This window comes from Dermacentor variabilis, chromosome 2 (genome assembly GCF_050947875.1).
Source record: "Dermacentor variabilis isolate Ectoservices chromosome 2, ASM5094787v1, whole genome shotgun sequence".
Lineage (NCBI taxonomy): Eukaryota > Metazoa > Arthropoda > Arachnida > Ixodida > Ixodidae > Dermacentor > Dermacentor variabilis.
The window spans coordinates 139,901,180-140,045,358 of record NC_134569.1 but is presented as its reverse complement, the minus strand read 5'-3'; the positions used below and the strand labels follow the sequence as shown (position 1 = coordinate 140,045,358).

Below are 144,179 nucleotides of genomic sequence, written 5' to 3'. Positions count from 1 at the left end.
GGGATGACTTAGTTCAATTGGAGGGGGCATGAAAATTACAAGCGATTTCGCAGCATTGAGAAAATTATACCAGACCTTGTTCGTTGTCTAGTAGAAGTTCCACGCTCTGATAAAGGATTCATTCTCTCAGGCAAGAGGATCCGCCAATTTAGAACATTTTACATCTCTCAGAAAGCCCAGCCTTTTATACTGAAAACTATTTGTAGATGACATAATTTGTGCGGTATAGATCTCTGCCATTTTCACCTGCTACTGCTGCGTAAGCTTCCAATTTGGAGGATAGTCGTGCTCCAAATTCTTCCCAGAAGGGAAGTTGTACTGTTTCGGTCGTAACTGGCATTATAAAGGAAGTGATACAGGAGGCAAGCAAAAGACGTTCGTTGTACTACTTCCTAGTATCTTTTTCTCCCATGTAGGCCTAAACTGTTACACGGTGTTTAAGCTTTAAATTGAAAGCATGCATTGCGCTACGTTTTCTCGCGATGTTACAAACATACCTGGGCTCCCAACACCTTTAGTCGGTGACCTCGCTCCAGAACGCACAGTCCTACGACGTCGACGCATCTTGATGAGGGCCATGCTTACACCAGTCAGGTTCATTGCTTTGTTGAGCTTGGTTGACATCTGCGAAGTGCACTCCGCATCTGGCTCATGCGCAGGTTTTGTTTCCTCGCCTGGTTGTTGGGACGTAGACGAAGACTTCTTCACGTTCGCGTTCTCCTCTATTTGACTTTTCTGATGCCGTCTCACCTGCGATGCCAAGACTAAATTAGGGCGCGTAGGGAGTGGCTGAATACGACTATCAAGGCTTTCACAGAAAGACATGTAACATGCGTACTCCACGCAAGGCTCTTTTCTGTCCTAGGTTAGAAAGAAAAGTAAGCTAGGAACAAGCATGGGAAATTGAGTTCGCCATGTATTATGCAAGGCTGTCGTTCAAAGCAGGATTTCTTGCTGGGCGAATTGGCTTGTGCACCAGAGTGCACAAGAAGCGACCAAATTGACGATAGCAGAAAGAAAGCAGTAAACGGGACAAGCGCTAGACGTTTACAACTAAGTTTATCCAGAAATCGCTTTCAGCATTAAACTTAACCCATGCATACCGTCGTTCTGTACAAAATAAATGTGAAGACACTATCAGACAAACTTTTTATCGACGTAATTATTTTGTTTTTCTGATTAAAAACAATAATGGCGCCCTCACAAGTCTTTCGTGGCCCAACTACCCTTAAGTTAAAACCTTAAGTAGGCAGTTTTAGTAAAGTGTATAGGAGTAAGCTCAAGGAGTTAGCGTTGCATGCTGTTTACTGCGCATGGGGTGTAGATACACAGTTCTGGGGCTCTTACGTATATACAGAAGCCATTTCCAGGAGTTAGCGTTCAACACGAACGCACGCAAGGAGAGCCTTACGTAGGAGAACATGGACAACATGGCGGCGCCCGTCGATGTGAGAACCGTTCGCTTCGGATCGAACGAGTCATCGGCCTGCACTGCTTTAGATTTGTGTAGTGATGCTTCGACAGGGGCGTACTGGTGGCAAATGGGCGCTGCTGTCGAGATATTTTATCGTTTAGCGGTGGAGTATGCTTAACGAGAGACTTTACATGTTGATGTTTGCTGCAGCCACGTGGAATGGCGCCAAAGAGCCTGTATCCAACTTTTTTATTATTCGCCAGTTTCAAAGGATACGGTCAGAAATCAAGCTGAGAGATGTTACGTTCTGTGTGACAAAACAAAGCGATCTGCGATAAGTGCGTAGGGCAGGATGCGCGTCTGCACTTCAAAGAGCGAAGACGGCATCCACCTCCAGAAAAGGTTTTCGCCTAAGACCCATTTGAACAGACATCTAAATGGGCCCGTATATGTTTGCGCTAGTGTTAGCGTGTCGCACCGTTATGCTATTACAAAAGACTAGCTTGTGACACACATTGCAGCCTATCTTAGCATTATCGTTGAGTAGCACGCTAACGCTAACGCAAGCTTTTTACGTCATGCTAAAAGTCTGCCAAGGGAACAAGTGTTCAGAATCGCCAGTTAGCCTGTAGAGTGTGGGAAGGAGTACGTCTATCTAGGACAATTACTCACAGGGGACCCTGACCATGACAAGGCAATTTGCAGAAGAATAAAGATGGGTTGGAGTGTATATGGCAGGAATTGCCAGATCTTGATTGGAAGCCTACCACTATCATGGAAAAGAAGGTTTACAATCAATGGATTCTACCGGTGCTGACATATGGGGCAGAAAGTTGGAGGTTGACAAAGGAACTCGCGAATAAGTTAAGGACCACGCGAAGAGCGATTGAACGAAGAAAGTTAGGCGTAACGATAAGAGACAGGAAGAGAGCGGTGTGGATCAGAGAGCAAACGAGGACAGTCGATATTCTAATTGACATGAGGAGAAAAAAAATGGAGCTGGTCAGGTCACCTAATGCACTGCTAGACAACCGGCGTACCATTAGGGTTACAGAATGGGTGCCAAGAGTAGGGAAGCGCAGTCGAGGATGGTAGAGAACTAGATGGGGTTATGAAATTAAGAAATTCGCAAGCGCTAGTTGCAATTGGTTGGCGCAGGACAGGGGTAATTAGAGATCGCAGGGAGAGGCCTTCGTCCTGCACTAGACATAAAGTAGGCTGACGATGATGATAGAAATTCTGTATTGTCACGTTCGGGCTACGTTTCCTCTTATCCATGGTCATTCTTGTTTTCTTTTGGCACAGCTGTTGATGCGAACGACCGTTTGCTGTGTGTAAAATACTCTGCAAAGAAATATTGATTTGGAAATGTAGCGCTTGTCCCATCTACTTCTTTTTCTGTGTAAGCGTCTGTTTACTGGTATTCTGTCTAAAATTTGGGACAGAAATATGGCTGCTTTTTCTCAATTACACCAAGACCGCTATACGTTCTCTTCAGAACTGCTACAAACGACACGGAGAGAATGTAGAGCTATTAGTTATGGCCTAATAACAACCAATAAAATATTCTGGCGTGATAAGTTTTACGCAAAAGGGTTCTGTCAGTGTATTGATTTTCATATGGGACATAAAACTGTGCGCATAAGGAAACCAGAACGAACCCATATAAATTCATTCAACCAGCGCTCAGTTCACAAATATAGTTTGTTGCCGCATTCATTTATATAAACGAGTGCAACTATACACTTGATTTGAGCTGATGTAGCTCCCTGATTGAGGTTAAGTGAAGGAAATATCACCTGCAGAAAGAGCGTTTCCTTTTTAATAAAAGCGAACGAAGCTTGGCTAACACATTTCTCCTTGTACTTGCATGTGTGTGTCCGTGCGTCTATGAACAATTCAGTTGTTAGTCAAGCGCTGATGCTGTGTCATTATATCTATCCACGATAGATTTTTGTGTGTAGTTTTAAATCCGTTATAAAGTATTACCAATTTGCTCAAATAACTGAAGAATCGATTTTAATGAGCTCTAATGTATACGACAAGAAACCCCTGCTGACAATGTTGCGAACATGGCCACACTCTCTTCAGGAAGAAATGGAAAAGCTTACTGATCTTGTCAATAGAACCACGTTCTTAATTTTGGTTTTATATAGAAAAAATAAGTCGCAAAAGTAACCCACGCTATTCTTTACTGCATCATGCACGAGAGAGACGCCGCAGATTATGTGATTTGTATAGGCATCTTATACCAGCCGGCGCTGCAGCATTCATACTCACGAAATTCTTCCATAAGCAGAGTATTTATCTAAGTACTGATCGCGGAAATCGTAATCTTTTGTTTTGCAGAAATCCTTGTCATAAAAACCATTTTTCGACTTTTTACTTGACTTCTCGTAGAGCAGATTTGTGTATTTGTTCTGGCTTTGGAGGCGGGTTCTATCGGCCAGTTTGTTGTCATTATTTAACGAGAGTGTTTCCTGATATCATTACCTTTTGGAATTTGTCGTTTGACGGTACAATGTAATTTAACATAGTGCAACAACAAAGTTTCTTTTTTCTTGAAAACGAAGACCTATGAGTGTACCTGGGCAGTTCGCGGTTTGTAGCTGTGACAGACATTGTGGACCCTTAAGTTTTTTGCCAATGAACGGCGAAACAAACCACCACACCTTGAGCGGAGCTGTTAATATTTGAAACTTAACCTTGAACTGTGGTATTAGCGCCCCGAAACTGCACAGTCTGTTTGAAATTCGCCATAGCGGAGTACTCTGAATTATGTTCGCGCTCTGAAGATCTTTAACATGCAACCAAAGCAGCGCACACAGGAGTTTTGCATTCTGCCCTTATCGGAATGTGTTTATCATGACCGTATTAAAACCCGCGGCCCCGCTGTGCGAGCTATGGCTGTGCGCGGCCAGCGCACAGCCATAGCTATTGTACCTCCGGAATGGATTATTGTCGATTTTGATATGCATGTTTATCGTGAAATTTTTATAACTGTCTCATGGCAAACCTACATTACTTATCATTAAAAACAGTAGTAAGGTCAATCTTTAATTTTCTTTACTAGTGTTGATAAAGATATTGCGAAGTTAGCGCTGTCAAGAAGGTTCGTAAATCTCGAAAATATGAAATATTATATAGGGTTTTTATATGATATTATATTATGGAGTTTAACGTGCCAAAACCACTTTCTGATTATGAGGCACGCCGTAGTGGAGGACTCCGGAAATTGCGACCACCTGGGGTTCTTTAACCTGCACCTAGTCTTGGTACACGGGTGTTTTCGCATTTCGCCCGCCATGGAAATGCGGCCGCCGTGGCCGGGATTTGAACCCGCGACCTCGTGCTCAGCAGCCCAACACCATAGCCACTAAGCAACCACGGCGGGTCTTAAATCTCGAGCTATTTCAACAAACCAAGCCAATAGAATACATGCTAATCTGCTTTGACGCCACTTTGCCCTCCAGTGTACTCCTCTTTGCATCTTCCTTGCTCAGTGCCCTACGCCCCCCCCCCCCTCGTGTATTCTTCAGGCACACCTAATGAATTTGCCTCAAGCAGTCATTGTTTCGGATCTGGGCTTTTCAGTATTTCGGCACTATGGGTGTTTGACTTCTTGCGCGGTTGGTTTTGCTGGTCACGCATCCCGTGTTCGCCCCCTGGCGGACCTTCTCCCGATTTCTGTGTTGACGTTAAATGTTTTAGGTAAGACAGGGTGAAAGAACAGAATCCAAAGCACGTAAAGCATGTTTAGCATACCGGTATGACTCAAGCAGGCTAGGTTACTATTTCTCCGTGCCCCGTTTCCTAAATAAATGCCCCGTTTCCTAAATAAATGATAATATCATCACCAAAGCGTAAATTTATTTCTAAATATTTTTTAGGACCACACAAAGCAATGTCCTACTAAGGAGTAGGTTTTATGTTTGTCATCATTAAAGGATTTCAGCATGGATAAGCTAAAAGAGAGCACAGAAAGTAGGCGTCAACAAAAATGCACAATTTGAGACCGTTGATTTTGCGACTGTATTTCATCTCTGCCTGCAAATTACATCATGCACTCCTGTCAGTATCATGTTAGGTGTCTTGTACGTCTGATATCACCGTTACCGTAGTATGCGATAGCGTGAGGCTGAAATCTCATTATTTTCGCTATTGTACTTGGACAGCAACAAACTTTTCATATGTTATATTCACGTTGCCATCATATAACATGGAAAAGTCTGTTAGTTCGAGATTTTCCAGTGGAGCAGTGTGATCTATCTTCGTATATGCATTAGAATGAAACTGTTCCACACCAAAACACAAACAACGTGATCTGGACCTAAGTCAGGTGCCTCTCTGAAACCACGGTCACGTGCTCTTCAAGCCATCCTATATATATATATATATATATATATATATATATTGCAAGTGTCTGTAGACAAACACAAGCTCTATCGCTACGACCTCTGTCACCGCAGTGTCCATTTTTCGCCCCGCACACTCGTGTTGCTTTGGTCGCCATCTCGTCAAGTTAGCCTTTGTGAAAAACTACTCTCCTGTTACATAGGCCCATATTGCGTGCTCCGCCATTTGACCTATGTCACCTATGAAATTATTCTAGTCACTGCATCCTCCACTATGACAAGCAGTGACATTGTCCACGTCGGCAGACTCATGCCCTACAACTATCCACGCGACTGATAAATTTCACCGCACCGAGCCAGCGCTTTTGCCGTCGGGGAGTAGTATTACGATACCATCGACAGATGCTCAAGAGGCGAGCCACCATGATAAAGACGATGAAGTGTCTGGGCTCTTGGTACGAGCGAGTGTCTGCCTGGCGGTCTCGCTTCAGTGTAAATACCGTGCAAATAGACTCTTTGGTCCGTGTCTATATCCACATGTAACGACATATATCAGACACCTGCTGCCATGGCGAGGGCCCAAATTCTTTGTATTAGCCTTCTGGTTCTTGCTTTCCATGTGAAAAAAAAGCTATGGAATTAATCGTTTATTCGATGTTGTGCCATGTCCATCTTTCATATGTTCTTCAAGTGATTCTGTGAGTCACAAGAAGAATAACAAGGAAACATATTTCCTAAATCAAACTATTCCTGTACACCATTACCGAACGGCAACGCCTGGGCTGAGGTGTAATAAAGCAGGCATGACTAAACCTTATCCCACCGGGAAAATGCTCAGTAGTTTTGTGGTAATGTTGACAGGATTGTAAAGCTCACATTTTAAAATATGGTTGCATTCTTTCGATTTATAGTACCATTATAAAAGTGGAATTTATTTCTTTCAGAGCTAACAAAAGCAAATAGTGAGCCAAGATAGACTGTATACATTATCACTTTCGACATCTACCTGTAGCTGTTGTGAGTCAAATGAGCTATACCTACGAGAACTTGGGCTGTGCTTTAAAGTTATCGTTATTAAAACGCAGTCATTTCGCTACCGCTCACCTTTACCAACGGCGCCGCTCTTTCTTTCTTGTTCTACTAGCTTCATTATTTTTCGTATTGTGTATTCAGGCCGTACCATGCTCTCTTTCAATCGCCTCATCATCGCTTCCTCTTTCACAAGTCGTGTACGCAACTGCGCATCTGTGTACACAATTCTCTAAGGGACTCACTATTATTTCAACGAGCCTGTAAATCTGTACATATAAAGCTTTTCTTTCTGATATGAGTGCTTGTAATTCGTATATTTCACGACTACTATTTGGAAACCGCCTGTGCGGCATTCTCGGGAAATCAGTCTGTCAAGGGGCATAACTTTACGGGTGATCTTTTTACCGTAGGTGTCACTTTCTGCGAGTTTTTGACGCTGTCCCGAACTTTAGAACTTCATTTCTTTAGGCTAGTACGTGTTAATAGTGTTGCCTGACCGTGGCACTTATTGAAAGAGAATGCTACGAAGGAACCCCGTTCAGTCTCGGGGCGACAAATTTTTCTTCAACTGCCAATCGTTCTTGAGAAAACCGTGTTGGGTCTTCTTGGTGATTTTACGCTACTCTCAGGTGGATAGCAAATGTTGCCATTCTTTAATATTTCTTTACCCTGAGGGCCTACGTAAAATGAGTTTGATATCTTGAGCGGTACTTTGGGTTTATGACGTGAGTATGGTACTTGGTACAATTTTTTATTGCTGAAGGTAAATGTGAGGTTTTGATAATTCTTCATGTATTGCAGATATTTTTCACTACGTCATCACTCAATAGCTTCTCCATAGAGTAGCGTGCCGTATTGTCTGGAAGCTTGCTGAGAGAGTCACAACGCCGTCTCTGTATCCTTTTGCAATAGCTTTCGCGTTCGCTGCTTTCGTTCTAATGACCACTAACTAACTAACCACTAACTAACCAAACGCAAGCTTGACGTAGTATTTTGACGTAGAATTTTGACGTAGTAGTTCTGCGGAAACCCGCAGAACTACTACGTCAAGCTTTCTTGGTGAACATAACGAATAGTTACTCCAATATCAAGGGGTTGTCTAGCACTTATAAACCACACTTCCCTCAAGGTGGTTGGAGCACATATGCTCTTGCTTTCTCAGATGTGGCGCTGCATCTTAACGGAACTGAATCTTGGACAGGCGCTTGCACAGACAGGGTCAATACGAAGCGTCGTATTAAATAGCGGCCGTTTCACAGCCTTACTTCCAAAGATTGTGCCCTCTAGTTTTTTACAGGTGGCTTTGCCGTAATGTGGCACTATTGAATTTCATCATGCGTTTACGTGTGGAGGTATGATCACACAACAGTGGCAGCACTATCAGACCGCCGATAGCTTCTTCGATCTCGTGCTACTTGCCGTGGCGCCCTCTGTCACTCGGTAAGTAACCATGATTCGAATGTTTCCGATGCAGGATTGAAGACTGACTAGGAAGCGAGCTTCTATAACGGTGAACCGGTAGCCTTGCTACAGCTGCTTGCTTGTTCATATTCTGAATTTTGCCTTTGGCATCCTTACCTATATAGCTGCAGGAACGATACTAATTCTCGTATTCTAGAGTATTCCTGCATTGGGCAATCTATTTTCACTCGAGAAAGTGAATTGCAGCACCATCGCCTGACTTTAGCGATAACTGCTTGTCAAATGGCGCTAGATGATGATTCATGAGCGAAAATTTTGTGACGAGATGCTGTCGGCGAGTGATCAAATGCATGAGTACTAGTGCATTTCACTAGCAACTCCTCATTGAAAATAACTGCCTCACTATAAAATCACCGACGGACAACATTGAAGCTCGGTGTCTTCTTTAGCCGAGGAATGGCGCTGCGCTTCCCTCCATGGTAGCAAGCCTAAATTCAAGCCCTGCTGCGTGTAGGATCCATACCTCGAGGAGCCTTTGAGAGTACTAGGGTTGCAGTATATATCATATAGGGCAACAGCTCTACACTCACAGTGCCATTCAAGTCGCTCTAAAGTCATTTCTTACTCTTTCGGAAATATGAGCACCAAGGGCCGTATAACTATTCCAATATGTTTTTATTCCAATCTCCTGACGTCAAATTTGCGTAACCACCAACGCAAGCACCGGGCGGTCACCCGCAGGGTTGTTTGAACAGACCAATCAAACGCTCTCCTCGCTCGTAGGAGGTCACTTTTGTTTTCTTGAAAAACGAAAAACATTGCCTACACTGAGTGGCTTGTCTTATCTAAGTGGCTCACAAGATACGAGGAGCACGCTCAATTGGAGAGGGATTCGATGGGGCCGAGCCAGAGCACTGAAAATAGATAACTGGATGAAGAGGGTGGTGCCGGTGTCTGCGATTTGTCCGTTTTCTCTTACTTTGCTTGCAGTGGCTCGTCGACTACCGCAGAGCATGCAACGGAAGCTCAAGAATGACGCTTAAACTGATCCTCAGCAAAGAATACTTGGCGAAACGAGGTCGTAAACGTGCCGAAAGTTCTCCAAAACGTTATACGACCACGCAGAAAGTTTTATTACATGCAAATAAACCCATGCTCTCCGGCAATTGCAAGTAGCCATTGCCTCAGCGATCAGCGGCAGTCATCTTTTATTCATTTCGGATAGGGGCAGCCTGCGGCTATTCAGAAGAAAACTCAGATTTGTTCGGCATATTAATGCATTTTTAACGCGTACACGTCACCTTGACGACGAGAATTTTTGCCGCTTTTTGATGTCGCGTGAGAGGCAGGTGAAGTGGGTGCAGCCCGAAATCTTTTGAACAATAGCCGAGGGCTAATGGCGAAAAGGCGTCGAATGAGAAATAATTATTTTTCCTTCATTCGGTCAAATCATGCATAATCAGTGTATACACGTCATATCAGATGGGGAGCTATCGCGGTTTTGCGACGTCACGTGACCGACAGGTAAAGTGGGGGTGGTCCAAAAAAGTGTTTGACCAATCGCGGAGGGCTGATTGCAGAGTGAAATAGAAAAGTTTGGAATAATTTTACGGTATAGCGCCCCAGGTCTGATATTTCATGAAATCATATTTTCGGGTGTGCATTCTTATGAGCAGATATACATCTACATAGAAGCAATTAAAATATTCAAAAACTGAATAACAGATTAACCAATACTGTAACTAAATCTTGAATCGAAGTTCTCGTGATCTGCAGACATGGCATTCTGACAGCAACTTACCACAGGAAAGCCAAAAAACTTTAGACCGGCAAAGGAGAGGCAATGTCAAGCCGTACAAATGAGAAATATTTTTGTGTTTGCCTGCCGTTTAGCTTTTTCATATAAAGAAACTTATTTTGCGAGTAGAACTGGATTTTATTAAAGATGGTACACATGTGGGTAATAAAATGGTGTGTTCTCAACGCGAAATTTATTTCACCTTCAGTGAGACAAAGTGAAGCCACCACCTGGGGCGACAACCATGCACTAAGGATCTAGCAGTCACTTTTGGTGGCGACCTGCTATATGGACCCTGTTTCCTAGCATGTCTCAAACATCCATGTCGTCGTCGAAGGTTGGGGTTTTGTAATGAAGACAGCACACCTCTGTATTATGTAGCTTCTCTGTTGGTGCGTTCAGTTATAGATACGTATTGTACTACCAACAAAACGCTTTAATTTTGTTATCTAAGACACGTTGGTGGTGACTATCCAGAAAAGAATCAATTGCACTGAGGCGGTTGGCTTGTACGATTTTGACCGCTGTTGAGCTTTGAAAGTTGTCTGAAAGGGCAACACATATGTCAAGGTCAGCTTCAGGAACACGGTGAAGGTGACAGTTAGACTTCTTATCTCTTTGTTCTCTTTGGAGAATGAGACTCCACGGTATAAGCAACGGTTAAGCGATGATTAACATTGCAGAACTGTCTCCATATAGGCACCTTTGCTGCCATGAGAGCAACATTATCTTAATCAACCACGTTTCAGGAGTATCACAAACAGGGCGAAGGGGTTTTGTCGTGCCGGATCTTCCTTTGCGCATATTAGTAGGTCATATCACGAGATTTCAAGTCAGTATCACTGACATCACGGAAATCATGGACATACGGACATCACGTCGGTATCACGGACAGGCCGCCGTTGGAATCGGAACCTGGCAACGTTTAACGCTAGAACGTTATCGATTGAGGCGAGTCTAGCAGTTCTATTGGAGGAATTAGAGGGTATTAAATGGGATATAATATGGCTCAGTGAGGTTAGGAGGACAAAAGAAGCATATACAGTGCTAAAAAGCGGGCATGTACTGTGTCACCGGGGCTTAGCAGAGAGACGAGAACTAGGAGTCGGATTCCTGATTAATAAGGATATAGCTGGTAACATACAGGAATTCTATAGCATTAACGAGAGGGGGCAGGTCTCGTTGTGAAACTTAATAAGAATTACAGATTGAAGGTCGTACAGGACTACGCCCTTGCATCCAGTCATGGTGACCAGGAAGTCGAAAGCTTCTATGAAGATGTGGCATCGGCGATGGGTAAAGTCAAAACAAAATACACTATACTGATGGGCGATTTCAATGCCAAAGTAGGCAAGAAGCAGGCTGGAGACAAGTCAGTGGAGGAATATGGCATAGGCACTAGGAATAGCAGGGGAGAGTTATTAGTAGAGTTTGCGGAACAGACTAATATGCTGATAGCGAATACCTTCTTCCGCAAGCGGGATAGCCGAAAGTGGACGAGAAGGAGCCCGAATGACGAGACTAGAAATGAAATAGAGCTTATACTCTGCGCTAACCCTGGCATCACACAAGATGTCGACGTAGTCAGCAAGGTGCGCTGCAGTGACCATAAGACAGTAAGAAGTCGAATTAGCCTGGACTTGAGGAGGGAACGGAAGGAACTGGTACATAAGAAGCCGATCAATGAGTTAGCGGTAAGAGGGAAAATAGAGGAATTCCGGATCAAGCTACAGAACCGGTATTCGGCTTTAGCTCAGCAAGAGGACCTTAGTGTTGAAACAATGCACGACAATGGGCATCATTATGGGCATCATTAGGGCGTGTGCAATAGAAGTCGGTGGTAACTCCGTTAGACAGGATACCATTAAACCATCGCAGGAGACGAAAAATCTGATCAGAAAACGCCAATGTATGAAAGCCTCTAACCATACAGCTAGAATAGAACTGGCAGAACTTTCGAAGTCAGTCAACAAGCGTAAGACAGCTGACATGAGGAAGTATATTATGGACAGAGTTGAGCATGCTCTCAGGAACGGAGGAAGCCTAAACGCGGTGAAGAAGAAACTAGAAATTGGCATGAATAAGATGTATGCGTTAAGAGACAAAGCCGGCAATATTATTACTATTATGGATGATATAGTTGATGTCGCTTAGGAGTTTTTTAGAGATCTATACAGTACCAGTGGCACCCACGACGATAATGGAAGAGAGAATAGTCTAGAGGAACTTGAATTCCCACAAGTAACGCCGGAAGAAGTAAAGAAAGCCTTGGGAGCTATACAAAGGGGGGAAGGCAGCTGGGGAGGATCAGGTAACAGCAGATTTGTTGAAGAATGGTGGTCAGATTGTTCTAGAGAAACTGGCCACCCTGTATACGCAATGCCTCATAACCTCGAGCGTACCGGAATCTTGGAAGAACGCTAACATAATCCTAATCCATAAGAAAGGGGACGCCAAAGACTTGAAAAATTATAGACCGATCAGCTTACTGTCCGTTGCCTACAAAATATTTACTAAGGTAATCGCAAATAGAATGAGGAACACCTTAGACTTCTGCCAATCAAAGCACCAGGCAGGATACCGTAAATGCTATTCAACAATAGACCGTATTCACACTAACAATCAGGTGATAGAGAAATGTGCGGAATTTAACCAGCCCTGATATTTAGCTTTCATTGATTACGAGAAAGCGTTTGATTCTGTCGAAACCTCAGTAGTCATGGAGGCATTACGGAATCAGGGTGCAAACAAGCCATATGGAAAAATACTGAAAGATATCTATAGCGGCTCCACAGCCATCGTAGTCCACCATGAAGAAAGCAGCAAAATCCCGATAAAGAAAGGCGTCAGGCAGGGAGATACGATCTCTCCAATGCTATTCACAGCGTGTTTACAGGAGGTATTCAGAGACCGGGATTGGGAAGAATTCGGGATAAGAGTTAATGGAGAATAGCTTAATAACTTGCGATTCGCTGAAGGTATTGCCTTGCTTTGTAACTCAGGGGACCAATTTCAGTGCATGCTCATTGACCTGGAGAGGCAAAGCAGAAGGGTGGGTCTAAAAATTAATCTGCAGAAAACTAAAGTAATGTTTAACAGTCTTGGAAGAGAACAACAGTTTACGATAGTTGAGAAGAACTTCTTGTTGGGCGAGTTGGTACATATTAGCGAACATTGTTAAACTGCGCGAACAAACGGACCACAGAGACAGAACGGGACAAGGACGGGTGCAGACTTGTTTATTATTTATTCAAAATAGTTTAAGTTTAATGCTTATTCTACAAAGACCACATATAAGTACACCCCCGATATACGCCACTGTGCGTGCGCGAAAATAGAAAAGATAAAAGAAAAGGAAAACCTGGTATATGCAAATCGCGACCTACCTACGCTCGTCAGTAAACCTGAGGTTTATGAGCTTTATTGATTAAATGAGGTTTATTGACGAGCGTAGGTAAGTCGCGGTTTGCATATACAAGGTTTTTCTTTTCTTTTATCTATTCTTTTTTCGGGCACGCGCAGTGGTGTATGTCGGGGGTGTACTTATATGTGGTCTTTGTGGAATAAACATTAGTTGCAAGTCTGTGCCCGTCCTTGTCCCATGCTGTCTCTGTTGTCCGTTTGTTCGCGCAGTTTAACAATGTTTGTTTACGATAGGTAGCGAGGCACTGGAAGTGGTAAGGGAATACATCTACTTAGGGCAGGTAGTGACCGCGGATCCGGATAGTGAGTGAAATAATCAGAAGAATAAGAATGGGCTGGGGTGCGTTTGGCAGGCGTTCTCAGATCATGAACAGCAGGTTGCCATTCTCCCTCAAGAGAAAAGTCTGTAACAGCTGTGTCTTACGAGTACTCACGTACGGGGAAGAAACCTGGAGGTTTGCGAAAAGGGTTCTACTTAAATTGAGGACGATGCAACCCGCTATGGAAGGAAGAATGATGGGTGTAAAAGTTAAGGTATAAGAAAAGAGCAGATCGGGGTAAGGGAACAAACGCGAATTAATGACATCTTATTTGAAATCAACAAAAAGAAATGGGGGCATGGGCAGGACATGTTATGAGGAGGGAAGATAACCGATGGTCATTAATGGTCACGGACTAAATTTTAAGGGAAGAGAAGCGTAGCAGGGGGCGGCAGAAAGTTAGGTGGGGGATGAGATTAAGAAGTTCGCAGGGACAACATCGCCATAGTTAGTACATGACCGGGGTAGTTGGAGAAGTATGGGAGAGGCCTTTGCCCTGCAGTGGGCGTAACCAGGCTGCTGCTGCTGCTGGTGCCGCTGATGATGATCATTGTCATTAGTTTTGCTGCGCCCTCTGAAAATATCAGAGTGCGATTCTATTTCCACACACTGCTAATACTAAGCACTAAGCAATCTTTATCAAAATCTGCCTTATAAGACCCTGCAAAGCGTGGTCACTCCAGAGGGCTCCTCAGTGCTGGTCACTGCAGGTGACCCCCTCCTTCAGCGACATGGCTAAACGAAATAAGCTTGTCTAGCTCTTCATTTTCTTGTGCGACATAAACCTCACTGGTTCGCTCGCAACGTTGTAAGGACCGAAGTTTTGTTTCTGTCCGTTGAAGACTGTTGACTGAGCGGGTTCCGCGTGCGTTACAGCATGGAGGTCATCGTGGTACGCGAAAGTATCTTGCCGAGTGTGACACTGAAGTCCAAAGACATTGAGCTACCACTCCCAAAGTACCGGTAGTGTTAAAGAGCAGGCAGCTTGAAAGTCAACACACAAGACTCGCATGCTTGAAGTAGAGAAACATCCAGAAAATGTGGTCATCCCGGATGATCAACACGACGGAAAATGTTACTCAAGGTTGATATATGAGATATGTAATAAGTACAATGAGCAGTATTGAACCGGACGACGTGATAGATCCACAAGTAATATACGTAAATGCTGTTAAATGCCTGTAATCGAAATCCGTACTTCCTTGCAGTATACCACTTGAATCTTACTTACTATATCGAAATCTGTACTTCCGTACAGTATACCACGTGAAGCTTACTTACTAAAATGCAATGTAATGAAGTTTCACAAAATGACGAAATTTTCCGTCGTGTGGGGCAGGAGGAACGAGTTATTGATCTTCATCGGAAATTCAGAAAGAAGAATCTTACCTCTGCTTCGTCCGGGCCCGAATCTTGAGTCTTAAGGTCAGTACTCTCTCCGCTGGCGGCTTTCGATGCTGGCGTTCTTGCATGGTCAGCGGCAGGAATCTTGTTTCTCTGCGCAAGACAGCACACTCTTAATTATTCAGTTTGACTGCAAGTGCCTTCAGCTGCATTTGAAATGCTGCATTTCGAATCTGAAATTCAATCAACAGAAAATAACATAACGTTTGGGATTGACACGAGATGGGTCATGTCTACTGAGCTCGTGCAGTTGTAAGACTACTGTTACTACCACTACTACTACTACCACTACTAAGTAATAATAATAATAATAATAATAATAATAAAATGGTAACAATGATAATATCACTGGGAGTTGTAGTAATGCTGTATCTCGAGCTATAAGACGCCATGGTGGAGCGTTGCAGACAAGGTTACACTACCGCTCTTCTTTAACATGAGCCGGAAGTTAGGCCTGAAAGATTTTTTGTCTTCCAGCTGATGTGGATGACTTCATCCGCTGGCTCTGTTTGCAGTAGGATAGCACTGTACAGACATTGCCGCGATGGCGTTTACCAAAAATTTGAACCGTTTTTGTGTTCCTGTCATTAAAATGTTTTTTAGTGAGAGGTTTTTCAACTATTTTCTCATATAACATTCCTTCTGAAGTTTGAGTGTTTAAGTCTTGATTTTCTGACTATATTTACAGACTTGGAAGTTGCATTTTCACGGTCTGATGCAGGAGCTTGTGCAGATATTATCTGCATGTTTGAGCGAACCTACAAATAAGATTGCCTATCAATGACAATTTGTTTATTATGAAACGCGTCAAGGCTAATTAATCGAAACCAACCATCAAACTAACTAAAAAGTACATCGGATGCGCCAGCCAAGAAGCACCAAATTTTCAAGTTCTTGGGTGCACCATGCAGAGAAACCAACTGAACGCTGTCAACAGTGAGTTAGAGAGCCGTAGCATGTTTTGTGGGTGACTTAAGAACTGTAACTGAAGGTACGATGAGAAAATATTCAAATTACGCTGTTTCTTCAATAAAACTTTGCAGTTAGTCGGTAGGCTTTCTTCAAGAACACTGACAATAAAATTTACCTGTTTTTCCTAAGCTGTTCAGCGCGTATAGCCTTTCTTTTTTAATCAGCGTTTGGAAAGAAGCGCAAAAATGCAAAGTGAGCCACTATTGGAGCCCATTTAATTTCATCATCAGCAAATGGGCTACAATAAGCTGCACAAAATATAACCCGCTACAAATCTGAATGTTTTGTTCTTGAAAAGTGCAATAATTTTTTTACGTATTTATTTACCTGTTATGCACTGTAAGCTTTACAGCGTCATCCAGGGGAGGTGCAAACAAGCTTGTCAAGTTTTACATAGCGCTTTTTAACGTTTAAGCACCGAAATTATTACTTAATGTTGCCGAAAAATATGTTGTAGGTAATGCATTTCATTGTCAGTAAAATGTACTTGCAGAGTAGCAGTGACTGCATAGGTTATGTATACTGAACCAGGGATTTTTTTTTGACAAACTCGGTGACATTCTGCATAGACGCTGTAGTGCATGCCAAACGCTTCCAAGCTTCCAGTCTTTACCTGCCGTGGTGTTTTTCCTTGCCTTCACGTATAGCCTGTATGCATATTAGGAAGAAATGAAAACACGATACCTTTTGAACTGCATTGAACGGACAGCTCCATGCGTGTCCTAGTTTTGCAATTCACTCTTCTGTACCTTTAACCTCGCTGATTTCTGAAGTATTTATCTGCTTTGAGTACTATTGAGTATTGACCGCGATGTTCTATACATACGTGAGTGACGTCTGGATTAGAATTCCGTTTCTTCGAGCTGCCTGTGTCCTTCCTGGCCAACTTCGTCGCTGGGGGTTTTCCGTGATCGCGGTGCTTTTGCTTGCCTCCCTGCAGATATCGACCCTCTTTCGAAACATTATTTAACTGGTCAAATACGCGAAAGTCCACGCTAAAATTTCGTGATTCACTCAAAATATCGCGAAAGTGAAATTTTTATCATCTGAAGCTAATAAGACCATGAGAATGGAAATCTTCATACGCATCACATTTACCCCCCTGAGAAGTAGTATACGGGCCATGAATTCTGCGATAAACCCGATTTTATGCGCCACCTATACATGTAATAAATATTAAGGACTGCTGTCTAGACCTGCATTGTGGACTTTCCAGCTCCCTCGCCAATTTCAGTTTGTGTGTCTCAATTAGAAATGTAATGAGCTTTCTTTGTTGGTCAGACCCTGGTCCTATCCTATCCCGCATGTGTGCACACTACTTTGCAGGACTCGACATTATAGAAAATAGAAAGAATACTCGCACTGGAAAGGTAAACAAGTATGTCTGACCAGGGGAATTGAGTTTATGGGTGTTTTAGGTTTTAGATTCGTGAACGTCATCCTTTGTTCAAATATGATGTCCACATGCCGCCATTTATTGAATTTACTGAATTTTACATTGTCGCCATTTACTGAGTTTAGGTTGACGATGATGAGGCTGAATTTTGGAGTCCCTGCATTGTTATAAACCGCCAAGCATCGCATATACGCACTTATCTTTATGCAGGACTGGATTCCACTGAGAAATAAAATTGATAATAAAACAAAAATGCACCAAACGTTTAGAAGAAAATGGCGTTCGCCAACGAATAAGACACTATAATCAGCAATAACTTAGCAAATACAGTAATTGACTGGCATTCATTCGTTGATCGACTGTCTAGTTAATCCAATAAATTTCACATAGCAGTATTTCCCCCTTGTATACGCACTTGGGCAAACTTTCATTTTAGGGCGATCGTTTAACTTTAACCAATTTCAGTAACTTTCTATATCTATCTATCTATCTATCTATCTATCTATCTATCTATCTATCTATCTATCTATCTATCTATCTATCTATCTATCTATCTATCTATCTATCTATCTATCTATCTATCTATCTATCTATCTATCTATCTACCTATCTATCTATTGTCTGTCTGTCTCTGTTAATTTTTGTTGATGGAAGTGAACAAGGATTAATGGCACAGCAATCCAGCCATGCGTATTCAATAAAATTGATCAGTATGAGAGACATGAGGAAACTACTACTTATCAATTATTTGTCAAGGACATCAACAAATTCTTACTTTCAGGTGCTGGAATTTTTTATTCATTTATCTGCACTTATATTTGTACTTCTGGCGCCTTAACCCAGACTCCCATTTTTTTTGCTTTGCTTCTACGCTGTCTTATATTCGGGGGCTGCCTACCGGAATCTGGCGATTCTACAACCTTCGCATTTGCAGAGCAAGAACAAAAGGGCTGATTGTTGTCTTCAGCTTGCATTGCGTGATTAAAGTGAAGCTTGAAGGCAAGGAAGCATTGTTGTTATCTATTAATTGCTTATTGTGTGCTTTTTAATTGGTTTTATGACTTCTGTAAAAAATGTGTGCATTGGGCAGTTTACTTATGTGGCGGACTGGCTTTTTACAAGCCTTCAATAGATTATTTCGTGCGAAAGGGAAAATTTTGAGTTCAATAGATGTTATTGGTGTGTTAATAGCATTAATTAGAGAAACTTTCACCTCTGCGGTTATTGGCTTGTTCGGTGGCTTTATTTCGTCCTGCTTAATTCTTACAATGCATAAGGCATTTATGGTATATGTTGCGAAATTCCAAGTGGTGTCTTAATCGCTGTTTAGAAAATTACCTATGATGTCATTCTAAATGCTGACTGACAATTGGATAGAAGGCCGTGATAACTTTATCATCGTCATTTTTTGCAACGTTATGTCCACTGCAGAAAGAAGGCCACGCCCAGCGATCTCGAATACCCCTGTTTTAGGCTAGCTGATCGCAACTTGCGCCTTGCAAATTCGCAAATTTTATCTTGTCACCTAATTTCCGCTGTTCTCGATAGCGCTTCCGTTCCATTTTCACCCATTCTGCAACTCTCATTGTCCAGCGGATATTGGCCCTATGCAATACATCAATACATGGTCCACATAGCTCTATTTTTTCTCCCGATGTCAACTAGACTATCGGCTGTCAAGGATAACCGATAATTATGTACATTGAGTATATGCAACTACGTACTTAGGAAAGTGGTGTCACTCCAGTCTTAGCCGAGCATCAGCGAAGTGCTAACGTTATGAACTGTTTTGACTATGAAGCTTAACTGTTGGATTTTGTTTCATGCTTACACAACACATACCCGAGGCTGTGAGCGTTTAACAGCTATTTACGGACCATGGTAAACCATGGCGATTGTATAAAAACGTTAACTTCGCAAATACCGTCTATATTAGCAAATACTTATTTCTGTCTTTGCAATGTATGTACTCATAGAAGTTCTATTTCGGTTGGTCGATGTTGCCAGGTAATGCACATTATAACTTGTGCCTGCATAACCGTGTAGGTATCTGCAAGATGTGGACAGACAAAAGCCAGCAAATCTTACAGTTGTTATCCGAGTCAAACATTCATATTTCAGGATATTTCCTTTCAAAGAAAAAAAAGCGGTGGTTCGTTGAGCAAGTGTCTTTTGTAAGGTTCTTCAGACACCACCGATGTTGTATGGCCATCAATGTAAACCGTCTATATTATCCTACGCGGATTTCATAATAAAGCACGCTGTCTCAGAGCTAACAGTGAAGAATGGGTTTCGGAATGTTGAAACAAGTGGGTGATCAAAGCTGTCTTCCCTTTATAGAAAATAAATGGAAACAAAAGAATAAATAAAACAGCTACAGAAATTGCGAGAATTGTTTATTAATGAATAAGCATTCTTTGGCTCGGCTGCGACTTCGCTTTTGCTTACATTTGCTTACTTGCGTTTCTTGGCTTACGCGCTGCTACCCATGGCCTTTCCAGTGGAAAATAATACTTAAGCTTTAGAAGGCGATGGTCAGTTGTTGTCGCCGCATCTATACTCCGTTCCATGCATACCAGTCAACGCTATGGAGAATAGATAGACTTCTTGCAGTGTTTTCGTTCGCACTGGGCCAGGGTTCGATTTTTTTTTACTAAAATTGTGCGCAGCTGTTTTTTATGTAAGCTAAGTAATCGAACGAAGCAAGTTTTAATCCTTAAAAACAAACAGACACTGTATTATACGGCTGCTAATGCATTGTTTTAGATCATTTTTATTTTTTCTTGCTATTTTTGGGGGTTTTTTTATTTGCAATCCGTAGCGAGGACCGTGACGTGCATGCTCGCGCGAGCGAGTTCTGGTTGGCGCTCAGCGAAGCATGAACGGAACGCCCAGCGGAGCACGGAGCATAGAAGAGCGCCGCATCGCAAAAATGCGAGGAGAAAAAAAACATTAAGCCCTTGACGTATGCGTCACGCGATCCTCGAGCTCAGGTATGGGAGAACGCAGGGAAAGAATTTGGCTTGCGAAGGCTAGAAGGAGCAAGTGGAGAGAGCGTCCATGTTTGCGTTGAAGCTCACCTCCCGAAATCATTTGTTCGCGGCACTGAAATATTTCTGTCACGGCTAATTATGAGACGATATGAAAAAAAAGATTGCGGCAGAACGCTCTCTAGAGGACACGCAAGAACTTCCAACGTATAACATAAATTTGCTGTGTGGCCTGGTGACGGGCCCTTTAAATATGTAGTATACGCATATTTGTGCAAATATGAGGCAATAAATGTTTCGCGTGACAGGTCCGGGGAGTTTGCCAAATAATGCTTACGCATAAAAAATGGCGTATAAGATCACGTACCTGCTTTGATACGACAATCATGTGGAGTGCTCGAACATGAGTGATGCTGTCAAATAATATACACCTAACGGACGAAACCAAATGGCGCATGGTTACACGCAATCACGGAACCCCCCCCCCACACACACACACAAGCACATGCGCATACACACACGCACAGCCAAACACTTCTGTAACAACTGCAACAGATATGTGCAGCTGTGCAGCATATCTGCAACTGTGCAACACATTTGCGACTGTTCGTACATCAATTGTGGCTTTCTCTTCAAATGTTCCAATTTCGGTCGTGTAGGCAGCGCAAGATCATCCGTGAAACCGTTGTATCTCAGCAAGAAAGCGCGTCTGCCGATAGATTGAACAACAGACTGAGTGACCAACAAGTCCTTCTTAATCGCGTTATATTGGTCTGGCTCGACAAAGCCGCTGCATGATCCCATCCTGACACGTGGAGAACACATTGGATGAAACATGGCAGTACCGACCAGGTAGAGACAAATCTTTAGACAGCGACACTACATGGGCTTGATAGCTCTTGAAATCATAAAGTATGGCGATTGGCAGCGTGCTCCTTAGTAGAATCTTTCCAGTCCCACAGTCGAGTGTAGCGCTGCATTCACATAGGAGATTTATGACTACAATAACTTTGTGAGTTGCGTGGACCAATATAGTGAGCTAGGCTATAAAACTGTCCTCCAATCACAACCAAAACCGCACAAACACCAAGAGGGCGCAACATTTTGCCTCCAACTGAACGGAAAGTTTCTCAGCGATCCGACGTAAATATAAATTTGTGTACTAAGCGATCTTTGAATCGAAGGCTCATAACCGAAATAGCGGCACCAGTATTGATAATAGCAGTAATATCTTACCTAACATTTACATCGTGTATACACATGCACACCTTGTTTCTTAAGATAACTACATGCGGAGGAAGTGGCGAATCTGACCGTTCCTTCAATCGGTCGCACTAGCTAGTTTCCCATCTGCGGCGGGAAAGGCGATGGTGTAAGCGGGCGTAAGCCTGCGCTCGGTGACAAGGGACTCATCGCAGGATCTGTACGGCCACTGTTGCCGCAGTAGATGAACTCCAAATGGTGAGGACGTGTCTTCACGTACACGAGCTGGGTACACCAAAAAGCGTGGCGCTCGCTGCTAGTGGCGGCGACAATAGCGCGAATTATGCCCTCTGGAACCGCAGGCGTAGCCGATAGGTAGGTCGAGGTTGAAACTAAACCGAGCAGGTACGCATGACGTGGGATGTAATTCTGCAGGAAAATATCGTGGTGTTGCGTAGTACTCCGCAGTATCCGTCTGATTGGTGTGGACTGGCGGCGACTGAAATTCGTCGGAATGGACCGAAAGCACGGCTGTTTAAGTGTGGGTCTTCTGATGGTGGTCGGCACTTGTTTTGGCGTTCTCGCGGCCAGGATTGTGGTGGTTCGGAAATCCAGTCTCCAAACACGCACTGATAGCCAGCGTCTACTCCCTGAAGTCGTGCTGGCTCACCTTGAACCACTCGACGAACGTTCCAGGCGATTTCAGTGCAGGTAGCGGAGTCCATACTTGCAAATGCGGTGACGTTGAATTCGGTAAGATTATTGGGGTCTTCAAAGACTCGAACGTGCGACATTGCTGGCTTAATTCGAAAGGAGGATTTAGGTTTTCTTTTGTTGTTATAAAGTTGTAAACGCCTTCAGGGATGCTTTTTAACACATGCACCTTTTTGTCTTCATCGCACATGTTTATTATGCTTCAATATTTCTTCAATATGGGTTCTGCATGTTTCGCCAAGAAATTGTCTCTAAGAACACTACGGCATCGAAGTATGCGTTGCTAAATCCAGAAGATTCCTCCTTGTTTGCTAATTGTTATAGATATAAGTAAATCCGATACGCCTAATAGCAAAATCAAAACTTTGAGGCCATACTTCTTCATTCTCGAAATCAGGCTCCTCTTTCGGAACGCGTTGTCAATTAATAAAAAGCAGCAGGGAATGTAAAGAGAAAGAAACAAGCTCAGAACTGAAATTGTAAATCTGCTGAGATTTCAAACTGGGCAGAAGAGTGCACCAGTTCCCCTCAGTCGCCTTATCTGACAAATAAAGATGTCTTATATATCTGAACACGGCAATGTCCCATGGTGTATTTTCCTCAGTCTTTCTGCTTTATTCTTTTTTGTGCAGCATGGTGGCTCTTACGTCGTACGGGTGGTAAAAATTGGTGTCGTTCTCGCCTTTTAAGTGCCCCAAGAAAGTGCCCCATTGAGATGATAAGTGCCCCATTGAGATGATAGAAATCTAACAAGTGCATTCACAATGCGATTGAAGTCTTTGTTGAAATACGCTCGCTGATATTACGTAGACATAAATTATGCGGTGAACACGTTGTGTCGTTTGACTACTCAATCAGAAGTTCCTGTTAAAAGAAAAGTTTACTTCAGCAGACCTTGTATAAGCACATCAAAAATGGGAAATCGTATTGCTCGGCATTGAATACAACGCCGTTGATACTCTACTGGTACGGTTAAGCTCTACTGGCTGTGGAATGCACATATTTTTGAGGCCATCAATCGTCTTAACTATTTTAAAGGTGTCCTAAAATTACCAAATAAAGAAAAGGAACTCACATTTCAACCATACAACTCTGTAAAGGGCCAGCATCACAATTTCGTAAACTGCCACTATTAGAAAGGTTAAAGTATACAGAATTGACGCATTATACACAATCTATGTTGCTAATCTTTAAGTATGATTACTGAACCCCTCGTAAACATTGTAACAACCTCACGTAAGCTGTAGGCTAACATATGGTATTTTTCAATCTAAAATGCTCGAAGAGATTCAGTTTAGAGAACACTGATTTCTAATTGTGATACAGATTCTTGTTTTATAAACAGTGGGCCTTGCTTTTATAAAGGTGCCACTTTATGGCAAGTTCTGTAAAAAAAAAACAATAAGCAGCTCCGGAACATCGACAACGACAGCAAGGTTCAGCGTGTTGGTCGAACTCCTAAGACAATCGTTCCAACTACAAGCCCGTTTCAAATATTGGCCAGATGCAGCAAGCAAGGCAACAGCTGCTGAGACGCCCTGTCAGCTACCAGGCGTCTCGCAACGATGGCGGGACGAGCGCTGTAGTTGTCGCAACTCGATGGAGCACGAGATAAAGCATACGAGAAAGCATTGGTTTACCGTCGATGTTAGTGAGCGTCCGTTAGCGTGACGTTTACTGCTCAGACCGGAGCGTACAAATAGCAGCTTCGCAGGAAGGCTACGGCATGCTCATAGTAGTGTGCCTGCGTGCAGCACTCATGGAAAAAGTGGAATGCAAGAAGAAAAGAGGCTGAAGGCCGCACGACAGGCAGCTAGAGACGCCAGGGAGACACGGCGCACGGCCCAGCTAGAAGAAGAAAGAATTGAATTTTTGGGTTTTACGTGTCAAATCCACCATTTGGTTATGAGGCACGGCGTAGTGGGGGACTCCGGGTTAATTTTGACCACAAAGAAATCTTTCGCGTGCTCTAATGCGTGGGACACGGGTGTTCTTACATTCAGCCTCCATCGAAATGCGACCGCCGCGGCGGGGATTTCATCCCGCGACCTCGTATTTATAACAGCGCAACGCCATATCCGCTTTAGCCACCGCGGCCGGTAGAGTTTGCTGTAGCCTGAGTTCTGGTTGCCTTCCCTGTAGCATTCATGTTCGCCTGTCATCGACTATTTATTACAAGCGCTCTATACCTGGAAAGGCCAATAAATACAATATAAAGAATGTAAAACGGCGTTTGTGCAGAAGAAAGATACACGTGATCTTGCTACCGAGTGAAATTTGAAAGAAAGATAGAGAAGAATGATTAAGAAAGAAAAGACAGGTGCTTCTGGCAGCGTGATGTTCAGAATTACATGAAAATTAACATACGAAATAGATTTGTGTTTACAATCTTTCAGCGGGTTCACGCGGGGAAGCAATAAAGCCGCTTCTATGTTACGTGTGGTGGTTTCGTGCGTTTCACAGCTGAGACGTGTTGGGCATATAGGAAGGGAGACAACGCAGAGAGCTTCTGCATATTCATGGGCTTGGTTTAAGCAGGCAACGTTCCTTTGTGCAGTGATCAAACTTGGAGCATCACTCTCAAACTTTCTCGCCTTACCACCATGCTTCCCACCCCACCGATTTTAGGACACTTCGCTACTTCAGCTCCTACAGAGGTGCGTACCGATGCCAGTGGCCACGGAATCGTTGCCATGTTGGCACAAGTTCAATACGACCATGAGTGCGTCATCGCGTACGCTAACCATCTTTTATCACCTGCGGAGCGGAACTACTCTATTACCGAGCGCAAATGCTTGGCCGTTGTGTGGGCAGTGGCGAAATTCCGCCCCTATTTATACGGCAGGCCCTTTTCTTTTTTCTGCCGGGGCTCGTGTTACGGTGGAAGAAGAGGGCTAGGTCATCGACGGTAAAGAGGACGAAGTGGCAAGAGCCTCTCGGTATTCTCGGCAGCTGCGTATATACGCTTAGTAAATACAACGTATAAATAGTTTTATACTCGTGACAATATTCAATTTTTTCTTCTTAAAATAACGGAAGCGGAAGTTTTGTGTAAGAGGAGAGGTCTGCCCCCTTCCCCTTCCTGAGGACCGGGGGCACCTGAGCCCCTCCATCCCTACCCCCCCCCCCCCCCCCCCTGATCTCTAAGCACCTGCTACCACTATGCATAAATTGAAGCCCTCAAAGAAAATGCTCCTTTTTATGGTCGCAAGAAGTGCGTAGAAGAAGCGAGAATAAGTTGGCCGTTAAGCTCGCCATAGGATTTTCTATTTATCCTACCTCCTTTAATATTCAACCAACTCGAAAAATGCTTGCGGCGAAACACTCCCCTCTCGACACCGCGCTATACAGCTACCAGTGCATACCTAAAATTTGTGATTGGTCATTGTGAGCCCAAATGCAAAACAAAAAATTCATTTCAATTGGTTTACCGACTGTCTAGTAAGATACTTTCTGTGCTTCACGTGTATTCAATCTCGAAATAGGGGTTGCCTCCGAGCTAAAGGTTTTTCCTAAGAAAGTGCTACGGGTAGCCTCCATGCAAGCTGTAGGCTAGGCAGATGCGAGGCTTACCTTTGTGGCGTGCGTTGCGCCAACCTTGCCAGCGTTTTGGCGTCCACCGCGAACACCGGCGTGGTGTTGGCCGTGCTTTGAAGCAAGCCCTCCGGAGTTTTTTGCCTCGACAGAGCATGGTTGTTTGGCCTCGGACGACGCACTACGAGACTTGACGGATGATGCGACGTCATGACTCTTCTCGGCCATCTTCTTCTTTGTCTTTCCCAATTTCGCATGCCTCAAATATCTAGGCAGCTATTTCATCCCAGCGATGCAAAAGTGGAACAGACAGGCTCAACTCACTATCCTCGCTCTAGAAGGGGTTCACACCACTGACCATGGCCAGCAGTTCTTCTTAATACAAACCATAGGAGAACGTGTTCTTAGGTGAGTTGGTGGATATTAGCAAACAGTTTTATAGACAGGGGTTAATTTATCAATACGATTAGTATTCTTCGGATAATTCGCGCACTTTGCGGTATTTTAGCCACCTATCTGTTTATGTCTGGACATAACCGTTCTCTTTTCGCGCATGGTCGCTGGGCAGGCCGTGATATATTGGGCAGAGCATCGAGCTGCTGTTTTGAGGAAATCAGATTCGAAAGCAATCGTCAGACCAATCTTAGGTAACTTGATCGTCAGCAAGTTGTCTGTTATTCGTTTGTTTTTATCTCGCTTGCCTATTGCGTCTCGGACCCAGCGCCCCACTTTTTCTGCTCGGAAAAACAGCAGCCAGCAAATAACTAACGGCCCACGTTGGCTCTCCTCACACAAGCACCCAGAAACATACAAGCCGCAGTGTGGCGGGTGAGAAAGAGATTCAAACAAATTGCCTTAAAAGAAATTCAATGCTATGCTTCAGGGAATGGAACGAAGCGTTTTTTAATGAGTGTACCGTAAAAGCATTAATGCAGGTCACACCGGAATGTAGGCTGTTCCCTCAAACTTTAATTCTAAAAGAATAAAAACTTAAAAATATACTGTATAAACCGGCGAAAAATGACAAGTAAATAATACTCGGGTGGACCTTTTCCACTGGCTTTTTGAAAAAAACTTCGACATATATTCCTCTTTTTACGGTAGTAGTCTATAGCTTTATATTCTTATTTATATTCCTCATATCTAGAAAGATGACCTCTTCCTTTGCATTACTTGTACATCACAGATCTTGGCCTAACTGAGAAGTCAGTGTGTTTAACAAACTAAATAATTTATTTTCTGACTATTTGTGCGGAAAACTAGAAAGTACGTTATTCATGTCTTAACGGTTCCAAAGTTCATAAACGATTTCTTCGCCTATTAGTTCAACATGGCTTTAATCCAAAACATCAATAATCACGTGAAAAGGGAATGTATTACCGTAAATGTTGCTACAGACGTTTACAAGAAACTGGGGAGATACGGGACTTTCAGCAGCTGCACGTTATACAGACTTCTTCACCCGCTGCACTGATCAGACATAGGCGTTTGCATGTATGCACGCATGAAAAATGGTTTATTATTGCTATTCATGCAGGAGGAAACTCGGGTTTACTGTTGCACTGGCTGTGCTGATGACGTCTTGAGTCCCATCAGAGGGAAAACGTGGCATATGTCGGCGAAGTTTGTTGGTTTAAGAAACCTAGTGCTCAACTCATCTGGCAGCACGGAAAGCGAGGGTGTCGCCATCCGGCCACGTGATCACGTCATGCTACAGAGGGCACGGAGTGGAACTGTCAGTATACCGGCAACCGTCAACTGTGGCCAGAAGCACACGATGTGCTACCGCTGCTGTAGGTCCACGTCGGCGGTAGGCTCAGGCCATCTATTTAAACGCAAGGACCACGCCACAATGGGATCTGCTTACTGGGCACCTTGGAATTGACCTCGTATAAAGAGTGGATGAGGTCGACACGTCCCTATCCCTTCTGACTTATGTGCAAGAATAGGGCATCCTACATTACATGTAAGCCCGCCCATCATTACCCTGACCTCTAGCCAGGCGACGCGCCAGCTCTGGCCTCTTAACGTTGCCTGCGTGGGGTGATGCAGAAAACACGAACAGCTAGCTACCAGTTGTCCATTGTAAAAGAAAACAGAACCAGAGACAAGGCGCACACTTTTCGGGTGTAGTTTTGTAAATTAAAGAGGCTTATGAGATTTTTCTTATAGAGGGATGGCGGCTTTCCAGGCGAGAGAATATATCATTTAGATACGCTAAGAAGAAGCCGAAGAAGAAGAAGAATCTGCCCCGGTCTCGGTTCTCTCGTACCGCCAAGGAAGAAAGTGAATTAACTTTTGTCGTTGAGGTAGACTCGAAGTAAAGCGAAGCGATGGCCTTCTTGGAGTGCGTCGGCTGCTCGTTAATAGCATTCGGGCCGTCACTAGCCATCTTCTGGGTGTTAATTGTGGGCCAGCCCAGCCGGCTCGTGGTGTTCATCGTGTCCTCGTTCTTCTGGCTCTTGTCGTTGCTGCTGTCGTCTGTTGCCTGGTTTATGCTGAAAGAACTTTTCGACGGCCCATTCGTCGTTAGCCTCGTCACGTCTGTGGGTTTTCAGGTGCACTACCTTGTTCCGTAATATTTTGCATTATGCATAGGAAGCGCAAAACTGACTCGCTTTTTTTTTTGCATGCAGAAAGAAAATTTCCCAGTCGACTAACTTGACCCACGTCTTAGTGATCTTGCACAATTTTATTAACAAAGCACACTGCGGCTTCTTTTACTATTTGTCTGCAGATGACTGCCCATTGTTTTGTACTTTACATTTCAATGAGATAATTCAATTATCCGAAATGCCAAAGCTGGCGCGTGTGTCGTAATATGAAGCAGCTTGAACGAAAGAATAATAAGATGCATTTTAGTTTGAGGAGGCAAGCGCATGATCTTGTTTGTCTTTTTGCTAAAAACTCCTGAGAGCTCAGTGAAAAATTATTTCATGCAAGCAGTGCCTCTAATATCCCTTAAATAGAGTCTGCTTCATATTTACGAAACATATACCTAAAGAATTCTGAGTTTTCATTATTGATCCTAATTAATTAGCCTAAGCACCGCACGAATCAAATAATTTGGTTCTTGAAGGCTATAGTGCATATAACATTCCATTAAATTCACGCATTCGCGAAATGCCATTGTTGTTAACGCTCGGTGCATGTTATGGTCAACGGCTAATATAAAAAAACAATTTCTACAGGAATTCTTCAGGTATCTGGCATTCCGAACACTGCGGAAGGCCGAGGAGGTGCTGAACGTGGTCAATCTTGTCGGCTCCGACTTCGACGTGGCTCTTGTTCGCTACCACATCTCGTTCGCCTGCGTCTCCGGCCTTGGCTTTGGAACTACTAGCGCAGCCTCAGCAATGCTCAACCTCCTTGCGGACGTGGGTGCGGGACCAGGTATGTCGCGCTAATAGGCCTGACAATGTTGAGCTGGCTAACTACGCCATGTGAGGCAAACGCAATATGAAACGTCGTTTAACATCAAGTTCTGACTGGCCCATGTTGCTTACCCTTCACCTGTCTATGTACACCCGCCAACTTGGCAAAAAACAAAAATGACCTTGCCGGACAACGCTAATTCACGGAATGTTCAGAGAAATTCGTAAGCGCGTCCTTTGCAGCTTCGTGCTACATTAGAGTAGATAAAGTTTCTTATTTTTACGAACCTTTCTCCACCTTACTGTATTTCGCACAACTAAATTGGCATAATGATTGGAAAACACTTCGCATGTGAATGACACCGCAGATGTGGGCCCGATTTCCGTTTCTTTTTGTTTCCCCGATAATAATGTTCATCAAACAATGCTCACAGCTCAGCTCTTGCACCGGGGGCGTTTGCAGTCAGCAATTCTGCCAAAGCAGCCCCGAAAGCAAAGAAAGCATTATTCTAAGCATAGCGCAAATAGGCGGAAATATCTAAGAAACTCACCGAAGGAGCGCATTTTTTAGTTCGCGTTTAGTTCCTTATTGATACTCGTATATTTGCGCGCTGCTTGCAATTATTTCCATCTAACTCGCCCACTACATCGCACTTCTTAATGAATGGATCTCGTGCATTTCTATTCCACATCAGAGCAAACATAGACGATCACTGAGTCACCTTTTCACCGGACTTAACTTCGACATTGTGGGCGATTTTACGCTCACTGTTGCCGGCACGCAGGCACGGTGGGTTTCTTCGGCCACCACGAGAGCGTCGACTTGATCATCTACTCGGCGACGGCCGCGTGTCTCGCTCTGCTCCACACCTTGTGGAGCGTGATAGCGTCCAACGCGTTGCTGTTCCGGCGCTATGGCGTCTTGCTGTTCGTGCCAGCCGCCCATCTCTTCACCGCTGGCGTGACGACCCTAGCTCCAAATGCGCACCAGGACGTCCTGTACGAGGTCATGCCTCTTGCGGCGACCGGCGTGGTGCTCTATATGAGTGCAACCACGGCTTTCGTTGTTTCCGGAGGCACACCGAGAAACCTGCTTTCATGCCTCGGAGGTCTCTTTCGCAACCCCGGCGCATCATTCGATGCTCCAGAGGTCCCCCGGGGGCAACTGTGATCAACCTGCTGATAGGCGACTGAAAACGATTGAAACTCTAGCAGGACGAAGTATTTTGGGCAGCACGTTTAAAAACTAAGCGTGTGTGTGCGCGTACATGTGTTGCAGTAGCGTCGATATTGCCTTGTAGTCTTTGACGATTTACACTAAGTATAAAGAACCGTTCCGTATAGAATTGTGTCGGGGGGTAAAGAATGTCACTGACATTCTTGTCTCATGTATAGGGTTGCGCCTACAGCTGATACTATTGTTATAGGTTTAGTAGAGAACAAGCTTGTTTAAAAATATTACAAAGTGACATTCACTGAATTTGAGGCATGCGTGGCATGTGATTCCATAAAGAACATCTAACGGTTCAGACTGCAGAGAGAACTGAGCGTTTGGCGACGTAATCGACACCATGTTGCCAGCACCCTCATGCACGGTGCGTCTAAATGTTGATTTCTTCGGTATGTAGCCACTATTACTTTTCATAGAAGTGGTGTAACGGCGCAATAAACCCCCACTTTTGTTACAGGCGAAAATTGGGCACTGCCCCTTAGCTGCTGTCTTGCACAATTGGCAGGTCCTGGCTTAAGTGCACACCAATCCCGTATATAAGGTCTTCCTTCAGCTAACGTTAGCCAAGCTGCTTGACGAAAAGATAAAGAATAAAAAAGATGACGCAAGATGCGATTTTAGCAGCTATGGGCTTCGATCGCCGGACCATCGATGATCGAACAATGTGTCTCTTATAGTCCTAACTTGCACCTTGTTTTTAAAATGTATTTTTACTATTAAACAGCTTCGCTACGTCAGCAGGGACACAGGATATAGTACAAAGTGAGGCCAAACGGCACAGGAGGGAATTGTCTTAAGAGTAGACATCTTCAACACGGACATGACTTCGTCGTAACCTCGGCATCATCATTTCATCGTTGTCATTTTACCAGATTTATGATCATCATCGTCAATTCACTACCTTCACGCCTGCGTCATTATTTCGTCGTCTGTTGCCTTTGAGGGCCCTTCTATACTTTATAATTCATTGATCATTATGCCAACGTTGTCATTTCATCGTCTTCATTTTAGTGTCGTGAATACATCGTTGACACGCGTATTTTTTTCGGTCGTGCTTTCGTCGTCATCATTCAGTGGTCTGCATACCTCGTCGCTATGTGGTCATCGTAACTTCATCGTCGCCATGTCTTTGTCACAATGCCGTCGTCATTATTTAATCCTCATCCCATCATCGTCATTCTTCGCCGTCAGGCCGTCGTCATCAGGCAGTCATCGTTATGAAATAATGATTTTGTTGCCCTGAATCTGGCATCATGCTGTCATGCTCATTGCCTGGTCGTCGTACAGAAGTCGTCATGCTGTCATGGTCATACTATTGTTGTCGTGCCGTTGTGCTCGTTCCACCGTCGTCAGTCCGTCGTCGTCCTTCCAGGATCCTCACCTCATTGTGAGGCTTTCGTCCTCACGCCGTGTTCGTAGTCCCTTCGTCGTCAGAATATCGTCTTTATTTCGTGTTTATTCAATCGTCATTATTCCATTGACTCGATGGTACCATAACTGCGTCTTGGTCATACTGTCTTCATGCTTTCATCGTCCTTCCTTCGTCGTTATGTGTACGATCAACGAGTTCAAATGCCAATAGTGACGCGTTACCCCGTGAAAAGGTGCCTAACATGGTCGTGTGCTTTGTACTGGCAAACAATTCTTAAAGAAGAGCATCGTTTCTAGCAAACACTGATGAAAGTTTTCCCTAAAGCGATTCCCAGTCGCAAACACTCCTGGAAGTTTTCCCTAAAGCGATTCCCAGAGCACAGGGTATCCGCCAATTTTTGGTTTATTCAGTGTTTGATTAAGTTTATTAAAACAGATAGTAATATGTCTTTAGCGTGGGAGGGGGTAAAGGCAGAAAGGAATATAGAAATTGAAATCACATCACAAACCGCGGTCGATACCAGCCAAGTGCGCCAATCTTATAAGTAGACTAGCGTTTCTTCAGACGAGCAAGTCATTCCTAAGGAGATACCCGCTGTGTAAGTGCGGAAATTCGGAGATTTATATGCAAAGTCGTTTTGCCCGGCAGCTACTGCAGCTCCAGACGAGCTGTCGAATTCATTCATTCATTCATTCATTTTTATTTCCTTAAAGACCCCCGAGGGGGTATTACATAAGGGGTGGGTTTTTTTTTTTTGTTAGACAGAATATTGTTGATACCGATCAGTGCGATGTTATATTTGATATGCTATGCATGAAGCTTGATGGGCAGGTGATAATGGCGATGTTTCGAGAAAGGCCGTTCCAGTCTTTTGCTGCTCTGGGAAAAAATGAAGCAGAAAATGTTTTAGTGCGGGCACGTGGGCGAGAAACTTGCAAGGAATGACCAGTGCGGTGAGATATGTGAGCTGCAGGGATAATGTAAGGAGCGCAATTAAGCGGCGAGTGAAAGAACTTGTGAAATAGAGAGAGGGTTGCAATGCGTCGGCGACAGGATAAAGGTGATAAATTACACTCGGCTTTGAGGGATGAAGCACTGATCTCATATGAATACGAAGCATGAATGAACCTAGCAGCACGATTTTGAACGGATTCTAGGGTATTAGTGAGACCTACTTCGGGTGGGTTCCAGATGGGAGATGCGTACTCCAACTTAGCCCTCACTAATGATTTATAAGCAAGTAGTTTTACGTGTCTCGGAGCGTTACGTAAATGCCGTTTTAAAAAACCCAAAGTTCTGTTAGCTGATGACGTGACTTTAGCAATGTGCGTGTTCCAAGACATATTGTTAGATAAGGTAACTCCAAGGTATTTATAAGTGGTTACTGATTCAACAGGGATGTTAGCTATGTTATAAGTGAAGTGAAGAGGAATTTTACGACGAGTGAAGGGAATGAGCTTGCATTTAGTAGGGTTTAGGGACATTAGCCAGTCATCACACCATTGTAGTATGTGGTCGAGATCTTGTTGTAGGATGATATGGTCAGATGGACTAGTAATGGTTCGGTAGATAACGCAGTCGTCAGCAAACATGCGGATATTAGAAGACACATGCAAAGGAAGGTCGTTAATGTATATTAGGAACAGAAGAGGGCCGAGGACAGAGCCTTGAGGCACCCCCGATGAGACTGGAAGTGGGCTGGATAATTTGTTGTTTGTAAACACTACTTGTGAACGGTTAGTCAAGAATTCTTTTATCCAATTTAGTACATTCGGGTGCAAGTTTAAGAAGGACAATTTTAAAATTAGGCGTTTATGGGGTACTTTATCAAAAGCTTTCGCGAAGTCAAGAAATAAGGAGTCAGTTTGTACGTTAACATCAAGGTTAGCATGAAGGTCATGAACAAAGATGGCAAGCTGGGTTTCGCAAGAGAAACCCTTACGAAACCCATGTTGAGAATGGTGAAAGAAGTTATGAGAGTCGAGGAAATTCATGATGTAAGAGTAAATGACGTGTTCCATGAGTTTGCAAGGTACGCTAGTCAAGGAAATTGGTCGGTAGTTCAGAGGTGAGTTTTTGTTACCGGATTTGAAGATGGGAACGACCTTTCCCACTTTCCAGTCATCTGGAATGATACCTGTAGAAAGAGATTGTGAAAATAATAAGACAAGATAAGCGGAAGCAATGTGACCTATATTTTTTAACACTTTAGCGTTAATTTCGTCCAGTCCAGATGCCAATGATAACTTGTTCTTTTCGATGAGGGATGATATACCATCAACAGAAAAGCTGATTTCAGGCATCGAAGACGTGATAAGACATGAGAACATGGGTAAGCAAGTGTCAACCTCTTTAGTAAAGACAGTTGAAAAGGCCTTGTTAAAAGCATCGGCACATTCAGCTGCTGAAATAACCTCTCCAGAGTCGTTAGTAAGAGTGGTAGAAGCTGCTGCTTGGGGGTTAATAATCTGCCAAAACTTGCGTGGGTTATTAGTTAACATATTAGGCAAATCGTTGTTAAAGAAGGTGAATTTGGCGTTACGGATTCCCGTGAGATAAGCTTTTTCTGCTATGTAATACTTCTCCCAGTTTTGGGCGCCACCTTTTAGTTTGGCATTCCGGAATAAACGTTTTTTCTTGTTACCTAGGCGGTGCAAAATTTTGTTAAACCATGGCTTTTGGCTGTTTACACGGATGGTAGTTTTAGGGATGAACAGGCGTATTAGCTCGGTTAGTTTCTGCTTAAAAGTAAGCCAGTTTTCCTGAACGGAACAGTGATAAAAATTGGCCTCATATGTGGGAAAAAATGTGCAAAGTTCGTTATTTATGGCCTCATAATTTCCCCTATTGTATAATGTTATAGTTTTCTTGTGCGAGGGATTGGTAGTAGGGCAAAAACTGAAATCTACGTGAATAACTTTATGGTCACTAAATGCAGATAGTTAATCGAAGACATGCTATTGGGATGGGTCGTCAGTATTAAATCCAAAATGTTAGCGGAATCGCAAGTTACACGCGTTGGCTGAGTTATTAATTGCGTTAGGTTATAATCAAGGCAAACATTAAGAAAGTCTCTGGCTTCAGCTGTGTTAGCCGTTGCAGTTTCTTCGCTCCAATTAATACCAGGAAAATTAAAATCACCAAAAAGAACGAGATCGGCTTTAGGATAGGTCAAGGTGAGTTGGTTTAGATTATTATTAAGTGCGCGGGAAAAGTTAGGATTGTTATATGGGGGCCTATAGCAAACACCCAATAATACAGATTGTGGTAAAGCTTGGATTAGTAGCCATAATATTTCCAAGTCGGAGTCAATGTTAACTTCAGAACACGGTAATTGTTTACTGGCTGCAATGAGAACACCGCCCCCGCGAGTGCCTTTGCGGTCATTCCGATACACATTGAAATTCGGTAGATCGGCTAGTACTTCTGCGTCGGCAACATCACTTGATAGCCACGTTTCGGTTAGTATCAGCATATTGCTATCAGAAGACTTGACAAGATAGGACAGGTGCTCACGTTTGGGTATGAAACTTCGAATGTTAGTGAAAATTACGGAAAAAGAAAGGTTAGCTTTTGATCTAGGGTGAAAACTAGTGATAACTGCTTGACGCTGATGTGATTGCTACTGGATTTCTTGTACTGTTCTTGAGGTTTCATTGAAAAGATACCGTTTCGGCCCGATGTGAAGCGTTTTGTAGCGCAGAGAAAATGGAACAGATTTCTGTCTTGCAAATTTGACCAAATGACTTCTGGCGTTCTGAACCTTGCGTGAGAAATCCTCACCTATACTATAGGGTGTTCCCTTCAATTTACGTCCACTTAAAAGGATAGAGTCTTTTATTTTGTGGAACGCGAATTTCGCTATTATCGGCCTACATCTCCCGTCTGTGTGGCGGCCTAAGCGATGCGCACGGTCGATTTCTTTAGGGTGAATATCTATACCTAAATGGTCCCTGCAATGTTGAATGATTATTTTCTCAGATTCGGCATACGATTCAGATGGCTTGGCGTCTGGAAGGCCGTAGAAAATTAGATTGTTACGTCGTGACCTATTTTCGGCGTCATCCAAACGTGCTTCAATATCGTCGGTTAGGCGTGCAGTATTAACGGTGTTATTTTTGATAAGTTCTAATTCGGCTTGGAGGGATGGCAGAGAATGGTAATAATTTTCAATGTCGGCCATTCTCTTAGTTAAGTCAGATAGGGCTTGCTCTGTTGTGAATAGCTGGTTCTTTAGACCCTGCACTTCGCTTATTAGCGTTGACTGGCCCGCGGAAAGTTTTTGTAGTTCCACGAGAATAGGATCAGGGCCGGGGTTTGACTCTACGTCACCCGATAACAAAAGCAACAACAACTGAACAACACCAGCACACTCAATAACGGTCGCACAGCAGCAACGTGGGCTCGGTAGCTGCAGCAAGAAGTAATTACTTGTCTTCTTAGAAAAAAGTGATTCTGATACACCAACCTGCATAGCAAGAAGTAGCGGGTTTGTAGGTGACGACACTAAGCAGCCACCAAGCCCACGAAGCGCGGCTGACAGTTGCAGCTTATTTATAGTTGGCAACGCAGCTGATGTTGGTGACGACGGCGCTGACGATCCACCATCCAGGGCCAGGCACAGTGGCAGTGGCGACAGGAAAGCAGATAGCGGCGGGTTCAAGCTTGATACGTTGACGGTTGTCAGCTCCATAGTGGGCGGAGCGGAGTTGTAGCACAGCAATCCACAGGCCGGCGGTGTGTCAGCAGAAGTAGTCACACCGGCAGCAAGGAGCAGATGGACGAGGACGGCGGGTAACATCTGCATAGCAAGAAGTAGCGGGTTTGTAGGTGACGACACTAAGCAGCCACCAAGCCCACGAAGCGCGGCTGACAGTTGCAGCTTATTTATAGTTGGCAACGCAGCTGATGTTGGTGACGACGGCGCTGACGATCCACCATCCAGGGCCAGGCACAGTGGCAGTGGCGACAGGAAAGCAGATAGCGGCGGGTTCAAGCTTGATACGTTGACGGTTGTCAGCTGGATAGTGGGCGGAGCGGAGTTGTAGCACAGCAATCCACAGGCCGGCGGTGTGTCAGCAGAAGTAGTCACACCGGCAGCAAGGAGCAGATGGACGAGGACGGCGGGTAACATCTGCATAGCAAGAAGTAGCGGGTTTGTAGGTGACGACACTAAGCAGCCACCAAGCCCAAGTTGGGCTGACAGCAATAGTGCATGTACTGCGGACAAGCTATGGCATTGAAGTTTTGCAGAAGCTTTTTTTCCCCTTCAGCTGCTTGTATATCAGGCTGGTGTCCTTTTCGTCGGTCTGTAGGTTTGTCGTGTCAGGACCAAAACCTCTGTCACTGTGAGTCCAGCGCACTCATTCTCAGTTAAAGGCTGCGCCCCACTATAGACAGACCTGTCTCTAATGGTGTATGGTTCAGAGGTAACTGCTGTCGCCGCGATCTTTCTGCTCGTCGAACGGATGCCTTCAGTTCTGCAAGGTCTAGGCCAGGTGATCCGATAGGGAATAATGTCCTCGAATTGAAGTGGTCATCGTCATACGCGTTTTAATAACATTTAAAGAACTACGCGGTGTGTTATTTAGAAGAGACCATTATTTGCCGCTTTCATAAAACGATAACTGAAATTCGCAATTGTGAGCATATACTACCACATAAGAAATCGAAAGGCCTTCCGGCTGCAATCCTTTTCGTTTCAACCGTTTAGTGTCGCAGTGACCACATCGTTCACTCATTTTTTAAAATACGTGGCGTGATCATAAATTGCACTCTGCCCGCCACACTTACATCGGAAAGGATGGAAAACAATTACGGAAGTGGCAGTGCTATTTGACCGATAGGAAGATTACAAAGCTGATGATCAAGCGATGATAAATTATTGCTTTAAACAGAACGCAAGAAAAATCGTTTGCGGTCTGGCTTCCCTATATATACCGCAAAATCAAAGCCATCGGCTCTCAGAAGGAGCAAAATATAAGTACAATTATTTAGCTTTTACTAGAACGTGGTGGGCCACCTACTATTTCGGTCTGTCTTAACTGTCGCATCGTTTCTTGAAGCGAACGGGCGTTATCTTTTGCGTTTGGTGAATGTCAAGATAACTGGCTTTGTGTCAGTGTAGCAATTCTAAAACTGTTGTTGAAGGTAATGCTACTGTATGTGGGTTCTTCAACATGGAGCCTATTAAAAAAAAGCCTGCAAAGGTTACAGAGATTAAGACACTACGGCTAAATCATCAGCTAAGGCTGACAACATTTCTATGAAAAATAAAACATATATTTCACTAAATAAAGCATTTGCAATAATTTACTTATGTATATAAACATAACGGCACATATTTATGTCGAATAGTTAGAGGAAATGGTTAAATATGTCTTTAGCTTCGTGTTTCGACATTTCGAAATGGCCATTAGAGCCACCATAAGTATGGTGTGAAATGATTTGTTCAGTTCACCTGATCATGCACGCCACATTGCGAACCGCGAATTCCGCTGCAATCACTCTGTGACGATTCCTTTGAACTTTCTCATAAAAACATAGGCAAAAAAATTCGTAACTAAGATGGTAATTATTGATATCAGCGTAGTTACTGAAGGCATTGCTTTGGTTTTTATTGTAAATTTTGTTCACCTGGGAAGATGATTTCTCTGCGGTGACGGAACTTGAGAAATGTTCGTATATGGAATCTAAAAAGAGAAGGTTTTCGATGTAAACAATGACCCCGCGTCAGTTTTTATGAATTGGCTCATCTCCACATTCTTCTGCTGTAAATATTAAAAGAAAATAAGCAACAAGGTTTGATATCATGACCATACTATTGCATGTGATAGATGCTCTTGTGTAAATGCTTTTTTGTGCGTTGTTGCTCTTACGATTATTCTTCTAACTTTTTTCTTTATTACAGAAGGTACACGACGCCATTTAGTTTTCCTCCCTATAAGGTCGGGATGTAGTCGCGTCGTAAGTCAAACATATATTTTCCATGGTTATATCGCGCTAAGTTTTACACTGACGATATTAAGTGAAGAACAAGACGTGGACGGACGCAGCGCAACGTCCGTCCACGTCCTGTCCTTCACCTAATATCGTCAGTGTAAAACTAAGCGCAATATAACCATGGAGGTTCACCAACTAGCCCCCTTGATTGCTTTACAAAATATATTTTCCGTTTTCATCGGCCAAATCTCTCTGCTAATTTGCGCAAGTGTCTTATTTGGCAGGTTAGGAAGAAGACGGCACCGGCATGCGCTAACCTGTAATCAATATTGTTGCAGGAAGAAAGCTGGCCCATGAGTGTAAAGTAATGTATATTTACAACTGTTGTATATGGCGTTCAGGCAACGACCAGTCTTCGTCTTCCTCTAGGTATGGTATGGTATGGTATTCCTTATGCGATGGCGCACACCCACTGTGGGGGATTGGCCAAGATGTGGATGAAATTAGGCTATCTTTATGAAAAAACTGAAAATGGTAAAGCAAACTGGAGGAAATGAACAAAAATAAAATGTTTAAGAATGCAAGACAATCTCTTTGTAGCAATTATAAAATCCTCCACGGTTGAGCAAATATCCCTGTGGCACTGTCCAGTTCATGTAACCTTCTTCTTTCCCTTCACCGTAACAGCATCCTCCAGGAGGGGCTAGCTCCTTCCCGGTGTAAGCTATAGAGCTTCAATTAATGGGGGGACATAGGGCTTGATCATGGCGAGGTGAACAACATCGCTGGCGACATTGGGAGGCACTGAAGGCTGACCGACTGGGGCAATATTATAGGTCATGTCTGACAGTTGACGTAAGATCTGGTACGGACCAGAATAACAGGAAAGTAGTTTTTTCCGACAAGCCCATGCAACGTGAAGGCGTCGACAGAAGGACAGTGGAACCAGGTGAAAAATGATGGTCGTGGTGCCGAAGGTCGTAGCGTCACTTTTGAGAAGCTTGCGAGACTGTGAGGCAATGACGGGCGATCTCTCGGGCCTGGGCGGCTAAGGCAATAGCATCGCGAGCGTAACCAGTGCTGGGTGATTGTACTGCGGAAGGTAGAAACGTGTCGAAGGGCAAGGTCGGGCCGCGGCCATACAAAAGGTAAAATGGTGAAAATCCTGCAGTGTCGGGACACGACGAGTTGTATGCGAAAGTGATGTATGGTAAAGCGACGTCCCAGTCCCGGTGATCGTCGGCAACCTACATGGCCAGCATTTAAGTCATTGTGCGATTGAGTCGCTCGGTGAGGCCGTTCGTTTGAGGGTGGTACGCGGTAGCAAGCTGCTGTTCTGTAGACGAGGAGCGCAGCAGATCATCGATGACCTTCGATAGGAAGTAGCGGTCGCGATCAGTGAGTGACAGGTGAGGGGCGCCGTGGTACAGGATTGCGTCGTATAGTAATAAGTCGGCGACATCTGTAGCGCAACTGATAGGCATCGCTCGGGCGATGGCATATCTCGTGGCATAATCTCTTGCTACTCAATGGATTTGTTTCCTTGAATGCAAATCGGAAAGGGGCCAAGGAGGTCGAGGTCCACACGGAAAAAGGGCTCTATTGGGATATCAATCGGTTGAAGCAAACCAACAGGAGGCATAACAGGCGTTTTCAGGTGCTGACACACACCGCAAGCAGCGACATGACAGCGCTCAGAGCACTAAATGCTGGGCCAGAAGAATCGGCGCCGCAGGCGGTCGAAAGTACGAGTCATGGTCTGATGTCCAGCAGTAGGAGCGTCGTGAAGTTGCTGGAGCACGGCCAGTCGAAGGTGCTTGCGAACGACGAGGAGCAGCTCCGGGCAATCAGGACGAACGCTGCGACGGTGTAAAGTTCCATCCCGCAAGTTGAACATTAGCAAGGACGGGTCGGACGAGGAGCTTAGGAGTTCCATCAGTGTTAGAACAGGATCTTGGCGTTGCTCGTTGCCAATATGGAAGAAGCCGGAGAGGGACAGAATACTGATTTCCGAGTTTGCGTCGGCATCGTCCAGTTGATCCACGGGATTGCGGAACAGGCGCAGTCGGCGTCTTTATGCAGGCGGCCTGACTTGTAACAGAAAACGTATATTCTTGTAGACGCAATGCCCAACGTGCAAGTCGTCCAGTTGGGACCTTCAAAGAGGAGAGCCAGCTAAAGGCGTAATGATCGGTTAAGAAGCAGAACCTCCGAGCGAAAAGGTACGGTCGACATTTCGCGACCGCCCATACACTCTAAAGACTAGGAAAGGTATCGCAGGAGTCAAGCAGCCGATTTACTCTTCAAAGCGTTGTTTTGTTGCATTGTTCATTCCGTCACCAAAAACAGAGTGAAATGTGCTTTTTACTCTGCCCTTCTGCGGGAGAGTAGAATGCCCATTCTATTCTTTCGGCAATAGAGAACAAAGCGTACCGTAAACTTCTGCTTCAACTGTAGGAGGCTGGCCCCGAACATGGCACTGTATCACCCACGCACGCTGAGCAAAGAACACACCGTTTTCCTTCTAACAGGCAGCCAGAGTTCAAAGGAACGCGGAGCGAGCGCTCTACTTTTTCACTCGGAGTTGCCCTACGGCGCGCGCGCTCAACATCGTGGAACACAACAGCACCGGAGAAAGGTGATCCGTCCAGCGAACAGCAACGAAGGTCATCCAAGGGAGATCGTGTGTCAGCCATCTCGCGTCGCCGCGAAAACACGACAGTCGTTCGTCATTCGTTGGACATAACAACAAATATTCCACGGTAAGTTAATTGTAACTTAGGTGCACATTCTGCGTATATGATATGCTATCGCCAGGAAGCCGTCGCGGCGCTTAGCCGACGCGATTGACAACGGACTAGGCAAGCGCGCTGTGTCTCGATGTCAATCGAAAAATCCAATCGTCGCGATAACTGCATGTGATTTTATCTCTTGCCGCTATCCGTAAGAGCTTTGAAAATTGCAAACGCTGCCAGAACCACGGCATGTTCAATAAGACATGAGGCGAGAGGACGCTTAAAATGCTATGTTCACCGGCCCATGATTCCGAACCTATGCGGAGCTTGCTTAGCGTGCGTTTTGTGTGTTTGAATTTATTCAGTTTGGCAGTCTACTGTGTACGGAACGCTGTTGAAATAAGGCGGCACATAACAGAAGGCGGCATTTTGCAGGCGGTATGCTTTCGTTATAAATCAGCCACGCGCTTAAAGGTTGCTCGCCCATGGGTAATCCGCGACCACTGAAGTTCGGTACTGCGCCAGTGCTGGTTAGAAACATTGCTGCAGGCATTCAGCTGCATGCTGCAATAGGTCACTTGGGCGCGTTATCTTGAACCTACTGAAAACGCTTGAGCAATTCATGTTTTATGCTGAATAAGGTATATAACCCCATATAAGCGATCTTGCGCGCGACAGCTACAAGCGATGCGATGGAGATGGCTGTCGCGTTCGCTCGTCGCTTATAAGTCGTACACCGTGCGAGAGATGATTTTGAGCGACGTCTCCCCAGTGTTGCCGGAATGAAGGCTGAAAATACGCGTCAAAGTTAGCGTGACGCGTGCTTTAGTAATTTAGGTTAGTGTATGTTTTTGTAAAAAGTAGCATAATATATTTCCGAAGGTCCTGCAGTAGGTTCTTATCCTTGCACGTATAAAAATTCAATCGTTTGTTTTTTCCGTGCGACAATCGGTAGCATTTGAGTGATGTACATCCAGCTCAGGCTTCACGCTATTGGCTAGTCGCTCATAGCACTTCCGGGCGACGATCAACGAATTCTATATTTCTAGAACCGAGCGATTTGTTAAAGCGACGGCCAGTTTCATCGCCGTCGCTCGTCGCCGTCGCGCACTAAATCGCTCTCATGGGGTTTAGCCCTAATGAACTGTTTTTGCTCATGTATTGAAATGGTGTGATTATATGTCTGATTTTTTGTCCCCTATTGCAGTTTTAGAGCACGGTGCGAATCTGAAAGGGTGCTCGTGTCTACGAATTCGGTGAATAGTCAAGCAGCGAGTTATGCATCGGCACCGAATATTACGGCTGCTGTGTGGAATTACAATTGGTGGGGCGCTTTGCATACGCTTATTGTTTTGGACATGCCTTTGCATTTGTTTATATGAGTTGGCGTTTCAGAGTTATGTCATATGAACAGCTAAATCACACTTCCTCTGGGGGTCACAAGCGTAATGTGTGCATCTTGCTACTGCATGGCAGATCAATGTGTGTTTATAGCTTTATTATATTTAGTGATCAAATATATTATCAAAATAAAACCTTGCTTTAATTCCGTGTTACCAGTCGTCTCCAGTTGGTCTAATAAAGTAATAACTGCGGTCTAACTGCAACTTTTACTTGCCTTGAAAAATGTAAAATGCTACATTTCATGCTGCACTTGTCGAGTCTGTCAAAAATTAACTCCATTGCGCACCTTAAATGAGAATAAGTTCGTGCATTTTAGTCAGCTTAGATGCAGGCCGCAGTGAACTTACTTGTTATTGTTGAAATGTGGGCAAGCTTGCCATAACAAGCCTTGTTGCCCTTTCTTATAGGCACATCCATTCATATCCACTGAACTGGAGAACCAGATTTTCATCCATAGTGAGTGTTATGTTTGCAGATATGATCCTCCAATTATGGCTTGAGTAGTGGCACAACCAGAGATGGTGCGGGGGGCACACTGGGCACGTGCTTAGGATGTGCCACAAGTGCCGTTTGCGACACGCCACACTGATGACAGACTTATGACATCTGACAGTGACCAATATTCTATTTATTAGCAGGAGTATTTTAACATTGGTGCTGAACGAGGATGAACTTTCGATTATTTCTGTTTTATTTAAATCTAAAAATTGATCTTAGTTCAGCAGTTCACTGTTGCAGTGACTTATATGTTTCGCATGCATTTCAGTAGGAAGACTAAGAGCTAAGACTCTTTTAGTGCCATGACCTTGACTGTCTTGATGTTGTTTTACATCATGTCCTTGTGTTGACTTTTGCGCACGATATTTTTCAGGCACCCGCTGTATATAACGCAAGAATGCAGCTGCAAGGACGAGGATGTCAAGAGCCAGCCCAGCGGGACTCCACGTAGTGCAGAGGAGAGCACGCGAAAGAATCAAAATACATTCCCATGCAATTTGGATGAGAAAACTAGATTGTGCGTATATTGAGTGCACCATTTGACTAAATGCCAACAAAACTTTCAAAATGCAGTATGTTACACCAAGATGAAAACTCTCACGTGATTTAGGCAGTCGTCTTAACATGGTATATTTAAGTAATGTCTCTGATGGGAAAGTCAAAATTAAGTGTGCTCTCTCGAGACAAACACGTAAGAGCAATTGTCAGGGAAAAGTTAGAAACGTGTTTAAAAGAATGTTTTAGTTTTGTGAAGAGTGACTGCTTTTTCTCTTGCTTCGCAACAGATATATCCACGTGATAAAAAATAGTGGTACAAATAGTGGTCACTGTACTGGTACAGTGGCCTATTTGCTTAGTGACATGATGCGTACTTGAAATGAGACGGTGCCTGTGTTCACTATAAAGAGAAACAGCTCAGGCTTGGTTAGATGCTTACATATATTTAACATTTAGCAGCGTTAATAGCTTACATTTACAGCACGTGAATGGAAGGGTTCAAATACAAATCACTGATTCTGTATTTTAAATGCTGGCATGAAGCAGACAGATGTTCACGTCTTCCATTTTGTCTATTTTCTTACGCCTAATTTTAGAAGTATGGCTTCCTTTTAGGTTCTAGAAAGGAGAAGCAGTGGGGGAAGATAATCCCACATTTAAGAAGTCATCGTTTACGTGCCCTGCTCACAAAACCGGTTCATTAGAACCGCTGGTGCCTCCCGAAGCGAAAACAAGGAGCAATTAAGGCCTAACTTTGTACACCGTGGTGCACACCTTACGTCTTAGAATTCGGAGAGTCACTTGGAATTAAATATTATTTTAAAGATGTAAAATTGTGGTTTCTCCTTCTGTGAAATATTCCTATGAGTCCTTCTGGCAGGTACTTGGTATTTTGATTAAGCAGAGAGAGAAAAAAAATCTTTATTTTCATGTGGGGTGGTGTGGTGGAAAGGCCCTCAGTCCAGAGCCTCGCTTGCGGCATTCTTCACTGCAGCACTGATAAATGCCGCAAGGTATCGTTGGTCGTTGGCTGGCTGCTTTTGTCAGCAACCTGGCATGGGGTTCAGGGGAACGATTTGTAGGGGCAGGCAGCGGAGGTGGGTGTGGTCCACAGGACCAGCGGGTATGGGATGTGTTCGGGTGTTCGCCACAGTATCGGCAGGGTGGGGGATCTTCAGGTAAGAGGCCGCGGACGAGGTGCATTCGCGCTGGTGTGGAGAGTATTTCAGTCTGGGCCTGACGAATCAGTAAACCCTGTTCACGGGTGAGCACTTTGCTGAGCTTGGGGAACTTGCGCCTTGCCTTTTGATAAGGCCGCAGAAGCAGGGGAGCCCACCTTTTCGTCTGGGCTGGTCGCGGAATGCAGGGTGCCTGGTTCAAAGTCTCGCAGGCCAGCTGCTTAGCTCTTTCATTTCCCGGCAGCCCGTCATGACCAGGTATCCAGATGATTTCCAAAGGGCCCTGAAGGTGCTCTTGAATAATATTTTGATTAAGGTGACTCAATCTACTTGCCAACCAAGTATGCTAGTGGAGGTAGAGATGCGTACACTGGAAACAACTGAGAGCATCTGAGTAGAACACTTGTTCATCAGTTGGCAGATCTGATGATATAATGTTAAGCAAAAGCCGTTTAGTTTCATGGCTTCCGTAGGCGTAATTTTTATAAGGCAAAGTAAAATTAAAGCATTTTTGCACACGGTGAATTTCTGGACTTAAGATAGAGTGCACAGTGAGGCGATGAATCTTCCCAGAAACATATGTACTTGTTTTGAGACAGATTCTGTGAAGTGCGATAATTTTTCTTACTTTAGCGCATCTTAACCACTTCAGTAGGAAAAAGCTTTGGTTTCAGGTAGGCCCTTCATTGCGCAAGTATATGCATAGTCGCTTGCAAAATCCATGTGCATGGAAGGGATATGTGAAAAAGGATGGTGCCATTCTCAGTTTATGCTTTGCTGTTTTTTCTTTTTCGTGCACTTCCCTGCCTGTACTTATGCTTATGTCGCTTTTGATGCATCACATTCATCGCATGTGATTTTTGGTTTACACCAGAAGCCATGCTATACTTTGGTTAGATTGTATATTCAGCGAGTCACAATAACTGATTATGTAATTATGCAAGCTGCTCCTCAGAAGTATAGCATTCTCACCGTAATGGGGATGAAAAGCCACCATATATGAGAAGAAATCTGATGCACAAGATTTTATTGCCAATGCTCCTTGCAGTTTTATACCCATTTGCAATACACTAGGTAATATTGTAAATTTAATTTTATTCATTTCTGAGAAAATTAACGGATCAATCCCAACAGCACCGGGAAACTACTTTCTTGAGGAGTCCAACAGAATAGGAAATATGATACGCATCTGTATCGCTTTGAGACCGGGCAGGACATTGCTGGAGAACCATGACAAGCCACATTTAGAAACAATAGAGTGCAGCCTATACATGAATAACTTTATGTGAAATATAAGCAAAGCTAGCTAGACCTGCGGCCTCACATGAGAATATACGACACGTTTCTAAGTGCACTGTACTCTCAGTCAGGAACATTCATACGCTGTACAGGACGTTATCAAATGAGCTGCTGTTTTAGAATATGGCACACAAGAAAGCTTCTTGCCCAATTTATCTACATTACTTCCCCCATGCTTAGCAGCTCATCTGGTAACCTCTGCCATATAAGTGCACGCGTTTTGTGCCAGAAATGCGTTTGTTGGCCAGTAATGGGGCGTGTATTTCTCTTCGTTGCTATATGTTTAACTTTCAATTGTATAGTTTATTTTTGAAAACGAGCCAATTGAAAATACAGGATATTTCTACGCTGTAATACTGATGAAACTTTATAGAATATACTTATCTTTTATTACAAGATGTGTTCTAAAGTTCATGGGCATCATTGTATTCTGATATGTGTTTATCAGTATGTTTCTCAAATTATTATTCAGTTTTTCTTGTGACTGATCAATAAAGATTTTGATGTTTTAAGAGAAAATGTTTCATTTGAGTAACTCGGCAACTACAGATTACATCCCATTCACCAAGCATAAGTGCTGGAGCTGCTTATGAAGGAAGGAAATATTCCCAGCATGTAAGTATTGCGAATCCCATCTAACGTGACCATGCATCTACGTCGTGCTTACACACTATTGGGAAGAGTACTAGCACTGTATTCTGAAGAAGTACAAGCACTCAGTTTCGGGGAGTAGAAACACTCGTCTTGGAGTAGAAGTACTCGCTTTGGAGGAGTAGAAGTACTCGGTCTGGGGGAGTACTATTACCCTTGTGGGGAGAGTATTAGCACTCTCCGGACGAGTACTAGCACTCCCTTGAAGTGGAGTAACAAAACTGTCAGGAGGAGTTGTCCTACTTTCTCAAAGAGATCTACTCTCGAAAAGATAGTGAAATATGGGACGAGCTGTTACTCTCTCAAAGAGAGTGCCCGGAACTCTTTGCTTTTAGAGTGTACGGGCGCGAGACATTCCCTCTCAGTAATGGAGTGATTTCGCTCGGGCGTGGAAAGAAGGCGACTGGCATAACAGATGACTAGGTCTTGGCTCTGTTGATGCTGAGTGAGGACAGCGCCGATGATATGACCACTCGCGTCAGTTCGTACTTTAGTGGGCGCAGAAGGGTCAAGGTGTGACAGAATCGGGGAAGTTGTAAGCCGCTCAATCAGGGTAGAGAAGGATTTCTCCTGCAGTGGCCCCCAACAGAAAGAGACATCTTTCTTAAGAAGGTCAGTGAGAGGGTGAGCACTGATGGCAAAGTTTTCACAAATCGCCGGAAATAAGAGCATAACCCCAGAAAACTACGGACATCGTTTCTTGAAGAAGGTACATTAAAATTTCTCCCGGCGTGAACTTTCTGTGGAACAGGTTGGATTCCGGCAGCCGTTACGAGACGGCCGAGCATGTTAAATTCACGGCGACCGAAATGGCACTTGGAGAATTTAGCTAAAGGCCAGCCCTGCGAAACATGGAGAGTATCGTCGTGAGCGCCGCAGATGGCTCTCAAATTTCGGCGAAAACACAATCATATCATCAAGGTAACACAGGCATGTAGACCACTTCGAATCGCGCAAGAGATGCCATGCGCTCGAATGTAGCTGGCGCATTTCATAATCTAAAGGGCATGACTTTAAATTGGTACAGGCCGTCCGGTGTGATGAAGGCGGTTTTCTCGCGGTCCATCTTATTGACGCTAATCTGCCAATTGCCGCAGCGGAGGTCAATTGATGAAAGGTATTGGGACCCGTGAAGGCACTGAAGAGCGTGATCAATGCGAGGCAGAGGATAAACATGTTTCTTTGGTATCCTGTTGAGGTGACGGTAGTCAACGCAGAAGCGCCACGAGTTGTCGTTTTGCTTTACTAAGACAACCGGTGGTGCCAACGGGCTACTGGAAGGCTCAACAATTTCCTTGTCTATCATCCTGTCCACATCCTACTGTATGATGGCCCTTTCTGTTAGGAGACACGATATGGCTGCCTATGAATGAGGCTGGCCTCACCGGTGTTGATGCGCTGTGTGACAACATATGTCTGCCCTAGTGGACTCTCGAGCAAATCAAAGTTATCCCGATAAGAAGACAGGAGGTGACAAATAGCTGTTGTTTTCTCGGAAGGAAGGTCAGGGGCGATCATTTTACAAATATCGTTTGCAGGCGTCGGGCACGAAGGAGTGGGTGACAATGTTCCGTTAGTACTAAGGAAGGATTCAGAGGTCAAAGAAGAAATGTCAAATTCTTCCAAAGGAGTGATATGCGCTATTGCGATACCGTGTGGCAGCCCATGCGACCAAAATCCGAAATTGAGGATTGGCACGTGAGCGCAGTTCTTACGGATGCGGACTAAGGTGCGCGGTAGGGCAATATTGCGCGACAAACCACGTGAGTAAGCGGCGACACGACGCACTCGCCATCAGATACGGCAGGATAAGGCGTCAGGAGGACATTTGCAGCCGCCTGTAGAGAAATCCTTTGCAAACTCAGCAGAACATAAGCGGTGTGAAGCACAAGTTGTTGCGTCGGCAGGAAGCGGCAGATCCAACTGTATAACACCTGTGGAGCAGTCAGTCTGGGCAGAATGTTACGAAAGGAAGTCGAGGCCGTGAATTAGGTCTTGTGGACAGTGCTCAAGGAAGATAAATAAAGCAATGGTGTAATGGCCCCCAATGGTCACACGTGCTATGCACATTCTAGGACAAGTTGAAGTACTCCCATCGGCGATCCGCGCTGTGCGCGGTACGGTGGGCGTCAGAACATTTCTGAGCCTTCGGCGGAGATCAACGCTCAAAACTGAAAGCTGCGCTCTTCTCTCAACTAGCGATGTAACAGGAACGCCATCAACTGCAATGTCCAGTAGGTTTTCACGTGTAGACAGGGCCAACAGAAGATTTGTGGGCCAGGTCGGAGTTGCAGCTTTACCTCCGGGAGCTGCACCACCTAGTTTCCAGAAGTGAAGCGACTGGTTGCAGACGGGGACGAAGAGCGGTGAACGAGAGGTGAACGGGACCCACGACCTTGCGGAGACAGGGAGCGACTGGATCTTGGCGGAACACTGTCAAAGTTGATGTTCCTAGTCGGTGTACAGGGCGAGAAAGGGCGATTGTGTTGGCACTTGCGGATAGTGACTCGGAAATGACCACCGAGCAGGAGACGACCAGTGGTTGCGGCAATGATGGGCGACATATTCAGTACCGGAACAATTAAAGCAGATGAGTCTATCATCCACTGTGCACCATTCAGCTGAGTTGTGACGGAGTGGCGGAAAGCTTTGCGTCTGGGAGCGAGCGGCCGGAGAAATCTGGTAGGTGTTTGTATGGTGCACCGTGCAGAGAGATGGAACGCCCAAACTTGCTATTTCCTCCCGAACGAACGCTTGTATAAGGAAGATAGCAGGTAGGCTTTCCTGACAGTCGGAACAAACAGGAGCCGGGGCCATGACCTCAAGCTCAGGGCGAACGATGCGCGTTATATATTCAGGTCCTGTCGGCTGACCGAATCGGGACGGGTCTTCGCAAGATGTCGCAGCGGTATTGGGCAATCTGTCGAAAGATTGAGCGACGCCGCGGCCCTTCGCTTGTTCGCAGCGCCGGCACTCCTTTATAATTGCATTTGCAGTGGCACAATCCTTACACATCAGGAGATTGAAGGCGTCATCTGCAATACAATTTAGTATGTGACCAATCTTGTCTGCCTCGGTCATGTTGTTATCAGCCTTGCGATAGAGGGCCAACACATTTTGTACGTACACAATATGGGATTCTGTGGACTTCTGAAGGCTGCACGCAAGTTCTTTTTTTTGCTGCGAGCTGACGAGCGACAGGTCTGCCAAACAAGTATCGCATTTTGTCTTTGCAGACTTCCCAGCTCGTTAGGTCAGCTTCATGTGGATCGAACCATTGCTTCGCAGTTCCTCTCAGATAAAATATCAGGTTTTCTAGCATCATTTTTGGATCCCACCTGTTGTTGTCGCACACTCGCTCGTACATTGTAAGCCAGTCCTCGACCTCGGCGTTGTCCGTGTCACAAAATGTACTCGGGTCCCGCGGATGAGTGAGTATGACCGCTGCCACGGGCTGCTGAGGCGTTGTCGCTCGTGTCGGTTGATTTGCCATTGTGGCGGCAGGTGGATGACGTCCGTCGCGAAGTTCCGTGATTGTGCCCTGCATCTTCCACCAAAATGTTGCAGGAAGAAAGCAGGCCCACGTGTGTAAAATAATATATATTACAACTGGTGTACATGTCGTTCAGGACAGGGCCAGTCTTCGTCTTCATCCATTTCATGTTACCTTCTTCTTTCCCTTCACCGTAACATTATTAAAAAGTAATATAAGTGGCGATACGCGAATAAGTCCGAAAGTGCCAACATTTGGAACTCCGTGCTTCGGCGCTCCGCCGCCAATATTTGTCGGCAAAGGACACAAAAATTGAAGCAGTTATACGTGTTTGTGTTGAGGCAAATTTAGTTCTTTTGTTAGCCATTGCTCTGCGAACGAAAACATGATAGCGCTGGTTTCAAAAGAAATATTCGAGAAAATATGAACTGAGACAACTATTTGTTGCGTTTTTTAAGGCATTTTATAGTGCAGGAGCACAACATGCCTTTTTCATATCAAGTTCCTCGATAAATATGTAGTTTCTTGCATCATAAATTTCCAGCACTTTCGCCATAGTTGAAGAGAGAGGCACCATCCCAAAACTTCGTGTGCATCATGTCCATCAGAGCAACCGGAGGTTTCACAAGCTGTGTATCCAGCGGCCATGTCGTTTCCGTCTTTGTATAATTTTTCTCACAGTGCGTCAACAAGAAGCGCCATGCTCTCTTTTTCCGCAGTAGCGGCTGCCGACCCGGTGAAGTACGGTCTGGTTGATAAAATTTTTTTCAAGTGACACTTCGATTATTAGCTTCATTATTTCTGCGCATGACTAAATTATTCCAAAAGGAATGTAAAGTGTTGTTAACGCTATCGCCTTCATAAATACAAGTTAAGCGAGATACATTTTTACTGGATGTGAAATACTCAAGCTCAAGCCCGCGCACAGAAATCGATCATATATAACGGTCGTCGCCTCTTGGCAGTGTTTCAATGTTCTAATATTTCCCTATCTTGGCCATACAGGTATGTTGGCATTGCTTTGCAAGTCACCATATAGGAAGGTCGCGTACTGTACATGCAAGATTTCTGAAAGAAAACACGCTAAAACACGCGTTGCGTGTGATGCCAATAACATTGCAGGCTGCGGTTTGGCATGGATGGGTTAAAGGTAGATTTGTATCAGTAAACGATCAATTTTTGTAAACACGCATATTCAAAGGTCATCCTGCTAATTTTGCTTTGATGTTCAAAATTAACAATATGAAAGCAGAACTAGCACTAGCTGCCGTGTGTAATATAGTCCAGATATTCATATAGGAAAAGTGGTGGAAAATGGTAAAGATGACACCGCCTTCACACCAAGAACAACATGCAACTCACTAAAGATTTATTTTGGTGGTTAATGGAAACAGATTAACAATGCAGAAAGTGACGCTGCGAGAAACCAGTTGACTATCAAGCATTTCTTTGGCTGAAGCACATGTGTTAGCAATATGTATAACAGCAGAAGTTGCTACTATCAGTGGCGATATGCATGCGATCTTTTGCATGTCTTGAACACTGTGACATCCGATGTTACATGTAACGCATATGGCGTCTTCACTCTGCGACATCTCTATACGGTAGCAGTATATAGCTCCCAATAATTTCTAGTTGTACTGTTTGTAGCATCACAATGCACCCATGCTGCTTTTTATGGTTGTCCCTTTCGACCTGCTTGAGCGAAATAAATAGACAAAAAGAACAAGTCCAGTGCCGCAAATAATCCCAGCCACGATGCGGTAGAGGTTGTCATAGGAGCCCATTTTGTCCCGGAAATAACCTGCGAAATATAGAAGTAAGGCTTGTTAAAATTTGCCTACTAATCACGACTGCTTTTGGATTTCTTAGTGTCCAAGTGATTGTGGAGATAGTTCATGTGACTACGTTCATGCGTTTTTTTAATTCGTTATCTGTGACGACATGTAGCTCCTTCATTGTTCCCTTTAACGCAAACGAAGCATCATCATTGCTATATGTTTACAGTGCATGATCCAGTCACACTTGCTTCCCCATAGTAAGCTTAGGTCGTCACAAAGATATGAAAGCAAGAGAATGGACACTCTAGGCTAAGCTATTTTAACCTTCTGATGCGTCAGTGTCTTTTCAAATGTATCTTCAGTTGATTATGCTGTGCGACCATTGTCAATCAAAAACTTTTACTAGAGTCAGTGCGCCAAAACAGCGCCGTGCCATCTTTAATTGAAGATACTCGTTTATGGAGAGCGTTGAGATTTGCTTCTACGTTATTTGCATGAACACTATTTTGGGCCTAACGCCCATATGCGCGACATCAATTCGTGGCGAAAAGTCTCCGATATTTGAAGCCCGTTGTGTTATAGCTAAACGATAATAGCCACGCAATACTGATACAAAAAAATGATGGTGTGTTCTCTTATTGTGTGTCAATAAATATTACACTGGACATTATTCACATTACTTTAGGACACGCTACTGAATACACAATAATGGGATTCAGGCATGCAATAAAACTGTGAAACTAACAAAAGGTTTGGTTGCTTGTGTGCTTCTAGTTTACGTTATATATCAATAGTGAAATATTGGCAAAAAGTTCCGGCTAAAGAAACGCAAAAAGAACTATTTTTCTAAATCTCTTACAAGAGGATAGGTGCAATTACTGCTGAAAAATAGGAGAGGAACACCTGCAGACTGCAACACAGGTAGCACATTTATTGTGGTATTGCTTTATTTAGGTCAAGACAGCAACCTGAACCGCTCACAAATCGGAAAAGGCCATTCTTAATATTTTCACGCTACCAAATAGTGGAATCACCCGCATGTTTAAGAGTCACATCACTACTGTCGCGGTTGCTGTCTAGATAAAAACATATCAATCTTTCCTAGTACACTTAGTGGAACGTCAGCACACCTCTAATAGGAAGCTCATGCTTCTCCATCAATAGTATAAAACAACCTCTGGTTAATCCTATATTTCATTTACCTTACGGATCAGTAAATACATCACGTGACACATACGCCTCATTGGTGTTCATTATGTGCTTTTTACTCTTACTAAACTATGCTTATAGAACTTGAAATTTTTGCATTTGAAAGAAGAAAATTTGCGGCTTTCCCAGCGTGCATGGGAGCCAGGAATGCACGCATTGTTGAGCACAGGTGTTTGTGCAGCTTCCCTTGCAGCAAAATACCTGTAAACTGAAGACAATATTGAAAACACAAGTGTATGGAATAGCAACAGACCATGAGAGAAAGATTGTTTCTTATTCGGCGCCAATGTTACAGATTTATTACGAGAAAATTCTGAGGGGAAGAACAGTGATCTGTGCCAGCCGCTTGCTTCTTTGGAAGCTATAAAATTTATTTTGAAGCATTGGCGCCGGTAACAAATCAAGCAAACGTCACATTGGGAACTGTACACTTACGCTCGAATGATCTATATCGGTCGTGTGTACAGTTTCCGATAGTGATGGTCTGTGTAGACAGGTGTTGCATCTAATACCGAAAGCGATTAAAGCAACAAGAAGATTGCATTGAGAACGGTGACTAGTTCACATACTATTCGAGAAGCAGCAATGATTAGATGTATTTCTTGCTCATCACAGGTAAATTATTATACTATTCACTGGGTTGTTGCTACGATAAGAATAAATTTGTGGGAGCAGCAGGTTGCTTTTCCTAGCTCATATGAATGGCTGCCGGGATTACAACAATGCGTGACGTTACTTCGAAGCTGTCCGAACAAAAAGAAAGCACTTAACAACGTGGTTATCTAGTCTAGCACATTCAGAATGTTCTCGCGCAGATTGCTTTTCGCTGGCCTTTTGGTCGGGATTTCTCTTACAAAACGTCATTTATGCGCAGGGCTGTAAGAACCTATAAAAAAACGTTAGGCATGCAATGGAGTGTAGACACTCGCCAAATACCAAGACAGGCCTCATACTCACCAAATATCATCGGGTTGCACAACAGTACTGGAACAAGAAGCGAGCCCGACACTCCTGAGACCAGACTGACGGCCTCGGGCCCCATGTAGTCAGCTACCAGCACTTGCCTCATTGTCAAAAGTGCCGCCATTAACACCGATGATAGCGCCCGAACGACGAGGTGCATTACTTGCTTTGTCTCTGGAGTGACTCCGAACAGTATCCCGGCTGCTATCGTACATGCACAGGCTAAAGATGGTCTGCTCACCCAACCGATATCCGCGATGTAAGGTAAAAGCAGACGCCCAAAGATCTCCGGTGCTGCTGCGTATGTGAGGGCCATTGAAGCATGCATATGAGAGACGCCCTTGTCACGCGCGTAGTCCACCATTGTGAAAAGGTGCACTGAGTTCACGTAGTCCAGCAGCATTGAAGCCAAGACGGCTGCAATGAAGCTCGCTGTAGACGACGTGCTTGGAACGATGTTCTGAAGAGCCCTAAGTAGCAGTTGTCGCGAGATTGTCGAAACTATGGCCTTCGAAGCCGCTGGTTTACCGCCTTCATATTCGAGAGCCATTGTTTTCACGTCCTTGTCAATTTTCCTGTATGCCTGACAAACTTGAGGTGATTGTTTTTCCGTTGTATTATCCTGATACAGCTCCTCAAGATGCGCATCGGGAGTGGTTAATGAATTCGTAGGGCCTAAAAGAAGTCTAGCCTCAGCGTCTTGTTCATCTGATAGCAAGGACTCGCTCCTGTCCACTTTGGCTACGCAACTCTGTTTAAAGCCTTGGCAAGCGGACATAAATTCTTCGCTGTGTTTAGAACAGGCGTCTTTCATGGGTCTCAAGATGTCGTGTTCCGTTAAACATATTTCGGTTTTGGGAACATCTTCTTCAATGTCCACCGTTTCCACTTCTAAGTTCGATATACTGCGTCTGTGAGCCTCTTGAAGCAGTTTTTGTAACGAAAAGGCGGTGCCAGCCGGTTCGTCCGCTTTCGTGAGAAGTGAAGCGTCGCACTCAGTTAGCTGTTTGGTTGTCTTCAACACGTGCCTGCTGCGTCGAACATGTCTTTGTGTCCTTTCTCCTGCAGAGCTAAGCCAAAGCGGCTCTTTCAGCATTACCCTGAACGCGAATATATTCATGATGATAGCACTGAAGACAGTCAAGGCTCCGCGGAACCCGTACGCAACAGTCAGGGCAGACATCACCGCAGGAAATAAAAGGGCGCTGATGGGACCTGATGTTAGCAGGAGACCTACTGCTATGCCCCGGTATTTGCTGAAGTACTGCAAGATCACTACCGTGTGCGATAGCAATGTCACCCCGGCACCGATACCTGCGCATGAATGTGAAATTGCAAACAGCAGTATCTCAAGACGTGTACAAGACTATGATAAACCGCACTGCCCATATCTTGCCTGCAATCTTATTTCAGCTCATGTTTTCCTAGTTCCCTCTATCAATAGAATTGCTCTACAGTATCCCGCAAAGTGGATAGGTACATTCAGAAGCTGCTTGTGTTTTCCATAAACGATAATTCACGTAGCGCCTCATGGGAAAGAGATCATGGCCATGACAGACAATATAACTTACTTTTCGAACAATTAGTTCATGTTTTGTTGACCATATTGAACGAAGTAAATGTAGAATTCTTTAGGATGTAGAATTAGGCAGAAAACGCATGTAGAAGAACGTAGAATTATATTTTTAGAGTCTACTTCTTTTGAGGATCATCTTTGTGTTTCTCGTACGAAAGGCTAAAGCTGCGCGGGCTTTCCTCAGGCGTGTGTAAGCTACCGTGCCTTATAAAAATTCATAGTGGATTGTGTTCCGCTCAGATAACATCTTTACATAGGCGTGCGTGCACTAAAATAGTGTGCTTAAATGTCAAAGCAAATGCATGCGTTCAATAAGATACGAAACATTTCAACTTACCATGAACAAATCCCATAGTAAAAGACATCCAGGCAATGCTTGGGGCAAACGCAGATGCCATCATACCTCCCCAGAGGAAAACGCTGCCCACAAGGCCAATCCAAAACAGTGAAATGCGCTTGTGCAGTACAGCGACCAGCATACCTGCGCGCATATTACGAACGCCTTCAATATCTAAAGCGTATCTTTTGCTGGATGCCTCTTTACTTAACTGCTAAGTACTTAACTGTTTTGCTTGTGCAATTTGTACTGTGGACGTTTAACGATACGTCACGAGAAACTCCACACGTAAAGGCATAAATGGCAAGCTGTCCAACATTGTAAGAGTATGAACAATGATCTGGTCAGAACATCAGTGCTTCATCACGAGCAGTCGTACTGAATATGAAACTAATTTAGGACCAGGAGAAGACAAGCCAACTGCTATCTGGGTTTTTGATTTTTGCTTTTGTGCTTCTTTTTCAGTAATAAATCGCACCACACAAAAAAAAACAATATTACTTTTAGGAAGCCCGTCGCTCGAGCACGTCTACATAGAGTGTAGTTATCGCCTTCACAACAGAACAAAAACCAGTTCTAATGGCTTTATTTCTATGCCTATAGAAGAGACAAATTGGAAAGTCTGATGTCACCAAGGTGTGGCGGTGCTTCAATAGCATATTCTAGTTAGGGTGGCCATAAACCGAATATAAGAAAGTAACGCGAATAAATGAACTAACGAAATAGTGAAACGATGTGTGCGATCCTTTTCTTTTGCTATTTTTTGTTACTCGTCGCATTTATCTGTGTGATTTCGACTTTCATCAGTGTTGATTTCCTGTAATCTGTGTAGAGCAAGTGTGTCTCAGAGCACATGTTGGTGGGCTAGTTAGTTAAGCATGATTACAAAGACGGCGCCGAATAAAACAACACACGAAGAAGGGTGAAGAAGGGAACGTGCTGTCTCGTGTCCCCCTTCTTCGTGTGTTGTTTTATTCGGCGCCGTCTTTGTAATCGTGACTCAGACATAGAATACCCTCTTATAGGCTTTGTTAATGCTTTAGGTTTTGAGAGGCAAAAAAGTAGTGACAAGCTATACTCGCCTGTGTTTGTTCATAATAAAAAAATCATAAAATAAGGGCACGACCCAGCTTTAAAATCAGCTCTACGACAATTTCTGTTTTGAGTACAGCAAACAAGAGGAGCGTCGCTTTAGTTACTGTTGTTTTTCCTCCTTTATTTATGTCTTTTAATTAGGGTTGTACAAACAGTGGAATATTTCCAATAACCAGCTGAATTTTTTTCCCTATTGAACTGTTTCCTAATCATATAGTTACTCATTCCTAGACACAAGTATTTTTCGAATATCTTTAGAATACCAGAAGTCTTCAATCATGCGTGATAATGCAAATTATTGCATTGAAAGTGTGATAAATTTTATACTGGCAACCTCAATGGTAAAAATATAAGACGGTAATTTACGAAATAGAGAACACCGTGTAGTGAATGGTGAAAATTGCTGTTTATTATACGCAAGCTAATGGCAAAGTACTTGATATTTCATTAATTCAGATTCGGTTCTCACATTAGTACATGCGTATTACGATCACTCTAGAAATTATTTTTCGCACACGCTGAAATTTGACCAAGCAGCTTCAAATTCAAATTGTTAAATATTCCTTGAATAGACAATAGGAAAGTGTCCAACACTGTTTGGACCCGTAGCCATAGGCTAGCCAAGGGTTAAAAAATAAATAAAGCACAGTAATGGATACACTTCAATATGTATAAACAGCCAATGTGGAACAGCGGGGGGGGGGGGGGGATTTACATGAGTACAAATGTAAAAGAAAAAGAATACATAACAAGGAGCAATTGCATCAATTCAAGAGAATATCTTACATGTTCACATTATAGGGTAGAAATCGGATGCGCACAACAGGTAGAAGATATTTAAGATAAAGAATGCATGTCCATGAAGAACTGCCTCGCTGCAGGAGCAAACGTTCGAGAATATTTTATGTGGTGCAGATGGGTGTTCCATAATTTTGCCCCGATAAAAGAGAGCCATCTTTCTCTATGTACGTTTTGTGTGGGCGGGAGGTTAAAATTGCCAAGCGTTACATTTCTAGTAGTTAGACATAAGAGAGAGAGAGAGAGAGAGAGAGAGAGAAACAAACAAAGGAAAGACATTGATGTCTACTAGAGATTATCTCTGGTTGGCTACGCTGTGCCGGGGGAGGGCCAAAGGGATGCGGTAGGTGAGAGAGAGAAAAATACCAAAAAGGCATAGCCACACACACTCCACGTGATGTATAAAAGAGGGATATGAGGAAGGGGTGGTTATACCTCACGATGTTGTTTATAACACTTGCTGTTTTTTGCAGGCGCAGTGAATCGAAGGTTAGTATTTGTAGGTCGTCGAATAATGGCCTGCTGGGGTGATCCCGCTCAGAATGAGTTATGATTCTTAATGACCGTTTCTTTATCTTTAGGATTGGTTCGAGGTAACTATTGTAAGTCCGTCCGCATGACTCGAAAAAGTAGGAGAGGGCGCTATAAGTAAAGGATAAATATAATATGCGTAATGTATTTTTGTCAAAGAAGTCACGAACCTGTATCAGTTTATAGCACCCTGAAACCATCTTCGCTGCCACCGCTAACAAATAATTTTCCCACTGCAGGTGCCTATCAAAAACTATGCCAAGATACTTGAAAGAACGTATATATTCTATTGCGGAATTGTCAATGCTAATGCGCAAATGGTTCCGGTCTACATTTTTATTACGGTAGTGAAGTATACTATATTTTGTTTTCAAAACACTTGCGGAAAGTTTCTTTGCTGAGAACCGTTCCGAGATGCTTGCCAAATCTACGTTTACTTTAGACTCTATTTCCCTGATGATATTTCCTGTAATTGTTACAGTGGTGTCATCTGCTTACATCAGCATATCCCAAAAATGCAGAGCACGCGGAAGGTTGGAAACAGATAAAAAAAAAGCCCCTTCTCTCAAGAAACACCAAAATAATTTACTAAGAAGTTCCGCTGCTGTGACGAAGTTGAATTTGCATTTATGGGTTTTTCGCACAGAATGTAAAGGCGTAATGTATTTTCCCATGTTATTTCATCCATTTACCCATTTTATTAACCCGTGGTGTCAAACGCCTTTGAAGGAGTGTTAACAAAGTAGATATCCTTATCGCGAATAAGTGAGCGCCAGTGAGAACATTTCGTTACTCGAAATGAAATACTACACAGAGCATCTCAGGACAAAATCTCATAGAGCACAATAATTACCGGTGCATCATAAGCTAGCTATACTTGTTAGTAAGAAATATTTGCTACATAAAGTGGGGACACTCATAAAAATTTTCTTTTTTTTTACTTTTATTAGAGGTTTCCAAATTTCAGTTAATTATAGTGTTTTCTATGCAGGTTTAAAATATGGCACTACTTCTTGTGCAGCTGGTATAGTATTAGAGTTATGTGATGAATATTGGCAAAATATAGTCGTCTTTATGGAGACTTTTTTATATAATAACTTTCACAACAAGGATCGTGTTGTAGCTTGTTTAGCTCTTTGTAGATCGCAAAGTGCTGATATCTTACCAAAGATTGTGTATAACTACTGCGAAAAAATTACATTTCAACAAATTTTGTTCTCAGTTCTCTGAAATATGATCGAGTACTTTTTCGACTTACTGCTTCGAAATATTTCAGTTTCAATTAGATAATAGCACTGTACATATCTTCAAGAGTATGTATGCCAAATTTCGTTAGTATAAGAGAGTTGTAAGTGCACAAGGTTAATTTCATGTGATCGTGAACAAAATTTGCTGAAGCGTGCAAATTTCTTTTTATAATTCCACTAATTGTACACGCTGTTTCAGTAGATATCGGCAGTTTGCGGTCTACAAAGAGCTAAATAACTTACGGCACAAAGCTTTTTGCGAAAACTTATTACATAATAAGGTGCCCTCAAAATCACCCTATTTTGCCATTCTGTAAGATGAACCTGAACAACTATAGCCGCTACAGAGAAACTAATGATATATTTGAAATCTGATTGAACTGCTCTATAGGTGGGCGGATTTTCAAATCACAACACAAATATTAAAGAAATGCTTTTTCGAGGAGCGTCTACATTTAAAGGAACATTTTGTACCTTTTGAAGTTTATCGTGGGACGCTAAAATGTAAAACTATTCCAAACTATTCTATTCCAAATCTGCAATCAGCCCTCCGCGATTGGTCAAGAACAGTTTTGGACAATCCCCACTTAACCTGTCTGTCACGCGACGTCACAAAAACCGCAATAGCTCCCACCTGATAAGAAGTGTACACGCTGATTATGCATGATTTGACCGAAAAAAGAAAAATAGTTATTTGTGATTCGACGCCTTTTCGCGACTAGCCCCCCGGCTATTGGTCAAAAGTTTTCGGGCTGCACGCACTTCACCTGCCTGTCAGGCGACGTCTCAAAACCGCAAGAACTCACTGCGTCAAAGTGACGTGTACGTATTAAAGATGCATTATTATGCCGAAAAAACTGAATTTTCTTCTGATAAGCCGCTGGCTGCCCCGTTCCGAAAGAAATAAAAGATGGCTGCCGCCGATCGCTCAGGTGCTGACTACACGCACCTGCCGGAGAGCATGAGTTTATTTGAGTATAATAAAACTTCTTGCCTGGCCGTGTAACGTTTCCGAGCACTTTCGGCACGTTTATGACCTCATTCTGCCAACTCTTCATTGCTTAGGATCCGTATTAGCGTCATTCTTAAGCTTCCGTTACATGCCGCCGCGATTTTCGACCAGCCACCGCAAGCAAAATAAGGTGAAGCGGGCCAATCGCAGACGCCGGCACCACCTTCTTCATCCGGTCATCGACTTTCTGTGCAGTGGCTCGACCCTATCGACTCCCTCTCCATTTGAGCGTGCTCCTCGCCTCTTGTCAGCCAATTAGATACGACAAGCCGCTAAGTGGAGGCAATTTTATTCGTTTATCAAGCAAACAAAAGTGACCTCCTATGAAGCAGGAGAGCGTTTGTTTGGTCTGTTCAGACAACCATGCATGTGGCTACCCAGTGCTTGCGTCGGCGGTTAGGCCAGTTGGACGTCAGGAGATTGGAATAAAACATATTGGAATAGTTTTACGTTATAGGGCCCGTGTTCTCCACAATATAATCATCATTTAGATTGCGCAGTAAGCAGCCGCGACAGCGCAGCGGCCATGTCATTGCGAAGCTGAACGCGACTTGGCGAGTCTCATCCCGAGCGGTGGCAGCATTCTAATCGGGACGCAATGCGAAAAGCGCACGTGTACCGTACATAGGGGAGGCGTTCAACAACTCTAGGTGGGCATTATTGAACCGGAGTCCTCTACCGAGGTCTCCCGCAAAAGCCACTGTGTAGTTTTGGGACATTTTGGACCAGAATATCTAACTTGTATCTATCCCTCTTTTCGTTAACACAGTGCGCCCAGTGCCTTTGTCTGATCAACGGCGTGCGCGTATGAGTGTTTGAGAAGAAAGTTGCTGGTCCCGGTTAGTAAAGAAGTAAAATTACGTTTATTGTTTGGGGCAAGGCAACACTCAAATGGTATAATTTTCTAAAGTACCGTACATCACGAAAAGGCTCATCTGTGTAAAACGCCAGGGCATAAGTGCTCGCTCGCATGTGAATTGCAATGAAGACAACAGTGGAGGAGAGTTGCAGAATTGCGATTTTTAGCGGTTCTGGGTGGGACCGGTAAGACCATCTTCCGTGCCCTGCAGTCTGTGCAAGCTCAAGCTCGGCGAATTTGTCTTGGCCTTCCCAGGTCTGCATCCACGGCAGCAACAATAGTCATCACAGATGACCACCTCATCAATACATATATTCAAGTCGACGCTTTAAGGAAGCACATCAGGCACTTCGCCCGACTTCCATAGCATCATCTCGGCTCCCTTCCTGCCGCTTGACCTCGTCGTGCGTTTATCAGGTTAATTGCCGGCAACCGTAGAGCTTTACCGTCAAACTTCACGTCTGCAGCACGAACTACTCTACCGCTGTGGTGCCTGCATCCACTCCAGACCGCTCTTGTCATTCCTGGTATCAAAAAGAAAACGGAGATGTCATCTTTCGTCCTCAAACAAACCCTACTTTCACTCCCTCATGAGAAGCACAAAGAACGCATCTACGCTTTCAAGACAGTTTCTGTCTCCTCCAGAAGTTGAGCTGGAGAAGTGATAATTCCAGCAAAATCTGTCATCATCAACTTTAAAACGTTTAACATTGCATCATCGACGGCTGCAGAACTCGCAGCTATCTGTGCTGCTCTGGAGTTTCTTGCTCACAAATCATCACATTCGTGGTGGTCCATCAATTTTTACTCGAAGGCCGCTCTCTATTGTCTGATGTCCCCTTTGAACCAAGCACCTAACGTGCACCTAGTCACGGACATCCGACAACTTCACCATCACGCAATCGAGAAGGAACTCGTCATCATCTACCAGTGGATACCGGGTAACTGCGGTATTTCAGGATATCACAGTGCGGATCACGCTGACCCATCGGCCCACAATGGGCCCATATTATACCGATGCCACTGTCAGCCACAAGAATTCGGTCCCTCGCACGCGCGCATACGCAGACTTTGCGGAACACCAGTGAATTAACGAACGCATGTCTCCACAGATTGCATCCACGTCTGCATCTCCGTCTTCCACCACGGTTACCACGAGCGGAAGCAACACTTCTGTGCCGCCTGTGGCTCGGCGTGGCATTCAGAAACCCCTACAATATTCCTTCCGCATTGGAATGGCCGACAGCCCTACTTGCGACACCTGCGGTTTCGAGGCGACGATCCAGCACCGTCTCTACGATTATCCGAGTTACAATGTGTCCAGAAAAGTGCTCGTGACCACGCTCGAAAAACTGGACAATCGCCCCTTCATGGCAGAAAAAGTTCAAGGACACTGGTCCTTACGGGTTTCGCCACTCAAGGCCTTATGGGTTCTGCTGAAGTTTCTAAGGGCTTGTGAATTGTGCGACCGTCTTTGAATGTTTTATCGCGTAGCATCGCGTTATTGTGTGAATTTTTCTCAATTTTTCTTCGTCTTTTTCCGTTTTTTCCCTTTAACTCTTTCCTCAGCACCGGGTGCTGGGGAAAGGGTTAAACGATGGCCAACCTCTCTGTCTTTCCTCCCCTTTTTGTATTTCTCTCATGATTCCGTAATATTGTGCATTTTTCGCTGAAACAAGCGGGAGGAGTTGGGGAGAAGACTGAAGCGCTCAGGCGCTCGGAGACAACCCCCGAAAGTTGCTCCGTAACATATGTTTTGATGTATAGCGAGAGCGAAAAAAATGTCAGCGGAGGAATTTCCTTCAAAAATCCATAAATGTTTTTAACAACGCTTAGAGTTTGGACGACGGATCAGAAACTTCATGTGATTTTGCTACGGTATAACTGCAACATGAAGCACTGCGAAATGCGTTTTTCAACATTTTAGGGGCTACAGAACGTAAACCTAGTAATACGTTTCTATTGACTTTCCGCAAGCAGCTCTTCGCGATTGGTAAAAACACTTTTGGGCCCTGCCCCCGTTTCTTGTCTGCTACGAGACGCCATGTAAACCGCAGGACTCCCCATCTGAATATGTCGTGCGTGCGCTTATTATGTATGATTTGGCAACTGAACATGAGAAGAACACTTCTTACCGATTCTACGCATTTGTCACCACCAGCCTTCTGTGAATGGTCAAAATGTTTCGTGCGACTACACCGCCGATCTCTGGCGCGACGTCACAAATCCACAAAAACTTACCCAGACAAACTGACGTGCGCGTTCTATAGACACCTTAATATGCCGAACAATTATCTTTTTTTGCAGTAGCGGGACACTGGAAGACCCTTTGCGAAAGGAATAGATTATGTCTTTCCACCGACCACTCTGGCGCTGGCTACTCGGAGCTGTCGGCGAGAATTAATTTCTTTCTATATAATACAAATTTTGCGGCGCAGTATATGGTATAATGCTGTCGAGTCCTAAAGGAAGGGAAGGGAAGCGTAGCAGGGGGCGGCAGAAAGTTAGGTGGGCGGATGAGATTAAGAAGTTTGCAGGGACAGCATGGCCACAATTAGTACATGACCGGGGCTGTTGGAGAAGTATGGAAGAGGCCTTTGCCCTGCAGTGGGCGTAACCAAGCTGATGATGATGATGATGATGTCGAGTCCTTTCGCCGCGTATACGATATCAGCTTGCCAAATCTTCCATGCGTATACTTTGAGGTGGCACTCCTGACGGTCCGTTGCACGCCGCTGCAACCGCCGGCAAGCCACGACAAGCTAAGCAAGGGGAAGCGGACCAATGGGAGGCGCAGGCACCACTCTCCTAGACCGGTTATTTACATGCACTACGCTAGTTCAGCCACACAGAAACCCTCTCGGTTGCGGCAGGCTCTTCACCTCTTGTCGCTCAATTTGGCGCGAATTTGGCGCTCAATTTGGTCTCCGCCCATGTTTGCGTCGGCGGCTGCGTACGTTTGACAGATGTGAATAAAGTTACAATGCAATAACTCTAAGTTATACCACCCCAGCTGAGCTGCTGCGGCACGGAAATCTTTAAATAGGCAGGCTACTATACAAGGCACCTGGGAGCATAATGGGCGAAACGCTAAACATGACACTACATTTCAACCGTGTCCGTTTGCTTACCGGAGGATCGGTAGCAGGCCAACAAAATGGAGCCTGGCCACGAGGCGGTCTGGCGATCCACGCTGAACTCCTCAATAAAGGCCACGTAGAACCAACCCATGCCTCTATTGGTGGCTGACGCAAAAAGATTAGCCAGCAGTGCCACTGCAGCCACGTCCCATCGGCAGTCGACGCGGTTCCGCATCAGGAAGCTGCGTATATTTGAGCCGATTTACGTCCATTGTTTGTTCATGGTTCGATATTTTTGAGGCGCGGCATAGGAGTAAAACACGTTTGGTGGATCGTTGTGAAGCTCTATTAAATTAATAAAACTTCCACTGAGATTTCATGCAACAACCATATGTTTTGGGACTGGTCCGTCTAATTCCTCAGTGGTGAACTTGCGAGAAGTGCAATGGCGCTTATAAGGGTAGGTGACGACAGGCGTGCGCTTACATTGCTAAAACTTGTCTGTCTATTCTCAGGAGCGTTAAGGGTAAAGAGTAAAGTTTTGGGTCTTTTTTTTTGATGAGTGATTACTCCAAAGGAGCCACGTCTGCTAATAATATTTCTCTCTCCAATACTGTCACACCTTTAAAATCAATATATTAATCCATTAGATCGCGGGGCACTCAAACACTACTAAGATTTCCGCAAAATATTGTTGTGGTATCATCCTCTCAGGTTAAGTCAAATATACGTGCCAACCAGGCAAACATCTGCCGAATGTTCGTCTTTGTCAGTGTTGGCCATTCTCCGTGCATGAGTTAGTTAAATTATACGAAGCTGAAAAGAACGAACCTGCTTCTCGCACTTCCTTTGTTATCTTCAAATACGGCACCGATATATACTTAAAACATCGTGTTCTAGGAAAATCAATACATTCAAGACATTTCCAAGGCAACATCATTATTACATTGAGGTGTAATGTTTTCAGCGTACACATGCATGCAAAATAAATTCAAGGATTCTAAATTATAAACCGCTAAAACAGATGGGAGCACTCAACCTCTCATGTTTATAAATATTGAATTGAACTTTGATTTACGCTGCTCTGACTGTTGCCCGAACGTGAGGTTTATTCAATGAAGACTGCAGCCAGCTGAAGGAAAAAGCTGATACCTCATGACGGTGAATAGTGATGCAGCCAGAGACATATTGCATCAGTTATTATTTCTAATTTGGGCGAATAATTGTCATTGTTTGGGCACTCCAAGATACAAAACTAAATACTTCAGTGTTTCCGTTTTGCATCGTACGCTTAATTCAGGTTTTGTACAAACTCTCGAAGAAATAGGCACATTCATGCCTATTTTCACACTTCAAAGTCAGAAGTCATCTGAACAGGAAACTCTGTTCCACTACATCCTATGCGCGGCAATCACTACTGCGCCCGTGATTTGTTAGTCGTCATTCAAAAGTTGAAGTCGTAGTATTGCCGTGCAGCTGTGGGCAGTTGTCACCGTTGCACCCCCATCGTAGAAGATGTAAGAAACTTTCGTTCTCGATATGTCCACGTTGTCGCGTTCGTGGGTCGCCCAGCCAATATCTTGCCAAAATATTTGTATTTATATATAAATATTCTATGTACACCAAATACAAGCTCCAGAAAACGAGCCTGCAAACCAGCGCACCATGGATTTCAATGTAGTTTCAATGAGTGCACCTTTATTATGCGTATTTACAAAATAGATCACCGCATGAAACAAGAGCACAATAAAGCACCTCCTGGGTACCTCTATTTCGTATACAGGCGTCGTAATAAAATTTGCAGCCATAGCTGCACTTCGGAGGAACGAAAAAGGGTGAGAGAGAGAGCGGCTTGGCCCCACTCGATAGCTCAGCTTCTTAGCATATAACTCAAAGCCGCGATTTTTTGTTGCACATGGTCTGCTCTGCAAACACAATTAATCGGCGGAGTTACCACAAGTGTACGAACCCCTGTTTCCGAGCTGGATTTGTAAGACGACGTGAGTTCTAGTCATACGAGCTTAGCCAGAACATTGCACTAGGTACAGTAGTGTTTCAACTGAGTAAATATTCACCACGGCTCCGAGAAATATGTTGGAAGCTGTGAGTTGTGCGAACATTACAACTGTGGCGCGAGTGCTGATCGTGCACTTCCCCGTCCTGGTCCCCCACCCCTCATACCGCTGCTTTCGAAGACGTGGACATCTACTTACAGGCTTTCGTCCGTGATGTATAGATTATATTAGACGAAACATCGTGCGCTTCGATCACTAGACCGGATATGCTGAAACCGCCGCGCTTCCTGGTGCAGCGAGCGCTAACGCCTCGCGCTTCAATCGCCACTATGCACTCTTCCAGCCTCCTCGCCTCAGCATTAACGGCCGCGGGCTGCCGGTGCACTGACATCATCGAGGAGCTCCTCCAGATTTATTTGCGAAGTGGCCTCATGGTGCTTCATATTGTACCACGACCTACGTCCTCTTTGAACGCACTTATAGGATTGAGCCTAACATACTCGCAATATATACAGATTGTAAGCACCAAAAGTGGTACGCATTAACGTTTATCAGTTACGACTGTAATGCTGCAAGAATGAGAACACTGGTTATAGCGCTTGTTACCTATTTTACGGCCGCTGGTCACTTCGTTCACTTGACACAATTCATCGATTATATCTTAACACAAAAACTTTGGTTGGCTAGACACTTGAGTGCGTAAGTGTTCCACGCGAAGGGCGACACTACGCTGTGGGCGCCTATACGGAAGCGTGGCCTGCGTAAAATGTTTTAACATTTAATTTAATTAAATGTTAAAAGGCCATTTGTCATCGTCAGCTGTCCCAGCCTACACAACTACCACTACGCATGAGTTCGAGGAAGCGACGCCAGGAGAAGGTCGGCCACCGGACCGGGAGTTGAAGACGGGCCGTCGGGTTCCGGACTCCAGCCAACAGGGCTTCACCCGACCGGGGCCTCCTGCCAACCCGTTCCTGTGCGTCGCCAGTCTACCCGAGCGTGCCGCCGGCTGTTCAAGGCCGGCGAGCTTCTGTGCCCGTGGGCAGGACGAGAGCCGTCGGGCTACTGGCCCGAGTTCTACGCCCAGCTGCCCGGCCAGAACGCCGCCGCCCTGTGCTTGTGCCGCCTAGCCGCCTGCCTTCTACGTCCAAGCCAGAGCTTGGGAGCTCCGTTTTCCCGGTCGACCATCCTACACCCCGACCTTTGGTGAGACCGGCGCAACTTCTCTCATCGTCTTGTTGCCGCTTCTCGACGTCGACACTGTTATGCGCCACTGCCATCGCGGTCAGCCCGGACTCGCGCACTAGTTAACGCCGTACTAGCCCTGAGTGTGTTCCTTACCGCGGTGTCTGAGTGTTTATTTTATGCTTTCTATTTATTTCAATTTCTACTTATTTTTATTAAAAGTATGTGTGTGAGTGTGTTTTTGAAACCAACGGCTTTGTCCTCAATTAGGTTCTCGGAGGCTCCGCCTAAGAGAACCGTCAGAACTTTTGAGTACAAGAACTTTGCATCACAGAGACCCACTTCTTATGATATACTAAATGTATTGAAGAACGGAAGATTGCGCGAGGTGATTTTCCGTAATGTTTTAAAACAGCACTAAAAACGCACACGAGACAACAGACTAGAGGATAGGAAACACACGGCGCTGACTTGCAATCGCGTTTTAGGAAAAAAACACGATGACTTTCTAAGGCCTTCCATCAAGCATGCGCGCATGCTCGATGTGAATAAAAGCACTCGTCATTCCCAACACATTGTCACGTGGTCACCGTTGTTCACCGCGGTTCAGCAAGCCCATTTCCTTCAAAGTTTACGGAAGGCTGACTAACACACCAACTACCTTTCCTCATTATTTTGGCAGCAGCGGCAGCGGAAAACAGCGACGACGTACTCACAATCGTGTGCTTCTTCCACGCAGGCCTGTTCTACATCAAGTTTCTTCGGCCTAACATAGCTGATCACCTAGCTCGTCATATCAGCAAAGTTTCTTCACCTGGCCGTATGACACGTGCTGCTGGAGGCCTGTGACGTAACCTGGACAGTAATTCCCATTGGCTCTTCGAGGAGAAGACTATTACAAAAGCTGCGAGCGCTCCCGCTCAAGGTTCATTTTGGCAGCAGCGGCAACGGAAAACAGCGACGACGTACTCACAATCGTGTGCTTCTTCCACGCAGGCCTGTTCTACATCAAGTTTCTTCGTCCTAACATAGCTGATCACCTAGCTCGTCATATCAGCAAAGTTTCTTCACCTGGCCGTATGACACGTGCTGCTGGAGGCCTGTGACGTAACCTGGACAGTAATTCCCATTGGCTCTTCGAGGAGAAGACTATTACAAAAGCTGCGAGCGCTCCCGCTCAAGGTTCATTTTGGCAGATGCGGCAACGGAAAACAGCGACGACGTACTCACAATCGTGTGCTTCTTCCACGCAGGCCTGTTCTACATCAAGTTTCTTCGTCCTAACATAGCTGATCACCTAGCTCGTCATATCAGCAGTTTCTTCACCTGGCCGTATGACACGTGCTGCTGGAGGCCTGTGACGTAACCTGGACAGTAATTCCCATTGGCTCTTCGAGGAGAAGACTACTACAAAAGCTGCGAGTGCTCCCGCTCAAGGTTCATTTTGGCAGCAGCAGCAACGGAAAACAGCGACGACGTACTCACATTCATGTGCTTCTTCCACGCAGGTCTGTGCTGCACTGTTTTACTGAATTTATTTTTTCGTTTGGTTTCCTGCTGTTGCTGCTGCTGCCACGGTGTATTTTGCATTGCAATGTCTAAAGAAATCAGGACTCTTTTCGAGGAACTGAAACATGAACTTCATGCAGAGTTCAAAGATTTTAGAGATACATTTGAGAGAGATTTTCGGAAAGAAATGAAGGAGGTGAAGAACAGCCTGGCGTTCATTAGTAAAGAGTATGATAGAATGAAAGTGGAGAACAAAGAACTGAAAGAGGCGAACGTTCAACTTAACAGTGACCTTGCACAGCAGTTGAAGGCTCATGAAAGTCGTCTCCTCCATGCCGAACAATACTCTCGAAACACAAATGTTGATATTAAAGGTGTTCCTTGCAACGTGCCAGAGAACCTAACCGAGATAATAGGTAGAATTGCAGCAAAAGTGAATGCCTCTATTTTGCCAACTGACATTGGCGTAATTTACCGCGTCCCGACAGCCAACTCGGCAGTCAAAAATATACTCGTGCAGTTCAATCGGAGGCACGTCCGTGACGCTTTTCTTCAGAAAGCGCGCGCTGCAAAATTGGTATGCTCTGACATTGGTCTTGATTCTGACATGCGAATTTTTGTTAATGAGCACCTTTGCCCTGAACTCAAGCGCATTCTGGGTGAGGCAACTGCGCAGAAGCGCCAAGCCAAATGGAAGCATGTTTGGGTGCGTAATGGTAAAATCTTTGCTCGTCAAACCGATAATACGCCCACAATCAGAATTGCATGCAGAGAGGACATTGCGAGGCTCACTGCGTCATCAGATAGTGACTAAAGCAAAAGGTGTCACTGGCTCAGAAATGGTAACGTTTGAAAACATATCGCATGTCTATGCTTCTGAAACCAAGTGCATTTGCAGTGCGACATGTTTATTCTGTGGAAGTTTTGTCATACCCTCGTACATCCCTTGTGAGTATATTATACCCAAAAGGAATTGCGTCATGTTACGTTGTTGTGTCCCCATGCTTAAGGTTGTGGCACTAAACAGTTTCAGTCGTGATGAAGCATCCAGTTTGACTGCCCAAGTTTATATCGTACAAATTAACAGTCCCACGTGGTTATTGTTACTGTACCAGGGATATCTGCATATGTCAGCAAGAACTCTGCCTTGCAGTTGCACATGTTGCGTTTGCCAACCATTTTCCGTATGGTCACGTACTTTATTCTTCTTATCATTTCTTGATGACAGTTAATCGGTATTTTGCACGTGTTTGCCCCTGTGAACTGGGATCTAGTATGAAAAAGAAAGGCTTGTTCTCAGCGTTGCATTTAAACATTCACTCATTGAGGCATAAACACGAACAACTAGATCAGCTGATACTTAATCTTCCGGTATCTTTTGATTGTTTGATGTTTACTAAAACATGGTGCGCACAAGAAAATGATCTTATTTCGATGGAATCACTCTCGCGCTTTTTCTTGAACAGAGGGACCCGCGGGGGCGGCCTGGCAGTTTATATTAAATCTTGTTACGCATTCGAGCTTGTTGATGAATTTTCAGTTATAACAAACGACTATGAAATTCTCACATTACGTCATAACCATCAAATCTTATCGGTAGTGTATAGGCCCCCGAGCGGGAACAGTGCCCACTTTCTCAATTATGCAAACAAATTTCTAGAATTCTGTTCGAGTAACCGGTATATAGTGGTCATGGGTGGCGATTTCAATATAAATATAGCTGAAGATAATTACACGTCACTTAGTCTTGCCAACATAATTGAATCCAATGGTTTTACAAACGTAATAGTGTCTCCCACAAGAATTACGGCTTCCAGCCAGACAACTATAGATTTATACGTTGTGAATGCAGACACTACTGTCGAATACGCTGGTATATTGTCGTCCGACCTTAGCGACCACTGTCCAATTTTTGTGTCGGTTGTACAAAAACTTTCAACTTTCACTAGAAAAGCCCTTACTACCTATCAGTCAATTAATGACACAAATCTTAATAAATTCAGAGAAATGATAAACAGTGCTGACTGGTCCGAAATTTATACTAATAACACTGCAGATGAAGCGTACAATATATTTATAAATAAATTTCGTGAAATATATGATGCATGTTTCCCGTGGTCCACAAAGCACCAATCTAAAAGAAATGAGAACCATGGATTACCCCCTCTTTATAAACAGATAAAAAAGAAAGAGAAGATGTTTCAAAAATTTTTATCCAGCCGAGATTTGGCCGATCTGACTGCCTTCAAACAGTTGAGAAATAAATTAAACAGCGAGTTGAGCAAGGCGCGTAAGGAATATTATACTAATATATTTGAGAAAGACGGCCGCTGTGACGCAAGATTAGTTTGGAAATCAATAAACGCAGTCCTTAACATTCCCAAGCCCTCCAATTCTATAGGAGGTCTTACAATGAACGGTGTAACCTTAATGGGTACTGAACTAGCGGATAGCTTTAACAAACATTTTATTGGTCTCCCTAAAACAGACTACAACAAAGATGCTACCTGCCTAATTTCTGTACAGACACCTGACTCCTTTTTTTTCTCCACCCTACGCACCCATTCGAAGTTTTTGTTACACTAATGGCCTTAAAGAATAGCTCCAGCCTTGACGCAGAGGGTCTGTCAGTAAAACCCATAAAATTTGTAACTGACCTTCTTGCGCCTCACTTATCGTATATATTTAACCTATCGATATCTTCATCTGCCTTCCCAGACCGACTAAAACTAGCCAAAGTGATCGTTACCCATAAATCTGGGACGACACAAGACATGGGCAACTATCGACCAATATCGATTCTGCCAGTTTTCTCGAACCCACTAGAAAAAATTTTGCTTAAGCGTTTGGAAATTTACTTTAACGATAATCACCTTTTTACAGATTCCCAATTTGGTTTTAGACAAGGCTTATGTACGGAATCTGCGCTACCTAAACAAAAAGAACTAATTTTGCAAAACATTGAAAATAAACTTCTAACATTAGGCATTTTTGTCGATTTCAGCAAAGCATTTGACTGCATTAATCATAACATTCTTTTACATAAACTTTATGCATACGGTATAAGAGGCAATCCGCTTAAGTTGATAAAGTCATACCTTGGAAAACGGCAGCAATCCGTATGTGTTGATGGTTGTAGCTCCAGTTTTCAGAATATAAGATGCGGAGTACCGCAGGGCACTATCTTAGGTCCGTTCCTCTTTAACGTATATATAAACGATCTCGTCCATATTTCCAAGAAGGCTGAATTTATAGTATATGTCGACGACACTAGTTTATTTTTATCTGGAAACTCATCGAATGAACTCCTCTTTGAAGCGAACGTCATATTGGAAAGCCTCCATAATTGGTCACATGTAAACAGTTTAAAGATTAATCATAATAAAACAAAGGCGGTTATTTTTCGTTCGATTAATCGGGAAGTAACCATACCAATCCCACTGCTTATTGGAGACTACGCTATCGAAATCGTAAGTAAATATAAATCTCTTGGCGTAATATTTGACGAACATCTTAAATGGGCTGATCACTTCCGTCATCTTTCTTTAAGCTTGTCGAAATCTGTAGGAGCTCTTTCGCGAGGTCACGACTTATTTCCCGTGAAAGTTAAAAAATTAATATATCATTCACTATTTCACTCTCAAATAAGCTACTGCCATCTTGTATGGGAAACTGCGGCTCGCGTGTATCTAAACCAACTACTACTTCTGCAAAAAAAGCTATCCGCATAGTTTCTGGCTCAGATTACCTGGCTCACACCAGACCACTGTTTATTAAACATGGAATATCTCCCATTCATCATCTAATGTCATTTACCATTCTTCGCGCCTTGAATAACTTCAGCTTGCCTCGGGCTAAGTTCATAATCCAACTCTCATCAGTGACAGAAACGCACACTCATACAAGCACCAGACGCAAAGAGAAATGTCATCTACCTCGACTTCGCACGACGTATGGCTCCCAAATGTTGCATTTCCTGGTTCCGAACACCCTTAACACAAACAAATGGTACACAGAAAATAAGAACTTAAACAGAAAAACAATTGTTCAGCAATTTTTTGAGCATGTGGTGGGTTCAAACCCAAATTAGACTAATGGTGGTTTTTTTTTCCATTTTATAAAAAGAAATGCTGCTATGTATTGTTTGAACTTGATATTTTATATCGTAATGTTGAAATGCAATTACGTTTTACTCCTTCTGTTTCTGCTATACCGCTGTATTATGCTTTTCGTTACTTCCCAGTGCATTGTATATTTGCATTTTTACTTTGTATTGCATTAAGCTTAATTGAAATTCTGCATTGTGTATGGTTCCCTGTTTCATGATGTATGTCAAATTGTACTTTTTTCCCTTCACTGCTGCCATTTTGTAAATGGGCCCCGGACCCCGTCAAGCTGCTTCAAGGCAGCTTTTTGTCCCCGGCCTTTTTCTCTTGGAGAAATAAATGAATCTTGAATCTTGAAATCCTTCCACGACTTCTGTTGTAATGCTGTCATTGTGGACGAACAGGATTTTTGTCTTCAAAGAACGGTTTACATTGGCATTCAAAGCAGTGCTTTGCCAGGCTTGTAGATTTCTTGTCTAAGGAATATTTGTACTCCGATAGCTTTACACTAAAGCATCCGGCTGTCAGCAATTTATGTACGAAAGGCGGCATGACAGAGAGATTTGGTAAACAACAGCAATTTCGTAAACAGACCTCGAGGCATTGTGTTGGGATTGACAAGTGTTTTTATTCACATCGAGCATGCGCGCACGCTTGATGTAAGGCTTTAAAGAGCCATCGTATTTTTTTCCAATAAACGCAGTTGTAAGTTAGGCCCGTGTGTGTCCTACCCTGTACTCTGTGGTCCCGTGTGCGTTTGTAGCGCTGTTCTTAAAACATTATACAAAATATATGTGCGGTCCATTTTCGAATTTAGATGTGTATTATTGTCTGGTGCGCCTGCTTATAAATTACGCTCCCTGGTTCTGCTTGAGCTCAAATCCCTGCGACTGTGCGGCGGATTATAAAAATTTGTTGCTAATAATGTACTACATCTGGACACCAGCTTGCCTTCAACATTGAGTAGGTTTTGTTTACTGACGGTACAATCACTGCTAAATATGTATGAGACCTCTATTACAAGATTAGAAACCATATTCATTTCACAGCCTCCATTTTTCTTCGGAGTACATTGACCTCGGATCTATACACCGCAGGTTGTCTTTGGACGGAAATTGATCAATATCTTAAATGTACATATCTTGGAGATGCCACCTGCTTTGTAAAGTGCGAGAGAGCCTACAAATAATCTATGACGACATATACACAAACAACCCAAAACTTGTCTCTAATAATGAATTAAATTACATATTACGAGATCAATTATTGATATTATCATTTATTGAGATCTCCTTCAACGTGCCAGCAGGTCAGATGACGTAGAAACATATACAGTGTCATGAATGGTGTTTGTTGTTCAGATCGTATTCGACTTCAGGATTCACTGTTAAAAATTATTCAATAGGCCATTTTTGTTCGAATTTTACGCATAATTGACTGCACTTTTGAAGCCTCAAAGGGGAGGTGCTGACGCAAGTGCGGACTGTTCCTCCGAATGTTTGTGCTACTGGAGAGTCGTGGGTGTTGCGCAGAGGCACACCAGTTCCTGAGAAAATTAACGCACGGGTGCTAATCGGTTCTGCTGAAGAAGTTCGCAGCTATCATTCAACATAAATGCCCCATTTTTGGGCTGCCTGTAAATCTGCTAACTTGATTCTGGCAAGGAAAAAAATGTTTTGACAGTATCAGCACGTCTGCAACCCATTAAAGCTGAGTGCTCAATGTGGTACCACACTTCTTCAACGAACACAGCGGCTCTACAAATGTTTATGTGACGTATGCCGACCCTTTAATTTCCACATTATTGTTCTTACGATAGTGCACCGGATAACCGAAAGCAGTTGTTTATAATACAGAATCTGCTTAGATGAGCGGACCTACAGTTGGGAGCTACATTAAATTTAGGTATAAGATATAAATTAGGTATATTTGGTTAAATTTAGGTATATAGTTTAAAATAAGCGCAACGAGCGTTTATTCCGAATTGAAGCTGGATAATAATTTCTTTCCTTTACGCTCCTGAAGAAAGCCGAAGGACTCGGCTACCTCCTTTTCTGTATTTCTTTTTTGTAGTTAAGAAAGTTATGGTGTTTTACGTCCCTGTTAGGCCCCTGTTCATTTCTCATCATCTGGGGTTCTTTTACGTGCACTTAAACAAAAGTACACGAATGTTTTCCCGTTTCGTTCCCATCGAATTTTCCCGCACGTGCGCTCCAGTGCACCAGCGCAACGCCGTATCCACTCTGTAGCCACTAATTAGGCTACTGCGTCGCCGTTTCGTTTTCGTTCTGTTGTTAAGCGTGGACTGTACAAAAAATTTCGCAACATTTATGGGCCAAAGATTAGCATATGTAATGGCTACCTACAACTGTTTGCGGCACCCGAGGTCCGACCGCAGTAAAAGATCCCGTATTAATTACTACTCATTCGGTTACCCGAGGAAGACGCCAATATGAACGGAATGTTGCACTGCAGCTTTTTCTTCTTTTTCTATAAGAATAGTTTCCGAAAATCGGAGTACAGGGTGCTCGATGCGGCTACGTCCTGCTTGCTCGATACGGCAAGCAGGACGACTGCATTTGTTTTCCTGTCTGAGTTTCGCAAGGCCTACTCATAGAAAAGTATATCCGCAAAAATACATACGGAAAACACAAGCTGCTTGAAGATCAAGAAAAGTGCTCGTTCTCCATGGGGAACCGTACAAGTATATAGTAGAATGAAAGCCGACACTGCGGCAGCAAAACACGTGAAATCACCGCGCCGCATTAAAATATATCAAAAGAAATAAAGAAGGAAAAGAAAGGCACCTATTGTTAAGGCACAAATACATGTCATATCCAATTATAAACACCGTTTGAGCAGCCTGAACGCATATACCAGCGCTCGAAGTAGTACGAATGACCCTTCCGAGAAGTATCGCCGGCCGTTTCCAACGGCGTGATTGATGCGGCCCAATCCACTTCGATCGCAGCGCCGCCACAGTATTTTTAGTCGTCGCGTGCCTCACCGGAGAGCATGCGCCGGCCCACCGACTTGTTCCAATCCTCCGTTCCCATACAGTCCTATACAATCACTCTGAAAGCAAGAGTAGGGACAAGGGGAGAAGCACCAATGCCTCTTCAGAACAATGCGCACTGTTTAAATTCTATCTATAGCTGCCTAGAGCTATCAACACTAACAATCTTCACGCTTTTATGTGCTTCGTGTTAGACTGCTTTCCTCAGCCTACGGTGAACTGTACATATGTCCTAGCTAAAACCACGCGACCCCGCACTTTCTTCACTGGTTCATCAGAGGCCCAACGCAAAAGCTCTTAGCAACACGAAAGAGAGTGTGTGTATGTGATTGTGAAGAGGAAAGGGCGCTATGTTCTGAAAGTGGGCAATGACACCTCAAGCGCTCAGGCGCAGCCTGCGCCACCACAGCGAACTCGATGGTTTGCCAGCAGCTCTGACAACATTTCGCAGGAGTGAAGTGTCTATGATATTTTTACTGAATACGGGGCTTGGTGAAATAGGCACGAATGGCATTTGACAATCTGCTCCAGTACATCAATAGCACCACCAAGTCTCTTCCTTGACAGCCTTACAAAGCTAGGCTCAAGCGACGCGTGAAGCGCAGAGTAAAGGAATCGAAGTCCACGAGTGTTTCATTGCGATAGCAATTATATGGACACACCAGGTGCATTTCTGCCGTCACCGTCGGCGTCGCCGTGAGGTTCCGTATGAGTGAAAGCGTGTGAGGGTGAACCGGCGCACGCGGTTGAATCTCGCGTGCGCGAGCGAGGAACGCGGGCCGGATGCGTACCCTCTCCCGTCGCAGGCGAGGCAGGGGGGGTCAGGTGAGGGAGGAGAGGCGTTCTTCTCCGGTGACTGCTAGCATACAGTTTGTCACTACATTACCTAGAGGGAAATCTGGAGCTGGTGCACTGTGGTATGCATGGGAATGCCGGTATACTGTGACTTCGGATTGGCATCATTCTCGGAGAGACAGGACACCTTGAAGATGCGCTTGGCAAGCACCGTTCCGTCTGTCGCAATGATTCATCTTCTGCTAAAACAGCACGTGAAAAGCTGTTTTGATTTTATTATTACGCAGAAACATGTTTTGTTTAACTATGAGAACTTGTTATTGCGTGCACGATTATATGTTAAGTAAAAAGTATCAGCGGGCCGCTAAAGTTGGAGGACCGACGACAAGGTTCGCGCTCGCTTTGAAACAGTTTGTCATCTGTTCTTGCTTTTCTTTGCTTGCTCATGCATTGTAGGTGAGTAAAGATGTAATATGCGTGAATGGAAACAATTTATGAAGATTTTACTTTGACAACGTGTTATTTGTGCAGCCATATCCACGTTTTAGAGGAAGCCTCGTACAACACCAGCCAACACGAGCCTCGCAGACACATATACCGTCATTCCCATGACGGCACGGTGCCCCCTTAAGAAACTCCCACAGACGGTGGCGCCAGATTTCCATCTAGGTGCTATGGTGAGAAACTCTTTGGCTGCTAGGGGATAGAGTTTCCTACAAAAATTACTAGAGGGAACTCTGGCGCTGCAGTCGTTGCCCTACCATGGGAATGATGGGAAGTACATTGATTTGTCTCATCTTCGTGCTTGTGGATCCAGACGTTTTTGTGGCTTTGTATATTACGCTATATAAATCTTATTGTCGTATATTTCAGCGCAATCTATATTCTTCGAAGTGCAGAATACGCCGGGAACGCGTACAATTGCTATTAATTGCAACGATTGAGCTTGTCCAGGCGGCCAAATCGAAACGCGCCAAGCGTCTCAAGGCACTGGCATACCCGCGATTAATATTCTAGTGCACTGTACCCGCGATAAATTCATAAGGGCGTTTCATTCGCTTGTCGATACGTGCGTCCGTGGCTTAATGGCTTCGATATCAGGCTACTGTGCTAGAGTCCCTGTGTTCGAATCCTGCCGTCGGGCAATTTTAATGATGTTTATTTAATTATTACGCAATACACTGTTGAAAATGAGTTTACAAAGTCACAAACCCGTTTGAAGCCAAAAGGAACGAAGTTTAGGCAAGTCCATGTACTTCCCATAATTCTCATTCTGGGACAACCGCTCCCATTGCAGCTCCCGTAGACACTGGTGCCAGAGTTGCCTCCAGTAATTTTTGTAGGAAACTCTATGTGCTAGGGCACTTCCATGCCCGCTGCGCCCGTCGCTCCGTACAGAGTGGAGACAACCGCGGCGTCTACTACGGCGCTAACCTCGGGAATCGCGGACGCCGTAGTAGACGCCTTTGGCGGACGCCGTAGGGACGCGTTGCCGGCACTCGTGTGTCTTGAACGCGATCTGCGACGTGGAAAAACTGCGCGCGCCTACACGGGCCTCATCTTCAAAGTGATGCGATGTTTACTGAGTGCACGTAGTGCCGATAGCTTCGTATGCGCTGTGCTTTTGACGTTTCGTTTGCACTGAAGCGACATATGCATCAAGGTCAATTCGCTAGCGTCTCCCGCGATTCCTCACTCAAAAATTTTGACTGCGAGTTTCCGCGCTCATCGAGCGAAATTTGTTCTTGTTTACCTGTGCGCTCGTGACACCGTGCCGGCTAATTCAGTTAAAACAACTTGGCGGGTTAGTGGGTTTGAATCCATGATAGGTTGTGTAATTGCGACTGAACTGGGACGTAGAAAGAAGCAGACACACAAAGACAGCGCTGTCTCCGTTTGTCTGTTTCTACGACCTCGTTGAGTCACGCTTACATATACTATCATTGTTAATTTCTTTAGTAAGCAAATGTTTACAAGTTTATACGGCCGATAAAACTACTTTCCTTACTTCCGACAGCTAACTACTAATTTGCTATCGTACTCAGTGCTTCGCCTTTCGGGAGGAACTGCGAATTTTTGTGCATTTCTCCCCATTCAAAATGCGGCCACAGCGGCCCGGATGGAACCCGCTACTTCGAGCTCCGCAGAACGCCATAACCACGGGGCTTCCGCTGTGGGTAAAACTAGTTTCTAGTAGCAAACGCGAGCAAAGCGAGCTTAAAGGCTAGGAATCTGCCATGTTTCCTAGAAATGCATCCATAAGCGCTTCGCTAGCGTGCTGAGGCTTCGGCGTGCGAGTAAATCTATTTATATACCCTGGCTACACGGCCGACTTACGAAGGTGATTGAACCCTGTCAGGATCAAATTTCTGTAGCGTGGTTGGCCCTCTTCCGAAACTTGCGCGCCTTGCGCAAATGAGCCAATCGCTATTCATAACTGTGATCACGGCCGGTCTCTGTCGCGATTGGATGTGTGAAAGCGCGTGCGCACTTTGGTAATGACATTTACGACTTACGACACGAGATAAGGGAAAACATAATGACACATAGTATGCACACCGCAAGTGGCGCACGAAGCCTGCATTGTAGCCATTTTGATGGAGGCACGCACAACAGAAGGCGTGTATTTTTATGTTTCCGTTTAGTTAGCACAATTGCAAAAAAGTTAGGCATTTGAGCACTGGTTCGTCCATCAAGATCAATGACTGTTGCAATGTTTTCGTGGCTTGAGCGTCCAAAAACGAAAAAAAAATTAGCGTTACCTTAATAGCAGGCTTCCTGAAAGCGCGCAAATTCAAGCTAATCACATAGTCAGACGCTTGCGTGCAAGTGCGAGCATATTTTAGGCAGCATAGTTTTGCCAAATGCTAGGCCTTGATGTCGTGATATCGTAAACAAATCTAAATAAGCCGGCCGAACAAACTCCGCAACTTGGTTGGTGAGCGGAGATGAAGAAGAGCTAAAATCCAGAATACCATTGATTTCTCATGAAGGGTCTAGACAAGTAACAAATGGTTGCTCGTTTGCTCTGAAGCGGACACTCTGGGTACAACTATGTCAGACCCATCCATCAATCATTTCCGCAACAAAAGATGAAAGCGATTTCCTTCCTCGCGTCGAAGGTTTAAAGCCAGTACTTACTTTTCGGCACTGAATTTTCTGGCGGCACTCACTTTCCGGTGCCTTATATGGTTGCGTGTATAGAAGAGCAGTTCACATATAGCAGCAGTTGTCAAACGCGCAGATGCACGACACGCACGTAAACAATCGGAAGTGTCAGCATTCCGCGGCAGTGACGTCGCCGAGTGTTTCATGCACTGTGCAATCTGCTCACGTGCATGGCGCCGGGATTATTTTTTTTTTATTTTCCCTCTTCCACCTATTCTTTCCGTGCGATTAGTCAACGTTTTGGAGTTTTTCTAATGCCTACACGCCAGGTGACTGCGTGTAGGCAGTATCATGCAGGTCATGCAGGTTTTGTAATTTACTACATCAGGCGCAGTATTGTTCCAGTATTATACCGATAGTGCGTATGCGGTTATAGGTATATTTGGCCGGTATTCAGCTAATTTTTGCAAGCATGGTTCCAGATTTTGTTATTCAACTGCAATGTTCAGAAAGATCCCTTCAGACAAGAAAGAAATTTACGTGCAGACATACAACTGCGATAATGTATGTAAAAGACTTAGAGGGAGCCTACGGGTCGTGAGTCTTTTTACGCATAAGGAGCGTCTGTGTAATTGAAGCTAGCGCCTGGGTTTTTTGCAATTAAAGATTTCTTTAGCTGGCCTCGGCCGAGTTCGTTATTGACTTGCCAGCGACCATGTCATCCCTGTCACCCGGACCGGCCAGTACGTGTGATGAATAACATAAAGCTCGAAGGTAAACAACCATTATTACAGGCACATGGCCCCCCATTCGCTGCCCCACATAATCCCAAAACATGTACGTTTGTCTTTAGAAGGTGCCCTAAGTGCTTTTATTTACTGCACTCTGCCGATTTTGCTGTATTGTGCAGTTGATATCGCCAACACCGCACGTGAGATGGGCCGGTGGCTGGCTTTGCCTTCCCTTTCCTCTGCACTAGACAGTTCTGCAGTAACATTGTTGTGCGTAAATGAGGGGCCGTATTTTGTGAAGATCCGCATGAGTTCTCATTCTTTTTAGCACTTGGTCATTGGCTTGGACAGTATAGCGCCACCATTATCGCTAGGATTCGCCACTAGATATGACGCACGATAAGTAAACAATTAAGAGCGAATATTGATGTCCAACGTAAGAATACTAACCATCGGGTTCTGCATCGTATCTTTCTATCAATGTTGCCTAGTTTACACTCATCGCTCTTGGCTCGGAGGCAGCCGAGCACCGGTTATCATCATGAGCGGGTGCTCAGCCGAACTTCTCAGAAACAAAGAATTAAAATCAAAACTTTAGTGCATTACTACAAAGTATGGCACGTGAAGCAGCAATGGATAAGCCACTTTTATTATGGCTTGTAGGTAGATGTATTAACATTTTGCTTAAATTAGCTGGAAAAACAGAATGGAGGTAGTTTTATTGTTGTTTCAGGTCCAGTTGATCTCCGTCTTGAGCAATCAAGAGCTTCTTATTTCGCTAAGCAATTAGACTGAGACTGCTGGAGCGAAATGAACAGGAAAATGAAGGGAAATGAAGATTTATATAGATAAAAAACATAATAATAAATAAATAATAATTTTTTTGTATTCTGGTGTTAGTCGCAGAGCTTTTAGTTGTCTGGGTAAATATTTTCTTGAGAAACAATTTGGGAAATCCAGTCAGCATAGCCGCTAACTGATATTTAGGATACAATATATTTGTCACGCTTAAGCACTAGAGCATTGTGTATTTCCCGCTATACTGTAGAAGTATGGTCTGCTTATTAGCTGTTTTGTAAGAGCCTCGTATCACTTTGTTATCTTTGATTTTGTTCTAGAGAGCGCCACTTGTGGTCTTGTGAATGAAGTGCTTACCCTTAGGAAACTATGAGTGCAGGCGCAGAATCTGTTGCTACTTCTACCCTTTTTATTTGGTATACAGCAAGAAAGAAAGGAATGGTAGTTCTTTAACTAGTACTGTTACTAATACTACATTACTTGCACTGCTAGCTGCTCCTACTATTACTCTTATTATTAGCCTTTTCAGTGCCCCCGTCTACGTATTATATGCATTACACATTTTCAACAAAAGATGTGCACGTTACACACGAAGACTCCAAACTTAAAGCAAGATAACAATTTGGGAACATTGGGTTCTATAACCTAAAGAAGAAGGGGAAAAAAGAGAAATTGCGTTCCTAAGCCCCCAAGCAAAGGAGAAGCCACATGATAAAAACTGTTTGTAATGACGGTTGCGTATCAATATAAAACAGGAAGATTTACAGTGGGGCCCCCATCCTATATATGTATTCAAACACATCTGTAACTCAGAAATTATTTCTTCAGACAAACGCGGAACCCATTTGAACAAACGTTTTTGCATTAGCAGAGAAACCTGAATTATAGAGATTGGAGGAATAAGAATTTGGTTTAAGGTCCTAAACGTTTTGCATTATTTGCCGACGATTTATAGAAAGAGAAGGAATTATTTATAGAAGAAAATTCGATAGCAATGGAATGATTACGAGCTAGTTATAAAGATAAATTGACGCCAGTGCAAATGACACATGTATCGAAGCATCCAACATTTCTTTTTCTTCTAATTGATGACACATATGGCGCTCAGTGCCTTTTGTGACAGTGTAATGGAGGTAGTTTAGAGCTACGTAACGCAACTTGCAGGCGCAAATATTGCTTACAACTTTTTCGTGATTTTAACACGCCTATGTTGTTTCTTCTTGCCACTAAAACCACCATACATTGAAAACGGGGATAATTTCTCACTTACTTCATCAAATGAAGACACGAGATACACTGTTCCAAGCATCCTTACATATGTGTTTAAAGTAGGAGGGGGAGGCCTTTCACGTTTACCGCAAAAAACATACAAATCGTTTACGGTTTACAAGAACGCACTATCAATCCACATAATTTTAAGCTCATGGATAGTTTTCTGACGTAGTGTGGTCTAGACTAAACACTCTCTTCATCGCGGTGACTCTAATGCCTCTGTTTCAAAAAATAAGCGTAGAAGACAAAATTATGGGTATATAACAGTCGGCCGGCGTAGTAAATTAATGTGTAAATGACTGAATGAATGAACCTTTATTGAAACAGTGGGAGGCACCCGCCGAGCCGGGGCTACGAATTGGCTCTAGTTGACCAGGTTCGGCTTGGAGATCGCACGCTCCCACTTTTCACTGAGAAGTTCGTTACGTCACTGTGGTGCTAGCTCGGATATGCTTGGATTGCAGTAGGTGTGCCAGGGTGACTTGCACGTTGCAGTGTGGACAACTGTAGCTGTATAGAACCTGTTGGATACGTTGCAATAAGATACCAGAACGTATTACTCTGGGGTTGCCTGTATTCGGTGTCTTCCACTCTTGATAGTTTTGGGTGTGCTGATAGTGCTGCAGTAGTGCTTGTTCAGTATATGTGATAGGGTTTCTGTACCCTCCGCTGATGTCGGTGGGTGGGACGTGTCTAAGAACTCATGCAGAGAGGCCCAGTTGACGCTTGCACTGGCCGCGGAATCTGCTAGTTCATTCCCCTCGTGCCCCGGAACCCACATAGTGCAGGTGTAGGGGGAAGGAGTGTCACCACTTTTCACCACTTTTTTTTTTGTGGACCGCTTCGGTGGAAATCCTTCACTTCATGTAGCCGCGCGCCGCTGGTGGAGAGTAGTTGAACAGCCCTAGGGCATCCACATTCTTGTCAGTCGCGAGCACTATAGCATCCTCCTCAAATGTGTCTGTGCATTCGGTGAGAAACGTCACTGGCGCACTCAGTAATTTTTTCGCTAGTATTTATAACAACCGGGGCTCTGGCTTTTACTTGCGAGCAAGTAAGCTCTCAAAACTGGCAGTCATTATATTTGGACCGTCTTGCTTCTTTCGAAGTCTTGCCCACAAATAAAAATTTAAAGATTGCGCGAGTTTTCATCTTGAAGGAATGCAAGTACGTACATTTAAGGAGCATGGCTGACGTTATTGCATCAGCTTTAGCGAACATATTTCACACTTGTTAAGCTAGCGTTTTCTGTCAAAATACAAGTAGCGAAGGTGAGTGCTTTCTTCACTAAAAATGGCACTGGAATGATTGGGAGATATAGAGCCGTGTCTATTTTGCCTCTGTTCTAAAAGCCTTTCGAAAAAATTATGTGTTTCATTTACAAGTTTGACTGATAAATATAATTTCCTTATAACGTGTCAGTTTGGTTTTCTCAAAAATAGAATAGCTGAGTTGGCACTGAAGGAGCAAAAAGATCATACTGTTACACAGTTGCCAAACACGGATTTCGTTTCCTGCATTTTTCGCAATTTTTCTAGGGTCTTCGATTTAGTTATAATCATAGTCTTATTTTGGCGTAAAATATGTGCTGTGCGAAGTACGTGACTGCAGTTTTTTTGGGCCAACTGTTGTTAGATATTTATCGTATTCATGTTGCAAATATTGATTCCGAAGCCAAATGCAATATACATTCTGGCGATGACAGTATATTTTTAGCACATAACATTCATGAGATTATAGCATCCTGCAACAGCTCAATGAAAGCGCATGAGAGATGGTCAACAGCAAACACCATGTATATCAATTTAAACGAAACGAAACTTGTTATATTCAAGCGAAAGAATACAATAAATATATGTCATCAAGGCATTTATTTATTTTATTTAGCATACCCTCAGGGCCATTACGGCATTATAGAGGGGAGTGGTTACAAGCAAAACGGGCAAATTCAACAAACAGGTGTTACTAATGCAGAAAATTATGTATATGTTTTAAAAACAATTAACAAATGCACCTAGATATACAGTGTTAGGTATGGTGTTTGTGAGTACAGGTTGAACAATGTGAAGAAAAAGGTTCCTAGTTATACAGTGCTAGCTATCGTATTCTTGAATAATTGGTGATCTGCGATGGTGGCCATCCAAGCGGGAAGGTGACTCCACTCATTGGAAGTGCGTGGTACAAATGACTTCAAAAAGCATTAGATCTACATAATGGAATGCCGACCTTACGAATATGATCTAGTCTGGGCAATACACACGGAGGCGCAGAAATAAGTTTGTTGCGTAGCAGCGGGTGATGAAAAGCTTATGAAAAAGGCAGAAACGGAACATCTTGCGATGTGATGACAAGGACGGCAGGTTAAGGCTAGATTTCATGGCACTGATACACTCTTAATCTGGATCAACATAAAATCCACTTAGTAGCTGGAACTTTTTTGCAAAAAAAGTTCCAGTTATATATTTGGAACCATGTTCCACATACCTTAAAGAGTAGATTGAGCAGTGCACCACTTATTTTTACTTATCGATTATGTGGATCATCGTTCCACATAAGAGTATATGCAACCTTGTTCCAAATAGAAGGGTTCTTGAGTTACTGGAACCTTGATCCACATAAAATAGCCATGGCTATATCCGGTGCGCCGTTCCAGCTATCTTCAGACCTGCTTTTTATATAAAACGGTGTTCTAATAGTCACGGAACTGTCTATGGGTTTCCACTTCGGCAATATTTCTGCTTTCTCCTGTCAGTACAAAATGAGGTTATATGCCAAGCTGGCTGATGCATTTGTGTCAGAAGGAAACCACTGACATTATTTTGACAGCACAGCCTTGGCATGTGGCCTGCGGTGATACCAACAATCGGAAAGCAGAAATTTTAGCAGCAGTGTAGTCCCTGGCAGTTCCCAACAGTTGTTTACTAGAGCAAAGTTCTATATAAAAGTAGGTTTGACGTACCTGGAATGGCACAGAGGAAACTGGCTTCGCCTGCCGGATCCTGCTCTGGCCTTTAACTGCATGTAAAAGAAACAAGGTACCTAAATTAAAACACCTATGGATCAAATTATTACACTGCTTTTCAAAATGAGCAAACTTTATTGAGTGGCAGTACTGCATACACTTAAGACATGTTCGTCTCAAATTTAATAGAAAATGACTTGTCAACAAGGAACACATACCAAAAAAGAAGTGAGACAGGCTCTAAGTGGCACACACATGTATGTCCCTATATTAAAAAAGTTATTAATAAAAATGGCCTGAGACATAAGGGCACCACATGCAAATAATCTTGTACATCGGCTGTGGAAAAAATAAACATTAAGCAGGAACTATAAAATATGCTGCCTTATCACAGGAAATAACGTAACTCAAATGCACAAGTACCTGTCTGCCATTTACCGAGTTTACGCACCCCCTGTCCAAAAGAATTCGGTACTCTAAATCTATACGAAAAATGCATAAAACAATGGGCTGGCACAGTTGAATTATCACAAGACCAATGAAGAATGTAGTGGATGAGTTATAAAGGGAAAATACAGTGAAAGTCAAAATAAACAATGGGACATTTGCACACGAAAACTTGGCAGAAGCACGTGGCAAATATCACAACAAAAACATGAATACTAGAAAAAACAGTTGGCAGATCACAGATGTACGTATAATACACAGCTAATTGTGACCAAAACACTTTATAAGCACCCTAAAAAAGCCTCCCAGTTGAGGCAGGTTACTTGCCCCAGCATTATGTAGTTTGGGATAACTCAACCCAAACATTACTATAAAAGCTAGTGTAGATGTTTATAAAATTTTATGCGCCAAATAGCTGGAAGAATGTTACACATTTTAAAGATTCAGCAAGCCAACAGGGAAATATAAAGGTAAGAAATTCTGGAAAACAAGCGAGATATTTTTAAATAGACAAACAACTCAACCTTGAAAAATACAGGTGAGATATCTTACAGAAAAAACAAAAAAACAGAACAAGCCAGCCTTGAAACATGCAGCCGGCGCTTTGCCCTGGCAATAAAAAATCGTAAAAAAAGGCACGAGTTCACAGTTTTGCAGCTGACATGCCGCTTCTACCTAACATTTAGCATATGAATATTAGGCCTGACCGCTTCAGGTTTTTCAACAGAGACTACCTTAAACGACATCAAGCCACTGTGAAATGGCTCACCCTTCACAACTGCTTGCACAAGTCCCAAAAACTGTCACTGTTTAAAAGCGTATGGGTACAACAGGTTTAAAATAAAATACACAATCAACGGGAGGATGACTGCTTCTCAGGTGATGATGCAGGTGGTAAAGCCACAATGTTTTCCTTGCAGGCAATTTTGAAGTTGCCGTTCTGTGAAATATGATTGTAGTTACAATTAGGTGATCTATTTTAGTTTAGAAATATGTACTGGTTCTATTGCACTTCAGCACACAGGAAAAACTAGAAAAAAAGAGCAACACTGAAAGCGAAGGAAAGCTATCCCACATGTCCTAGATATATGTTGCTCCTTTCCATGGGTGGCGGTTTCCAGGCTTTTTTTTTTTTGTTTGCAATGCTCAACTCACTCAGTTACAACCCCATAGACCAAAATTGCTTAGAAGGCTTGCTTATCATTCAGGACAGGTGGTTCAAACCAACTAAAAAATTGGAGAGGAGCCTTTTTAACAAAAAGAAAACATCCACTGCGAAAGCCTTGGTAAGGTTTCATAGCTAAACACTTTGAGACAAAAATATTTGAACATACGTTAGGCTCACCTGTTAATGCTCCATGCGCGATTGGTGAATGTCCGCATAATATGCACCACCCATGCGGCACTCGTTCGTGGCTTATAAGCTCCACAGTGCGGCGGAACCCGTCGCACTCGTCACAACGACCCCTCAGTACATTGGAGATGTCTTCGGCCACAGTGGATGCCACAGCCAAGACGTGAAGGGTTCGTGTAGAGACTGGAAATAATGCTTTCATTTATATTTTGCATACAAAAACAAGGATATTTGTCACAACCTATCCAAGTGGATACAGCCATATTCGGTTTCTGCACAGATTATTATCGAACAGAGAACGTAGCTATGTTTGCAGTATATTAAGTTTAGGACGCGCAGAAATGGCATAATTTTGGTGGGCACATCACGGTGTAAGAACTTAATCAGCACGTGCGCGTTGTAGGAAAATGTTCTGTCGTGCTACCAGAACTGACGTCCACGGCATAGAAATGGCAGCACAATTTCTGAATTCCAGGCCAGGCATGTGTTCCCCTTTTCTTCCCTCCATGAATGAAATGTTTTTGTTAACTAACATAACCTGCTCCAAAATGGTCATATCATAAAGCGACAGCAGCGTGAGCTCACGCTACTGCTAAGACAACCACTGTCCCTTCCATTTCTCTACGTCAGGGAGCAAGCTAAGGGTAGCCTGAACATAAGATCTGAAAAGGCCTACGGAAGTGGAAGAAACATGAAAGAGCTACCTAAGGTACACATCCATACCTAGGCAGTGCGGCCGTCAACGCTTTGAACCGTCCTTGCCCCTTGCAAGGGGCAAGGACGAAGATTCCTGCGACGAATATCCCAGTTTCGCAAGCACTGTAGATCCATGCTACCTATCAGAATAAAACAACAGCGGGAATAACGCACAAGTTTAAAAAAATACCGATAAGTCCAAGGATGCAAGCTCCTACGAACTTGCTTGGAAGCTGCCAAGGGTGCGAGCGCGAGGAGATAGCGAGCGGCAAACACGCGGCCGCACGGTGCGAAGATTCACAGCCGCTGTCAGATAAAGCGACCGGCAATATCCTACTGAGAAACATACTGTAAGGGGGCATACAGATTACCGGGAAACTAACACGCGAACCAACAACGTGGTCGGAGTCATAAACGTCGAGCGGATTCCGACGCACCAGCACGCAAATTGACCCGAATTTCCGTTTACCGATTACGTTTCGCCAAAACAAAGTAAAGTTGCACGCCACGAATAAAAATTTCTGCGCAGAATTTAAGACAGCATAAATGACGAAGTACGCATATTAATTCGATGCGCCTTTTCGCCCTTTGTTTCGCGATCCGCAATTTGGCAGAAAAACTGCCATCATTGCGTCATCTAGATTGCTCTATTACGCGCGCTGGCAACAAATCCGCCGGGATGGTACTCAAGCTATCGGACTATACAAGCAGTAATGTCATCGTAGAGAGAGTTTAGCAGGCGTGCCTGAATTCAACTGAATACATAGGGCAGCGTAGCGGTACCTTGCCCGACACAGTGGTATTCTTGGTTTTACTGAACAACAACCGTAACGAGCACATAAATATGTAGCACTGACCTTTCTTTCCGCCTCCTGGCAACTTCACCACTCCGCTTCGTCCAGCAGCAAATACAGCGATACAGCCACAGGATCAGAAGAATGTCGGAGTCGTATGTGCACACAAAGTAACGGTTCCCGCCAAACTGGCCGACACCACACCACCTCCATTCTAGTAATTCACATCATGCGCGGCACGCGCCGCTGTATTGCGCCTGCCACTGGTGGCGTTGGTGAGGAACGTTTACAGCTAGCGGAGGAAATGCTGAGAGGTGGGGTCGCTGCGATCGTTACAAGTGTTTGCGCATTCCCGTTTTCGCATTTTGGCGTTGTAGCAGTTGCAGCCCCACTGTACTACCCGTCTCAACGCAAGCCGCGCCGGCGATAAGGAGGCCCCGCGAGCCGGGTAGAAAAGCGCGTCAGACGTCGCGCATGCGCATCTGTAGGTATACCGGCGGATTGGATGGGCGATCTTGCCCATGGCCAGCCCGCGGAACAGCGCGTGAAAACTCCGCGGCCGTCGGCCCTTTTTTGTGTGTTCGGATATGACATAGGGTGCCTCGATGCCAGCGCCGCCGTTCAGGGTGGAGACAGCCTCAACGGCGCCGCCATATTGAAGCACACAGGATCGGCTGCGCTAGCGTTCGTAACGGCGCCGTTCATGCTCTCGGCGCGCTTCGAGTGCTTTGATTTGAACAATTTTCTATGAATATTGCACTGCGCATCTTTTTACTCATAATAGCCGTTTTAACATCCGAGGGTCGAAGACGTAATTGTACGAATTAATTTTAGGGCCCCGACTGGTCGAGGTTGAACAATTAGTGTGCCGTCAGTTGACTATCATTTTAAACAGGCTATCATTTTAAAGATCCGTTGCCCAGCAGGTGCTACCGCTCCGTGCGAGAGGAAGAAATTGTTTTTTTTTTTCTACGGGGTTTTTGGTTTTTCAATTCCTGCGCTATGATAACAGCCGCGCGTCATCAGCTGCTCGCGCGCGGCGGTTGGTTTCGCTTCTGTCGCGCGAGCTGTTTCCGTTTGTTTTGCTCGCAAAGACAACCTGTCTGCTTTTTAATCTTTCAAAGTGTAACTGCGAGTTCCTCGCCTGTTTATTGCCCACAGGGGTGCAATCACATCTGTTTACAGGCTGGCGCTGGTACATACAAACGATGCCGCGTATACCAACGTTGCCACTGCGCCTGCGTTTTCTTTCACGAGGCCCATGAAAACTGATTGCACCTCATTGGCGGTAGGATAAACCACTACTGCAAGTTTTCCACTCGTTTTATTTTTCTGACAGGCGCACAACCACCGAGCGTTTTTGCGTGCGCTCATATGCAGGCTTCGCTTGCGCTCTGGACATGGACACCGGTTGTTCTGCTACGATTCCTCCGTTTGTGAAGCGCATTTCTGGATATATTTTTCATTGTATTTATTTTATTCATGCCCATCTGTACTCATGTATAAATCATGCTTGTACACCTACACAAAAAAGGGTGAATTTGAGGTCATTAAATAACTGCAGTTATTCTTTCCTAACAGTTTTAAATCCGAAATGAAAGTAACAGACTGAAAATTTATGCTTTGTGAAAAACAACCGACCAGAAAAGGTTTAGTAAAGGTGTAATTTTGCCTGCAAAATTGGGTGGTGATGGGCAAGGATGTTGAAAATAACTGCTCCCTAAAGGTTGAGCTTCTAGTGCTGCAAAACAATATGTAACCTAGCTTGTCAACCTCACCCCTTAGAGACAGCAAAGGCAACAAAACAAAAAAACACAGTGCAAATTATTTATTTAATGTCAAGTGCAGTCGGCCATGAAAAAACGCAAACTACAATACAAGTAAGCAAGACAGAGGGACAGATAAGTGGGGTATGTACAGGGGAGTTTAACCTTAAAAGGAAAGCATAAAAACAAAGCATGGAAAAAGATGCAAATCTCCACATAAGCGAGCAAGACATAGGGGCTAAAAGTTGCAACAAACGTTGCAACAAAAGTTACCTTTGCAACAAACATGAAAACAAAGCATGAAGAAATATGCGAACTACAAAATAAGCCAGCAAGTCAGTGGTAAAAAAGCAGCTATTTACGGAGCGGTGTAAGATTTAAAGCAAGGTACTCTACGACAAGTTCACGCCAGCCACAGTCTTGCTGCCATAACCGTCGTCTGAATCATCAGGCTCGTTCAGCCAGCGGAGGTAGATACGCAGTCGCATGACAACAAAACGGCACATCAGTTTTCTCATAACGCTTGGGTGGTCAGCGCATTCACTAGGTGGCAGAGAAACTGATCGTTCAATAAGGCTCGTCAATGTATTGATTGGGTGATCCAAATGACAAACATCATTTTCCTGTGAAAATTTCTTAAAGACACATTCACAGGAAAGAACAAAGCGCAGTACCGTATGGCTTACATACACCAAATTTCTAGAACCTTGATTGTACTCCTTGAGCTGCACAAGAGCATGCTCATCCGATGCCTCATCAGCAATCAGGGTCTCAGTACAGGTGGAGCATGGTTTGTTAGTAGATATAAGACTTCACCAAATACCCTGCCAAGTGAGCAATGATGTCATTTTCTACAAGAGACAATGGCTCGCCCTCTGTGCATTCATTATCGTACGAGGGTTCTTGAAATTCTTTCTGCACTTCTTGAATCTCTGCAGAGAAGAAATCCACTAAGTAGTTGCTGTCGTCAGCTTCATAACCAGAGTTGTTAGGTACCTTGAGGAACTGGCTAACTGACACAATTCTGAGCGCATTTTTGACATCATATGCACTGGGCACAGGAGAAATCATCCGGATGACCGAAAACAAGTTCTCCAGGCAATCTTGGGCCAATCGTCCTGTCAAGAAGAATGCATAGCCACATTTCTTTAGCAGAAATTCATGCAGTTGAAGCACTACAGCAGTGGACATCAGCACCCCTGCCTGGCATGGCTTCCAGACCTTTTTGACGCCAATGCCTAAGCTCTCAATGACTTCCACAGCGAGTTTCAGCGTTGCAATAGCCTCTTCATATCTGCTTTCATTTGATAAGCTCAGAGCAACAACAGGGTGCCGTGCAGTCATGATTGTGTACCACTTGAAAATTACTTCACGTCGCTTTCGAATAGCACCGACGCAATTATATACCAATAAAAAAAATCCTGTATGCACTTTGACATGAGAGCCGCAATTATCTATTGAGATCTCAAAGAAAACCGCAGGGCTTCGAGTGGCACCAGCACAACAGCCGCACTCTTCAGATGAAGCAGTGTGTGCCTTCAGTAGCAAATAACGAGCACTTAACTTTTGGTTCGTCTATTTTCGCTTAACGTAAAAGTAACTCTGCTGTCTAAACAATAGCGACGCGAACTTTGCAAAGGAGACGCCAGTGCTTTCTGTGAAAATATAAAACAGGTGTGCGACGTTACGATTTTTTGCTAGTGTTAAATATTCCGCGAATCAAAATCACCCTCGTCCGACTCTATAATCAGGGCACTACTCGCGTAGAAAAGCTGAGTTCAAAACGAAAAACACGCTCGCACCCGTACGTATGCGCGTACCTATACGCTGCCTATGCAACAGCGGCGCACACGAGTTTGGTTTAATTGCAAAATACGGATCAATAAGCCTTAACTGTTTTGCAACTCACCTCGCAGATATATGAGCTGTCAGTTGCGTTCCACCGATCCCGCTTTACTTGAGCTTCCAATTTCTTTCTTCGCTCCGAGTCCCGGGGGAAGCGAAAACAACGCAGGCCTTTACGTGTTGACCCGGAGCACATTGGCACGCAACAGCCCGTCATGATGGCTCAGTGGACTTGACAAGCTTGTCAGTCATACAGTCGAACATAGTTAAAGAAGTTGAACCACCAGCGAGTGCCTCGAACAACGCAAGCTCAGCTGTTAGCACCAATCAACTGCGACTACTCTGACCGCCCGCCGTGATTCAATATGGCGTCGCAGCGAGAAAGAGGCGACGTGGGGGTGGTCAAAGAATGGCACCACCCAGAACGGCGGCGCTGGCATCGAGGCACCCTAGATATGACAACGCGCCGCGCGCCCTCAGGGCGGAGTGTGTAGATATTAATACTTTGATACGTATAATTGCGATTACACACACACACTCACACATATATATATATATATATATATATATATATATATATATATATATGTGTGTGTGTGTGTGTGTGTGTGTGTGTGTGTGTGTGTGTGTGTGTGTGTGTGTGTGTGTAACCGCTTAGCACGTTATTACTAAATTTGTTTCGCGCTGCTGGCCGTGCGCGCGCGCAATCACTGTACGTAATTTTTGAAGACAGCTTTTCAGCGTTGCTGTTTGCAACATTACGCACAAAATGTACGCTGCTTCATTTGCTGCGTTTCCTTGACCACAGCAAGCCTAGTGATTACCACCCCCCCAAAATAAGATATATGATATATCTCTATGATATACACATGACAAAATTACTCGCATATAGCCAGGGGAAAGTGTGGCACAGTTTATTAGAAAATAATGCAGCGGCCCGTTTCAAAACAGTTCTTTTCCTCCTAAGTGCCAGCTCTGCAGGAAAATAATAAACAAGGGGGCAGCAGGAGACGGAAGGGTCATTCAGTGAGCTACAGTTACCATGAAGAAATCGATCTTTAGACTGCCTTTATTGTAGTGCATAATTTAGAAAAATAATATGATATCAGCAATAATACACAGATTTTAGTGCAGATACTGTGAAGTACTTTAAGTTCGCGAAGTTTAGTTTCGTTCCCCACTTCTGAATCGTATAGAGTCGACCGTTCCCTGCAAACTGATATATTTGTTTACTTGTGGAAATCAAAGAGGCATACGAGCAGAAAAATGCAACCACACTTGCATGCGTATAAGCGTGCGTGGTATGCCGTAACATGACCCAAGGGCCCATTATAACTGAAAGCTGTGGTCATTGACACATTGCTTAGGCGTTGAAAACTGTGTACGTACTTGACCACAGCGAGCAAATTGCTCAAAGTTGAACCAAAGCCTTCGTTTCTATGGTGCTACTTGTTAGTCAAACGCACAACAAGTGATAGCCTCCTCAATTATTTCGTAACCGAGGTGTCCAGAAAAGTGCGCTGTCCACCAGAAATTCTTGAGCCCAGGCAGTTGTGGGCTTCGTTCAAACAGCATAGTGGGCACCGAAAGACGCCAGACCTTCTCGAATTCAAATTATTGATGATTTTAGACGCACTTAAGTACAATGGAGAGACCTAGTTGTCGAACCTTCGTCATAGAAATTAAGCGCAAACTGAGACACGCACAAGAGAGGGCAAAGACACCAACGCTTTGGCGTACTGCGCGTCTGAAATTAGTGAAAGCAAGACCAGGTACACAAAGGCCGTTTGAGCGCCGCAGACAACCTGACAAGAGGTTCCTGCAAGTTCTGCTTTTCGCTAAGACATTTTTTGCTTGCCTCGTTTAATCTTTTTACGGCGTTGTTGAACAGGGATTTTGTTTTATGTAAAATCATGAAACTAAAATTCTCCTTAGCAGTTTATAAATGCCAACTGCTCTAAGATAGCTTCACAGATACAGCTTAACTTTCTGCAATCTTATACGCCTTATGTGTATGTGTAAAGGGCATCTTCGCCAAAAGAGCGCCAAATGTATATGTGGTGCAATGTTGCATTTAATGCACGATACACTGCACACTTCTCTGCAGCGCAGGAGTTGTCTGGAACAAAACACAAGCAAAAAATATACAAACGCACCGTCTAAATATTTTACTGGAACCTAAGTGGAACGATAACTGGACCATACAACGTCGTCTCCTCCCCTTTACGTAGTTCCATATAAGAACGATAAACATAAAGAAAACAGAACGAACGTTCCACATAAGATCCAGTTAAATGTCTCGTTCCACTTATTAATAGTTCGTATCCAGATAAAGATATGTGGATCACACTTTTAACTGGAGCTTATATGGAACCAGATTAAGAGTGATACTCGCGGTTCTACTATAGTTAAAAAGAATGAAACGAGTAGAGTTATTCTGAACCATTTCCAGTGTGTGCGTTAGGTTTATTTGACCTTGATCCCAGATTAAAGCAGCAAACTGCAGCGAATGACCCCGCTATCTAGTTTACTGAAGAGGCAGTGGTACCCAAAATACCTTTTCTTTTTTTAAAGTAGGACCAATAAATACTTCATCTTATGAAGAACATCTCTGACAAGTGGCCCGCTTGTAGTTGCATGACAAGTGATTCAAAAATAACACCTCTGATGCCTTCCCGCTCGTGGAAGTGGGTGTGGCTTCTAAAAAGATTGTTTATGTTCCAATTTTCACCATAAATAAAGTACTGCAATAGTAATGCAAACAATGGAGGAAGGCAAAGCAAGTGCCAGGAAAGGCTCTCGAAAGAAATGTGATGCAGATGGGGCTTCATACTGCACCCCAGGTGCATACTAGGATGGCAGAAAAGTTAAAGTTTAAAACAAGATTTCTAAAACACGCTATTTTGTCTTGTATAAGGAACAGGCCCCATTTTTGCCGAGGCCGTCGCCGTTATGTTCCCTGTGTAATAAGATGATTTATTACGAGGCACTAGGCACAGTCTAGTAGCACTGGCAGTAGATGAACGCTGATCATGCGCACAGCCGACACAAGAGAGCCTTCTTCGTCTTTCTCTTCACCACACTCTTCACCACAATGGCCCCCGGGAGAGAAGAGGAGCCATCCTGGCGACTTACGGCGGAGGTAGGATGAGGGGGTCATAGTACGGCTTAAGTCGGTTGACATGAACCGTGTCACGCCCGCGATGCCTATGGTCGGGTGAAGGTGTCACAGGTTCTACAACATAGGTGACAGCGGAGGGACGGTCTATGACGCGGTAGGGGCCATCATAGCGTGCAAGGAGTGTGGTCGAAAGGCCAGGGCTGTGAGGCGGGACCCACAACCAAACAAGAGAACCAGTCGGGAAAACTGGTGTAAGCGCGTCACTGTCACGCCGCAGCTTTTGACGACCTTGAGCAGCGGTCGTAAGGGTTCGCGCGAGCTGCCTACAGTCCTCGGCGTATTTGGCGGCTTCAGACACAGGCGTGCATTCGGAAGCATCGGGTCGGTATGGGAGCATTGTGTCCAAAGTACACGAGGGCTCTCGTCCATACAGCAGAAAAAAAGGCGAAAAGCCAGTGGTAGCTTGTGTGGCCGTATTATAGGCATACGTGACGAACGGCAAAACAGTGTCCCAGTTACTGTGATCCGAGGCGACGTACATAGTCAACATGTCACCGAGTGTGCGGTTGAACCTCTCTGTCAAGCCATTCGTTTGCGGATGGTAGGCTGTAGACTTGCGGTGAACGATGCTGCATGCAGCGAGAAGGGCTTGGATGACTTCGGACAAGAAGACACGTCCCCTGTCGCTGAGCAGTTCGCGTGGTGCGCCATGTCGAAGAACGAAGTTCCGCAAAATGAAGAACGCAACTTCGCGCGCAGAGGCTGCCGGGAGTGCGGCAGTCTCGGCGTAGCGCGTCAAGTGGTCGACACCTACAATTATCCATCGGTTACCCGCGGAACTGCTGGGAAGTGGCCCGTATAGGTCTATGCCGACGCGATCGAAGGGCCGAGCCGGGCAGGGTAGCGGCTGTAGCTCACCAGGAGGGCGAGGTGGAATTTTACGCCGTTGGCACGCCGTGCAAGCGCGTACGTACTGGCGCACGAAGTGATACATGCCGTGCCAGTAGAAACGCTGCCTTAGCCGAGTATACGTTTTCAAAACACCGGCGTGACCATTATGAGGAGCAGCATGAAAATAAGCGCATATGTCAGAACGCATGTGTCGTGGTATCACCAGGAGCCATTTGCGACCATCAGGCAAATAATTTCTGCGGTAAAGAACGTTGTCGCGGACAGTAAAGTGAGCGGCTTGGCGACGAAGTGTTCGAGAAGAGGATGTGGCGGATGGGTCGTGGAGGAAATTCAGCATAGTTGAAAGCAGGGGATCCTTACGCTGCTCGTCCGGCATATCAGCGACGTTGAAGGCTGACATGGATGCGAAGAGCGGAGACACTGAAGCCACATCACAAGGTAGCGGCGATCGGGAAAGCGCATCGGCGTCAGAGTGCTTTCTGCCCGATCGGTAGACAACGCGGATATCATATTCTTGTAAGCGGAGTGCCCATCGCCCTAGGCGACCTGACGGATCCTTCAACGAGGACAGCCAGCAAAGTGAATGGTGGTCGGTGACAATGTCAAAAGGGCGACCATATAGGTATGGACGAAATTTGACGAGCGCCCAAATAATGGCCAAGCACTCCTTTTCGGTTACTGAGTAGTTGGCTTCTGCCTTCTTTAAAGTTCGGCTCGCATACGCGACGACGTACTCGTCATAGCCGTCTTTCCGTTGTGCGAGGACTGCACCAAGTCCGATACCGCTGGCGTCCGTATGTACCTCTGTAGGCGCTGTGGGATCGTAGTGTCGAAGAATCGGTGGCGAAGTAAGTAGGCGACGTAGTTGCTGGAAGGCTTCGTCACAGGAAGTTGACCACGCGGAGATGCCGTTGGTAGCGGTAAGCAAATTGGTCAGTGGTGCGATGATAGTCGCGAAATTGCGCACAAAACGCCGAAAGTAAGAGCAGAGCCCTATAAAGCTGCGGAGCGCCTTAAGAGTAGTGGGCGTCGGAAACTCTGCGACCGCGCGAAGCTTGGCTGGGTCAGGAAGCACGCCGTCCTTCGATACAACGTGACCCAATATTGTTAACTTGCGAGCAGCAAAACGGCACTTTTTGATGTTAAGTTGGAGGCCAGCAGAGGTGAGGCAGGTCAGTATCTCACGCAAGCGAACGAGGTGCGTCGGGAAATCTGGCGAAAACACCACGATATCATCAAGGTAGCACAGACATGTTTTCCACTTGTAGTTGCGAAGGATGGTGTCCATCATACGCTCGAAAGTAGCGGGCGCGTTGCATAGCCCGAATGGCATTACGGTAAATTCGTACAAGCCATCGGGCGTGATGAAAGCTGTCTTCTCACAGTCATCATCTGCCATCGGCACTTGCCAATAGCCGGAGCGAAGATCCAAAGATGAGAAGTACTCTGCGCCTTGCAAGGAGTCGAGGGCGTCATCTATCCGAGGCAGCGGATAGACATCTTTACGAGTGATCTTATTGAGTCGACGGTAATCCACACAGAAGCGTATTGACCCGTCCTTCTTGCGTACTAATACTACAGGAGACGCCCAAGGACTGTGGGAAGGGCGAATGACGCCACGGTGCAGCATGTCGTCGACCTGCTCGTTAATGATCTTCCGCTCGGCTGCCGACACGCGGTATGGTCGCTGGCGTAACGGAGGATGGGAACCAGTGTGTACGCTGTGAGTGACGGTTGCCGTACGCCCCAGAGATGGTTGGTCACAGTCAAACGACGAGCGAAAATTCTGAAGAAGCGCGAAGACTTGCTGGCGATATGGAGGCGGCAGATCGGCGTCTACGACAGATTCAAGAACGTTTGACGACGACGACGACAATGATGATGATGATGTGCACGGCACAGGAGAAGTGAGGGCGTCGAGTTCATAACAGGCAGTGTCGTCGGAAACATCGAGAATGTGAAGCGGGTCAAGGGGCTGAACACGACCGAGTGATTCGCCGCGCAGTAACGACACATGGTAGTGAAACGGGTTACACACAAGCATTGAGGATAATCCAGACACAGTGGTGAGGACGGCAAATGGGAGAGGTAGGCCCTTGCGACGTAGAAAAATTGGCGACGGTGTAAAAAGTACTGTAGCGTCTGGCGCGGTAGAGCAAGAGACGGGCACAAGCACACACATGTCGGGTGGTATGTCCGTATCGGACACAATAGTGAGCTTGGAGGCTTTTTGTTCAGAAGGGTCAGGCAGCGGGGCATCGGCAAGCGGGAAAAGCGCTACTTCGGCCCGGGCGCAGTCGATGATGGCACGATGGTGAGACAAGAAGTCCCAGCCGAGTATAATGTCATGTGAACATGATGACAACACGAGAAATTCAACAACGTAGACAATGCCTTCGATGACCACCCTTGCAGTACATTGAGCGACCGGGGCTATATGCTGCGCAGTCGCGGTGCGTAGAAGCATACCAGACAACGGCGTTGTGACCTTATGGAGGCTGCGACAAAGCTTTTCGTCGATAACAGAAACTGCAGCCCCAGTATCAATAAGCGCAATTGCGGCGGTTCCTTCGACCAAAACGTCCAATAAATTGCGTGGCGACTGTGCAGGCCTTGTAGAAGTCGCGAAGCTTGCAGTTCGTGCCTGCGGAACTGCAGCAACTAGTTTCCCTCGCTAGATGACTGGCGGCGACGTAAGGGGGAAAGTGAGCGACGACGTGGCGATGGCGAACGATGGGTGCCGACAGGGCGTCGAGGAGGCGGCGAAAACTCGTGGTCGGGAAGCATCGCATGCCCGGCGGTATCGTGGGAATAGGCATATCCAGGTGGTGCGACAGGAGCGTTAGCAGCTGGCATACGACGATGGCAGAAGCGCGCAACGTGGCCGGCGACACCGCAAGCGAAGCATATGGGTCGGTTGTCGCGTGTGCGCCAAGAGGTCTGAACTGGGCGTCGAGATGGAACGGGAGGCGACGCGGGAGGAGGTGCAGCAGGAAGTCGCATTGGCGCCGGAAACGAGAACGTCGGCGGCGCAGGTCGCGCGGCGACTTCGGCATAAGTCAGAGGTGCAGCCACGGGAGGGTAGGGTTGGGCGAAAGGTAAAGACCCAGCAAGTTCCTCGCGAATGGCCCGCCTAATGGGAGCAGCCAGAGATGTGTCAGGCAGGGGAGGTCCATCGTTGAGAGGCAGCATAGACAATTGGCGCGCCACCTCCTCCCGAATGAAATCCTTTATCTCAACAGAGAGCGATGCTGCTGGCGTGGTGTTGGAGCGAAGTGTCAGGCCCGAGAGAGAGTCGCCAGGAGCGAGAGCGCTGCGCGCAAGGACCCTCTGACGACGCAGCTCATCGAAGCTCTGGCAAAGAGTGACGACAGCTGCGACAGAAGTAGGGTTCCGCGCCAGGAGCATTTGAAATGCGTCGTCCTCGATGCCCTTGAGGATGTGCTTCACCTTGTCTTTTTCAGTCATTGTGGAATCGACGCGGGCGCAAATATCAACGACATCCTCTATGTAACTAGTATAAGTCTCGCCGGGCTGTTGAGTGCGCTGGCGGAGGCGTTGTTCAGCACGGAGTTTTCGCAAGGCTGGGCGACCGAAGACTTCCGCGAATGCAGTTTTGAAAGCGGACCAGGTTTGCAGCTCCCGTTCGTGATTGTGGAACCAGAGGTTCGCAACGTCAGCAAGATAGAAGATGACGCTACGGAGCTTCGTCGGGTCATCCCACTTGTTGTGTTCACTGACGCGCTCGTAGGTCGAGAGCCAATCTTCTACGTCAGTCTCACCTGAGCCGCTAAAAACAGGAGGGTCCCGCTGCCGTTGCACGGCGCCGCACATGACAGGAGCGGCAGATGCGCCAAGCGGATTGGTGGGAGCGGCGTTCATAGTAGCGGCTGGAGCAGATGTTAAAGTGCGGCTGCGAAGTTCCAGGGTGAGGTCGGGGAGTGCAGCACCTTCCACCAAATGTAATAAGATGATTTATTACGAGGCACTAGGCACAGTCTAGTAGCACTGGCAGTAGATGAACGCTGATCATGCGCACAGCCGACACAAGAGAGCCTTCTTCGTCTTTCTCTTCACCACACTCTTCACCACACCTGTAAAGTGCAAGGGCGATGACACCGAAGCCGCGCGTCGTATGCTGTACGTGCGAGTGAAAGCACGAGACGGAAGCCGACGATCGCGCCTCAATCTGACGCGCGCGAAGAAGCGGAGAGCAATGCGTCGTCGCTATAAAGGCCGTGGCCAGATGGGAGGGAGGCAACGGTGGCGTTGTGCTCTGGCAGCAACTGCGCATTTCGTGACTGGGCGCGAGGGGAACTGCCGATCGCGGCTCAATCTCGCGCGCCATATTGGAGGAAAATCGGGTAGGCAGCGCGGAAGGGAGGGAAGGCGCCTTCGACCGCACCAACGAGCGTGAACTTTGCACGGCCGCGCGCGGTTGGGCGCGCCGTATCTTGAAAGGGATCTGCAGATCGCTGATATCTTTGTTTGCGCCGCTTGCATCGCTCTTGCGTTGAAGCTGTAGACCACACGAAGGGCACTTCGCTCGCTACTGCTGCCGCGATTGCTCGCACCAGAGTTCGCACAGCGAGTGTCCACGCTCATCGAGTGTGATGTGTTCACGTTTGCTTGTGCTCGCTGACACCATGCTTCTTAATTCACTTAGTAAGCGAATGTTTCCATGTTTGCGCGGCCGATAAAATTACTATCATTTCTTCTTATAGCTGTCTACTAATTTGCTGTCGCAATCAATGCTACCCTATTCAGACAAAACAGTGACTTTTTTCTGCAATGAATACACGTTTTTCTTTGTAAATTCAGTCAATAATTGCACATTGGTCACTGCAGAGACTAAACTAAAGCATACCTTTCCAGAGAAAATGTTTTTATTTGCCACCATCTTGATCTAAAAAATGCCTAGTCAGAATGTAAAATTTAAAAAAAATTATTTGAGGAATGTGCCTGCGAAATTTTATGTCCTTTATTTCAGTGAAAACCTCATGTCGCAAGAAAGACGTGAGAGCACTTTTGTCGCTCTAGAGGCAATCGTTATTCTTAAATGTTCCTTCACTAAACTAAGACATTTGTTTGATTTAAGCTTTTATAAATGACATACTTCTCAATTCTTCTTGGTCGAATTTTCTTTGGAAGAAGCAAAACGTTTATACAGCTCTGCACATTTTTAATTCTATCAAGTGGAAGTTGAGATATTCGCCAAAAATATTAAAGCCATCTCTAAGGATACCATCCCCCCTTTTTTGCCTGGGCACATTATTATCTCCGAATATGAGCTGGAATCGCCATGTACGCCACGTCCTGCAGACATTAGCTCAAGCGAAAGGTGTAATTGGCCGCCTCGGTTACTTGCTTCGCATAGGAGCCAAGCTCGCTCTTGAACTCGCTTTTTAGCTCTGGCCTAAGTTACTGAAATTTAGGGTGGGGTACGACGAAGGTAAGCAACTGTAGTTGGTACAAAAAATATGTACTAATGATATTTTCTATGCGCCATTTGCTGCATCTGCTAAACCGTTTTTCTGCTGTTCCATAAATGATATAGTACATTGGATATAGAATTACGCATTAGGCAAAAATTCTAGTTTGAAACTCGTAACAACGTAACAAATTTGCACACCTGTGGATATTTAGAAGTATGAATTTAGTTATGCCAGGCGTCCAGACGAAATTGGGAAGAGGATACAGTGCGTTTAAACTCCGGAAAAGAATGCCTATCTTACACTCTACTTTCGCTTCTAAATTACTATCACCTTACGCATTTTGAGTTGTTTAACTCTATAGACGAGAATATTCTCAATGTAAATACGGGTGAGTATACATCGGAGGTTCACATACCTAATAGTTACTTTTTTATGTGTTGCATAGTGTGGTACAATGACAAGTCAGTAGTCTTGCTTCTAATTATTTTCTTAGTTGTATTTAGCTTTCTTGTATGAAGTTGTAATGTGTAAGGATTTTTTCTATTATTTATTTATTTATTAGGTATACCTACATCGCCTGCACGGTGTTATCGTAGGTGGCTTAAATCTTAATTCTTATTCGCTTAAATCTTAATTCACTTAAACGATCTGTTTAAGTGAATCATCCATGGCCGGAGAAGGCTCCGGTGCGGCCACAACCTTCTGAGGTTCCTTAGCAAAAGAGCGGCTCGGTAGCGTGGGCCATTCTTCTAAAGAAAGAGTCTTATCTGCTTTCTCTCTGGAAGTGGTGGGCCCTTTCGCGGCGCGACTAAGTGGTGCCGCAGTGGAGTGAGCATTCTCCCTTCGCGCATGCGCCTTCTTTGAAGACATACGATGGTGCCGAAGTCGACACCGACACCGGACTACTTCTGCTGCCTCCCTGTGGGCCGAATTGTCTATGGCCATTTGCTTGAGAACCGCGCACTCCTGTATGCGGGGACAGTCTTTCGACGAGGCCACGTGAGGGCCGCTACTGTTGGCGCACTTCAGAACTCTGGCACCGCAGGTCACTTCTGCATGAGGTTCAGCGCAACGGGGACACAGTAGCGAGTTGGTACACATGCCCTTGACGTGTCCTAGCCTGAAACATTGATGGCATTGAAGCGGCTTCTGGATGAATGGTTGAACCCGATGTCGGTAATGTCCGAGCTTTACATGGGCTGGTGTAAAATCCCCCTTGAAAATTACTTTTACGCAGCGCGCATTCCTAAAACGGCGCACTTGCGTACTGATCGCTCCCTCGTTTGCCAGCTTGATGACGCGAGGCAGGTCATCATTGGGAATGGCAATGTCACTGTCGTAAATTACACCGGCTATGGCTGTATTGTCGATCGGGATAAAGGGGCGCATTTTGATTCCGCCTAGCTTCGGGATTTCTTGAATTTTTCCAAGCGCACTCGCGTTGTACACGTCTATGGCGAGTATGTTCTTGCGTGGATTTATTCTGATGTCTTTAATTTGATCCAGCACCGCACATTCCAGAAAAATGGATAGGGCTTGGCTGTTCAGTAATCGTATGGTTGCTTGAGGGTTCTTTCCGCATAAAGATGATGGACGTGTGGTCAACGGGAAGGCCGGGACTTCATAGTCGTTGCACTCGCAGGTGTTGACGGCGCTGTGTTGACTATCTTTCTCTTCGCCCTCTTACTCCAGATGGGTATGAAGCTCTCGTAGGATGAGTCGCCTTCCGACACAGAGTACAGCTCGGTGTCTCCGGTGTCACTGGGGGAGCCAACTCGCTTCCTTGCGGTGGACGGCCGTGATGACTTCTGGTCAGGTGGGCCTCTGGCATGCCCCGCGTCCATGGCCGCAAGACGGGGAGGTGAGGCACCTCGAAAGCCGAAGATTTTACCAAACATTTACAGAGCACAGAAAAAAGTGTTCTGCCAAGAATACACTTCGTCAAAACATGTTTTGAAGTACACCAGCTCCTGATCATTACTACAATGAGCAGAGCCTGCGGTCACTATGCGCCGCTTCTGAAACGCTTTCAGCTCATTTTGCGTTAAGCGGGAGGCTCACTACTAAGTAAATAAGCAGGTAAGCAGTTCATAGAAGATACAGCTTTGGGAGCTTCTCCGGAATTTTTGTTTACTTTTTTCAATCAGTGTACTGACAGGGCGTTCTGTTCAGTAGATATGCCTTCCTTGTTTAAGCGTCAAGGGCCGGCGCACGTTTTAACAAACTTATTAACTTTATTTTTTTGGTTTGTTCTACTGAGTTACATACACTTCGAATAACCGGTACGTCATTGTTCTGTAACAAGTGTTTGCCAGCTTTCTTCATAATCGCGCATTTCGGGTTTCTGGCACCAAAAAGACTTCATCACTTCTAACCAAGTAAACAGACAGAGACGGTGCCGTGATTACTGGGAAAACTTTGTGTACGTATTCCTACAACACAGTGCAATTCCCTCTTCATTGTCGCGAGCACAAACGCTAGTTGCATATTCAGTGTGAAACCTCCTTTGACATAAAGACCTTCCTTGCTTTCTTATCTGGGGTAGTTGTGTTAGTTGTGTAGTTGTGTTAGATGGTAGTTGTGTTAACCGGGTAATAAATTGATTTAAAGGTAGTGCTTACCTTCAAATGGTAAAGTACACGAAATGGGATGGTGAGCCTAATAATTCATGAAGCAGTCGTTGTTGAAAACATTGCGCACATGTACATGCACGTCCCTCTTGTAGCCACGTGCATCACCTAGTGGCGCAGTTTTATTCCAGCAGCTGTACTGCGATAAATGTTCTTTTTGCTTACACTTTATTTTTTTCGAGAGAGAATAGCGGCCTCCAGCTGCGGCTTCAATGTTCAAGCAGCGTAGTAATGCAAAAAATGAAGCAAAGCTTGGCAGTGACGTAGCAACAGTGGCACCGATATTACACGGCTACTACACAAAAAAGATAACTCGTGAAAGTTTTTACTCTTCAAGGCGAAACATGAGTTACTTCCTCTTGCCTAATAGCTTTTGCTTGCGTTGCAGAAACGTTGGTGCAATGACTGATAATATCTTCAATGCGTAAGCATTCCTTGGTGAGCTCCCCTGCCCCATCACGACTGAAGTGTAATCATTTGCATCTGCACAAAAATAATTAATTGGCAAAGGTCATACTTTAATCTTTATAAGTGTAAATGTAGGTGATTGCTAGCTCTTAAGTGATAAGGAACTATTTAAAGCAAAAAAAAAAATAAAATAAAATGACAATACCTATTGAGATACATAGGGCTTCTTAGAATACGCATGGGACGGACGGGAAAGAGCGAATCGAAAAAGAGATAGAAAGAGTAAGGGGAAGGAAGTAGCGGTGAACTCGCGCACACGCACGGACGCCCTGAGCAAGTCAAAGGCATTCATGTGGACAAGTCTCTTTCAAGAAAGGCAAAATTGCCTTCACAACTTTGCGGGTCAATGAGCGATAGGTCAAGTGATAGGCCAACTGCAATTTAGAGGTGGGTCAACTTAAATTTGGGGGTGAGTCAATGTGGAAATTAAAGGTGAGCCAACTGAAATTCGGTTGTGGGCCAACGTGAAATTTAGGTGTGGACACACTTAAATTTGTGGTTGGGCCAACTTGAAATTTGGATGTGGGCCAACTTGACATCTTGTGGTAGCTCAATGTACAATTGAACGCTGCTAAGCGTCCTTCGAGTTAGGAGGCGGAGGCGGGAAAACATTTATTGTGCTCTAATTGATGTAGTTTTCGCGGTCTTCGGACGGCTTCTTCCATCTTCTGATGGCGTCGTCCGTCTTCTTCAGACATGGTCGTTTCCCCTAGTCTAGGGCTCCGCTGAGGACTGCTGTCCAGTGAGCTCGCCGGAGCAATCCACGCTGGATGTCCAGGTTGTCGCTGGAGAGCATCCCCTCCCACTGTTCCGCACTGGGGTTTTCTACTCTGCATAGCTGATCTCTCTTCTCTCTTCGTGGAAGAGGGTTGGCTTATGTCCGCACTACGGGCATGTGTCGCCTCACTGTGTAGGGTAAGCATTGCCAAGTGTGTTTAAATTGGTGAAGGCCCCTGTCTTCAGTTGTCGCCACCCTACTGCTTCTTGTCTGCTTAGTTCTTTACATGGCGGTGGGTATTTCATTCTCACACCCTATGGCAATTTATGGTTTTTGAGTAGCTCAGGGTGATCGGGTTGGGTTCTTCGAGGTCGAGCGAGTAGTGTACTCTCGAGCTATCCTATCCGCCTCTTGGCTCCCTTGAACCCCAGTATGTCCTGGTACCCATACTGTGACGTGCTGTAGCTGTTTGTTTTTGTTGCGGGCATGCTGCTTGGGAGTCGGTTAATATTGTTAGGGACCTGTTGGCTTGGTAGCCCTCCGCTGCCGCTAAAGCTACGGCTGCCTCCTCGGCCTCGACTACCGTGCTGTCCTCAATTGACGCGCTGGTGATTTCTTCGTTACTCGAGTTGATCCCCGTTGCTGTAGCTCTGTTCTTGGTTTGTCCTTGTGTTTTGGTATATACGGCGGCGTCCGTGTATGCCATGACTTTCTTGATTGCTAATGTTTATTGTGTGTATTTGGCCCTGGCTTCCCTGCATTCCTTGTGCAGATTTGGGTCCATGTTTTTAGGAATAAGTGCTACCTTCAGTGTACTGCCGTGGTCGTCCGGTATCGGTCCCGTTCTTTAGATTTCCTGAGTTGCGCCTTCGTAGCCGCATCCTCTGAGTAGCTCTCTGCCCGTTGAGGTCCGCTTTAGCCTCTTTAGCTGAGAGATTAGCTGGGCTTCTCTCAGCTCTTCAAAGGTGTTATACAGTCCCGACGTGGGCAGCTTCTCTGTCGAGGCTGTTTGGGGTAGATGGAGCGCTATCTTGTATGCTTTTCTCAATATTGTGTCTGCTTGCTGCAGCTCCCTCTTCATGCAGTGTAGTACGGGAAACTGTACGCTGCTCTGCTGACCACTAAGCTTTGACCAGTTTCAGTGTGTCTCCCTCCCGCATGCCGTGTCTTTTACTTGAGACTCTGCTTACCATGCGGGCTACTAGGATTGTAGCTGTTTTTAGCAGGTTTAGGGTGTGGGAGCAGCGGTGATTGGACTGAATCCACATTCCTAGTATCCTAATGAGGATTCTTTCCGGTATAGGTAGTCCTTCGAGGTAGACGTTGCGCCTGATGTCTTCACTGGCGGGAACTGTGCGGTTCTGCTTGCCTGTCAAGACTCTTAGGAGTTTCGATTTTTCTGTTGAGCAGGCGAGGCCTCTTGCCCTGACGTAGCTTTCCACGCAGGTGGCCGCTTCTTGCAATTTTCCTTCTTTTTCGCTGAGCGAGCCTTCTTTGACCCACACAATGATGTCGTCGGCGTACATAGCTTGTTGTATGCCATCGTTGTTCTCTAGTTGCGTTGCTAACCCAATCATTGCGATGTTAAAAATAATGGGGAGATCACCGATCCTTGCGGAATTCCCTTGTTTGGTGTGGGAAACTTTCCGGACCGGATCTCTGCCAGGCCTATGGTTGCAGTTCGGTCCGAGAGGAAGGCCTTAACGTAGCCGTGAATCTTCTTTCCACAGTTCAGGTTCTCCATTCCTGTAAGGATGGCTTCATGGCTGACGTTGTCGAAGGCTCCTTTGATATCCAATGCCATTATGATGTGTTCCCCGTTGTGCGGGATATTGCTGAGTACTTCGTCCTTGATCTTGAGAGGCACATCTTGCGTCAATAGCTTGCTCCTGAAGCCGAATATGCTGTGGCGGTACAGCTCTTCTTTTTCCATATAATTTTGCAGCCGCATTGTCACCAGTCTCTCGTATAGTTTGCCTAAGCACGAAATGAGTGTCGACTTGCAGCTTTTTGCCCGGCTTCGGGATGATAACTATCTCCGCGTGCTTCCAATCTTCCGGGACCGTTTCTTCTTCCCAAAGCTTGTTGAGGTATTCGGTTAGTTCCGCGATTATGTCGTCGCTGAGTTTTACGGATGAGCGCGTTGTTTATTTTGTCCGCGCCCGCCGCTGTATTCCTGGTTGTGTTCCTGATTGCTGCATAGACTTCCTCCCGGGTGATTGGTCTATCCAGGTTTGCGTTTTCTTGCCCTTTGTAGTGCTGCGTGTAGGCTGCTGGGTGGCTGTTTCTTGACTCTTACTTTTTCGAGGAGCTTTGAGTCTGGCATTTGGAACTGGTGGACCAGTCTGTATATGGCTTTGTTGTTTTAGGATTTTGTTTTGGTGGGATCGAGGAGGGCTTTGAGTATGCGCCACGTCTTAGCGATGCTTAAGTTCCGCTAAGCGAGCTACTAAACTGTTGTCAGTTCGACCTCGCCAGTTGTGCGGCGTACTCCTCTGTCTTCTTCGTAATTTCCGCGATCATCAATTTGAGCTTCCTATGGTATTTTTGCTTCTTCCACCTTTTGGTTAGCCCCCTTCTTGCTTCCCATAGCTTGAGCTGTCTGGAGTCAACCTCTGGTGTTTGCTCTGTTCGTTCAATCTCCTTGGTATGCCTGCGCTGCCTTTCCTTGAGCATGTTCCCACATTCTTCAATTGACTGGATTCCCTCTTTCGAGGATCCGTCGCCCGCCTGTGTGAAGGCGTTCCAATCCGTTATTCTTGTTGTCCCTATCCGACGCTTTATGTTGTCCGATGTAATTTGCGTCTTGATAATATAATAGTCGCTGCCCCTGTTTTCAGACAGATTTTCCCATACTGCTTGTCTCCCTCTCTTCACGTACGTGAGGTCGGGGCAGGTGACGGTGCTGGTGCTGTTGCCTATCCTAATTGGCGTGTCTGCGTCCGTAATGAGGCTGCAGGTCATGCTTTCCGCTGCCTCTTTGATGTCCTTGCCCTTGTTATCCGATGCCTTGTAACCCCAGCTGTGGTCCTTGGCATTGAAGTCTCCCACTATTTCTAGCGCGTTTCCCTTGGCTAGCTTGTTTACTCCGTAGAAAAGCTCTAGAAATTTTGCTTTCTTCTGCATCGCAGAGCTATATACACATTCACGATGAAGGTGCTGCCTCCTTTTCTTTTCTTTTTCGGAATGATTTTGGTGATCACGTCTTCTACATCCGTGTCGGCGATCTTGTCGTGTGCTATGACTATAAGGGTCTTGCTAACCAAGATTGCCGTTTTTCTTTCTTCCAAACTTTCGTAACACGTGTAGCCCTGGAGTGTGGGTGTGGCATTCGTCTCTTGTAGTGCGATGACGTCTGGCGGTATTAGCTGTGTGTTGATGTACTGTTGCAGTAGTCCTTGCTTTCTTCTATACCCTCTGCGATTCCATTGCCACATTTCTAATTCTTCGGTTTTTCTGCTGCCTTTGCTTGTGCTGACCATATTTAGCCTTCAGTGTTGGTGTCCTATAATATTAGGCATTAAACTTGTCCTTGACGCCTTCCGTGTATTTCTGTTTGCGCTGGTTGCGGATTTCTGTGTTCAGCATCTCCATGCGCTGCTCCACCAATTGGAATTTTTGTCTAATTTCCGCCATGAACTTGGCAAGGTCCCTTTGTCCTCTTGTTCCCCTGTTGTTGTTGTTGGTTGGCTTTGAGGTTGCGGTGGCTTAGAAGGGCTGACCGACCCTTTGTTCCGTGCCAAACTATCAAGCTCTTCGATTTACTTATTTTGCTCCTCTATCATTTTACGGCTAGTCTCTAACTGCTGCCTGAGTGCCCTATTGTCTTCTTCGAATTGCTTTTCGCGTTTGCTAGCGCTGTCCTTTTGGTTATTATTGTTATCGTTACCCGAGTGCGGAAGCAGTGATTTGGGAGCGCCTGCTCCCCAGCTCATCTTGGTGCCGCTGCTCTTGCGGGTAGGCTCTTGCTTCTTATGATGCTGCTGCTGCCCGACCGTGATGGCCGGAGGCGGTAGCGGCGGGTAGGGCCCTGAACGGCTCCGTGGATGGTCCCCCGAAAGGTCCCGCGGCCCCTGGTTAAGGCTCCCGGAACGGCTCCGGGACCGGCTCCGCTCGCTCTCCGAGCTGAACCACCTCGGTCGGTGCTTCTGCTTCCCGCCGGCGTCTCGAACGCGTTGAAGGCTCTCCCGTCCGCCGACGTTGTTGCCGTAGGTCGGGCCGCGCAGCTCCCTGGGTTGTTTAGGGCGCTCCTGGCAGTCTCAGGACCCGGTGGCGTGGCCGCCTCCGCAGTTCAGGCACTTTGGCTGGCATTGATGTCCTTCCGGCGGACCCTGTGCCCCACACTGTCTGCATGTCTTGGCATCCGGCGTCGGACATACGTCGGATCTGTGGCCTTGCTGGCAGCAGATGTGACATACTTATCTCGTCGGTCGGTACGGGTGGCATTTGAGCTCACCCCATGGTAGATCACTTGTTTGGGAATGAAGGGGCCGTCGAACGTTTTGACGGCCGTTTCCAATCTTCCCAGCATCCTGGTGCGCAGTCTGTGCCCCGCCTTTAGCATTTCTTCCGCCGTTCTGCCATCTACTCCGAGAACTACGGCACGCTTGACTACTTCGGGTACCGGCACGTGGGCGTTTGCTTCGAAGGAGCGTCTCTCGAGGTCTAGGCTGGTAATTGCCCTGATCACTCTCGGAACTTCCTCCTTGGGGGTGCTTGCGCTGATAATGTTAGAGCCCGGTCGATGTCTAACAATAAAGTTCTCGTCCTTGCATCCGTTGTTGCAGGCCGTTACGATAGTTTGCGCTACTCTGTATCCCCTCAGCGTCCATACTGAGAGCCAATTCTTCGGTCTAATGATGGTCTTCGCGTCGCCCTTGGGGAGCGGCGGTGCCCTTTACCGAGGCTGCCGCGCTACACCTCCCCCGCCGTCTTTAAGCGGGCCCGCAGCTGGCGCGATTGATGTAACGCCATCTGCCGCAGCGCAGCCAGCTCCGTTGCCTGTCATTGCGTCAGCCGCCGGCGCCATCTTGCTGTTGTTCTCCCCTGCCTGGGGCCCTCCGCTTTTCAATATGGCGGCGTTCCGTAAACCGCGTTTTCGGCCTTTTTTGGCGCTTAGACTGGTAGAGGGCCCAATCTAGCTCACTTTTCGGGTGGTCCCGCAGCCCGGCTTTGGCGTACTTCATGGGGTCGTCCTCGCATTTCCTGTTATCCGAGATCTCGAATCGGAGGAGGCGTCGAGGCAGTCGTCCTCCATATCCTGGAATTCGGACATATTTTGGGTTTATTTTGGGTTTGGGTTTATATTATGGACATATTTCGACCCACTCCAAGCGGAGTGGGTCGAAAATTCGGCATGCTCGTGCGGCAGAGGTCGGTCCCGAGCTGCGTCGCTGCCGTGGGGCCGGTACTCGCGCCCGCGGGCGCCGTAGTCGTACTAGCCCTCGTTTCTGGCATAGCGTCTGCGCTCCCGCTCCTGCCTCGTGGCGGCTTCAAACCCCAATAAATCTCCAAAAATTAGGCCTACTGGCTAGAAACTGGTATCCACGTGGTCCTGGTCCCGAAATGTATCTGGTCTAACCAAAGCTTGATGGCCCGATGGGGTTTAGCTGTCCGGGTGTATCAAAAACAGCGGAGCCCATGCGACGCACGTCCGCACTCCTCCGCTCTACTGGCGTCTCCTCCAGTTAGGACCACTTCGCGGGCAAGCGAGTGTGTTGAGACAATTGGTGCCTTTTCATTGGGCTTTACCTAGGCGCCGCCATAACGCAGGCGAGAGCTTGAGTGGCCAAGGAACGCGCGCAAATACAAGACTTGCGAGAGTGACAGCTAGGGTCAGATGGCGTCGCGGCGATGAACTCTCCCCTCACACAGTACCTTAAGCACTACGATGGCAGCTGGTGTTTCCTGTCGCAAGGACGCGCAGGAGCTATCGCGAAAGGCCAACGCACGTTACATGGGCTCCGCATGTTTTCGACAATTTCACCACAACCGGGCTACCGGTGACAATGAAATTTGCTGAGGATCTTCGACAACTCATCTGGCACCCGATTTTGACACCGGCGGACCGCTGCAAGCAACAGCTATTCGGCAGTTAGTCTTTTTTATCCTGACAATGCCGGGACGGCGTGCTTGTTGACGGGCAGGGGACGTCTCGACTACGCCCCGGCCGCGTTGATCAGCGTTTGCCTGCCTAGCCGAGCCTCGTCAAGCCCAGCAATGGAGTACGCCATGGAAGGCGAAGCCATTGATCCATCCGAGCTGTCCAACGGGACGTGGAAGACAACCCTGGCCATGCAGCAGAGATATCGACGTCGGACAGGAGCAGCATCCAGTACCGCCAACGGAGAAGCCTCGCAGAAGGGTGAGCCACCACCGACGCCGCGACGACGGGCCCGCCTGCCTCCGATGGTGCGATGTCAACCCATGAAACGTTTCCAGTGGACTGTTACAAGCTGGTATTTCGACCGAAAAGTGCCGTCAACCTGACCAGTGTTGGGTGAGCTGTACTCGCGGCCGCGATATGCGCCGCCGCTGATCTCGACGTTCGCCAAGCCCTCCCTGTCAACCAGGTGAAGATCCACCGTACTAACAACACGATCACAGTCAGTACCCCAGAGAGGCAACGGGCCGAGGCTTACTGCAGTATCACAAAGCTGTAGCATGCGCCACAGAACGTTGACACGCCTGTGACAACATACATTCCGCCGCCCGACAGCTCAGTGCGAGGGTTGTTGCACTGGGCGTAAAGCTACGAATCGAACCAAAGAACCTACGCCGAGCTTCGCAACAGAAATTCCGACCTGCCGATTGTGAACGCGTGGAGAGTGGGCATGACTTGCGACTTCGTGATTACCTTCGGAGTCAAGCTCCCGAAATTCGTACGTTACCTGGCCTTCACGTTTTAAGTCTTCCCGTTCCAAGAACGGCCGGTGGCCTCCTTCAACGGTTGGAAGCTGGGGCACGGAGCAGATGTGTGCCCTCAGCCCTGACCGACAGAAACGAGATGCCAGCGGTGCGGCGGAGAACACCCATGGCCACCCAACGGTGACAAACCAACCTGCTCTCCCTGCTGCGTAGTATGCGGCAGAGACCACCTGACCGGCAGCAGGAGTTGCAAATATCTGTTTATCCGAAAAAATCAGCCCACCTAGCCAGCCAACGCCAACACCACGCCGTCGCCACGTGGAGGAGCCGAAAACGGCACGAAGTCGTCGACGAGAGCGTCCAGGTCACAGGAGCGGGGTTAGGTGAGTGACCAGAGCCGAACCGAATCCTTTCCACCTCTTCGCTGCTGGAGCGCGAACCGGAGGGACCGATCGGCGTCCCGGCCACCTGGAGACCACTTGTGTTCGAAGAACACACAAGTCGCCTGGGAAACAGACAAGCCTCAGCCGAAGCCTCACAACAAGCTACCCTAAAACCTGCAGGTAATGGAGCTGCTGGAGCAAATCAATCTACTCAAACAACAATTAGCGGCGGCTAATATTAAAATTCAATTAGAAAGTGGACGTACACCTACTAACGCCCCAAGTACAAAAAAAAAACATGTGCGATATCGTGGCTTGTGTTAGGCTTTGAGCGAATGCAGAAAACGACATGGAAGTAGATGGTGTGCGCCGCACTAAATGGAAGGCGGAAGGCCCCGCCGCAGTGCGCTCGGAGAGCGTCGCCGCACTGGACCCCCGAATTCCAAAACTAGAACGCGTAATCGAGAGCATAGTTGCCTAGCAAGCCGACCAAAACATGCAGCTGGTAGAGAACAATGCTGCTCGTAGCCCCGCCATGACCACGGTTATGTCCCACATTGGTTTAACCGCAGCACAATCCCAATCTCAAATTCAACCTCACCTTCAGCCTCTGGTGGTAATGCCGCCAGCACCAACGCCAGAACCAAACATTCTGCGCAACTCGGTGGCTCAACACGCTGCCGGAGTGCTCACAAGAACACCTAGCACGGCTTCACCGTGTGTGGAACCACACAAACAAACGCGATGGCCAACGCGCCATCACGTTGGCCATCGCGTTCTCCATTAATATTGGTGCCACTGAATTTCGTCCCACCAAAGGTAGAGGGTTCGATTACCGCCAAAGTTCGTGGGTTCGAGTGGCTTAATTACCTGTGCCTTAATTAGGAGTTATCACCGTGGGTTAAGCTCCCACCAAATGCTATGTGTTCTAGTGCCCTAATTAAATTTGCCTGAATTAGCACCAGAGGCCATGGCTTCGACTCCCACCAAACGTCTTGGGTGGCAGCAACAATTTTCCTGCCAATTGATTTTGGTGACAACGCCGCACGATCTATTTTTTGTTAACTACGGACAACAATCTTTTCGACCTATGAGACTCTTAAGGCTTTCGCCTTAATAACAACAACGTTTATGCAAATCCCAGGCTCTACGAGAACTGACGCTATGCTAAGCATGTCGCAGGTATTTAGCTATCGAGTATCGCTCGGGGTTTATTAAAGCTTCCCCAGACGGGCCAGAGTGTGACACTTCCGTGTGGTTTACGACCTCACGGAAGCGCAATGGCAATCAGTATAGCGATTAAAATACAAGATAACATAAGTGTGGCGAACGACGATGGTGTTTGTCTTGTTTTAGGCATGAAATGCTTTCATCTGCTGTTTTCGATGACCTTGGTGCAAAAGCCAGAGGCGTTAATCGGGTACTCGACGAGAACGTCCTGGCAAGTTGCGAGAACAAAACGATAACATCCGAGCAACCACTAAAAACCGCATTATATGAGCTTGTTACTTCCCAAACAAGTTACAAAAATATTGCTTCCGCGTTCTTCCAAATGTTTGTTTACTTATCACTCAAGCTGCAACTGCTAGTACGCTGAAGTTTTATTTGTCATTTCTAATACCGACTTTCAATGAGCAGATGCAGGGCACTAAACACTTTATTGTCATCTTTTGGCGCTGAGACAGAGTTGCCTGTGCTCTTTTCAACGCCAGCGGTCCGTGAGGCCCGCGGCGTGTCCGGCAGCGTCCAAGCTGGTAGCGTCCGGCGCACCGCGGATGGCAGTTTGACCAAGACGAGACTTGCAATACTCCGTGACAGGAAACTATTTCATCGATACGGACCAGTGCACAGTATGGCGTGTTGCGGTATAGTGTGGTGAGGTGGGGTGCGCTGTTGCGAATATGTACTTCACTAATTTTAAGATTGTGGCTAATATCATCTCCAACAATCTGTTTTGCCGGTAGCCATCCCCTGCTTACATGTACAGCCAATTGCTGGAGAGCTAGTGCTTTTTTTACTACATTTAATATTATCCGTACGACCTGACCCGATTTTACAGGCAGTGCAATGTAACAAAAATATCTCAAAGCAATATAGCTGCAGCAAGGCGCAAATCGCAGAAACTGACACGCTTCTGGGATGCAAGCCAAAGAGAGTGGTAAATCTCAGACCGAAGGTAAACTGGAACGCACGCATTTCTTCTCGCTTGTGTTATGTACGCGATATACACAGCAGTTGACTAATTGGCTTTTAGGACATACGAAGGACCACCACATTGGATGCCTCCCTTGGACGAACTGGCCAAATTGAAAAAAAAAAGAAGTATTTAGAATGGGCTCCACTATAAGCATCATGCTCGTGGTGTTTTCTATGCAAATTTTGCGGAGTGGACACTAAATGGCAAAAAAATAGGCTGCAATAACGTCTCGGCACAACTGGCTTAGCAGTTGGCCTAACATCGGTCAAACTGGCCGTTGTGTAACGAATCGCCTCGGAGAACATTCCAAGTTAACTATGGGTGCGTTCGCAGCGACATATACCCCAGTCACACGGGCACTTTCAAAGTTCTTTGAGCCACGAAACCCTTACTTCAAGGGAGAATGCGCACTGTTACACAGGCACAGTAACGGAGCCCTGGGGAAGGGAGCTTTGAAACAAAGAAGTGCGCGTTCGTCCTTTGAAACCTCAAGGGAATACTCTTGAGCCTAGAGGGCGTCCGACAGCAAAAAAAGAAATCTCTAAAAATATGGGAGTTTAATTTTACCTCTTCAGAACAAGCTTATAAGTACTTAATACTACTACTAAAATACTAAACACTTTCCGGACGCCCGCAATCTTCATCATGAACGCGCCGGTACAGCAGCGCCGGCACGCCCTGTCGTCAGCAGCAATATCGACACAGCACGGGTGCCATGTGCGGTTTGGTTCTTTGGTTAGCGGCTGCTAGGCGTCCTACTCCTCGGCTTTTTTCTGCGCGCCTTCTTCCCTCGTCACTATTGTTTTGTAGTTCTTTACTTTGCCGCGTTTACACGTACCTACCGCTGCCTAGCCACAAAGAATGAAACAAAGCAGTTGAAGCAAGGGCAACAACGAATAATCGACGCCAACATGCGGTGTACGAAGCGCTACACATGGTGGACATCATTACAATAAATACATCTGTATTTACTAAAGTAATGCCGTTATTACGCGTGCCTTTTATTTGGATGTTTCTACCTATTAGGAAAAATAAATATTGCTGAAAAAAGATATGACAAGCTTATTATAGAACCATTTGGGCCATAATATTCTATTACTGTCGAGGCGATGGCAGCGTTAGGGATACGTTGTGGTGTCTGTTAAAAGCTTCAACGGAGACCATCTGGAGACCGTGTAGCACCGACACGACTTGAACTAATTTGCCTTTGAAAGCTCAATGCTCCTTAACTGCAAAGGACCTTTGGCAGGCTCGCGTAACTGGGTATTAACCACGCATAGCTCCCGTTGTAGCTGTCGTTCTTTATTTAGTTAACGCGAAATTATAAGGCGATGTGGTGACCAACGGGCACGTGAGGTATACGAGTCCGTTTGCATCAACAAAAAAAGGCGATATGCGCGTAAGTGCACCTTTCACATCGTTGCTCAGAAAGGAAGAACTCGCGTATCTTGCACGGGGATGATGGCGACCATTTAGTTGTGTTGTTTTTATATCCACCACGGTGGCTATTTTTCAGACGATGTATCGGCGCTATGACGTGAAACTATTCTAAACTTTTCTATTCCAATTTCCAATTCTGCTATCAGCCCTCCGCGATTGGTCCCACATTTTTTAGGACCCCCCCGTTCACGGTCTGTCACGCGACGTCACGAAAACCGCGATACCTCCCCATCTGATATGATGTGTACACACTCACTAAGCATGATTTTACCGCATAAAGAAAAACGGTTATTTCTGATTAGACGCCTTTCCGCCCTTAGCCCCGGTTATTGGTCAAAAGTTTTCGGGCTGCACACACTTCACCTGCCTGTCACGCGAGGTCACACAACCGCGAAAACTCACGCGTCAAAGGGACGTGTACGCTTTAAAGATGCATTAATATGCCGAACAAAACTGAATTTCCTTCGGAATAGCTGCAGGCTGCCCCGTTCCGAAAGAAATAAAAGATGGCGGTCGCCGATTGCTCAGGCGCTGGCTACTCGCACCTGCCGGAGAGCATGTGTTTATGTGCGTATTGTAAAACTTCTTGCGTGGCCGTGTAACGTTTTAGAGCACTTTCAGCGCATTTACGACCTCCTTCTGCCAACTCTTCTTTGCTGACGATCCGTTTTAGTGTCATTCTTGAGCTTCCTTTGCATGCCGCCGTGGTTTTCGACCAGCCACCATAACCTAAGTATGGGAAAGCGGACCAATCGCAGACGCCTGCACCACCCTCTTCATCCAGTTATCAATTTTCAGTGAACTGGCTCTGCCCCATCGAATCCCTCTCCACTTGAGCGTTCTCCTCGCCCCTGTCAGCGAATCAGATATGACAAGCAGCTCAGTGTAGGCAGAGTCCTTCCATGTTTTTTCTGGTCACGAAACTGCCGACTCAGTTTCATATAGAGCCAGCGCCCGCCGCTAGAGGCGCAACCGTGCATGAGAGGGCATGCGAACGCCGCTGCCGCTGTGGTTGTGTGTGGCGCAGCCTCGGTATTCTAGCTTTCTCAACTTCCTCAACCATCGCTTTAGTTTCACGTAACTATTTTTAACATTTAATATAATTAAATTACTGCCTCAGCGTGTCTTCTGCGATGATATGAGCGCACGGGACGAAAAAAAAAAAGCCGCTCATAACATGGAGCTTGCGGTGGTCTCAGACCGAAAAAAAAGAAAGATCTGGAATTTTAAGAGCCAGAACCGCGATACGATTATGAGGCACGCCGTAGTGGGGGACTCGGTATTAGTTTTGATCACCTGGGATCCTTTAAAATGCGCCTAAATTTAAATAAACGGGTGTTTTGCATTTCGCCCCCGTCGAAGTGCGTCCGCTGTACACGGCCGGGCGGTCTCGGTCCGGATTTCTTCATCATCTCCGTTCGCCTCAACGCTTCGGTGGGCTCCGCTTTTTAATATTTGCCTTAAATTAAACACCGCGCATTCGCAACAAAACGCCAGTGGTCCCACTTATCACCAGATGAGTAAGCGCCAATTCTCCGTTGCGCATAGCGCCAGATTGTTCGCCGAGCACAGCTGTTCAGTTTCTGTTAAACTGTGGCAGAGAAGGACTCTGTGGGCAGTATCTTATAACGAGATCAAAAGAATGAAATTGCTATTGCAAAAGGCTGCTACCGTAGAATACTTCATGACAAAGAAAAGCGAACTGAGCTGCTCCATGCGCTTAAGATTTCTTGCAAAGCGATGCCATTTCTGAATAAGATAATGCAAGACGAACTTCGCTACTAAATGTCTTCGGTGCGGCTTTTAACAATGGATTAAGGCGAACCTGAAGTGTTAGGTTCAGTTGAAACTAGCTGTAATGAGGCAATTGCCTTAGCAAGCAGTCGTTTAGAAGCGTCAGTAAGCCCAGCACTTATTCACGCTGCTCGTGGTTTCGACGCAGAAACGACGAGACTTGGTATTTTGGTTCTTAATTTGCAACTATTTACAATGTGTTAAAATGTTGCAATCACCGGTCCTGATATTCTTATCATGGTCGAAAAATGAAAAAGAAACTTTACACTTCGATTAAGAAAAGAAATAAAACGTGTTGGTGCAAAAACAAAATACAAGCACGATCATTTATTTATCATGTAAAACAAGCGGAGCGAAATACAGATAGTACAGAGGCGTCCGGTCATAAATGGTCCACCATTCACAATGCAAGAAGTTTGTTAAAAGCATCTTTGAAACGGCGTTAGTCTTCAGCGTCGGCTTCTCATGCTCCAGGCACACGTCGTCGCCGTTGATGTTGAAATTGTACGCAGTGACGATGTCCGAGGCGTCAAAGTGTTTCGCGCACACACGCGTATACTTCGATTCGAAATTAAAACCGCCACTTTCCTGCCGCGGCATGGCCCGCTTCTATTTCTCGCGCTGCTCCTTGTTATTAGGTAAACAGAACAACGACACCTTTTCGGTCGTGCCCTTGTAGCCGGAACGGCACCCAGGCACGCAACACGTGTTCGGCATCGTTGTCCCACCCCGCCACTTCAACCAAACAGCCCAGCACTCGAAAAATAGCGCAGCACATGCACATAACGCACCCGACCACTCAGCTTGCCTCGCACTGCGCGCGCGTTTCGGTACGCGAACGATGCCCTCTGTGGCACAGTGGCGCCGCGTCGCGGCACCTTTGGGCAGCATATGAACCTCTCCCATAGCGTGACGGCGGAGTTTCGTGACCAGAAAAACATGGAAGGACTCTGGTGTAGGCAATATTATTCGTTTTTCAAGCAAACAAAAGTGACCTCCTGTGAACGAGGAGAGCATTTGATTGGTATGTTCAGACAACCATGCTGGTGACCACGCGGTGCTTGCGTCGCTGGTTACGCAAATTTGACGGCAGGAGATTGGAATAAAAACATATTGGAATAGTTTTACGTTATAGGGCCCCATTTCTACTTAGGTTGTTCGCCGCTCGCTCGTGCCAATTCAAGCGCTTGTACACGCTGCGTTGCCGGCACTAAAATATTGGCCAATAGCGCTTCGTCAGCCTCAGTCGGTACGTCCGGTTTTTTGCGCTCTTAAGCCCGCCCCACATTCAGCGTTTTCCCGGCGTTTTCTGGCGTTTTGTCACCCGGCGTCGCTCGGCGTCGACGCTGAGGCTGGCGCCAAGCCAAAACGTCGTGCTCAAGGGACACCAGATCTCGCCGCCGCCGTCGGAAGCGGCTCGACAGCGCCGACCAATCAGCGCGTGGCAGGGCGTGGCCGCGCTGCTGGCAACTCTTGCAAGAAACTTCCGCGGATTCGCAGTTCGCGCCGCCATTGCTGTTTGTTTGGTTGCTTCAATCATGCTACCGGCGAACATCGATAACGAGCTTCTTATAGCCATTGTAGAAGCAAGGCCGATATTGTGGCAGACCACACACAAGGAACACAAGAATCGTGTTAAAAAAAACGTTTTGTGGATTGAAGTCGCCGCCATCGTCCTGCCGGGTGTAACAAATGAGAAGCAGGAGCTTCTTTTTTAGCAGCAAAAGCTGCTGCCTTCTTTCCATGATGTGGCGTATGGTGTCTAGCAATAAAAAGCACCTACTTCCCCCTCTATCATAGAATAAAGAACCCTCGATGCTCAGCTTCGCACGCCGACGCGCCGACCGCTCGTGATGTTCACGCCGATATTGCTGCCAGTTTTCTGAAGCTTAGCCTTGTGTAATTTTTCTACACAGCCCTGAATATTTTATTTAGCGTAAAACTATGCAAAAGGCATAAGTATTGCATTGAAGAATACTTATGACAGCTCTTTTCATTGATATTACACAATTAGCTTAGCAGGTATCTGGTAAAATAAATCTGGTCACATTGTGCGACGCTGCGCTGGCGCTGGTCCGCGTGCCGCTCGTGTGGCTGGACGCCCTCTCTGGCGCCGTTCATGCGACCACGCCTGGAGACGCAACGCCAAAAAACGTCGGTAGAAACGCTGAATGTGGGGCTGCCTTTACTCGCTCTCCTTTTTTTAAAGACGAAAGCCTTTCAAGGCTCATGGTGTAGTTTGTGTCAGCAGACCCGACCGCTGGAGTGGCCGCCGAAGCGTTATCACGCCATATGAAGACAGATAAAAGAATGAAAAATTATTGATAGGGACAGTTAGTGAATGACAGCGTTATAATGGAGATTCGTAGAGGTTAATAATGACTGATAATGACTAATAATGACTACTAAGGACCTGTAATGACTATTAATCACTCCGAAATGACCAATATGTCTAACAACGGCTATTAATGACCATAATTGATTAGAAATGACTAAAAAGGCTTAGGAATCGCCAGTAATGACTAAAAATGCTTATAATTACCAGTAATGACTAATAATGACTGAAATTACTCGTAATTATTGCAATTGATTAGAAATGACTCAAATGCTTAGTGATGACCAGTAATGACTAATAATGACTAAAATGACTTGTAACGACTGCTGATCACTATGATATGACCAATATGTCTAACGACGGCATGCAATGACCACAATTCATTGCAAATGACTAAAGATGCTTAGTAATGACCGTTACAGCTGCAAATACGCCAAACTTTTCCACGCAGATTACATAATGAGTTCAGTTTCATGCGCATACACGGTAAAACAAATACATTTAATTCATCTGCACTACCTCGTGCCATTCGTCTTTGGAATGACCTCCCTGATAACATAGCCTCCATATCTAACCCCGACACGTTCCGCTGTCAGTTACTCACGCTTTACCCATTTGATACCGTTCACGAATGGCCTGTAAGCCCTGTAATGGTGGCGCCCGAGACTACCCTGCCATGCTCGAGACCGCCGTAATAACATGTGGTTGGGGCTTGTGCGCTTGCTTCATCTCCTGCGCTTGCACGGTCTATTGCGCCACGGTCGCAGAGGTTGGATTTCCGTCTGTCTTGCGACGAGTCTCTCTGGACGCCATTTTTGTACCTTAAGTGTATTATCCAGAGTGAACACAGCCGAGCAAGCGCGAAATTTCTTCATCGCACTGCACACTTCTAGGCCTCATACATGTTGGATATAACTATGTAGGCAAGCACAGGTCCGAGTTTGGTGGAGTATGCCTACCATGGTTCAGTGAACTTCTTTGAAACGCGACTCTTGCCACTCGGATCGTGCTGCGAAGCTATGCCTCTCTGAACCCCTAGCGAGAAGCTAAATTTGCCTCCGATTACATCATTAGTGTCGCTACAACAACGCCATATATGTACGCGACGAATGAATAGTAATGTGGTGGCTTCCTTCTGCGGTTTAACTACGGTATTACCGAGGAAGCCCTTATGATAGATTTGAGAGACATTTCATGTCAAATGCAATATTGATGAACCAGCTTCTTTGTTACACTTTTTTGTTTTATTTGATGAATGAGCTTCGCTGCAGGAGCTGCAGATGATGGTGAATCGTGTCTGTTGGTTCGTGTGTTCATTGTTTAGTCAATCACCTGTTCCGGTTTCCCCCTACGCGAGATATGAAAGCAATCCTGCCACCGTATGTCCGTACAATGAGTTAAGCCAGAGTTATGGGCATCGTCAACAGACACGAAACAACCTTTAACGATTCCTTTATAGAGATAAAGTCAGACACAATTCAGAAGTAAAAAGAGGGCAAGCTCAGCGTGCTGGAGAAAATAAAGTCCAGATACACGGAGTCCTTGAGCAGGCACTGCTGTTTCAAGGAATGAAAGAACGAAAGAATAACACTTAATTGTCGTCGAGTGTCGAGTTCTAATCGACACGCTTTCGCTGGACGCTTGGAAGCACAGCCAAAGGAGTGGCGACGCCATTGTCCGGACCGTGGCTGGTCTTCCGTCGCGTACTTTCAAGCCGTTGCCTTAGGCATAGTGTCCACAATGTCCGCTAGTACCGCCCACTATACCTTCGTGTGCTCGTAAGCGAGCGTGATTCTCTATAAATCCTGGCCATGCCCTCGCTGCTAAGCGGTCTTGTCTGGCCTTTCTCTCTAACACTTTCATGCTTCTGCATGCTGTGGCGCGCAGAGACTCCGTCTGTGCTTGCTGGACATGTACTCCCCCCCCCCCCCCCCATAACTGCAAGCACAATACTTCATGTTCCCTTTAGTCATCGTGCTATCGGGACTTCGTGCTTCTCGGGTCGTGAAATCCAGAACACAAGTGTGAGTTTCGCTACCTCGCATCTTATTAAAGGTCGAGTGTCTGCAAGCGCGGACTTTCTAACCTGTGACTGAGCACGCAATCACAAAGTTGAAGCTCTAGCCAGGTGCGTTCTACCCAGCCACATCGAAACGGAAAAATCGTCTTTCTCTCTATCGATTGCACCGAATTAAAAGCGTCTATTAGGTGTTAAAAAATGCTAAATGTACTGACCTTGGAAAGCAGGCATTGTTTTATTGAGGACATCAGCTTTTAAATAAACATCATCGAAATTTTAAAGCACTATAACTCAGCAATGAAAAACGATATTACAATACTGCACGTTGCACTTTTAGTACATCTAAAGAAAACATAATTGTAGATTTATACACCGCTCTGAAATATACCAATAAATTATTTATGAGCAGTAGTTCTTCAAAACTGTTGTAAACATTGCACCAAATTCACGTTATGTGTAAGTTCGTATAAAAATATGTGTCAGGCTTACAGACTTTAGGAGGCGCAGATTACAGAACCGCAATATCTTTCTTTGTTGCAGAGTTACGAATATGTAAACTTCGCGCTTCTATCTTTCTTTCAACTTACTAACTTTCAAAAATGTATAAAAACATTTCGAGAAGTAAATCAGCCCTGTGCACCTACCGTGGTGGCGTAGCCGCTTTGATGTTTCGCTGCGAAGCACGGGGTCAACTCACGGGCGCGGCGGCCGCATTATGAGGGGGACTTAATGTAGTAACGCTGGAGTACCTTGCATTAGGCGCAGATTAAAGAATCTCAGAAGATCAAAAATTAATGGGAAGGCCCCTACTACGGCGTACCTCATGATCATGTCGTAGTGGTAGCAGATAAACAAAAGAGTTTAATTATTCATTACTCTCCTTTCCAGGATGCCTAGAATTTATTTTTCTATTGCATTACAATTTATTGAAATCCGCCCGGCGGTTGTCTCATAAAGTATTTCGACGTTTTATATGTACTTGAATATGGAAATGGGAGTGCGCGCCGAGCTAAAGCTTCCTCTTACTTCGAAACAATATTTAGTGTTCTACCAATGTTTTTCCCGTCATCGTAGGTCGGTGAACCGTGTGGCTTCCGAGTCGTACCTGCATCTGTGTTGCAGCTTGGTTGAGTTGTGAGCAACTGTTTTGCCGTGACGTCAAACGTTCTTTCCTCTCATATGCACCGGATGGTGCACCTTGTTTAGCATAACTTGAACGAATGTGACGCCATTCTTCTTCGAATGCGATACTGATTATTTATTCCGTCCGTCCGTCCGTCCGTCCGTCCGTCCATCCATCCATCCATCCATCCATCCATCCATCCATCCATCCATCCATCCATCCATCCATCCATCCATCCATCCATCCATCCATCCATCCATCCATCCATCCATCCATCCATCCATCCATCCGTGGCATAGGTGCTATAAGTACAAAAGATTCATTGCCTTATACGCAGCACATTGTGGTAGATAAGTGTGCTGTCGCGCCTCTTTCGAGACCTCTTCATTAAAAAAAATTAAAAATCAGCGGCGATTTAGAAGTGAATGTGAGAGGAATGCCTTAGCATTATGTCACACATCATTGAGGCCCCGTACTCATGACATAAACCACGCTCACCACAATGCAAAGTGTGGTTTAAGAGCTCACTCGACACACTTTCTGCCTCTTCAAGGAGCGACATGCAACTGACCTTGGTCCGGACAGACAACCGTAAGTTGCGCAATATATATATGCACCTGGCACACTACCGGCTTCCCACAATTCACGTACACTTTATTTCCACTTTGAAACTCTTAACGCTGACGCACTAAAAGTTATGTGTCCAATGTCGCATCGGGGATTCCGAACCAAGGCTCACCCTCACAAAAGCCCACTGTTTTACTAATTAGGCCAAAGACGCACGATTACGTCTCTCGTGGCATCGTGAACCAGTGCTTTGAGAGTATTGGCGTGCCTCAGGTAGGATAGCAACGATTTGCTTTAAAAAGTGAGAGTGCCTGCCAGAACCTCAGTTTTGATTAGACCACAGATGCATGAATGGACCGACGCAAGCCATTTCAAACTTACCACTATTATTCACCTGCAGCACGTCGCATAGCAACAAGTTACTTCAAAAGCAAGGTTTGGGTACCGGTTAGTTGGTATACATGGTATCAATCATCACTTACAGCGCATACAGAGACGAGGGACAAAAAAAGGACGACGAAGACAACCGCTGCCGAAACCACTATCTTGGTTAGGCATTCTAATGAATGCACCTGACTTATCATCGAAGCAGCAGCGATTGCCTATGATGACTGAGTTAGCAAGCCATCAATTGCATTAACAGACAGAGAACTGGTTTTTCTGAGGTTGCAAATGCGCTCTCGTTCATCTTAGGTCATGAATTTTGAATGCATACTCATCTCGGGTTGATGCTTTGTAGGGGGCGCTTTTGTCTTGGTGTCTCAGTATATATACGTTTGTTTCAGCGCTTGTCTTCGTCGTCCTTTTTTGTCCCTCGTCTATGTATGCGCTGTAAGTGACGATTGATACCAAGTTACTTACAAAAGCGGGAGCGACCCACTTTCCCCGACGTTCTTATGCGGTAGTGAGACACATTGAGACAACTTTCAGAATCAGCACTTTTGTGAGCAGTCGTGCTATAAAAAGGAAAATTAACGCTACAATATTACCTACCAAGAACACGATCTGTCCAAACCACGATACCTACCAAAACGACGAGTGTAGTGCAGGTGTCCGCATTAATCCTGACCGCCTGGTCTACTTTAGCGTGCACCATGGCCGAAGCCGGGGGGGGGGGGGGGTAGGGGGGCTCATAGGGCTTCAGCCCACCACCCCCAACCTTAAATTTTTTTGTGCTGTTGTGTGCCGCCGACCAAAGCAACACCCGGCGCCGGAAATTATGCTGGATTTTGTCTGCAATGCCATTTTCAAGCTCGAAAAGTCATTTCAGCGCGAACATTGCGAAATCGGGCTGGAGTTCACAGCGACGCCCATGCACCGGGAGTCACATATCGTAACGCAAGGAGCCCCATCCGAGCACAAAGTTTCAAGGGCGTTTCGATGGCAAGCGGGCTCGTCGCGGCATCTCACGGAGACCGCGCAAGCTACGGAGCCCATGGATTTCAATTCTGAGTCTTTATGGGTCTGAAGTTCTCATAAAATTTTGATGCGAAAGGTGCACTGACATTTCCAAAGTGGTGGTTTAGATATTCAATTGCGGAACTTTGTGGGTTTAATACTCTTATAAACATTTGACACCAAAGGTGCATTGAGCTTTTTGAAGTCGTACATCGGCCCATACCACGATACAGGCCAAATCAACACACTATCAGTGAAGTTGACAAAACACGCAGCGAGGTCCGATGAGACGAAGCGTTGTGATGGTTCATTTGTACTCTCATGTAAGAGAAAAGATTATCAACATTTCTTTTTCACCAGCGCCAAAGCATCCATGTTGAGACACTAAAGCCAGCAAAGGTAACTACGTTCTTACTTATTTTTCTATTTTGACTTTTATTTGCGAGGACACATTAATCCTCTTCAATTTTTTTTGCTCTCGCTATCCGCGGGCTCCCAGAGCCAGAAAGAGCGCATGCGTTTCCCTCGTGTTGGCCCGACCACCGTGCGGCGCACTTCGATGCGCGTTCGTTTTTCTCTGGCCGAGTGGATTTTCGCCTGGCAGAGTTTTGGACGCTCTCTGGGTAGCAGACGAGAAAAAGAACCAATGCATTGTTGCTCACCAAAATCACTGCGGTGATTCGGCAGATTGCAACGCGTTCGCTTTAGCGCAGCCTCTCCGGAAAATTTTGTCACACCCATACAGAATAAAATAATTAAGACCAGAGAGCAGTGGGAGACGGCGTTGCTCAGCTGTGCACCGGAAGACCAACTCAAGGCAATCCAGCAGGCCGAAGATGCCGCCAGGGCCCAAGGGCTCGAGGCCATCATTTAGTTAGAGGCCTAGGTCTCAAATCTGCAGTGCACAAATAAAGTTTATTCCTCCTCCTCCTCCTCGCCGGTGTAGGATACCGAGCAGTATGCGTATGGTTGTCTCAGAACCAAGCGTCTCACGTTTTACGGGGGAGTGGCATGCGTGAGCCGACGATGGTGGCTCAGTCTTGCGTGCACAAGGGAGAAAAGCGTGCCGCCTCCTGTCGCTCGCGATGGATCAGGAGGAATGGAGGGAGGGGTTGTTGTGAGCTGTGAATCTGTGGTTGTGCAACATGTTTATTTGCCTTGTTTGACGCATTATATGCAGTGACGTTTTCTTAGATACATATATTTATAGGAGACCTATACGTATATTTAAATATATTGGCACGGCTCACTTGAGACAAGAGCGGAGAGCGTTATTTAATCTAGACAATTAGAACAAGCGTTCAGTTTAAGCTTCTCTAGCACGCTCGCTTGCAAACACGCGGTCGTCGTCTTCGTCGTCAGCGTGGTTGGGCACAGATGGCGTCGCGGCATTTGCCGCCCTTCAGAAGGAGCATCATCCCGATGCTCGGCGGGTAGCACCCGGTGTCCAGCCGACCAGCAAGTGTCCATGTCATTCAGCAAAATAAGGTTTCATGCGCACCACGTGCACAGTCTCAGGCAAGTCCTGACGGCGCCTCGAGCAGGAGTGGCTGTCAGGAATTACTTCATAGTTGACGTCGCTAAGGCGTCGTAGAACCTTGTACGGTCCGAAGTATCGGCGCAGACGTTTCTCCACGAGGCTTCGGCGGCGTACTGGAGCCCAAACCCAGACACTTTGGCCGGGCTGGTAGACGACGCATCGATGGTGTTGATTGTAACGGCGTGCATCACGGTCTTGCTGGCTAGTTATGCGAACGCGTGCGAGCTGTCTTGCTTCTTTGGCGCGCTCTGTAAAATCTGCGGCGTCAGTCTCGGAATCGCCGGCGTCCCGTTTCTCCGGGTTGCTATGCTCGTTTCTCAGTAATAATGGGGGATTTTCGGCGGTTCGACGACTTGCAACCTTCCCCCCGGAGGTCGCTGATTTCAGTTTCCCCGCCGTGGGCTTGGAGAGCGGCCTCGTACCACGTCGGCGACACTGCGACGGTTCGGCGAAGAATAACGTAATGGAGACGAAGAGCGAAGTACACATTGGAAAACTTCTGGTCCGGACGCCACTGATTGACCTTAGCTACGCGTTCGTAGTGGTCCAGCCAGTCTTCGGCGTCTTCGTACGTGTCACCGTGGAAGCTTGTGGGGACTAGATTGTTTTGGATAGTCACCTGTGTTGGACTTGCAATCGCCATTTCCTGAGTCGTTGAGGTCGCTGACGAAGTTGTTCGTTGCAAGAGACCGAATTCCGGGCACAGACCTTGCAGGCGGCGGCTAGTGCGGTGCACAGGTGTCTCGACGCGTGGATGATGTCTTGAAGGGCTGGACGCGGGGCTACTCGCAGGAGTCGTCCCTATCATTAGGCGATGATGCGATACCCAGCACGTCCACCAGTGTCACGGCTCACTTGAGACAAGAGCGGAGAGCGTTATTTAATCTAGACAATTAGAACAAGCGTTCAGTTTAAGCTTCTTCTTCTCTAGCACGCTCGCTTGTAAACACGAGGTCGCCGTCCTCGTCGTCAGCGTGGTTGGGCACAGATGGCGTCGCGGCAATATTGTTGCTAGATTTTGTGTGTACGTATAGTGAACTTTGTTTCCAGTGACACTTTTTTGCCCTTTATCAAGCTGTATCTTCGCATTAGTGTATACCATCGTATCTTCGCATTTCTAATGTACGAGGGCAAGTCAAATGAAAGTGGGCCAACCCACCCCGCGCAGTAATGGTTTGGTTCATTATGTACGAAGGCAGCGCGTAGCACAGAGGCATCTCTCATATACAAAAGTGACATGCAGGTGTGTGTATAAATGTTCTTTAATGCTCTCATACACTGGATTGAACATGGTTTCGCGACATAATGGACACTCCAAAAGTTGAACAGCGTGGTGTTGTGAGGTTTTTGACAGCTGACGATGTTTCCCAAAATGAAATTAGTTGTCGTATAACTACCGTGTACGTTGAACATTGCATTTCATTGGCCACTGTGAAGCGTTGGAGGAAACGATTAAAAGTAAGACGTGAAAATCGCAAAGACGATCCAAGACCTGGCCAAAGCCACCGTGCAATCACACCCAACACAACCGCAAGGACTGATTAGACAAGAACGGAGGATAAGCATCGATGATTTGGCAGGACGTGTGAACATCAGTCATGGTTTGGGTCACACCATAATTCGTGAACATCTCGGTTATAGGCTCTTGTGTGCGCAGTGGAATCCAAGATTTTGAACCACTGCCAGAAGACGGAGAGGTTCGGCACTACCTTGACTAATATAATCCGGTATTACAATGAGGGGGACGACTTGTCTGCAATTGTGACCGGAGACAAATCATAGTGCCGCTACTACGGTCCTGAAACACGACGGCAAAGCTTAGAGTGGAAACATTTGAATTCACCACCCCGAGGAAATCAAAGGCTGCCGCATCGCTGTAGACTACCCCTTGTTTTTGGAGGAGGAGGCTTTGGAGTCTTTGGACTCTGCTTCTCCTGCGTTCCTCGTTGTGTATGGGATGCATGCTTCTTGGGATGGGGGATATTCTTAACCTGTTGGCAATTTCTTTGGGGACGGCGGTTATCCCCTCTCGCGATTCTGGGGATCTGTTTGCCCAGTTTCCTAAGGATGGATCTGCCCGTTTTGCTGCCAGTTAGTCTGACATATTGTGCCGTGAGTTTCGCCTCACACATTTCCTCTAGGGTGTTTGACACTACTAGGGTGATGATCGCCTCAGTAGATGTGCACGGAGGTAAACCTAGGGCGGTTTTGACACCTTTCCTGATGAGGATGTCTACCATGTCTCTCTCTGCTTTAGTTATCTTTAAGTACGGGATAGCGTAGGTGAATCGGCTAATGATGAAAGAGTGGACAAGCTTAAGTAGGTTCGCCTCCTTCATCCCAGCGTTTTCGTTTGCTATTCTCTTGAGAAGCCTGCAAGTCTGGCGGGTCGTGGCTTCTAGTCTGTTTATTCTTTCGGTGTTTCTCCCATTTTCTTGTATCCACATACCCAGTATACTGATCTTGCCCACCCTTGGGACACGGGTGAACGTTCAAATTCGACTGTGAATCAAATTTTACCGAATCCAAGGAATCAAAGGGATGGAAACTACGAACGATTACTAACTCTAAAAGATAGCGATGCATTAGAATGTAACTGCCCCCAAAATTGCCCAGCAAACAACTCACTCGAAGACTGTAATTTAAAAAAAATTAATGAAGAATTTTGTAATTAGTCTTCTGATATTTGCATTATTTGTGGCAAATTATGTCCACCACGCAAAAGTACTTCTCTGCGAAAACGCCCCGTACGCTACGCTCATAGCCATTTTGTAACATAATCTCACGGTGTAAAAAAAAAACTCCGTATATAATGTTTCCTTCTATGTACCTCTAATGTGCCGAAAAATGCTAATTGTATAACGCGTGATATTCAATGGTTCGTTTGAATTTTTCTAAATGTTATCGATACCCTCATTCTAAGGAGACAGCGAATGTGCCCATTTGTGGCCGCTCGTCTAGAAAGGGTATCCGGCATAAGTGATATGAAGAGCCTAATTGTAACTAAATATGTGATTTATGACATAAGACGTATATATATAAAACACATATGCGCATTTTTTTTCTCTGTGTATAAGTTCTCCTCAGAATATTGTCTGCTGCGACGATGAAGCATCACCGGCGCCTTACGGCGGCCCTCCATCTGAACTGGTGGTTGCATTCCGGCGTAGCTTGTGAGCAGTGTGGCCCACACGCACAAACATTGCATGACATTAACGTTGTGGCCTGTGTGGTGCATAAACATTGCGTGAGACCATCTTTCTTACACGGACAACAAGGAAACGCATTTAGTTGCATATAACGTTTATTCAAGCGCTTTGTAATAACCTTGCTTCACATTATTAGCACATACGTGTTGCATGTCACATGTATTTTTCTTCAAGAGTCTTACTTTTGGCGAAATTCACAGAAGTCTAACAGTCTTAATATTACTAGAAATTAGCATTCTGCATTAGTCGAATACGCTAAACATTTTCTTTTTGTACAGTGACCACGAAAAACATTATTGCAGAAGTTTGCTTTTTCCTAATGGGAAATCTGTGTAAAGGAAATAATAATAGCTGACTGTTATTCCGGCATAGCTGTGAACACAAACATCTATTTTTCCTTTCTTCATGCGAACCTTGGTGTAAATTGGTCCGTACATCAGGAGAGGGGGTACAGACGATCCTGAAAACAGAGAGAGAAAGATCTGCGAAACTATATGCAGTTACGTGTTATACACAGAGGTAGGATAATACAACTCCTAGCCTCTCGGCTTCTAACTTGTGACACCGCGCTGCTTCTTTGTCACCCCCTTGTGAAAGATGACGAAAGGCGAGGACTGCACCGAAGTTATTTGCCTTCGCAGCAGTCAAAGTGCAAGGGCTTCGTGAACCGAGGGTTGACTGTGCCTGAGAGGAATTATTGGCAAACTGCACATTCGTAAGCGCTCGGTGCTGTTGGCCGCTCGTAGTCGTCGCTAATATCATCTTCTGCATACAGATTCGCTAAAATTCTCTCGTACTAACATCTCTGTCGTAACAGAGAGAGTACAGAAGAGAGAAATAATGGAGAGGAAAGGCAGGGAGGTCAACCAGACGGGCGTCCGGCTGGCTACCCTACACTGTAGGTGATGGAAAGGAGCAACAGAAAGAGGATGAGCTGTCTGTGAACACAGGGTCTGTTTCTCTCGCTTCCACTCAATCACCTAAGTGCTTGCTTTGCGTCTGTCACGTTCTGTATGGGACGAAACAGTAAGGGTGCTTAGCGAGCAGGTGATAATTTTAGCGTCGACAGTTAGTCGATGTTGTACTGTCTTGCTTTCTTGATTGATTCGTTCAAATCCCTCCGGGGAACGAAACTGTCTGCATCAACTGCTTTAACAGGAATTTCTGTCAATTGTGATTACGCGCTTGATTGTGTGCTCTTGAAGTTAACCAGCGTGGCGTTGCGCTTGTGCTCGGTGTCCGATATCAGTAATAGTTTTCTACCTCTGCCCATACAATCGCACATTTCGGGTAGGGAACGGAGCTTTGTGTTGTTATTAACCAGGTTACGTTGCTGCTTTCTTTCGCCGCTATCTGCATTGGTTAATTTCGCCAAAATTCTTCTACCTTCTTGGTTTGGAACAAAAAACGGCGCATATTCACAAAGCGCTCTCACGCGAGAATTTTTTAAGAGGAAGTATAGCCAATCCTGATGCTGCACCTATCATTTGTGAAGATGTCTGGCTAACGGCAAGGAGAACTTGCGAAAGCAAACATTTTGCAATATTGCGCCTGGCTCGCATATTCGGTATTCCTGCCCTTCGAGTTGCGATTTATTTATCGGCGCTAGAACTGTTACCGATTCGGTTAACAAAGGTGGTAAAGCGAAGGAGCATAATAGATTTCGGCCGCTCGTTCGATCCAGGGAACAAGACGAAACTTTTTACAGCTTTGTACTCTTGATGAAACTTGCTCCTTCTTTACGATTCCGTTGAACAGGATAACCGTTTTCTAATGAAGCTAACTCTATTGCATATAAGGCACGTTGTAAGTGCAAGCGGCCTGTTAACGGAACACGCCGCCTCTAAATATAGTTCCACGGAGCCAACTGCCAAGAGGAAGATTATTGCACTTACCATGTCAGAATGAGAGCTGGCACCCTGCAGAATTCCTCGTGGATCTCCGCTGTCAGGATCCACCGCCTTCTCCATGTCCACAAGAGCAGTCACTTAGCTGCACGTCGAGATGTAAACTTTCAATATTTTTATAGCTCAATGAAAGCTTTTATTGTTCTATTTTTTCTTTTGAGAGGACTATCCGCAAGGAGCATGGAGGATAAAAAAAATTTAGCAGCTGCTAACTCTGCGCCGCTCAGGAGGGGCAACAATGTCTCTCTCTCCTTTTTCTTCCGGCCGCAGTAACTGCTCTCATAGGGGGAGAGAAATAAAAACAATTTGTCCATTCAAGGACCAAACCACTATATAATTACCAGGCACGCCGTTGTAGGGGACTTCGTATTATTTCTTAACATGTTCAGTTCCTTTACACGCCCACAATGCAGGGCATACGAGCGTTTCTACATTCCGCCCCCATTGCAATGCGGCCACTGCGGCCGGGATTTAGCCCATGACTTGGAGGTTAGAAACGCAACACCGTAGGCAGTAAAATACAGCGGTTGGTAGAGTAAATTTTTAACTCCCCATGTACCATGTTTTGGGGGGGCATTAGTGAAAAACGGGAAGTCGAAATTTCCGCGGGCTCTATACTATGGTGTCTATCAAGGACTGCTTACTCCCTTGCAACGTTGTACCCAACATTTCATTCCATATTTGTTTCAGCTCTAGTTTTGCGTAAATATGCAACACCTTTAGGAAAATTCACCATTTGCCTTTCTCAAAAGGAGAAAGTGCAGATGTTTCTGCACGCGCCTTCGTTTACTGAATTGAATTCAGGCGTTTCTCGTGCCAAGGCCACGATTTCAATATGACGAACACCGTACTGGTGGACTCCGGATCGATTTTGATCACCAGAGGATCATTAACGTGCCTCTAATGCACGGTACACGCGCGCTTTTTCAATTTGCCCCTTACGAAATGCGGCCTTCGCAAATCCCGACCGATTTGATTGCCGTTAAGCTACCGCGGCGGGTCGTTGGCTTGCTCACGAGCGGTGATAGAGTTCACAGAAATACCGCTGTTCACGGGTTATCACTCTCACGCGATAAGCGTTCCCTATGTGGGCGAATTCGTAAAACTTGTCCTTAGTCTTTATAAAGAGCTGGCCACCTGATTTGTACATATTATTACAATTAAATTATGGGATTTTACGTGCCAGAACCACGATCTGATTATGAGGTACACATATTGTCGAGGACTCGGGAAATTGCGACCACAAGTGATTCCTTAACGTGCACCCAAATCTAAGTACGCGGGTGTTTTCGCATTTAGCCCCCATCTAAATGCAGCCGCCTTGGCCGGGATACGATCACGCAACCTCGTGCTTAGCAGTCCAACGTCATAGCCGCTAAGAAACCGCAGCGGGTGCACATATAATTCATGCACGCAACTAGCCCAACAGCCTACGCTTCTGTCAACATTGCTTTGTATCATGTTATATGTATGTGCACAAAACGAAAAAAAGAAACGAAAACAAAAATTAAACGTCACAAATTTCAGTAACTGCTACTGTTACTGAACATTGTACTGCGACGGCTCGTACCACTACAGCATTGATAACGGTCACTGTTCGGTAACCGTTATTACTCAGAACGCAACCTACAACATTAGAAAGTTGTTATAACAAAACATGTTTTTGCACGTTTGACCAAATAAATCTTCAACTGATAGACAGCGTTCGTCCCATTTCTTTTGCTTAGTCGTCGTCCGTTGACGCATTTCTCAAAAGGGGTAAAGTGATAATTTCCAACTTGCGCACTTTACCCTCTTGGTGTACAGAAAAAAAAACAACGCAGTAGAGCAATACTATACAGTAAGCATTACAATTAGGCGACACACCTGGCCGCGGGCCGGCCTTGCACTGACTCCAGTAATGCGTCATGCAATGGCGCGGCATTCTATTATTTCACTCTAAGACTGGCAGCTCGACGAGGTTTCCTTGACAGCTGAAGAGGTGCATGCGCCTCGCTCTTGTCGTTAGGTCGCGCAGTCATTAGGCGTCTACGCAGCGTTCTGCTTCCGTTGCGTATAACCTGTGTAGAAATAATACCTCGAAATTGGTGTCATCCTGGAAATTTGTTTCAAGTGAATACGCCTTGCTAGTTCACCGGCTGCAATTCCCAAATTGCAATATGTGCCTAAGAAGTCAACTTGTTAGTCTTCTTAATTAGTTCAATGTGTGTTTTCCTTTCTTGGGCTAGTAATGTCCGCCTCTTTGAATAATCCAACTCAAGGACGAGAATTATCCTGTCTGTCACAGGCGAACATAAAAAAATCCATAAAACTTAAAAATGATTGCCCTGCACGTGCGTATGTATGGGAGGAAAGGGCGCACCGCTAGCACACGCCGCCGCGCTGCTTGAATTTCCTGCCGCCGCTCGCTGCGCAAAGATTTGGAGATGTTTTAGCTCGTTGTCCGGGAAATTCGCGTGATGTCAGTTCAGACAAGCTCGTCGGACAGCCACTGTGCAGCTTCTGGCTACATCAGTAACTACATTATGCGGAACGTTCTCCTGGATGCGCCAAGAGGCATCGTTCATCAACCAGCGGTGGTGTGTGAGAGTGTTGTGTGGACTAATTTGAATGTATCGGTTTCCACTCGACGAAAAGCAGCGGCGTCCGTGACCTGCCGCCGTGAATTGGAAAATCGTCTAAGGATACATCGCTTGGTCTGCGAACTGAAACATGAGAGCGCTCCTATACGGCCACAAGGCCAATTTAATGCAACCCCTTTACATTCACACACAAACAGGAACACACAGGAAAGCGCTGTCCTGTGTGTTCCTGCCTTCTGCCTTCGTCATATCGCGCTGCCTCTTCAAGATTACATTTATGTGCCAATCGTTACAGAATATTTGCGTGAGCCACTGGCATCGCTCTCACTGATTTAAAGTGTACTATGCTATGTGTATGATAGCCTATCTGTATGAGGCCGACGGCCTGTATCAACAGAGCAATTTCTGCGGTATGAAAACTGGCATGACACATATAAGGTTTATGTTTTGGGTATTGCGTATGTGCTCTGTGAAGCAGCTATACCCAAACGGTATAGCCTAAAATGAATGCGACGGCTATTTGTCAGGAAACGATTTCCCAAAAGGTGGTTAGGGCATTGCTGACGACGAGCCGAAGACCGAAAGAAAATAGGATGCTATCTCTTTGTGCCTTATAAAGTTTAAGTAACGCTTGTCTAGAGGGGTGAACCGTCCGATATGGTTTAAGAAATGGCGGAGATTTAAGACTGCTTACGTGAGGGAATGGGAAAGCATTATGTACAGTCGCTTTGGCGAAATGTCTTTTTTTCTGCGCTTTCCTTATCGGCACATGCTCGCATCTGCGTTTTAACTGTGCCTCGTTAAGGCCAAAGGAATACGCGCAAAGAGACTCAATTCTCTCGCTTGCCCGCGAGTTCATCTTACTCTAAGGGCCGCTCAGCGGCACTCAATTGGAAATTAACGCTTTTTTTTGACACGCCGATTTTACAAACTCGTGACGTGGCGCCACCTCCTACCCACTGGCTGTGCCGTCACGTGCCCAACGACGCAAGCACTAGGCCACACGTTTAGCCAACCAGAATCCTGGAGCCACCGTGGCGTCGGGCAAGCGTGTTCAATCGTCTTGCATCCCGAAGGCGCGGGTGCGATTGCGACGCAAACCTAAATTTACCCCATATTCGTTTCAAAGACAACTATTTACTTCGTTTACAGGAACCTCCTTGACAAATTGTCGTCAATTGGAGTATTTTTAGTGCTCTTTTACTGCTTGCCGTCGGCCATTTTTGCAACCATCATTCGGTCACGTCACCCTCTACAGCGCCGGATCTTCGCGTAATGGGGCAGATAATGCTTTCGCATTAAAAAAAAAAACTTCACGCAGAAACTCCTCTGGGAGTTGTCTAAATGAGCGTAAGCATGGTGCCACTTGGTCATCTCCACGCAGCACAGTGTCATTATAGATGCTTTGAAACTTGAACCGACCAGTACAAGCCACCGCGCTGCGGCGGTGCGCATATCGGCGTAAGGTGAATTACTGACGACAGCAAGGCCGCAGCGCCAGCTGCGCTCATGATGTTCCGGTCATTACAAGCCAGTATCGTTCTTTAGCGCCTTATTCATCCGCGTTGAACCATTATGAACCGTGGTCAACCATACTCTGGCGGCGGCTTCGTATGGCACTGCCGCACGGGCCGTATCTTGAAAGAGATCTGTGATGAAGATAGAGAGCACCGACTGCTGAAAGCTTCGCCTGCTCTGTGTTCTCGCCTCTCAGTTAGCACTGAGGAAAGATGTGCCGGTCCCTATCTTAAAAGCGACCTGCAATGGGAGCGCAGTATGCCGAGCGCTGGTAGCTTCGTGAGCGCCTGTGTTCCAGCCGCTCAGTTCACGTCGAAGTGGGAGACAGCACGAAGGAGAGTTGGCTTGCTGCTTGATCTTGCTTGATCTTGAAAGCGATGATCTTTCGTGACGGACGGACGTAGGAACGGATGAACGGACGCATGGTTTTCCTGGTTCGGTAAGCATAGAAACGCTTACGCAATTTAAGAAAAAGACAGGCTCACGCCGCATTAATACCACGGATGGTCATGCTGGAGGCTCGGCCCAAGCGCTATAAAATAAACACATCAGCAACCGAGCAGTTATCACTGGTTCCCACGCTCGCGCAGTCTGCGGCCGGCCAGTCGACCACTCGACAAGTATGATTCATACTGTTCAGTATGCTATTACCACTGATCTATTATATTTGTGAGTGGAAACGGCCTCCAAGATATGTACGCGCAAAATCTATCTACAGATTAAAGAAGTACACGTGGAATCTCCTCTAGTAGTTATCTAAATGATGCGTAAGGGTCTGCTACTAATCGCCTGCTGTTTCGTCGTCGTACGCTGCTGTATTTGGTATAATTGCGTGAAACACCGCAAAAGAATCGTGAAAGAGAGTAGCTTTCGGAAAAACTTTGTTTCAAGAAGGTACGATACGAACACTGACTCACAATCACGGCCCAATTCCACCAGGACGATACGCGGTTGCAACACCGATACGCGGTTGCAACACAGGTTGCAACACCAACACCGGTTGCAACACCGGTTGCAACAACGGATACCAGCTGAGACCACGAAGAAGAGGCGAGTAGTAGCAATCATCCCTCATGTTATATGATGGTTCTTTTGGATGATGCCGCTGCTTCGGGGAAAGTGAGCACTCACCCATGCGTGCTGTAATACGTGATGTAAATTAACAGTGTCACGTTTGGTAGGTTTCGTACCGAGACGTCGTCAATGACGCTGCGTCCTCTCGATGCAAACCAGCATCAACCGTAATTAACTGTACCGCAGTGGTGGCTGCGTAAGGAGTGCCTGCGCTCGCTCAATCTTCAAAGCGAGGGCGCCGAGTGCTTATAGCTTTGCGCTGTTTCTTTCGGCTTAGTCCACGTGGAAGCGAGAGGCAGCACGAAGGCTATTTCGCTTGCTGCTTCGGGCGCTATATTGAAAGCTATCGTTTTTTGTGACGGACAAGACCAACCGATGGACCGACGGACGGACGGACGCAGGGACGGAGGGACGGACGGTTAGGTTTCCTCGTTGGGTATAGGCGTAGAAATGCTTAGGCATCTAAAATTTGAACACTTGTCAGAGTAAACAACAGAACTGATTCCGCCGCAGAATCGTATCCACGGTGTTACGATCACCACGTATGTTTCTGAGCTGCGCATTGCTGCTAAACCACAGCTTATAGTTAAAGTCAGAATGCTGCTGTAAGGAAACATTCATGAAACAAATATTTACTAATACACAACTGATCTCTGAGGCTGATTGTAGGTTTAACCACGCGCGCACACATTGCGTTAGGGGCTCCGTCCGCCTTACCGGCTGCAGAAACTTCAGTCATGCTAAGCTAGGCCTCTTCTATTTTGCAGTCCCGGACTGTCCGCAAACCGTGCGTGGCTTCCGGTCGTACTAGCTCTGACGGAAGTGTTCGTCACGGACACGTGACACAGCTGCCAGCGACAGCCCACGCTGGTCTGAGGTTTCGCCCAAAAGCACCGTGACTCCCCCTCTGCTCGTATCCAGCGTACCACTCAGCGAAATAATTAGCGTGACCTCTGATATATGACAATCTTAGAGGCCACGTTGCCGACACAACCACAAAGTTTGCATAGTGGAATATCGCGGCTTGAGCGCATAGAAGGTCTTCGCAAAGAGCAATTATAGCGCACTCTTACGTCGCGCTCCCTATATTCGTTCCAATTATATAACTATTGCAAGCAAACGGATTGCGTGGGATATTGAAGCGAAATTTCTACGCGAACGCATACATATTTGCGATCGTACCGCATCGCTATCCACGCAAAAAACGCACGCTGATGTCACGGCCATGGTCAGCGAAAGCGACTCATTAGGATAAGAAAGTGCAAATTGAACGTTGCATAAAGTCCTGGAAGCTCGTGAGATCGTCTGCGATGCCCAGACGATCTGTCCGTTACCTGCGTTTCGCACAACAGAAAGAGCGCGTATGTGTTTTATCGCAAAATTTCACCGTATGTTAATCGTGCATGTCAAAAAGCAAACGCTTGAACTTTACAACGATGAGGTGACCGCTTGAAGAAACGTTGAGGAAAGTGAGACTGTATACCACCCAAGCTACCGGCGTGAAACAGCCACACACGCAAGCTTCACTAACCTGAAAAGAGAAATCCACCTGCTTGTTACAAAGAGCAATGAGCATGACAGATTTCCCGAAACGCATCAAGAAAAACAAGCGTTGGGGCTGATCGCTCTGCTTGGTTATTTAAAAAAGAGCGAAGACTAATGCAGTCATAATTACACGGCTAATGCATGAAAAGCTCGCATGTTGGCATGGAAAGCATCTATGTAACATACTTGATAGCTGAGTGCGCGATATTTGCCGTCTGGAACGCGCAAAGCACTCAAGAGCTGTCACAATATGACCGCAGGCACCACGCTCATACTTTTCAGACAGCCATCTCGTGCTAGCTGCTTGTCTTGGTCTTAGCGAAAATCTGCTGACAACTCGCAGAGTCCGCGGACAGTGCGTGGCTTTCGTTTCGTGAAAAACGAACGCCATTCTGTCAAATCTCGGGCTGTTGGTCGGAGCTTCCAAAGCTGTCAGAGAAATCGAATGTCGCAGTGGCGTCTCGGGCAGGAGACGAGACGCCACGGCCAAGAAGGTGGCAGCCAGCAATGCCATCGCTCCCACTGCAGTCCCAAGCAGTCCAGGGCTCTCAGGGCTGCTGAAGGGCATTGAAGAGGGCATTGAAGAGGGCATTGAAGAGGGCTGCTGAACCACATCAGCGCGTCTCATGGAAAGATTTGCAACGCAGCAGACGCAACGTCGTATTATATAGACCGCGCTAGCGAGAAAACATCCTCCAGCCACTCCCGCTGAGTTCCTACCGACCATATAGCACGGAGTGCACTCCGAAGCTAGCATGGGGACTGCTCATAGAACGCGCCACCGCATGCGCGGTATGGCGGTCACTTTGGAAAAAAAAAATCTACAGATGGTCTATCCTTCATTAGACTTACGTTGGGACACGGGCGAAGCTTCTCCATGCATTGGTTGCGGTTGGCAGACGCGACTCATCCACTCGAAGTCATCACTAGACGCAAGAACAACCTCGAACGGCAACATTATTCCGAACTTCGCACGGCCTGAAGCAACTTCTAATTTTGGCGCTATTTCCACGCCTAGTTCCAAGGGTCCAAGCTCGGCCAGCAGACGAGACGCCACTGCCAAGAAGGTGGTAGCCAGCAATGCCATCGCTCCCGCTTTGCGCGGTATGTCACCGCACTGCAATCACTGCAGAATCGCTCACAGCGTACCCCATTTAATGTAGTGTGCACATAGAGAGTGAGGGGCTAGAAGCACGAGAGAGTGTAACACGGCATGCGTGACTACGTATACCGAGCACAAGTTATGGACGGTGAACCACTTTGCGGAGGACTTAACCTGCAGGTTTCTTCTCGCGTAACCCTTGGATGCCCTGCTACGGAGCACGCCGCGGCCACTGTCGCGTGCGTCCAGAGACCGGGACGACACGGGCCACACGCAACTCTATTTTGTCATGGTTTAGTTGTATGACGCAAAAAGCCGGACACAAACACACACGCTCGCTCGCTTGCACACATACATAGTATAACCGCACCCACACAGGCATACACACACACACAATTTCGCCCACACCCAAAGAACGACACACGTACACATAAACAGGTAAACTTGTAACAAACGCCACGATAGCCAAAGGGTGCTGTTCCCGTCATGCTTGGTTTCTGTCTACGCCCTTGCGTGCTGCATTTTACTCTCACCTATAGATGAAAGACTGTATAGAGGGGAGCAGTGCAAAGTATGATTACTATAGCGACAATCCTCGTTATTAGCGACTCAGTTAAGAACATGGCGCTCTTTGCTGATGAGGAGCAGCTCGGATTATAGGAATTCGGCCTTTAACACACACCGGCGCTCTCATGACCGATATCAGGCCCGACTAATTTCGAAAAGTCGCATGTTATTTAGCTTTTACCAAACTGCTCTTGTTTCCGTAAAGGCTGCGTATAAACGTACGTCCGCCGTCTTTAGCTTCGTAGGTCTCGTTCCTTGGTAAAGGCGTCGTATGTGTAGGCTTCGGCAAGTCTCCAGGTTTTGTGCCCCCCTGTTAGCTAGATTGTGCTCTCCGGGCGATTGTTGAGGCCAAGTAGGGCTTGAAGAAGTAAACCTGTTGCCGATGTTAGACAAGTATCCCCACCGCAACTGACGTTGGACGATGTTAGTCAAGCATCACCGCCAAAGGCGTCGTTAGGCAACCACAAACTGCTGATGTAACAGTTTTATTTCATTATAGTTGTAACGGTAGCCTTGTGATCGCTGTGAAAAGGGCGGTGGGTTCGGCGACCACCTTGGACACGTTTGCAGGCAAGACGAACTGCACGCACCATCTGTACCGCATTGTGGGTTGTTTTGTGTAATCGAAGCACCAAGGTCCAAAATATTCTTATACGAACGACACGAACCATTCCCATTTGTTGTTTGTGCGATATCTTCATTCAGACGCCAAATATTACTAGCGGTGTGTCTCGTTCATAAAAGCGGCGTGTCTCGTTAATGTCTATCTTAGGCAAAGTGTTTTTTTTTTCATGAAGTTTTCGATATCTGTTTTGCCTGCGCGTGGGTTGATATTTACTGTAAACTTTTGATGTATGCCGTTTGAGCTCTGTCTGAGCGGCCGCAGCGGCTAGGTGCAGCTACTGGTATCGAGCATTTTTTTTTCCATAATGTCGATTACGGTCGCAGCACACGCTGTGCGACAGTTGTCACGGGCAGAGCGGCCAAAGACAGATGCACTGTGTGCACACGTACGTCATGCGCGCGCATGTGGGCAGAAGTGTAGCATATATCCTGATGTTTCTAGGCTGCCCGCCAAACGCAAGTGCATTATTTAAATTAATAAATTTCTTAGAGTAAATTGCGTCAGAAAATTTGTCAAGTACGACTTACACACAAGCTGCAGACATGATGGCTTCGGAATGTAATTGGACTGTAAACAAAAAGATAATTCTGTACGACGCAAACTCAAAGATAGCGCACTTTTCCGGCTGCCGCTTGAAGTCAGTGTCAGTGGCCGCGGCCGCTAGGTGATGGTAGTGTTTGTGGATGAGCATTAGCCGACGTAAAATCTCGACCAACAATAGAGGTTGACAGCTTCGCTGTGGAAGCGTGACACGATCATGCATACAGTACAACGCTGTAAACCTCGTACCGCGCCACCGAAGAAAAACGATCTGGGAGTTTTGTTACCGTCTTCTGCGTATTCATGCTAATGTGCCATCACAGACTGAAACCACTGCGCTTTAGGATGCGCGGTAAAAGCCTTGCAGGTAAGTGTCAAAGGAGCAGTGTTCCTGCTGGTGACAGCGGAAGGTGCATTTGTGGCACACAAAATAACTATGCTGAAGGATGAGAAAGAAGCGGCTGGTGGGAGTAATCAAGGGACAAAGCCCGGTTACCGCAAACATCTTATCAGTTGCGCTCGAGAGGCGCAAGGAAATGGAGGTTCGTGGATGCGGTGCAAGAGTGAACAAGGCCCGACAGAAGAACATGTGCCTGCGCGGAGACATCATACTGCTCATGGTAGGACGTAGTGAGCATGGCCAACGCCCTAGCCACACACATACGAGCGTACTGTTCGGCACCATGAATACTTGAGCTGTATTCTCAAGCTTCACTAAGCATGAGAATACATCTCAAGACGCAGTCATGTATCTAAACATGTTCTATCCTTTTGGCCTCCTTGTCGGCGCGCTGTGATTCGTCACTAAGCAGCCCGGAATTTGTTCAATATAGCAAAACAATGCCTCAAGCAACGAGTGGCTTGCTTGTTTGTTCTCATAAACTGCAGAATGGCTAGCCATAGGCCGATGTGTCGTGATGTACGTACGTAAAGCGTTATTCCGCTCATCGCAAAATGTGCAGATTTATGTTCACAAAACCCAGGAAACGTAGGTTCGTGGTCTAAGTTGCGGAGCTCACTATG

At 45.7% G+C, this 144,179-nt stretch overlaps 2 protein-coding genes across 4 annotated transcripts; one reads left to right on the top strand and one right to left on the bottom strand.

Annotated features, from left to right (window-relative positions):
- Nucleotides 1-28,310: 28,310 nt before the first annotated feature.
- Nucleotides 28,311-30,522, top strand: LOC142570466 (gamma-secretase subunit Aph-1-like). Its single transcript, XM_075678851.1, has 3 exons — nt 28,311-28,523; nt 29,169-29,370; nt 30,137-30,522. Exons 1-3 carry the CDS (start codon nt 28,311-28,313, stop codon nt 30,520-30,522), a joined length of 801 nt encoding a protein of 266 aa, XP_075534966.1.
- A 21,475-nt stretch (nt 30,523-51,997) lies between these two features.
- LOC142572783 (monocarboxylate transporter 5-like) lies at nt 51,998-105,733 on the bottom strand. 3 transcript variants are annotated; one of them, XM_075682135.1, is made up of 5 exons: nt 105,629-105,733; nt 65,192-65,382; nt 56,519-56,662; nt 54,600-55,919; nt 51,998-52,456 (listed from the first exon to the last, which is right to left on the bottom strand). In XM_075682135.1, exons 2-5 carry the CDS (start codon nt 65,373-65,375, stop codon nt 52,305-52,307), a joined length of 1,800 nt encoding a protein of 599 aa, XP_075538250.1. In that variant the 5' UTR covers nt 65,376-65,382; nt 105,629-105,733; the 3' UTR covers nt 51,998-52,304. The 3 variants fall into 3 exon arrangements, with proteins under 3 accessions (XP_075538250.1, XP_075538249.1, XP_075538251.1); XM_075682134.1 differs by lacking the exon at nt 105,629-105,733 and adding an exon at nt 86,635-87,281; XM_075682136.1 differs by lacking the exons at nt 54,600-55,919; nt 105,629-105,733 and adding an exon at nt 86,635-87,281.
- Between the last annotated feature and the right edge of the window lie 38,446 nt (nt 105,734-144,179).

What these genes read in the sequence shown, in the direction of transcription:
- LOC142572783 (XM_075682134.1), bottom strand. Translation starts at nt 86,696, where the DNA reads ATGCAGTTAAAGGCCAGAGCAGGATCCGGCAGGCGAAGCCAGTTTCCT. An exon ending in TTTCCTCTGTGCCATTCCAG is followed by an intron (nt 65,383 to 86,634) that starts GTACGTCAAACC and finishes AAATATACGCAG; the next exon opens with CTTCCTGATGCGGAACCGCG. An exon ending in GTGCAACCCGATGATATTTG is followed by an intron (nt 52,457 to 54,599) that starts GTGAGTATGAGG and finishes TATATTTCGCAG; the next exon opens with GTTATTTCCGGGACAAAATG.
- LOC142570466 (XM_075678851.1), top strand. Translation starts at nt 28,311, where the DNA reads ATGGCCTTCTTGGAGTGCGTCGGCTGCTCGTTAATAGCATTCGGGCCG. An exon ending in TCGTTAGCCTCGTCACGTCT is followed by an intron (nt 28,524 to 29,168) that starts GTGGGTTTTCAG and finishes CAATTTCTACAG; the next exon opens with GAATTCTTCAGGTATCTGGC. An exon ending in GGACGTGGGTGCGGGACCAG is followed by an intron (nt 29,371 to 30,136) that starts GTATGTCGCGCT and finishes GCCGGCACGCAG; the next exon opens with GCACGGTGGGTTTCTTCGGC.